A 144179-nucleotide genomic window follows, 5' to 3' on the forward strand; every position below is an offset into this window, starting at 1 on the left:
CTCTCCTACCTGGCCCCCTCCTGGAGATCCGGCTGCACAGGACGCTATCCGTCCTGTGCAGCCAGTGACAGGCTGTCTCCTGTCACATGGCGGCGATCCCCGGCCGCTGATTGGCCGGGGATCGCCGATCTGCCTTACGGCGCTGCTGCGCAGCAGCGCCGTACAAATGTAAACAAAGCGGATTATTTCCGCTTGTGTTTACATCTAGCCTGCGAGCCGCCATCGGCGGCCCGCAGGCTATTCACGGAGCCCCCCGCCGTGATTTGACAGGAAGCAGCCGCTCGTACGAGCGGCTGCTTCCTGATTAATTAGGCTGCAGCTGGCGACGCAGTACTGCGTCGCTGGTCCTGCAGCTGCCACTTTGCCGACGCACGTTATGAGTGTGCGGTCGGCAAGTGGTTAAGTTACCTCCTCTGTAGTTAAGTTACCTCCTCTGTAGTTATTTTCACACGCAGTTAACAGCCTGTTAACAGCCTGAAGAGTTAACTTTAGAGCTCTCACCTTAACTTAAAGAGACACTGAAGCGAAAAAATATATATGATATAGTGAATTGGTTGTGTACTATGAATAATTACTAGAAGATTAGCAGCAAAGAATATATTCTTATATTTTTATTTTCAGGTATATAGTGTTTTTTCTAACATTGCATCATTCTATAATATGTGCAGATTACACAACACTCAGCATTCAAAATGATTCATTCAGAGCAGTCTGTGAACTTATGACCTCTCCTCTGGCAGAGAAAAAGTAAATAGTTAACTAACAGTTGAGATAATAAAAGTCAGAAAACAGCCCTCTCCACGACTTTGAAAGTCATAGAGCTTAATGGCTTTTTTGCATAGAGATAACAACTGGAGTTTCTTAACTCTTCCTGTACTGGAAACAATTAGACTGATGTATCTGATCTTAATGTTTTATTTCTTAGCTGTACTACACATACAAATCATAATATCCTAATTTTTTTTTCGCTTCAGTGTCTCTTTAAAGACAAGAGAGTTAACTTTAGGTTTGCCTGAGGTAAAATGTTTCCTGAATACTACATGCCTTATCACTATGGTGATAACTCTAGAAACATTATTAAAGACAGGAGATAAGCTTAGCGAATTGAGGTCAATGAGCTGTATGACCCTCGTACAGTGAAGAGGAGAGTAGAGTGCTGGCCCATCCTCAGAAGCTGGTAATGTATGGCTCCACTGACGCTCTGCATTAGGTACAGAAACAGGCCCTAGCAGACACCTGTGATGGAAAATAATACTGTGAGTGTGTGTGTGTTTGCGCCGCGCGCAGGGGTGGTGCGGGGTCTCAGCTGACCGATCCCTGTTGCTGTTAAGCACCTCTGTTAATATTCTTTTCATTATATCAGTTTGCAAATTATACCATTTAGTAGAATTGTCATTGAAATTCAGAGCCTCTCACCTAATATATTGCAAAGTCCTAATATTGCTAGTAATAGTATTCTTGTTTGAAATTTAACCTTAGCCTGGCACTGTGTCAGGCAAGAAAAATTAGCTGAAAGTGGTATGCCCAACACGGCGTCGGGTATGCCGCCCAGGAGGTTTTCTATTTCACCTTTTCTCCCCAGGATAGGTTAGCTAGCTATAAGTGCCCTAGTATAGGTGTCCCTCCTCAGCGTTCCCCCCCCCCCTTCCCCCCACAGCGATATCCCTAACCCGCTCCCTCCCTCTGCAGCGATAGTGGGCAGGCGGCAGACCGTCTCTTTTACTCACTGTGCCTCTTTCCCACACTGATAGCACTACCAGCTCCATTCTTCTGTGTCCACGTACCAGGATGTGGCTTGATGATGTCATCAAGCCGTGGACACAGGACACTGGAGCTGGTGGGGGGATCAGGGTAGGAGAGAGGCACAGTGAGTAACAGCTCTGACCAGCTGCTTTCGCTTCAGAGGGAGAGAGAAAGGAAGGGGGAACCCAGAAGGGGGGGAGAGGGGTCCTATACTGGGGCACCTATAGCTGGCTAACCTATACTGGGGCACCCATACCTGGCTAACTTGTACTGGGGCACCTATAGCTAACTAACCTAAACTGGGGCACTTATACCTAGCTAACCTATACTGAGCAGCGATAGCTAGCTAACCTGTATTGGGGCAAATATAGCTAGCTAACCTATACTGGGGCACCTACAGCTGGCTAACCTATACTGGGACACCTATATATCGCTAACCTATACTGGGGCACCTACAGTATACCTGGCTACCTATACTGGAGGCACTTATACTCACCATTGGTGTGCTGATCCCTCGTCATGTACTTTCAATAGTGACATGTTCCCCGGCGATCTATGTTAATGACGCCAGGGTCATGCAGCCTCATCAACATCTGGTGGCAAACTAATTTTTTTTTGTATAGAATTCAATACAATAACCTGCAGGGGATGAGCAGCACCGCACAGTGGATGACACAGCACAGGTAATGTATACATGCATACACAGGGAGTACATTTATACACTAAGGGGGCAGGAGTGGACTCTGCTGATTTCAGAGAGATTTCATGCTGAAATTGATCAGGAATTGGCCTGCAATGTATGGGCAGCCAACAGATATCTCTCCAATCAGATTGAATCAGAGAGAGATTTGTCTCTAAAGCCCCATACACACGCTCAACAAAAGTCTTTTAAATTCACAATTCTCAAACAACTTTTGTTGTTGAAACAAGTTGAAACAACCAAAAAAAGTTGTTTGCTGTTGTTCAAACGACTGATAAGACGCAACTCAAATCAATCCAACAGTTGGATTAACTTGAGCTGCATCTTATCAGTTGTGTGAACAATAACAAACAACTTTTTTGGTTGTTTCAACAACAAAAGTTGTTTGAGAATTGCGCATTTTAAAGACTTTTGTTGAGCGTGTGTATGGGGCTTTAGTCAAATCTGCCCATCATTGCTGGATTTATGGCTACGTTTATATTCCTTATTAGTGCAGGATGAGCCGCTGCAGCTTGGAAATGAAGTCATTTTGAAATTTAGTTTTTGATTTGATTTTGTGTTTCAAGCTTTTATTATACTCAAAATGTATACTAGACTATTGCTTGACACATTTTGGTAAGTTACAGGAAAAAGGGTTATGAAAATGTATTGGATCACAGAAACTGAACACCAGGGAGGTTAAATAAAGGAGAGTGCTAGCGAAAAGGAAAACAATTGTAAGCAGTTTTAAAAGCATTGACAAAATGTTATTTTCTTTTAATCTACCCTCTAGCTCAGTGGTCCTCAAACTAAGGCCCGTGGGCCGAATGTGTGGCCCCCTGAGGCTTTTTTACCGCCCCCCCCCCCCCACACACACACAAAATGGATTACTTATTGATGCGGTCAGCTACATCTTTAAATATTGGTAGTCCGCATTTAGAATAGCAGTGCTGGCACCACCCATCCACATGGAAGCCAGAAAGCAGTAATTCGCTGGTTTCCAATCAAATTCCACATCAGTTAACACTGCTGTCCAATTGGACTGCAGGTTGTCACCTGGGTATGCTTCACAGTCTGGCCCGCAAAGACTTCTACATCATTTTATGTATACTCCGGCCCCCCAGCAGTCTGAAGTATGTTGACCCGGCCCTCGACCCAAAACGTTTGGGGACCCCTGCTCTAGCTTATGCAATAATGGTTTTGAATACCAGTGGCTTTATCATACATAAAGCTGTCCACACCTTTTACTTTAAAGGGGAACTGAAGAGAGAGGTATATGGAGGCTGTCATGTTTATTTCCTTTTAATCAATACCAGTTGCCTGGCAGCCCTGCTGGTCTATTGCTCTGCAGTAGTATCTGATTAAAACCAGAAACAAGCATGCAGCTAGTCTTGTCAGATCAGACTTATAAGTCTGAACCACTGAAACACCTGATCTGCTGCATGCTTGTTCAGGGGCTATGGCTAATAGTATTAGAGGCAGAGGATCAGCAGGGCTGCCAGGCAACTGGTATTGTCTAAAAGGAAATAAACATGACAGCCTCCATATACCTCTCTCTTCAGTTCCCCTTTAAACTTCAAAAATAAAGGCTACAAAATTCATCACACCATAAATAGGCAAAAAGTACCAGGCCTACTCAGTAAATAAGTTAATTGAGACAAGAACCACGCCTGTATAGTGTGGCGAGTTTAAGCCTGGCATAAAGGTAAAGAGATTAAAAAAACATATTTTAATATATATTAAATTAGATAATCTATGGTGTGCCAAAGGCTTCTCCAAAATGATAAAATGCCATAATAACATTAAAGATAATCTACAGCATTACCCCAGGATACCAGTAATACACTTGCACTGCTACAAAAAGATACGAATAGTAATCAGATGTTCTAACAAAAACTACCTGGAGTATTAGCAATCTGGGTCACTGCATACTAACATTTTTCATGCATAATAACTACAGAAGTTCAGAAAGGATGCAAAAATCCCACAGGCCTATGTAATCCAAGAGGAAACCACTGGAGTAGATAGTAAACTTGCATACATGCAAAAATGGCACCAGGAAATTTGGGCGCAGGGCAAAACCAAAAAATATCTCGCCCTACTCCTGCAAATGTCCCAGCAGCATTAACTACTATTCCCCTTCCAGGCCCTCGTAGACTCAAGGGACTCATACACTGATTCTTTGGAATTGATTGATCGGAAATCGATTCTATCAAATCTATCGATAGATTTGTGGTTTCTATCGACTTGATCTATGTGACAGGATGGAAAATCTAGGTCGATCTGCAGATTGATGGCCCATAGAGTTGCATTGGATCTAATAGTCCAATAATGCATTTAGATTGATTTCCAATAGATTTCATTCTGAAATCTATTGGAAATCTGTTCCTAGTGTGACACACACATCAGATTCCTGTCAGATTCAACTTGACAGGCATCTCCCAGAAATCTATCTGATGGTGCAAATCTATAAGTGTATGGCCACGTTCAGGGGTAAGATGTAATTCACCCGCCAGCCATTCCTGGCGGATGAATTACATTATTTATATAGTAATTTGGTGGCCATCTGACAGCATCCAAATTACTGTCTGAGCGCCGATATAACCAGGGGAGCCTTTACCGTCTGGCACTACAAGCAGCTGCTTGGAGCGGCATGAAGGGGGGCGGGGGGGGGAGACTGCGGCTGATCACCGCTATTAAAATCAGCTGCAGCTGCACTTGTCAGCAATCGTGGTTTATTTGCACCACGTGTTCTGCCGCTTCTATGCACGCCCCCCGCCCAGGCCCAGCCAATAGACTTGGAGGAAAGTCTTACAAGAGTCCCGCCCACTCCACCTCCTCCGAATCGCCTTGCCCGCCCGCCGCTCCTCTCCCTAGCAGCAGCCGCACAGTTTTTTTACTGTGTGCGTGCGGCGCCGCCTCTAACTCCCCCCCCCCCCCCGCCTGACTCTCCTGGCCGGCGCCGGATGCCTGAGGGGACAAGGAGATTGCACTACCGTGTCCGTGCCCCCTGCTGAGCCCCCCTTGGCCGGCCTTGCATGTGTTCCACTCTCTCCCCCCGCCACCCCCAAACAAGTGGCTGCATTCATTCAGAGAGGAGTGCATTGCAGGCAGCCTAGTAGGGTAAGCCCATTCTAGGCTAATAAATAGGAGACACCGAGAGCCCAAGTATGTATTGGAAACCGTGGATAAATGTAAGTGTGAAATGAATATACTCAGGGGCGTAGGAATAGGCCCTGCAGCCCCTGCGCCCGCGGGGGGGCCCGCCCCCCCCCTGGGGCCCGCTCGGGGCCGTTTTGTGGGTGCTGGAGGGGTGGCAGCATGAGGGGAAAGCCTTGCCCACAGTCGGCGGGTAGAGGGGTAGTTCCCCCCTCTCCCTCACCTCGGGGCTCTCCCCTCTGCGCTCCCCTCCAGCTCGTAAGTGTCTGTGGGGCTGTGGTGGGCAGCGAGCGGCGGGCAGATACATACCTGCTTCCGTGCGTTCCATCGGAGACTTCTCCCTCTAGCAGCTGACGTCACTTCCGGAAGTGACGTCAGCCGCTAGAGGGAGAAGTCTCCGATGGAACGCACGGAAGCAGGTATGTATCTGCCCGCCGCTCGCTGCCCACCACAGCCCCACAGACACTTACGAGCTGGAGGGGAGCGCAGAGGGGAGAGCCCCGAGGTGAGGGAGAGGGGGGAACTACCCCTCTCCCCGCCGACTGTGGGCAAGGCTTTCCCCTCATGCTGCCACCCCTCCAGCACCCACAAAACGGCCGCGAGCGGGCCCCGGGGGGGGGGGGGGGCCCGCTCAGAAAATCTGCAGGGGGGCCCGGTGGGGCCTAGTTACGCCCCTGAATATACTCACAAACATGGGTTACCTCTGAGGCAACCACTGTAGATGCAGGTGAGGAGATTAGACCTGTCTTCACTCAGGATTAAGATGTCGCTCTCTGTAGATCAGGAAAGTAGGGGTAGGTCACCCCTCCACCAGGGGTGGACACAGTATTATCGTAAGAGAACAGAGGCGCCAGCAGGATAAAAGGTAATAAAAATTTTAAAATTTGCTGGGAGGCAGTGGTGGACTTACCTCCGGAAAGCAGACTCAATATACTGTCTGAATTAAACAAATAAATGTATTATTGGTACCCCAAAAGATGCAACGCGTTTCGCAGGCACAGCCCGCTTCATCAGGCAATAAGATAGGGGACAAACAGTAGCTCGTCAGTAGCACGAGTGGCACCTCTGTGAGGCACAGAGGTGCCATTCATGCTACTGACGAGCTACTGTTTGTCCCTTATCTTATTGCCTGATGAAGCGGGCTGTGCCTGCGAAACGCGTTGCATCTTCTGGGGTACCAATAATAAATTTATTTGTTTAATTCAGACAGTATTTTGAGTCTGCTTTCCGGAGGTAAGTCCACCACTGCCTCCCAGCAAATTTTAAAATTTTTATTACCTTTTATCCTGCTGGCACCTCTGTTCTCTTACGACCATACTAGGCTAAAGTTGTGATCACTGCTTGCTGGCTGCATTAATAACAAAAAAAAAGTGGACCTGAACTCTTATACAGGACAGACGGAAAACGTGAAGAAATGCACCAGGCCTGAAATACACCCTGTATGTATTTAGATTTAGACTGTTTAATTCACCCTCATTTGTTACTGATCGCAAGTTGTAATTTGATCCTCCCCTATGTCACCTGACTGCCATGCCACAACAGATAAGCTCATTAGAAAGCACAGGATGTTAACAATATGTATGCTTCCATGAAAGGAAGAAGTAGAAAAAGTGCTGATTTATTTTAAGATTTGTATCAGCTGTAACAAAGAAATGTTTTTGTTTAAAGTGTACCAGAGACGAGCAGCGTCTTTGGTACAATACTTACCTTAGGCTTCCTTAAAAACCGTTATGGCTGCTCGTTCCTTGCCATCTCCCTGGGTGACTTCAGTCACCCGTAATTGTCCCCGAAAGCCTGGCCGAGTTGCGCTCAGTCACACATGTGCGGCCCGTCCAGGTGCGCTCCTGTCCCTGGGAGCGATCTGTGCTTGCGCAGTACAAGTACAGGGACGGGAGCGCGCCTGGCCGAGCCACACATGCGCGATGGAGTGCAGCCAGGCTTTCGGAGACAACGGCAGGTGACATGAGTCACCCAGGGAGATGTCGAGGGACGAGCAGCCCTAACGGGGCATAAGAAAGCCCCAGGTAAGTATGGAATTTGATACGCTTCTCATCTCAGGTTCAATGTAAAAGTTATTATGCTGTTGCCTATCTTTAAGAGCAGACAGGACATTCTGAGTTCAGGTCCGCTTTAAAGTGTACCAGAGATCACGATTTATAAAGAGATCACGATTTTTTTTTTTTACTTACCAGCGGCTTCCTCCACCCCCATAAGCACGGTACTTCCCTCACCATCCTCCCGCAGTCCTCCGTTTTAGCGATAATCTGCTCCGGTATTTAGTTCAGTGACGTCAGCCGGGGTCTTCTGTGCATGCACAGAAGGTTAGTGCTGATTACCGCTGAATGGAGGGCAATGGGAGGGTGAGGAGGGATTCATCCATGCTAATGGGGCTGGAGGAAGCCCGAGGTAAGGAAAAAATTTTGTAATTCGTGATCTCTGGGGTCACTTTAATGGTATTGTAAACAAACAGTCCCACGATGTCTGATGCTGAGAATACACAATAGGTTTTTGGAATTTACTGTCCGATTGATTTCCATTCACTTCTATGAGAAATCAATCAGAAAAACGATCGAAAATCAGATCGGAAATGTTGGAAATTATCTATTGAACCATCTATCGGCCAAAACATCTCATGGTGTATTCCCAGCATTATGGTTTGCCTTCATAGTAATCTATAAGGGGAAAATTATCTGTCACTGGGGATGGGGAAGAGTGAGTTGTCACAAGTTCAGGGGGGCTGTGAACTGTCACTGGGGGAGTAGTGAGCTGTCAAGTGGTCCAATGTTCCCTGTCGCTGAGCAGGTCCCCCCTGCAGATCGGGGTCGCACTTGTCCTCTATTATGAGTGCAGCCATGCAGTAGCCACGCAAGTACGGCCACACATGCGCAGTAGCATGAAGCCCACAGCTCTGGTCTTACTGCGCATTCTCGGGCATACTCATGTGGCTACTGTGCAGCCATACTGAAGGAAGAGGAGGTGCGCCACCCTGATATGATTAGCATCAATGCCTTTTTAGGGGACATCAGAGCACTGAGGGAAGCCTCATTAGGATCCTGAGGCATCCCTTCACTCTATATATTTATAGATGGGGTAGCACAGGGGTGTAGTGGTTAGCCCTCTTGCCTTGCAGCACTGGGTCCCTGGTTCAATCCTAGCAAGGGCACTATCTGCAAGGAGCTTGTATGTTCTCCCCATGGCTGTGTGGGTTTCCTCCTGGCACTTCAGTTTCTTCCCACATCACAAAAACATACAGATAAGTTAATTGGCTTCCCCCTAAAATTGGGCGTAAACTATGATACACGCTACACAATACATACTTAGACATATGACTATAGTAGGGATTCGATTGTGAGCCCCTCTAAGGGACAGTTATGTGACAAGACAATATACTCTGTACAGCACTATGTAATATGTTGGTGCTATATAAATACTAATTTCTAATAATATATAGCACTGACATCTTCTGCAGCACATTACAGAGTACATAGTCATGTCACTGACTGTCCTCAGAGGAGCTCACACTCTAATCCTGCCATAGTGTAATGTCCTACCACAGGGGTAGGGAACCTTTTTGGCCGAGAGAGCCATAAACACGACATATTTTAAAATGAAATTCTGTGAGAGCCATACAATATGTTTAAAACTAAATACAAGGTAATGTGTACATTTTATGCAAAACAAACACTTTTTAAAGTACAATAAGTGTCTGCATTCTTTAATAACGTTGTTATGCAGTTGCTAATGGTTAGGATTAGGTTGTGAACTCCTGGGCAGGGGGAGATGGCTAGGGGTGGTGGGTTGGGAAGGCCGGTCAGGGGACAGGGGCGAAACTAGAAATCACTGGGCCCCCCCTGCGAAAATGTGGATGGGGCTCCCCCATAGGTGCCAAATAATCATAATGGGGCAGCGGTTCGCCATAAAGTAATTCTAATGCAGCAATGTTTCACCAGAAATTAATCGTAAAGTGGGGAGCATTTCACCATAAAATAATCGTACACTGGCCAGCATTCACCAGTAAATAATGGGAGCGGCAGGTCAGGGTGCGGAGAGGTAGGTCAAGGTGCTGGGTGGGCAGGTGATATTGCTTGGTGGGTGGACAGATGAGGTGCACAATAGTCCACATGGTGGAGGGCCGGCTGGCCACAAAATGCAATCTCATTGGCAGACGATTTCCCCACAAATGCAATCTCATTGGCAGACAATTTCCCCACAAATGCAATCTCATTGGCAGACAATTTCCCCACAAATGCAATCTCATTGGCAGACAATTTCCCCACAAGTGCAATCTCATTGGCAGACTATTTCCCCACAAGTGCAATCTCATTGGCAGACGTTTTCCCCACAAGTGCAATCTCATTGGCAGACGTTTTCCCCACAAGTGCAATCTCATTGGCAGACGTTTTCCCCACAAGTGCAATCTCATTGGCAGACGTTTTCCCCACAAGTGCAATCTCATTGGCAGACAATTTCCCCACAAATGCAATCTCATTGGCAGACAATTTCCCCACAAATGCAATCTCATTGGCAGACAATTTCCCCACAAGTGCAATCTCATTGGCAGACTATTTCCCCACAAGTGCAATCTCATTGGCAGACGTTTTCCCCACAAGTGCAATCTCATTGGCAGACGATTTCCCCACAAATGCAATCTCATTGGCAGACGCTTTCCCCACAAATGCAATCTCAATTGGCAGACTATTTCCCCACAAATGCAATCTCATTGGCAGACAATTTCCCCACAAGTGCAATCTCATTGGCAGACTATTTCCCCACAAGTGCAATCTCATTGGCAGACGTTTTCCCCACAAGTGCAATCTCATTGGCAGACGATTTCCCCACAAGTGCAATCTCATTGGCAGACGATTTCCCCACAAATGCAATCTCATTGGCAGACAATTTCCCCACAAGTGCAATCTCATTGGCAGATGATTTCCCCACAAGTGCAATCTCATTGACAGACAATTTCCCCACAAATGCAATCTCATTGGCAGACAATTTCCCCACAAGTGCAATCTCATTGGCAGATGATTTCCCCACAAATGCAATCTCATTGGCAGACAATTTCCCCACAAATGCAATCTCATTGGCAAACTATTTCCCCACAAATGCAATTTCATTGGCAGATGCAATCTCATTGGCAGACGATTTCCCCACAAATGCAATCTCATTGGCAGACAATTTCCCCACAAGTGCAATCTCATTGGCAGACGATTTCCCCACAAGTACAATCTCATTAGCAGACAATTTCCCCACAAGTGCAATCTCATTGGCAGACGATTTCCCCACAAATGCAATCTCATTGGCAGACGCTTTCCCCACAAATGCAATCTCAATTGGCAGACTATTTCCCCACAAATGCAATCTCATTGGCAGACAATTTCCCTACAAATGCAATCTCATTGGCAGACGATTTCCCCACAAATGCCTATCCTATCTCATTGGCAGACGATTTCCCCACAAATGAATTTACCAGACTGGAGTGACCTCCTGGACCTGTCCTGGAGTGACTGCGGCGGCTCCTGCGGCGGCGGCGACGGCTGCTGCTGGCTTGTGCGCTCCGGAGCAGTACCTATGGGTGCGGCTGCCTCCGGGTCGCACGTCGTGGGGTCGGCTCCTCCCCCCGCCAAGCTGCCTCAGTTCCCGCCGGCTGCGCCGATGTGTCACACGTAACGTGTGACATCACACAGGCAGCGCCAGCATCAGCGCAATTACAAACACCCGGCATGGAGGAGGGGGGCGGGGCGGCGGCGCAGATTACCGGCATGGAGGAGGGGGGCGGGGCGGCGGCGCAGATTACAGCGGGGCAGATTACTAAACACAGGCTCTCTGGCCGCTCTGTCACCCGTCTTTTAGCGAGCCAGAGAGCCATACGCAGGCATGAAAAGAGCCATATATGGCTCGCGAGCCATAGGTTCCCGACCCCTGTCCTACCATATTATTATTGTGTATTTGTATAGCACTGACACCTTCTGCAGCACTTTACAGAGTACATAGCCATGTCACTGACTGTCCTCAGAGGAGCTCACAATCTAATCCTACCATAGGCATAGTCTAATGTCCTACCATATTATTATTATTATGTATTTATATAGCACTGACATCTTCTGCAGCACTGTACAAGGTACATAGTTATGTCACTGACTGTCCTCAGAGGAGCTCACACTCTAATCCTACCATAGTCATTGTGTAATGTCCTACCATATTATTATTGTGTATTTATATAGCACTGACATCTTCTGCAGCACATTACAGAGTACATAGTCATGTCACTGACTGTCCTCTGAGAAGCTCACACTCTAATCCTACCATAGTCCTAATGTAATGTCCTACCATACTTTAGCAGCACTCTACAGAGTGAATAGAGATGTCACTAACTGACTGTCCTTACAGAAGCAGAGTCTAATGACAATCATCGTCACAGTGTGATGTTTTCACTCTAGTTTTGTTATGTAAAAAAGCATATGTGTATCATCATCTGCATTTGATCTTGTTGCAGAAATTCAACAGAACTGCAGCTTAGTCTAAATAAGAACTGACTGCAATTTATATTCTGGACACTAGGTGTCGCTGCTGCTGATGCTTCTACAGTGATGTCTATGGTTATCTCTCTATATTTCTTTTAGGTGTGTCCAGTGCTTCCTGTGTGTGTTCACCGTTTGTGTTTTAGCCTGTCACCATGTTAGGTGATTTGCTGTATGTTGCAGAATCCAAGTTTAAGTAAAACCAAGTTCCTGTTACTACTTCTTGTCTGGACTGCAGTGCTTCATTAGATCCAGTAATCAAGCGCAACTCTAACAGATCTGTGGCGGACATGATACATGAAATAGTATTATGTGGGGAATTATGTCTTGCCTTGTTCTGTGGGGGACGTGTTATGTGCATTTGATCTGTGGGGGACATGTTATGTGCATTTGATCTGATATCTGATATATCTGATTGTAATGTTTACATTGTTCATTTGTACACTATATTTAATTGTTCTTAAGTAATATTGTTCCATGCACGCAAATTTTATTGGGGGGGGGGGGGCACAGGTTTTCTCGCCTGGAGTGACAAAATGGCTAGAGGCGCCCTTGGATATAACTGTAATTCACATTACGGCTTATGGCGGCACATGGTGTGCCCAAATTTCCCTGAACCATTTCTGCGTTGTCTCGAGTAAACTGTTCCCTTAAAGGAGTCATCAGGGCAAATCTAGTAAAATGAGTGGTACTTACCGAGGGCTTCCTCCAGCCCCAAGCTCCGGCCCACTTGGCGGTGATTGACAGCGCTGATCACGCAGGCGCAGTACAGAGTGACCTCCAGGTCGCTCTGACGTCATCGCCGGGGATCGGGTCGGAGCTCCGGCGAACGGCTGCGGGCAGAGCTGCGGCGAGGGAGGTCCTTGGAGCTTGGGGCTGGAGGAAGCCCCCGGTAAGTACCACTCATTTTACTAGATTTGCCCTGATGACTCCTTTAAATCATTGCATTGTACAACCATTTTGGTTTGAGCGCTTGCAGTAAGCAGCTGCTCTAAATATTCCTGGACTATGCCACGAGGAGGTGTCCTGCAGCAAACCATAGGAGTCAAATGGTAGAGTCCAAAAATGCTTGATAAACACATGATTCCAAATGTATTTATTGGATTTCACAGGGGGTTCACATGGGGTTAGTTCAAGGGATGGGAAACACTTATTTTGAAGTGTCCTTGAGGTGACGTGACATGATGAGATAAACGTGTATGTACAGTGCCAATCTTATAAATAACTAGGCTGTGTTACTTTTCTTCTTTTTCTGCCTGAAATAGTTAAATACTCAGATATGCAAGTGACAGTTTCTCTCCAGTTGAGACAGGACCTAATCGGACTATAGCATAATCCTCACTGTGATAAGGAATGACAACCATAAAACTCTTGCCGGAAAGAGAACAGCTTCTGAGTGCAGGGGATAGATTTAAAAAAGGTCAGTAGTTCATTGAGTGTAGGCCCAGCCCACTGCACGTGCACCAGCATAATAATGATATTCCGCGACCCAATGTGGTACCAAAGTCAGACACTGATCCACATAAGCTGACACTGTGCAGAACTAGATCCAGCGGCAGTGCCCCAATGGACACACGTAATATTTAAAGTACATGGTATGGTAGCGGGGAGGGGGCAAGCCAGAAGTGATCAAAGTGTCAGACTTATTCTAATGGGACTGTTTTTGTGTCGGATTTTATTTAGCAACAGAGCTCCTAGTGACAGCCATGTTTTCCTACTTTGTCCAACATTGGGCCTACACTGGTACACGCCAGTGCATCCATTGGGCTATAGCTCTCAGTTTTCAAGCAGTTTGTGTGATAGGTATTATTACTATTTAATGTATGAAATTTTATGCCAGTATATTGTTAGTCTGAGTCCCCAGAGTGGGTTGTGTTTTCTATTCTTATTACAATTTATCATTTGAATCTTATTTATTATTCAATGTGATAGCCTGGCAATGGCTTATGCTAGGTACACAAGATGAGATTTTCTGGCAGATTTACTGTCGATTTGATTATTTACAACAGGTCTGATTTCTGATCGATTTTCTGATCAATTTTCCATTCACTTCTATGAAGAATCAATCGGAAAATCAATCAAAAATCAGATCGGACATGTTGGAAATAATCGATCTGACAGTAAATCTGCCAGAAAATCACAGTGTATACCAGGCATTATTAACCACGAAAGGCATAACTGTGTTTACTTTTCAGTCCTAGTTCTAACAATAACAATAAGCACACAACGGTTCACACAGACATTTAATGACCTTAAAGAGAAACTCCAACCTAGAATTGAACTTTATCCCAATCAGTAGCTGATACCCCCTTTTACATGAGAAATATGATGCTTTTCACAAACAGACCATCAGGGGGCGCTGTATGACTGATTTTGTGCTGAAACCCCTCCCACAAGAAGCTCTGAGTACCGCGGTACTTTTGGCAGTTTGTTACAATGTAACAAGGCTCACAGACAGGAAATAGCTGTTTACAGCTGTCTCTGACAGCCAAAACAGCTAGGAGCAGCTACATAACCTGCCCACAGTAAAAATGTCACCATGTAATAAATGTCAGGATGTAAATCGGGGAGAGGAAAGATTTTACAATGGACAAACACTGACTAAATCATTTATACATAATTATTGTAAAAATTAAGCACTTTTTTTTTACTACATTTTCACTGGAGTTCCTCTTTAATAACCAGAGAATTGTTGTTAAAAAAAGCACAGTATATGCCTGCTGGAACCAAATAGCATTACTCAGATCTCAGGGTCTTCGTGTTTAGAGATAACCTGTCTGATCCATGCTAGGTATTTGCCAACTCTTGCATAGACACCTGGTGGGTGATGATATCCAAATGACACTATGCCCTCCTGAAACCCTCCACAGATAAGAGGCCCTCCAGAATCTCCCTGAAACACACAATAAGAAACAGCATCAGATTACATAACACTGAACCAACATTACGCATTTGAACAGACCTTATTACTGTTAATTTTATGGGAACTTCTTACTTTTTGACCCCCTCTAAAGTAAAACCCGGTCTTTAAAGAGACTCTGTAACAAATTGTTTATCTTTATTTCTTCTATGCTATAAGTTCCTATGCCTTTTCTAATGTGGTCTGGCTTACTGCAGCTTTTCCTAATTGCACAGTAGCTGTGTTATCTCTGTTATATGATCTAATCTTCTCTCTATAGTCGGCACAGTCAGGCTGAGGCAGTCAGACTGGAATGTGCAGGGCTGCTTGTGATTAGCTAGAAGCTGTACACACCCCCTGCAGGCTCTGTGTGACTAACACACTCTGCTTAGCTGAGCCTATTAGAAGCTGGTTAGTTTGTTTGTAAACACTGCCTAAAACTGGCAATTACAAGCCAGGTTTGCAGCAGAGAATGGCAGAAACAGCACAGAGGGGACCAGGAGCACATAATGAATAGAATGGTATGCTTTTTATTGTAAGAATTTCAGAGTACAGATTCTCTTTAATAAAAAGAGAAGAGTCTTGCACTGACCTCATTTTGATATGTACGCTAATAGCATGATTGTGCAAAGTGCCAATGAGAGAGAAATAGCAAAGTGCCAGTGAGAGAGATATAGCAACAACATGCCATGGATCTATTCTGGGGTTCCCTGGATGTCCCCCAGGCAGAGTCAGAGCTGTGGAGCCTCTATGGGGGCATGCTGGGAGCTGTGATGCATCAATGGGGGATATGCTGGGTGCTGTGATGCCTTTATGGGGGTATACAGGGAGCTGTGGTTATTCTATGGGGGTATGCTGAGTGCTGTGGTGCCTCTGTGGGGTCATGCTGGGTGATGTAGTGGCTTGGGGGGGGGGGCATGCAGGGAGCTGTGGTTCTTGTATGGTGGCATGCTGGGAGTTGTGGTGCCTCAATTGGAGGTCCATTAAAAATGGGAGGGGTTCTACTAGAAGGTCAGGGAATGCTATGGGGGACTGCCAGACAACCTAGCAGAAGCCCAGCATGCACAGCAGAAAGCCAAACCAGCCAGCACAAAAGCCAAGTAAGGGCTAGTTTACACTATAAGCACTTTGAGATTTTCTAAGCGCTAGCGTTTTTAAAAAGCGCTTTAAAAGTGCTTGTGCAATGAATTTCAATGTAAGTGTTCTCACATGAGCTTTCTTTCCAATCGCAAACGCGGGTTCTGCACTTTTATAGCAAAGTGCTATAAAAAAAATTTTGGATCATTAGTTGCTACCAATTGAGCTCTTTGACACAGATGGCCAAACATAATGCTTTTTGTACCATTCAGCCTTCAATCTGCTGGGCAACGAGCACCATCTTGTTGCAAGACCCAAACCCCTGCATTAGTAACTAAACATGTGTTAGCAGTTGATATGCAATACAATTAGTGAGCAGAAGAAAAATTATATCTGATGTTGAATCTAGTGGGCGACTGGCCCATTCGGATGTACATGAGGATGGATGCCAGCACACTGCCTAAGCTGAGCACTTTTGCAAGCAGCCAGTAGATCCACAAGAACAGCCAACAGACAGTGGATGCGCCACCAATCAGCTGCCCACATGAAAGAGGCCTAAAACAGTATTTGGAAGTATTCAGCTTCATATGAATAAGGGTTGGGCTACACCAAATCTAGCAAGGATGCACAGTGCATACACATGTATGAAAATGGCATTGCGCAAAAATCAGTGGAGTTGTGCGTAAGATGGAAAGCACTGTAAAGCGTTGTGGTGCAAGGTAGAAATTCCCATCTTGTGCATCCCTTTTGCTTTGCGCTGCACCGGATTCTGTGTAAATCAGCCCTTACGAGCTTACTCCATAATGTCCCTGAAAAAAAACGAAGATCTGAAACTGCTGGTTTGCAGCATACCTATAGCCTATTAATTTTACAAAAACATATCATCAGTATATACTCGAATACAAGTCGATCTGGTGTATAAGTCGAAACCAATATTCAACCCTCTTAAGCTGTTATGTTTTATTGACTTAAGTATAAGTCTACCTAGCAAAGTTAATGGCTGCACTTGTGGTCCTGGAGGGATTAATGACAGCACTGCATACAGTATTGCAGCCATTAACCCCTCCTGTCCCCTAAGTGCAGTCAACAACTCCTCCAGGCCCCCAAGTGCAGCCATTATTCACTACCCTTCCTGTAGCCCAGTATTCCCCCTCCCCATTTTATGCAGCCCAGTTTTTCCCCCTTTCCTTGTTAATTGTTGTGGCCAGCATTTTCAGACCTGTGTTTTCTTGGCATTTTCTTTCCTCAAAGTATCACTTACCACTGGATAAATTACTGCAAATGGAAATGTCACTAATAGTACACACATTACTCATTAGTGTGTTCACAGTTTCCCGTGACTCATGTATAAGCCAGCCCCTATACTTTTATGAAGTGAGTCAGACCTAAATTTCTAGACTGATACTTGAGTATATACAGTAACTTGCAGATAGCCATTTCAGGCGTTTGTATACTTCATCTGTGCTTTATTTAAACAATGATTTTATATTGAAAACCATGATAATTCTCATTGTTGTGTCATTCCATAAGCATGTTTGATCATTTTAACATCTTTTAAAATGTGAATGTAAGAAGGAAAGTTTCTCCATAATTATCAGTATGGTGAGACCTTAATTAGGCCAACCTGTAGAATTATATTCCACATACAAGTGATGATGAGACCTGCTTACACTCATCTCTCATCTGATAGATCTATAGAAAGTAGCACATTAAAGTGTACCTGTACAGAGTACTAAACTTCAGCAAATCTGGGTAAACTGATTATGAGAACAAACAGTTCACGAGAAAGTGACTTTCATGCCTTGTATGCTATTGCTTCCAGGCTCTCCAATACACTCATGTAAAAAATATGGCTTATCTAGGTCATTAAAAAATATGGCTTATCTGGCAAATTCTGTTGTTTCAAATGTGTGCAAATTAAAAACTAGAACCTCTGTGGTTATGTGTCAAGGAATTCCTCAGACAGCCAGTAGTTTGATTTGTTCCAAAATCAGATACAGTTTTCATATACAGTTGTTTTCAAAATTATTCAACCCCCAATGCTGTAGAGGGTTTTAGGGAATTTAGTGTAATTGTATAACAAGAAGGAACAGAGGCGCCAATAGAATAAAAACAATACTTAAAATCTTTAAAAATTGCTTGGGAGATAGTGGTGGACTTACCTCCTATAAGCAGACACAACAGCTGTGTATTTTAGACAAAAATATTTATTGGTACACTCCAAATTGCAACGCGTTTCGCAGGTTCACCCCCGCTTCATCAGGCAAAATATGACAGGAGTACACAACAGTGATATGTTCAGATTGCACCTGGCGCCAGGTGCAATCTGAACATATCGCTGTTGTGTACGCCGTTGCACGGGCGCGCACCCCGAACCGTCACCCGTCGCTGATGTCACCAGGCGATTGGCGCAGTCAATCGCCTGCCGACAGTCGCCACCGCAACTCCGCCGCAACTGTCACTAGTCCGCGTGAGTACGCGGACTAGCGCCAGCAACCTCCATTGAAGTCTACGGAGCTTCCGGCGGGGGGAGGAGGAACGTCGGCTCACGTGTGCTGGCAACAGGCCACAAATGCTGCCCGTGAGTATGGGCCATTATACTCAGCTCCTTCTAGACATTTACTGGTGTGTTTACAAACATGGTGAAGTCAAGAGAATGGTCCAGGAAGACAAGAGAAGTGGTAAATTCTCTTCACAGGAAGAGCAATGGCTATAAGAAGATTGCAAAGATGTTAAACATACTAAGAGACACCATAGGAAACATCATTCATAAATTCAAGGCAAAGGGCACTGTTGAAACGCTACCTGGTCGTGGCAGAAAGAAGATACTGACTTTGACTGCTGTGCTCTACCTGAAGCACAAAGTGGAGAAAAGTCCCTGTGTGACTGCTGAGGAACTGAGAAAAGATTTGTCAGATGCGGGTACTGAAGTTTCAGCTCAGACAATAAGGCGCACACTGCGTAATGAAGGCCTCCTGCCAGAACTCCCAGGCGCACCCCCTTGCTGTCTCCAAAAAATAAGAAGAGTCGACTGCAGTATGCCAAGTCATGTGGACAAACCACAAAAGTTTTGGGATAGTATTCTGTGAACTGATGAAACAAAATTAGAACTGTTTGGGCCCATGGATCAACGCTATGTTTGGAGAAGGAAGAACAAGGCCTATGAAGAAAAGAACACCTTGCCTACTGTGAAGCATGGCAGGGGGTCAATCATGCTTTGGGGCTGTTTTGCTTCTGCAGGTACAGGGAAGCTTCAGCATGTGCAAGGTACCATGAATTCTCTTCAGTACCAGGAGATATTGGCTGAAAATGTGATGCAGTTTGTCACAAACCTGAGGCTTGGGAGATGTTGGACCTTTCAACAGGACAATGATCCCAAGCATACCTCCACGTCCACTAGAGCATGGTTGCAGATTAAAGACTGGAACATTTTGGAGTAGCCATCGCAGTCACCAGACTTAAATCCGATTAAGAACCTCCGGTGGGACTTAAAGAAAGCAGTTGCAGTGCGCAAGCCTAAGAATGTGACTGAATTGGAGGCTTTTGCCCATGAAGAATGGGCTAAGATACCCGTAGATCGCTGCAAGACACTTGTGTCAAGCTATGCTTCACGTTTAAAAGTTGTTATAACTGGAAAAGGATATTGTACTAAGTACTAAGAATGAATGTCACTTGGGGGTTGAATAAAACTGATAATGATGTGAGCACAGAAAAAACATTTGTGGTTATTTCATTATAAATGTTATGTTATATTTGTCTGACTTACAAGTGCCTCTTTGATTTAATTGTAAACAAGATGACTGAAATGATCAAAATCAATGTCAAACTGGCCAAAACACTCAATTTCAGTGGGGCTTGAATAATTTTGAACACAACTGTAGGTTCAAAATTGCAGACCTTTTGCAGTGTTGAATGCCTATAATGCTGTGTATTCTTGGAAATTCAAGGAAATGTCTAGTATATTAAAAACAAAGGAGTTGGAGTCTGAAGATATATATACTGACGCCACAGCCTTTCTCATGGGTTTTATGAAATGCATGAGTCAATGTGTCATAGCTGACTGGACAAGCAGTCCTCCTAGGCAGGTGTTGTTAGGGCTGTTTTCCTGGGCAAACTATACAAAGTGCACAGGGAAAATAAATCTTGTACTATTGCTCTTAAAAGTTTGGTGTGATTGCAAAGTTCCATTCAGCTGTACGGAGTGCATTGCACTAATGGCAAGGCAGTACTGTCACAGACCGCAAGGCCGGTCTGCGGGCAGGTCAATAGATCAGAGTCAGAAATCCTCTCACACTGTCCTTCTTGCTCATCACGAAGTGAAAAACCTGACTTCGCAATTTGATGAACTGACTAGTGGAGGGAGCGTTCGGACGCCAAAGGATTCACCACACACATACAATTCAAAGATCTACCACCAAGCGGGTTACACAGCCCGCTACTGTAATTATGCTAATGCTTCGAGAACGCTCTGCTAACCCTTTGCAGTATGCAGGAATCTGGGTCAGCTCTGACTATCTGAACCGGATTCACGCATACGGGTTATAAATGTACACTTCTATTAAACACAGGGTAGCGGTTTCAGGAGAATGGGTACGATTGTGCATGTTCAGCAACAGGTCATAACCGCTAAACGATTTTTAAAACGTTTAATAACAAAAATGCATTACATACAGTTATATACACCAATTAACATATACACACAAAGCTTAAAAATAAACGGGATAAAATTAGAAAGTTCTTACTTAGTTACGGCTGAGCAGTCCATTTGGAGAATGAAGAAAAAGAGTCCAGTTTAAATGAGCATTAATTGTATCAAATGAGGCTACACATGCCTATTCTATCGCATTTGCTCTACGTAGGCTGAATAAAGCAGTTTCCCTACTGACTCCTGACATTTGGAAAATTGTAATTCGGTGGAATTACAGAACTGGCTTATGGGTATCCGAAAATGTAATTTTTGTCTTTCTGTGACAGACCTATTTTGAAATACAAATACATTAAAGTTTCCTTTGTTTGAGTCTATGAGTTTGGAGGGAATCTCTTATCTTACTGGTTGGATCTAGTTTCTGGGACATGAGCTGTGCAGCAAATGGCTCTGCCTAGGAGGTCGAGCCACGTGTGAATTTCCTTGCTGACCTCACAGGACATGTGGGGAAGTTACTGTACCCATGCTGCTGCACCCCTCCCAGATTTCCACCTCACAATCGACAACACAACCATTCTCCTTACCTCCCAGGCCCACTGTCTGGGTGTCACCTTGGACTCTGACCTCTCCTTCATCCCACACATCCAAAACATCACCAGAGCCTGCAATTTCCACCTCCGTAATGTCCATGTCCTCATCATCTCCCGCCTTGATTACTGTAACTCCCTCCTTTCTGGCCTCCCCCTGAAACGCACTGCCCCCCTTTAATCAGTGATGAACGCGGCTGCAAGACTCATCCATTCTTCGCACCGCTCTGCATCCACATCTCCCCTTTGTAAATCCCTGCACTGGCTCCCTATCCGTTTCAGGATAAGTTTCAAGATTCTATGCCTGGCGTATAAATCTGTGCACAAAACCTGCCCTACCTACATCTCGGAGCTTGTTCACAGGTATACACCAGGTCGCCCCCTCTGTTCCTCCAATGACCTTCGCCTCACCACCCCACGCATTTCACACTCCCATGCCTGCCTGCAGGATTTCTCAAGAGCTGCCCCCACCCTCTGGAATGCCCTTCCACCACCCATCAGACTTGCTCCCTCTTTCAACACATTCAAGCAAGCCCTCAAAACCCACCTCTTTATGATGGCCTACCCACCTCCTACCACACAGTGACTCTCTAAGGAATATTTAACATCCCCACCTACTGTTTCCACCCCTCCCTTTAGATTGTAAGCCTCTGGCAGGGTCCTCCACTCCCTAGTGTAATCTACAGGATCATGTGCTCCTGTCCTATGACAGCCTGTACTTGTATTACTGGGCCTACCTAACCAGCCCATATTGCATGATCATGTATTTTGTACAATTTGCATGTATAACTTTGTTCTATGTGTATAACCTTATGTCTGTCATCCTTGTATCATTGTATATATTTATTGTCCAGCGCTGCGTAATATGTTGGCGCTTTATAAATACAATAAATAATAATAATAATACTACTCTGTTTTTAAGAGAAGAGAGGGAAAAGAAAGACATTTGTTTTAATCCACACAGGACTGACAGTAATGGGCTGGACCATTACCCACTTCCCAACTGAGGGGTTTTACCCCCTGACCACCAGAGCAATTTTCACCTTTCAGCGCTCCTTCCATTCATTCGTCTATAATTTTATCATTACTTATCGCAATGAAATGAACTATATCTTGTTTTTTTCGCCACCAATTAGGCTTTCTTTAGGTGGGACATTATGCCAAGAATAATTTTATTCTAAATGTGTTTTAATGGGAAAATAGGAAAAAATGTGGGAAAAAAATTATTATTTTTCAGTTTTCGGCCTTTATAGTTTTTAAATAATGCATGCTACTGTAATTAAAACCCATTAAATGTATATACCTATTTATCCCGGTTATAAAACCATTTAAATTATGTCCCTATCACAATGTTTGCCACCAATATTTTAATTGGAAATAAAGGTGCATTTTTTTCAGTTTTGCGTCCATCCCTAATTACAAGCCCATAGTTTATAAAGTAACAGTGTTATACCCTCTTGACATAAATATTTAAAAAGTTCAGTCCCTAAGGTAACTATTTATGTATTTTTTTTAAATTGTAATTTTTTTTATTTTTTTTTTCAAATACTTTTATTTATACCAAAGTTTTTGTACAAAACAAGAGAAGAATAACCAACACACTGCCATATTAGAGCATAATCACAAACTCAAAGAATATCATCATGTAGTTATACAGTAAGAAAAATACATCATCTCCTATAGTTGTATTTAGACTCATAGGGTCCAGTGTCAACAATTTTGATTGCCAAGTCTATTCATATGATGTGAAGGCGGATGTATAAGCAGAGATAGAGTCTAGTAAAGTTGATGCTCAAGGATAGGATCGGTTCATACATTTTGATGCATATGTAAAGTCCATCGTCATAGCAGTGCATCAGGTTGAGATTGAATATGGATAGGAGAGAGAGAGACAGAACTATAGGGAAACTGTAGAAGGAAAAAAGAAAGAAGTAGAAAGAAAACACAAGTAAATAAGAAGACATTACGTGTGGGGTCTGTTCGCGGGATGTCCAACATCAGCAGAAATCGCGTGTGTGTATATTGCCAATCAACGCACATTAAGAGGGCACGGTAGAAGAGGGCTATCGCTTGGAAAGTTCAGGATCTCCCCATTAAAAGTTTGTATTCCTCGGATTCTCTATAATAATTCCAGAGTCTCCAGGTTTTATTGCATTGTTCAGTTCGATTTTGAAGGGTCATCAGTGTGTTCTCCATGTCACTAGTATGACACATTTCCTTATCTAGTTCCTGCAAGGTGGGTATAGTATGAGTGCCCCATTTGCGGATCACGAGCAGTTTGGCGGAGTTTAAGATGTGTTTTATTATAGAGTTTTTGCAGGCCTTTATGCTCCAATTATTGAAATGGAGCAGAAAAAATTCTGGTTTGAAGTGAACCTCTCTATCTGTCATCTTTCTAATTAGGTGTTCCACTTTCTTCCAAAAGGGGGCGATCAGGGGGCAGTCCCACAATAGATGTATTAAGGATCCTTCCAATGGACACCCTCTCCAGCAGTGGGGCTCTCTCTCTGGAAAGATAGTGTGCAATTTCTGAGGAGTAAGGTACCATTGCGATAAGATCTTAAAGTTAATTTCTTGTAATTTGACCGTAGTCGAGGACTTATGGGTGAGTATACACATCTTGGCTCTCTGAGCGTCAGTGAACGTGCACTGGAGATCTCTTTCCCATTTATTAAAATATGAAAGTGATCTAGGCGATTGACATATCAATAGGGAGTATATTGCAGACAAAGTTTTCCGAGTCGGGCCCTCTGAAGTGCAAAGCAATTCAAAAGCAGATTTGGATCTGGACAGGTTCGGAGAGATTCCCAATGCTCTGCAGAGAGAACGAAGCTGTGCAAGGCTCAGCCAGTCTAGAGCGGCGACACCAGTCTTAGCTCTTAATTCCTCGAGTGTGAGCCACCTCCCCTGACTCCAAAGATTATCTGTGAAAGTGATGCCAGCTAATTTCCATTTTCTAAAACAATTGTGATGACAGCCCAGTTCAAATTCTGGGTTATCAAACAATGGTACTCTGGGGGGGGGGGCCAAGGTGAGATGTCTTCTTTAAATCTGGTGATAGACAGCACTCTAAGTGTGTTATATGTCAGGTGTGAGTCTGTCCAGCTACGTCTTGGAGATGAGCGGGACCATGGTAGAGTAGTGGGGGGGTATTTGGACAGATAATGTTCTACCTCCACCCATTGTTTGGTATTGTAGTGTCTGTGCCACTCTACAATCCTAGTTAGGACTGCCGCATAGTAATATTTTTTGATATCTGGCGCGGCTAACCCTCCCAATTGTTTAGACCTGTGTAGGATGGATCTTTTGAGCCTGGGGGGCTTCCCTTTCCAGATAAACTTCCCAAATGCCGTCTGAGCAGATCGTAGGAAGGAATCTGGAACTTGAACTGGCAGAGTCTGGAATAAGTATAATAACCTGGGCATAATATTCATTTTTAAGATTGCAATTCTTCCCATCCACGAGAAGTGTGGGAAGTCCCATCTGGTCAAATCTGCTTTCAGGGTCTCAAGTATGGGCGGGAAGTTCAAATGAAAGACATCTTTTATATTTGGTGTAATTTTCGTACCCAGGTAGTTGATATAGGAGGGAGACCAGCGGAAGGGGAACTGTTTTGCCAGGTGGGTCTGTAAATCATGTGGCAGAGAGATATTCAGAGCCTCGCATTTATCATAGTTGACTTTAAATAGGCTAAGATCTCCAAAATTTTTGAATTCAGACAGTAGGTTAGGTAGGGTGATCATGGGGTTCGTGATATAGAAAAGCAGGTCATCTGCATATGCGGCTATTTTTTGTGTTTTAGCAGTGACTGGTATGCCTTTTATATCTGGGTTTCTCCTGATATGGCACAGTAGTGGTTCAAGTGACAGCGCAAAAATGAGGGGGGAGAGGGGGCATCCCTGTCGGGTGCCATTTGATATACTAAAAGAATCAGAAAGGACCCCATTGGCCCTCACCCGTGCCGATGGTTTAGAGTAAAGGGCAGATATGCCCCGTAGCATCCCAGGACCCAATCCTATATAGCCAAGGACCTCATTTATCCACATCCAATCTACCCGGTCGAAGGCCTTCTCCGCGTCTGTAGATAAAAGCATGCATGGAATATCCCTCGACCGGGCATACTGGACAAGATCTAGTGTTCGTATGGTGTTGTCTCGACCCTCTCTGTCAGGGATGAACCCCACTTGGTCCCATTCTATAACTTTTCCTATCAGGGGCGCAATTCTGTTAGATAATATTTTTGCAAAAATTTTCAAATCGAGGTTAAGCAGAGATATGGGTCTGTAACTTGGGCATGCGTTAGGGTCCTTGCCAGGCTTATGAATCACTGATATGTGTGATTCCAATGTTTGGGGAGTGAAAGAAGCTATTTTATCAGGGTCTAGGATATCATTGAACATTTTGCATAGGTGTGGGAGGAGCGTCTGCTTATATTTTTTGTAGTATTCGATGGGTAGACCATCTGGGCCTGGCGCCTTGCCTGGTTTGATTTGCGCTATCACTGCAAGCACCTCCGTCTCAGTGAACTGTTCCTCTAGTGTTTCCGCTGCCTCAGGAGGGAGGCGAGGCATTCCAGACTCTGCCAGGTATCTCTCTATTTTATCTTTCAGCATTTGTATTTTGTCTGTGGAATTGTGCTTAAGGTTATATAGTGCTGAGTAAAAATCCTTAAATGAGTTAGCAATAGACTCGCTGCGTATGTGTCTTTTTTTTTGGGCGTCTATGATTTGGGGAATGTAGTTCCTTTGTTGTTGTTGGCGCAGAGCCCTGGCTAGCAGGCGACCGGATTTATTGCCATGTGTGTAGAATAAGCTTTGACATCTATGTGCGGCAAGTCGAGCTCTGTCACTCAGAATTTTTGTTAATGTCTCTCTGGCTTCTTTGAGTCTGTCTAAGTCAGTTTGGTTGAGGGACCTTTTATGTTTGAGTTCCAGCGCATGTATCTCCATGGATAGATCTATCAATCTTTGCTCCCTCTCTCGTTTTAGTCTTGCACCTAACTGTATAAGGTAGCCTCTGAGTACGCACTTGTGTGCCTCCCAAAGTACAGTTGAGGGCATGTCATCACTGGCGTTATCTGTGAAATACCTATCAATTTCTCTATTGATCCCAGAGGACACTTCAGTATCCTCTAGCATTGAGGTGTTGAATTTCCAGTTAAAGGGGCGCTGCTTACGCGGTTTACAGTTTAACGAGAGAGAGACGGGTGCGTGGTCAGAATATGTCATTATTCCTATGTCTGAGTTGGGTGAGTCTGAAAGAAGGTTGTGGGATATAAGAATGTAATCGAGTCTAGTATATATTGCATGTACAGAGGAAAAAAAGGTGTAATCCCTGGTTGCTGGGTTGAGTAATCTCCACACATCAACCAGTTGTCGATCATGCATAGCCTTTTTAAGCTTGTTGAGTCTGCTGTAGGGGATGGAGGATTTGCCGTGTGAGGTGTCTTGGGCTGGGTTTAGAGGGATGTTCAGGTCTCCTCCAATGATAACGCTGCCCTCAGCAAAAGTATCTAGGGCTGCGAAAAAGCGGAGCAGGAAGGGGATCTGGTCCATGTTGGGAGCATAAACCGAGCACAGTGTGTATCTGATTTCAGCAATCTTACACTTCAATATTATAAATCTGCCAAGATCATCTGTTTTAGTCTGTATTTCACTAATGGGAAGGTCTTTGTGCAATAAAATTGCTGTGCCCTTGGTTTTGGAGTCAGGGGAGTTACTCACATATAACAATTGGAAGTGTTTGTCTTTTAATCTTGGAGGGTTAGGCCCTTTAAAGTGGGTTTCTTGAATTAGTACAATATTTGCTCGTTTTTTGTGCATATCATGTAATAGCATAGACCTCTTCTCTGGAATATTAAGCCCTCTAGCGTTGATTGACACCACTTTCAGGGACACTATTGATTGGAATGAAGTAGCACATATGTCAGACACCCGCGACAGACCCCAACACTCAACATAAACATTACGAACAAAAACATAGGCGTGTAACTGTCACGCCGATAAACAGACGTTACCATGGAGTGGTATCTAGCCCGGAGGACTATCCTATGTGGGTACGAAATAACCATTTTCGCACAGAGAGTCCAGGGCTCCTCACCCCTTTGGTTATTAAAGAACGAACAGTGTTTCACCCTGTATCAAGGGGGGAATGAGTACGTATCTTTTGGTGGTGGCCCCCCCATCGCTACTGGCAAGCACTAGACAAACCAGATTTGGCTGATGTGTGTTTCTCTAGACAGTGGCTTCAGTTAGCCTACATCATACTCTGGACGGTATAGCAATCGTTATAGGAATGATAATAAGGTTAAGAGGTAAGCCTATTGGGCCTAGGCCACAATATTTTGATGGCTCTCTATACCCCAGTATGTGGGCTCTCTCTAGTGGTGGCTGTAAATATTATGCTGCTGATATCAATTGCAGTTCTTATTGTATTGGACAAAGCGTAAAGTAGGTCTCTCATGCTATTTGGATGGGCGTGTGATGAGGGGTGAGAGTCATTACTGACCACAGCGCTATAATACTCGACTAGGCTTCCCCGTACCCGGGATAGTGGTATGCACAAGTTTTGTACAGGCATAGAAGGGTTTACGTTAAATTCCTGCCAATAAAGATAGGTCTATTCCACACAGTGGAGGTAATAATTCCCTCACAGAGGGAGATGATATAGATTTAGTCGTGAGAGGGTCTCACCACATGTCACGGCGGGGGAAGGGAGGTAGCGAATAAATGCAGGGGTTGTACTGTTTACCCCGTAGCGACATCTGCAAGAGTCTGCACCAGCTGATAGCAACCGGTGTGTGTTACGTGATAGCTAGCGGGTGTGCATGTGTATATTAGGCTTCAGAACCGTGATTGGAGGGTACCCTCCGTAGTAGTGTAGTCCTGGCGGGAAAGCATTTACGGATAACATGTAAACTTCTCATATAAGCTATCAGTGGTGTTCTATTCTATATTGGTGCGTATACCAGGCATAAATGATCCCTTGTCTTCTGCATAGGGTATAAGCTGAGTTCTAGGCCATCAGTATGGGCTGGTCCCACATAGTGGGAAGCACATGAATTATCTATAACCCTCTCACAGAGAATAATATTTTTGTTCTTATGAGTCTTTACCGGTACAAGAATCAGTTCACATGTGTTTCACTCTCACCAGGAGTTTCCTCATATAATATTAGCGGAGGAGGGAGGAGGGGGGGGGGGGGGTGGAAAGGAAAAGGGCACGGGTGGGGAAGGGGGGAGGGGTCGTATGGGGGGGGGAAGAGGGGGGAGAAGGGAGATTACATATAAGTGACACTGTTTATCTAGTAAAACCGATTAGGACACTTGTCATAATACAGAACCTTTGCAGACATTGGTATGGCATATCAGGGGTACTTCAAGAGTATCTATGGTATATTATGGATCCAAAAGATGGCAATAACCTATATAAACAGACATTATGCAGTTAACATACGTCATCTAGCGAGGAGAAGAAAAAGATTTACCACGCGGTACACAGCTCCCATATCGTAGAGATATACCCATTCATGGAGTGTCCTCTATTCAGTATTAAAGATAGGCCTATTGTTTCCCGCAGTCTTGTAACAGGCCACCAAGTGAGAGAGAGTCTCCACGTGTCTTATATCAGCTCTTGTAATAGTAGTAGGGTGTAGGGGATCTAGTGCCTCCAGTATGTTATCCCATATCTAATCGTTACTTATCTGGTGTAGAGGATATGGTCTCCAGAGCAATCGGGAGGGCCACAAGCCGGCGAGAAGAGTTCACTGCTAGTTGCGAGGCTGTCTCCGCTGTTTAGGCCGTTGGGGTAGGCCGGCGGAAATTGCCTCTGGCTTCCACTCAGGTACCTCAACCGTCGGTAGGCCCAATGTACGGAAAAGTTCCGGAAGATCCGTCGGTGACTTGATGGTGAATGATTTGTCTCCTTTTGTTGCGGTGAGCTGGAAGGGGAATCCCCACCGATAGGTGACCTCTTTATCTCGCAACATCTTGATTAAGGGCTGAAGCGCACGGCGTTGTATCAAGGTACTGGGCGCTAAATCTTGAAAAAGTAAAAGTGTCGATCCCTCGTGCTCAATAGATTCTAATTGGCGGGCCGCTCTCATAATGGCGTCCTTGACCGCGAAGTGGTGGATGCGACATATAACGTCCCGTGGGGGTTCATCTACTACTGGTTTGGGCTTCAGGGCCCGATGAGCCCGGTCTATTTTCAGCGGGTCGTCAGCAGGTCTCTGGAGGATGCCGTTAAAGATGGCCGCTAAAGTAGGCTCAAGGCGCTGCGGGGGGACCGACTCCGGCAGGCCCCGGAGCCTGATGTTATTTCGGCGGCTCCTATTTTGGAGGTCTTCCATGCCCGTCCTGAGCGCGGTGTTCAGCGCGTGCTGTTGTAGGTTAGCCTCCTTTAGTTTCCCCACCTCGGCTTGAAGCAGTCCCATGTCTCGTTCCAAGGCTGTGAGCCGTTCATCGTGGACTACGAGATCTTCCTGGATGACTCTTATTTCCTCTCGTGTAGCAGAGGCAATTTTGTCCGCCAGATCAGATAAGTCCTCTTTTGTGGGTAGATTATGTAAGTAGTCCCATATCTCCTTCAGAGATTTAGAGATCATAGCGGCCGAGTCATCGTCTTTAGCGGGCATGTCTTTAGGCGGAGAGCTGGCAGCCATCTTGGTCAGCGTCTGTTGGGAGGCCCGCGGGATTGTTTTCTCGCTAGAGGTTCGGCGATGCGACTTGCCAGTTTGTTTAGCTTGTCTCTTACTTCTCCGTGATCCACTGGCCATCCCCTTATGGTCTTTTCGGAGGGTGAAACACTTCAAATAATCATATATTACGGTTGCGGGTGAGGAGCTCTGAGTAGAAGCGTCTCTACGCGGCCATGGCTGACTCCGCCCCCTTTTTTATTTTTTTTAATTACAAAAAAAATAAATTGGGGAGTGTGGGAGGTAAGGAGTTTATTTGTGTGTAAAAAATGCTTAGGGTGTAGCTTTACTATTTGGCCACAAGATGGCAACAGTAACTTTTTGTTTCATGCAATCTGCAAGCGTCCTTCCGGACGCTTGCAGGAAGTAGAAAGAGGCTGGGAGTTTGTTATTGCTCACAATGATCGCGCTGCTCAGCCGAGCGGCAGCGGATCATTGCGGGGCTTAGATCAACGAACGGGAATGGATTTTCCCGTTCGTTGATCTCTGGGCAAGCGGGCGGCGGCGTGTTTACTAGCGGCGGGCGGCGTGTTTACGAGCGGAAGCGCGGGCAGCGGCGGGAGTGCGCAAAGTACGGATTTCCTCATCCCTGGGGGTTAAAGGATGGAAAAAGGGACGGAGAAATCCGTACGGGCGGGGGTAAAGTGGTTAAGCAAGTCGTTGGCGATTGCGCACGACTTTCCGTAATGTTCGTCACAAGTACCATGATTTAAACCAGGGATGTCGAACTCCAGCCCTCGAAGGCCGTATCCATGCCCGTGTTTAGAATGGACTGAGAATTGGGGAAATGTGTTCTGCTTGATGAACCACACCTTTCCTGATTCAGTACCATGAATTTATTTGAGCTGTTCTAAAAATGTGTGAGGACTTCGGCCCCCGAGGACTGGAGTATGACATTTCTGATTCAAACTATTTAAAAAGTGTCCTTAGATCAGAAAGTCGCATGTGCTCCAAAAATTAGACCGAGTTACATACACTTCTCTTAAAGGAAACCTTAACTGTGAAGGAAAAATAAGTTGAACTCACCTGGGGCTTCCCCAAGCCCCCTGCAGCCGTCTTGTGCCCTCACAGCTCCTTGAGTGTCTTCCGGTCCCCCGCCGCTGCTTAGTTTAGTTTTTGGCCGACTAACAGTCGCCCCCGGCAACACGTCCTCTTCTTCGCCTTCCCCGCCGTCAAGTACTTCATGTGCTGGCGCAAGCATACTGTGCCCGAAACTAAGTCATGGTGTGGGACCGAAGGTAACTCAAGGAGCTGCGAGGGCACAGGATGGCTGTGGGGGGCTTGGGGAAGGCCCAAAACTTTTTCCTTCACAGTTAAGGTTCACTTTAATGTTTTTACTGATCAGTGAGTTATGTAAGCATTTTCCAGTACCTGACTAGAGTCTGTCATTTTGTCGCTGCTCCCGGCACAGATCATCCCATCGCTCAACTCAGGATAATAACGTTTACAGAGTCTACGGCTCACAGTGGTCACATTGGTTTCAAATAACTTGTCAGTGGTATGTATCTTGTCAATCAGCCCCCAACCAGCAATGCTGCAATGAATATTCTGTGGAAGATCTCTGGTACTGGTCGGAAGAGCAATTGGCTGAACATAACGATTTAGCTCTGCTTTGGATGTGAGCTAGGGGAAAAGGAAATTAAAATATTAGTGAAATCACAATCAGCACGACTTACAAAACATTAAATGGTGCCCAGTTGAAACTAATTTATTTTTTCTCTGGATACATCATGACCTAGATGAATGCACGCCTCCACATAAACCCTACTTAGTTCTGCTGCTTAAAGGACAACTGAAGTGAGAAGAATATGGAGGCTGCCATATTTATTTCCTATTAAACAATACCATCTGCCTGGCAACCCTGATGGTCTATTTGGTTGCAGTAGTGGCTGAATAACACTAGAAACATGCATCCAGCTAATCTTGTCAGCTCTGACAAAAATGTCAGAAACACCTGATCTGCATTGTCCAGGGTCTATGGCTAAAAGTATCAGCAGGATAGCCAGGCAACTGGTATTGCTTAAAAGGGAATAAATATGGCAACCTCAATATCCCTCTTGTTACAGTTGTCCTTTAAAGTGTACCTGAGATGTTTAAAATGAGTGCATTTATACTTACCTGGGGCTTCCTCCAGCCCCATGAGGTGCGTGGGCTCCCTCCCTGTCCTCTATGGCTGCTTCATTCTTTCCTTATCAGTGCTGGTAATCTGGCCAGTCACGGGCAGTTGGACTCTACTGTATATGTGCGGCCAGGCCGCCCACGCTCCCCATCTACATTCTGCACCTGCATACATCAGTGTAAATGTCCCTTATCTAAAAATATTGGATATTACTAAAAAAAATTGTAAATATATCGGTAGTTAAAAACCTTCCACAATGGATCACATTAAAACATTGAAAAGAAGAAAAAAGTCCTGATTTACTAAGGTGGCATTTACTAAGCCTAGACTGGACTTTTCAGGAAAATGTGATAAAAGCTTGGAACCCTCACCTGGATTATATCAGAACATAGCGATTAGTTAGCGAACTTGTGCTCTACTGTTTATGCTGGGCAGTAACTTGTTACCGTTACCGCTCCGCCTACACAAACAGTAGCCACGTGTCTCCCTGCATGTCAGCTGATCAACTGAAACGCCGAGCTCTGATTGGTCAGACCTTGTATTTGAACCTGGTGAGCGCTCCAGTCTGTGCCCGTGATAGCCTATGCTGGGCTTGTTGCTGAGATTGCGCTCACACCAAGTGCTTGTCTTGCTGCCGACTGTTGTCTGTCTCCTGACTAAGCTTCTTCCAGATTGCCTTACCATTACCGACCCGGCTTGAACCTGACTACGCTTCTCTATTGGATAGCTTGTTAAAGGATTCGCATGAACACTGCCTGGACTGACTTTGGCTTGATTGATCACGCATTTGTCTAGTGATTATACTTCAGCCATTACCTACTATCATCTGGATTGCCTCAACCTATAGGCCTCAGGTGACTATTCAGTATACTGTGTTTGCATTGCTCATTGCTGTGTTTGGTGATTGCTGTCTGCCCGGTTGTATGTTACATTTGCCTGCAGGGTATTGTAGTTTGTATTAGGAAGGAGTTTCTGCAGGCGTTAGGGCTGGGCTATAAGATCAGTCATATGGGCATACAGCCTGACTCATAGCAGGTGACCAGGCAAACCTGACAGTATCATGGGCCAGATATCCCCTAAACAATGCGGTGTTATCTCTGCTGCTGCTTGGGAGGTCTGTCCCATTCACTTACATATACTCCGCATGCCTATCGCTACATCCATGGGAGCGGTAATCCCCGTCCACATACCGCCTGCGTTAGTTTTTATGAATTTACATTTTGTTACATCTCCGCATGGAATCACCGCATAATGCGGTAATTTATCGCTCTGCTCGGGAAAGTCCGCTTCGCATGCGGAAACAGCCTTTATGAATACACATTTTGCTTGGTGGTCGGTAAAGTCGGCTGTTTTTAGCATTTCCGCATGCGGGAACGCTTTATGAATGATAGCCATAGTCCAATCATGTCCACGCAGACCTAAGAGTTTGGGAAACTACCATGCTTAACTAAGGTGGAGGGGACACAGTTACGCAGGCAAGGTATCTCTCCAGAAAATTATTTGGTCCTGCTACCTGTGTCCATTGCATATGGTAGAAATGTCTCCAATTGTAAAGCTCTGGTTGATTGTGGTACGGTGGGCAACTTTATGGATGTATCTGTTGCTAAGAAGTTATTCATTCAGACTACTGCAGGTTCTGAATTGATACACGTTACTGCTGTTGATGATTCTATCTTACAGCAAGGTCCTGTGTTAACTACTGAAGTTACCCTACAAGTTGGGGCATGCCTTTGAAAACCATGAAATGTTATTGTTTAAAATTGCCTTCTTTTCTTATAGTTCTTGGGTTGCCATGGTTGAGAAGGCATAACCCAGTGCCTGATTGGCAGACTGGTCAGCTGACTACTTGGTCTGCACAATGCAAGGATGAGTGCTTGCAAAAGGTTGTGTTAAGTTGTACGAGACTCATTGAACAAAGATTACCTCAGACTTATCAGGAATTTGCTGCTCCTTCACCCTTTAACCACTTGAGGACCGCAGTGTAAAACCCCCTAGTGACCAGGCCATTTTTTAGTTAAATAGGCCACTGCAGCTTTAAGGCCAAGCTGCAGGGCCGTACAACTCAGCACACAAGTGACCCCCCCCCCTTTTCTCCCCACCAACAGAGCTCTCTGTTGGTGAGGTCTGATCCCCCCCCCCCCCCCCCCCGTGTCACGCGGCTGTCCCCAGTACAACGCTGCTGCGGATCACAGCGCTGTACAAAGTAATTAGATGGCGGTTTCGCCGTCTAAGTCTCCCCAAGCGGCGGGGCGGAGCTCCGTCCCCCGAGCAGGAGATGCACGCGCAGCCTGCGTGCGATCTCCTGCTAGCCCCATAGACAGCCGTTCATGCCAATCAGCGTGGAGTGGTCCTTGAGCTGCCGCACTGGTCACGCCAATTGGCGTGGAGCAGTCGGCAAGTAGTTAAAAAGGATGTAGAACAAGTTAATGAAGTTGGATTGGAGTGTTTGGAGTACACTCCTAGGGGTAGGGGTACTGTAAGGAGTCAGCAGGCCGCCGCCAACGGCCCTGCCACTGACTCACAGTTGTTGCCGTCCCTGCCGCTGACTCACATGCATGCAGGACGGCAGGCGGAGGATGCGTCTCAATGCGCGCTGGTGAACCTGGTGAGCGCTCCAGTCTGTGCCCGTGATGGGCCTATGCTGGGCTTGTTGCTGAGATTGCGCTCACACCAAGTCCTTATCTTGCTGCTGACTGTTGTCTGTCTCCTGACTAAGCTTCTTCCAGTTTGCCTTACCGTTACTGACCCGGCTTGAACCTGACCACACTTCTCTATTGGATTATCTGTTACCGACCTCGGCTTGTTAAAGCATTCGCATGAACGCTGCCTGGACTGACTTTGGCTTGATTGATCACGCATCTGTCTAGTGATTATACTTCAGCCATTACCTGCTATCATCTGGATTGCCTCAGCCTATAGGCCTCAGGTGACTATTCAGTATACTGTGTTTGCATTGCTCATTGCTGTGTTTGGTGATTGCTGTCTATCAGGTTGTATGCTACATCTGCCTGCAGGGTATTGTAGTTTGTATTAGGCAGGAGTTTCTGCAGGCGTTAGGGCTGGGCTATAAAATCAGTCATATGGGCATACAGCCTGACTCATAGCAGGTGACCAGGCAAGCCTGACAAAGCTCCTTAGAAAAAATAATGTTTTGCTTGTTTTACATTAAAAAAAGCATTAAAAGCATAGTAAATCTAATTTGATGATGTAAAGTATCTCAGGCGGATTAAAACATTCCACCACCAGTAGTATCAGGGCTGGATTTACCTGCCTACAGGCAGCCTATGTTTAAAAAGCGTCTCTTTGGCCGCCATAATGTCCCTTCTGCTCCCCGTCCCTTCCCCCTCCCTCCCTCTGCAGAGCGCGAGTGGAGTGGTAATAAGAAGAGACTCACCTGTATCCAACATTCCAGCGATTATGTTGTTCAGCAGCGGCAGTGTGTCCAGTGCCATCTCCACAGCAACAGTGGGTCTCTCAGCATGTGACGTGGTGGCGAGTCACATGATGAGCCTATAGCTTGCTAACCTATACTGTGGCACCTATAGCTGGCACGGGGGTGGGGGAAGGGAAGCACATCTGAATGTCTATGGGGGTTGTGAGGGGTATGGCCTGTGTTAATGGGTGGGGTTTAGGGTGGCAGAGCTTATGTGCCTTTAAGCTCCTGAGCAGTAAATCCAGCCCTGAGTACTATACTTTATGATTAGTTACAAATGTTCTCACCTGTAACAACATCACATCATTAAATGGAACGGGAGACTCGTCATCATATTCTGGGTGAACATGGTAGCTTTTGACACCAAAGATTTGTTGACTGTTTTCTGCCTGAGAGATATCATGGGCTCCAAGGGTGACAGTGATGTCCCTGAAAAACAAAGCCATCCAAATGTTAGACACGATTTTAAGATTTTGTTATTTTTATCAAGAATGCAAAAACACCCTTCTGGGTCTTGGCATCTGATCTATATTCTAAGATAGTGATCTCTCCTTTGACTCCAGATCCAGTAGCATCATGGCACAAACTTTCAGACCTTCAGGCTTTTAGAGAGTTCTTACTCATTAAGAAGCAATGATGCAATGTTTTACTGCAGCCAAAGTGTATTTTAAGGTTTATTATATATTTATTATATAATTAAAAAGCAACTAGAAATGTATTTATTTACTTCATAAGTTGATAGGTGCCAGTGATAACAGAAGCAGTGGTGTGGACTGGAAATGGCAACAGCAGCTAATAGATCTAGCTAGGTAAGTTGGTAGCTTTAAAGGGTTCCTGAGCTGACACCTGACATGATGAGATTAATGTGTGTAAATGCAGTGCCAAGCATACAATAACTAGTTAGCGTTTCTTGCCTGAAATAGATAAACATTCAGGTGAACAAGTTTCTCTCTAGTCAGAAGCTGGTCAGACTATAGCATTACCCGTATTGATAAATAATAACAGCCATAAAAACAGCTTCTGCGTGCAGAAAATAGATTTAACCACTTGCCGACCGCGCACTCATAACGCGCGTCGGCAAAGTGGCAGCTGCAGGACCAGCGACGCAGTACTGCGTCGCCAGCTGCAGGCTGATTAATCAGGAAGCAGCCGCTCGCGCGAGCGGCGGCTTCCTGTCAATTCACGGCGGGGGGCTCCGTGAATAGCCTGCGGGCCGCCGATGACGGCTCGCAGGCTAAATGTAAACACAAGCGGAAATAATCCTCTTTGTTTACATTGTACGGCGCTGCTGCTGATTGGCCGGGGATCGCCGCCATGTGACAGGGGACAGCCTGTCACTGGCTGCACAGGACGGATAGCGTCCTGTGCAGCCCCGATCTCCGGGGGGGGGGGGGGGGGGAGCAGGTAGGAGAGGGAGGGGGGAATTTCGCCGCGGAGGGGGGCTTTGAGGTGCCCCCCGCCAGCCACACGCAGGCAGGAGAGATCGGACCCCCCCAGCATATCATCCCCCTAGTGGGGAAAAAAGGGGGGCAATCTGATCTCTCTGCCTGCTACCTGATCTGTGCTGGGGGCTGCAGAGCCCACCCAGCACAGATCACTAAACACAGCGCTGGTCCTCAAGGGGGGGTAAAGGGTGGGTCCTCAAGTGGTTAAAAAAATCAATAATTCATAGATTTTGGGTTAGAACTGTTTTAGACTGTGTAAAAGACTTTGTCATACAGCTAAACCAAAAATAAGATTGAGTGCTGTGCTGCTTGGACTGTCTGTGAGTAGTCAGTGTGGTGACTAGGAGACATAGGAACACTGGGGGCAGCAGAGAGAGCATCACGTAGATACTGATGCTCTCTAAAGTAGATCTATATATATATCTTTGGATTAAGTTCGGATGATTTGCAATGTTGCCTTGGTGATGTGGGAAGCAGTGTTGCCAACTCATCCCTTTAATTACTGACACATTAAGTTATACAGGTTCTGGGGCTATTTGCTCATAATGAGTGCCTTAACTGCATCTACCTGGCCACAAAACCTGTATAATTCATATGTGTCAGTAATTAAAGGGATGAGTTGGCAACACTGGTGGGAAGAGACATTAGTGATGCTATGAGCTCCAGTTCAAAATCGGTAGTATAGGAAAATTTGGGGCTGCTATGATGCTTTGAGAAGCAATAAGTGGGCAAAATGAATACCTGTTTCCAGGAAAAAAGATGGCCGCACGGATAAAGTCACATGGTTGTCTGTCATGTATAAAGAGCCTGAGAAATACTTCACCACTCCCCCTGACGTCACTCTGAGGAAGCCCATTGGGTGAAATATGTAAGTGGGAGGAGTTTCGGGAGGCTGGCCTCAGCCCTCACTCCAAGCTGTCTACATGCTGGATCCCCGCTGTCATGCTATAACGCAGATAACTTGCCGCTATGAACGGGTAGATCGCGTGCATCTCTAAACTCAACACATACTCTCTAACTACAGACACCACTGCAAGACGTGTAAGTAGCAAAGCACGAGGAGCCTCGATGCTGCCTTAGCGTGGGCCGCAGAGCGTGGGGGACCTGCGGCTATGCGCATATTGAAGGTAACTTCTGCATGCCAAAAGTGAAGAACTTTAACCACTTCCCTACCACGCTATTTTGTGCTGATCGGTGCTGCGTGGGCTCTCCAGCCCGCAGCACCGATCAGCTAGCAGCCAGGCCGATCAGACTTCCCCCCTTTTTTCCCCTCTAGGGGGATGTCCTGCTGGGGGGGTCTGATCGCCGCCGGCTGCTTGCGCTTGCGGGGGGGGGGCTCTTCAAAGCCCCCCTCCGCAGCGCTTCCTGGCCTCCTTCCCCTTCCCTCCCTCTCCCTCCCCCTGTGAGCTGCGCAGGACGGATTTCCGTCCTGCGCCTGATGGGATAGGCTTTAGCCTATCAGATGCCGGTTATCCCCGGCCAATCAGAGGCCGGGGATCACCGATCTCCTCTACGGCGCTGCTGCGCAGCAGCGCCGTATACATGTAAACACCGGGGAAGGTCTTCCCCGTGTGTTTACATTTACCCTGCGAGCCGCCGATCGGCTCGCAGGGTGTTCACGGAGACACCCTCCGGGAACTGACATGGAACGGCCGCTCATACGAGCGGCCGTTTCCATGGAATACACTTCAGGATTCAGGGGCGTGTATATACGCTCCGAGAATCCGGAAGTGGTTAATGCTACAACGTTGTGACACTTTGAGCCTACTCGTATGCTGAGCTGATGAACTGCATATACTTGTTTTGGTTTGATGGAAAATGCTTCGCTGATCTAATCTCAGCACTGGTGCTGCAAATGTATGAACTGTGATCTGTGAGCTCTGACTTGCAAGCAATTAAGCCCATATTGGACTATGTGACCAGATGGAATATGTCAGCAGACATTATTTTTGAGTGCACTCACATATACAGATTTTTGCTGGCTATTTAGTGCTTTGAATTTTTGTGAAGTAATCCTATTTAAGACTTTGCCAATATTTGTTTAGACAGCTGGAAATGAGATCTCATTTGCACTACGTTATGCAGTGTAATAGTGTGCATTGGAGAGTTGTTTGAGTATATGGAGTGGGGTAAGTGAGGGGGTCTGGGGGGCTCCAAGGAACTCCATTTGATTTTAATTGCTTTTAGATTTGGGTGCTGGGGGGATTTTTGTGTACAAATAAAGCATTGCAATTTTTCATGGATCTGATGAGGCCTCTTGTAGCTTTGTTCTCTCCTTGTTGTTTCTGAGCTCTATGCTTAAAGAGACTCTGTAACAACAAAAACCTCCCCTGGGGGGTACTCACCTCGGGTGGGGGAAGCCTCCGGATCCTAATGAGGCTTCCCACGCCGTCCTCTGTCCCACGGGGGTCTCGCTGCAGCCCTCCGAACAGCCGGCGACAGAGCCGACTGTAGCTTCAATATTTACCTTTGCTGGCTCCAGCGGAGGCGCTGTGGCGACTTTCGGCACGGAAATAGACGGAAATACCCGATCTCCGTCGGGTCCGCTCTACTGTGCAGGCGCCGGAAACTTGCGCCTGCGCAGTAGAGCAGACCCGACGGCGATCGGGTATTTCCGCCTACTTCGGCGCCGACAGCCATCAGAGCGCCTGCGCAGGAGCCAGGAAGGTAAATATTGCGTCACGGCTGTACGGAGGGCTACAGCGAGACCCCCGAGGGACGCAGGACGGCGTGGGAAGCCTCATTAGGATCCTGAGGCTTCCCCCACCCGAGGTGAGTACCCCCCAGGGGCCGTTTTGTCGTTACAGTTCCTCTTTAAGTTCTGAGGCCCACGGTGAGTTGATTGTGTGGGTGAGGAACAAGTTTCTCTCCCCCCAAATATTGTCAGCTCTGATCCTTCTTTGAGGACTACGCAAAATTCATTTCACTTTTATCCTCACCAGAGCGCCTTTTCCCCCCATTGTATTGTTAGACTCCCATTGGGAGTAAAAGGCACCCCCTAGAGAGCGATCACCCCAAGAGGATCTAGTGATCCCCCAAGTAGAAATGAGCCTACATTCTTCTTCAACGGTCTACATTTTATTCAGCAACCTGATTTTGTGAGTAACCTGCTTCTTTTTTTTACTCCTCAAAAAACTCAAATTCTATATCATTTGGGCTCTGTGGGGTCTGTGTGTTTATTTTTGAAGGTGCAACGTCATCTCATCCCTCTGTTATTCTGCAGTGATGCACCCTACCAGAGGTAAAGATGTTGCCCCCTCTGATAAATCCTGCCATACCGAATCTAGCAGGAATTGCATAAATTACCATTCAGGTGGGAGGCTTTGGTTGGACGTAATCATTGATTATATTGGTAGGTGAACAGAGGCGCCAGAAGGATAAAAGTACATAAAATTTTTAAAAAATTGCTGGAAGGAAGTGGTGGACTCGCCTCCGTTAAAGCAGACACCAAGGACTGTAAATATATATACACATTTATTGAAAATACCCCAAAGATGCAACGCGTTTCGCGTGCACAGTCCACTTCTTCAGGCAATAAGCAGGGGATAAACAACAGCAATTCAGTTATAGCAAGCAGAGCACCTCTGGGACACACAGAGGTGCTCTGCTTGCTATAACTGAATTGCTGTTGTTTATCCCCTGCTTATTGCCTGAAGAAGTGGGCTGTGCCCGCGAAACGCGTTGCATCTTTGGGGTATTTTCAATAAATGTGTATATATATTTACAGTCCTTGGTGTCTGCTTTAACGGAGGTGAGTCCACCACTTCCTTCCAGCAATTTTTTTAAAATTTTATGTACTTTTATCCTTCTGGCGCCTCTGTTCACCTACTAATATATTTGAGTCCACCCCAGGTGGAGGGGTGATCTACCCCCTTTCTTCCTATCTACAGAGAGCGACTTCTTAATCCTGAGTGAGGACAGGTCTAATCTCCTCACCTGCCTAATGAGTGGTTACCTAGGTGGTAACCCGTGTTTGTGAGTATTACCATCTCACTGTTTAATTTATCCAATCAATTTTGACATACTACACCATATTGGGCTCTCGATTTCTCTTCAACTTTAGTAATCATTGATTACATCTTTTACAAGGACCGCCGCGTGTAGGCTTCTCCCACACAGTCTCCTCCCTAACCACTCACCTGTCAACCGCATCCTGGAAGCTGCAAAAAAGGAAATGTAAAATCACAAACACTGATTCGCATGACAGCCAGGGGCCCCAGTCTCTCTCACTGGCCAGGGGCCCCTAAACCACCTGATTGGCTGACTGGCGCCTGCTGACCAGATAAAGGTAGGAAATTTCTTGAACTGGTAGTGAGCAATTGTGTGTGTTGCAGTTAGCATTCAGTTTAGAGGCAATGGGGGTGAAGTCCCTGGAAGTGAGAGGTCCAGGGCTCGCCTGCATGTCCCTCTAGGTATCGCATGGTGGTTTGGGGGCCCCCGGCCAGTGATAGAGACTGGGGAGCTGTCGTACGAACCAGTGTTTGTGATTTTAAAGCCCTGTGATAAATGTAAGAATGGAAATCAGGCAGAGGAGATTTTACAATGGATAAACACCGACTAAATAATCTTTAAAGAGAATATGTAACGTCAAAACGTCCCCTGGGGGGTACTCACCTAGAGTGGGGGAAGCCTCAGGATCCTAATGAGGCTTCCCACGCCGTCCTCCGTCCCTCAGGGGTCTCGCTGCGGCCCTCCGTACAAGATGACGTCATTATTTACCTTCCTGGCTCCTGCGCAGGCGCTCTGACGGCTGTCGGCTCCGAAGTAGGCGGAAATACCCGATCGCAGTCGGGTCTGCTCTACTGCGCAGGCGCAAGTTTCCGGCGCCTGCGCAGTAGAGCGGACCCGACTGAGATCGGGTATTTCCGTCAACTTCGGAGCCGAAAGCAGCCACAGCGCCCCCGCTGGAGCCAGCAAAGGTAAATATTGAATTGACAGTCGGGTCTGTAACCGGCTGTTCGGAGGGCTGCAGCGAGACCCCCGTGGGACAGAGGACGGCGTGGGAAGCCTCATTAGGTCCCGAGGCTTCCCCCACCCGAGGTGAGTACCCCCCAGGGGATGTTTTTGATGTTACAGAGTCTCTTTAAAGTAATAGCTGTATTTTAAATAATCAGCAGTTTTTCATTAAGTTATATTCATTAAAGTTCTTCTTGGAGGCTAGATTCACAGTGGGACGTTTTGTTATGTTCCTGTTTTTACAGGAACACAACGCAACTAAATAAAAAAGTCGTACCACATGTTACAGCCGCATTACGTCACATACAGTGAGGTACAGTAAAGTATACAGACAATCAAAGGTATGCTTCACTGTACCTGTTATCATGTGCATTTAGCAGTAACTCACTGCAGCAGTGCGTTACCATAATGCTGCATGTTACATTGCAATGCTAACATCACACTGTGCGTCGTCTGCGTTGCAAATGCCTCCCTAATGTCGCTCCATAACGCCCCACTGTGAACGTAGCCTAAACATACATTTTTAACAATTAAATACAAAATAGGAGTATGGGATTCCAGGAAAGTCCAATTTAGGATTAGGACTATAGCTATAATTATTAAAGAATAACTGTAGGGCATAAAATAAAAAATCGATTCTTTATTTTTATCTGGTAAACAGGTACTAAGGATGCTAACCAAGCAATCCAAATGGTAAAATCACTATTACCTTTCTGTTTTAAGAAAGCAAACTTTTGTTTTTCTTGTTGATAAATGATCATTCCCCAGTTTACCTGACTCTTATTTGGTACATACAAAATTTGGCAGGGCATGCTGGGTTGTTGATTTTTGCATCTCTACTTCCCCTCAGACTTAACTAATGCAGCCTGATTGGTTGAAGCTTCTTTCCTTCCTGTTTTCCCCTCCCACACCTCTGTTCCTCTCTGATTGGCCAATATTTCTCATGCTGAGACAATGCACTTTTCATAGTGAAGGGCCGGAAAATCAGGCAGAGGAGAAGAGGGAGGAAATTACATCAGGATTGGCTTCAAAATAGCCACAGCTAAAATGGGAAATGCTAAGAAGGATTTTCTCTTTATTTTACTGTAGAAAAATCACTAAAATCAAAATGTGGACAGTGCAATACATATGTTATGTAAGTAGAGCAAGTATTTATCTACTTATATATGTGTTTTTTTCTGAGATAGTATGGCTTACAGCTCCTCTTTAATCTCATCGTTTTAGTTTCACTTCAAGTTTGTCTTTCAAAGTGGAACCAGATTAAACTCTACATATAATTAATTAAAAAAAAATATTTTGCATCCTGCCAATAAATGTACTATGCCTGTAACACCTTTTCCTTTGTTTTCCTTTTATTTTTTTAATTCATCCTGGGTGAGCATCCATCTTAAAGAAGGCCAGCAAGGGCACAATGTTCTGCTCTTCTTTTTATTCAGCAAAGTACAGGAGTGTATTCTGAAAATTCCAGTGAAAATGGCAGCTCATTTGCACACAAAAAATGCAAACAGAAAAAAAAACAAAAAGCAATCAAATAAAAATCTACTTCTTCCTGTAATGTTATCTTATTACGCACCTTCCTCCGCAGCCTGCGCCGACTCCTGTAAGGATGGCGGAGGGAAACTATTGCTCGTTACCCTGCAGCCACCGAGTCCCACGGAGCTCCTCATTCTTCCCAAGATGGGGGAGAGACACTGACTCGACAGACTTCCGGGTCAGGCGCCCCCATACCTCCCAACTTTTTGAGATGAGAAAGAGGGAAACTCAAGCCACGCCCCTGCCACACCCCCTGCTCACGCCCCCATCACAGTCCTAGTCGTGCATACCATAAAGCTCTCATAAAAAAATATGTTGAATTACAATTAAAACCACACTGGTACTGTCTATCCTGGTTCATTTTTCTTCATATTAACATTTTAAAATTAGTAATATATTAATTTAAAGGATGGGAATAAAGCTTAGAGTTAATCAAACACATTTTTTAGTAGAGAAATATATATATATTTACATAGAAAGAGGGACAAAGTCCTAAAAGAGGGACAAGTGAGTAGGAAAGAGGGACAGAATGACAAGGCTCACAAAGAGGGGGGAATGGGCGTCCCTATGTTGCTAGTCGCGCGCCTGCGCGTTTCTTCCTCTTTTATTGCATTGGCCATGGGCGTTACTGCATCCTGCCTGATTGGCAGGCAGGGTATTTAAACCCTGCACTCGCATTGTTTGTATGCTATTGCATCCCTGGTCACAGCCATGGGGTTCTGTCGCCATTCCCTTCACGACCAGGCTCCCTTCCAAGTCGTTCCCCTTCTGGATTTCCCTGTTGGCTTTTCCCCATTGCTACACTAAGGCCTCTTTTCCATGGGCAGTTGATAGGCAGTGAAATGCCTCTCACGCTCTCACAACTGCTTGCTGCTGCCTGGTAACTGCTCACTGCTGCCTGGCAACTGCTGAGCACACAGTTCAACTGCCTGTGGAGAAGAGGCCTTAGTCTGCCTGTTAGCCTGTTATGCTGCATTGGCCTACCTTTAACCAGTATCCCTGCCCGTCAGTCCTAGCCTGCCAGTCAGCCTGCATTTTTCATCCCTACTCCCTGCAGTCACTTTCCTACCTGTCTATCCCTGCCAATCACTCCCATGCCAGATATTACCTATCCTGATCCCCGCACTGTCAGTCTTCCTCACTTCCCTGTCCACCGCACTCCCGGGGTTTCACCCAGCCTGCAAGTTCCCCTCTTGGAACTTCCTCCCCACAGCATTCTGGGGATTCCTCTTGCCTGCTTATTCCCTTCCAGGAACTTCCTTAGTCAGCTCCCTTCCTGGGATTGTCCCACCTGTCTGTTCCCCTCCTGGGAATCCCTTCAGTCAGCTTCCCACTTTCTAGGATTACCCAGCCTGTCCGTTTCCCTCCTGGGACCGCCACAGTCTGCTCCCTTCCTGGGCTTCCCTGGCTGTCCATTCCCCTCCTGGGAACTCCTCCTGTCAGTACCCTTCCTGGTACTCCTATAGGTTAGGCCTTCCTGTCCAGCAAGCCTGTCCTTGCCCCACAGCTCAACGGTCTGCTCTGCTCGCCATTCCATCAGGTACCCTCTATTCTGTCACTGGTGCGGTAGTCCTGGGGTTCGTGAGCTGGCAAGCACCAGGCAGCAAAGTAATCTGTCACCCACTAGGGGTGATGGCCCATCATTACTTGCAGGGTGGGCTGGTGAAGACCAGTGCTTGCTTAGACCCCACGCTCCATTTACATCTTGCTGCTAACATATGGATATTTTCCTTTGTTCCCTCCGTTGTGGAGCCAACACCTGTTCATTTGCTAGAGTGACTGATACTTTTTCTATATACCAGTGTATTTGACCACTGTATTTGTCTATAGAATGTATTGGATGAGACTCATTACTGATTATACAGCTCATTACAGATTATTACCTTCACTGTTGTACACTTTCATGCTTTGTGTGATTCTCAATATAGCTTGAATGCAAACTACAATTCTGGTGTGCTAGTCATTTTTTCTATGTGGTTTGGTAGGACCAATCATGGTCCATCTTACAGAACAAGCACCCACCGGTGCCACTATTGATGTACTTTATGTATATAGGTGTGAAGACCTTTCCTAATCAATTCAACTAACTGGCATGGGTGAAGAATAATGGGGATTTTTAAATACATACTGAGCCTCCGACAACGTCTTGCAGCCTTCCTCTTGGCATATGTATTGTCCCGCCGCCAGTGAGCTGGGCGTAGGGTGAGCCAAATGACAGCTCACCTGCTGCCACTCAAATCCCCAGTGGCATTAAATACTATTCCTCTTTCAAGTTGTAGCAACTTGGAGTTAAAGCAACTCGGTGGGATATTTAATTTGGGGTGTGGCGATTGCCAGATTCCCAAATTACCCTTACCTGGAGTGCGTAGCATAACACTAGCTGTCACAGGGCCTCTAGTGGTCGGAACGCAAATTGCCTTCCAATCGGTTTCAGCACACAGATCATGCAAGCTGTGGTCGCGATCAGTGGGCGGAAACCGACGGAATTTGGGCAGCAGTGTGACTAGAAGGGAGCCCGTGGGTTACGGTAATTACAACTTACACACTATTTCAGGGTATAACTGCCACCACTTCTGCTTTCCTGGGTCAGAAGCACCCACTGACTAGCTATTTCTAGACCTGCAAATAAACTGTTAAACACACTTTATTCTGTCTAGCTAACAACAAAACAATAGTAGCGTCTCTCCAGAAGTCTGGGTTCAGTTTCTGTGTGGCTGAATAATAGGGTAGCTGAACAACAACTGACGTTAGCGTCGTTTATTAATGCAATATAAATAATATATACAGAAAATCTTTAAAATTAACAATTATGGAGACAAAGGATAACACAGTATGAAAGTAAAAGGGAGAAAATACTTAATTCATGGAAAGATGTCCTTTTGTGGGAAAACTTGTAACGTTCAGTTTCAGCTCAGTTCAAAGTCCAAACAAAAATGGCTACCTTCATGAAAGCTGCTGCCACTTTGAGGAACAAGTGTTTCTCAAAGTGGCAGCAGCTTTCATGAAGGTGGAAAATGGAGGAATGAGGTCCGCCTGCCGGCCAGGTGCTTTTGATGAAGCTGGCTCGGGGGTGTGGCAATGCCCGCCCCCTCTGAATTACCCAACAATGACAGTTCATTCCCTCTGAGAGATTTTAGGTTAAAACATATAAAATGCCGTAACTCATAAACGATACATGTCATATTTAGGTGGATAACAGATTCATACTTGTCGGAAAATACAGATTAATATGATATCAGACGTGACTTGGGCAGCTTCTCAGGTTCCTGAGAAGATTCATACCACAATAACTGGATGAGATATTGCCATGAATGTTATATCAGCGCGTTGGGCAGACTTTAACGAATAAGACTATATGAATTTTATAGCTGTGCGATGTACGGTCTCCATATAATATGTAAGAAACCATACATCACATGCATTCATATCTGTCCTTATCGGTGCCTCCCTGGCTGGCTTCTCAGGGCCCCCCTGGGGAGCCAGCTTCCTGGATCTTTTCATGGAACCATTTGGCTGTGGGGGGAATGAGCTGGTCCCTGCAGGGGATCTGGCCACGTGCAACATTCCTGAGGGGTGAGGGGAAAGCTTTGCTCACAGGGGGACAGATCTCTGGTTTAAAAAAAAAACACAAAAAAGTCATTTTCTGATCGCTTGCACGACTGGCAAATCTGACCAAGAAATCGGGAAAAAACTACGTTCCTCCCGGCTTTTACAGGGATTCTCTCAGCTAAGACCAGACCTCCCATCTGTTCCTAGTCAGAGGGAGATTACACATCACATCTCGGTTTAACGATTTGTGTCTCAAACCGACCGCGATTGCGTTTTGGCCGACTGGGCGTCGCCTGGCGTCACACTAGTGATATAGTGATGCCAAGCTTAGGCTCCACACGCCAAAACAACCTGCTTCCTCCTCTTGCTCCTAGCAGCTTCCGGCGTCCGTGTACGGCTCCCGGTGTGTCACTTGACCTGCAGCGTCAGGTGACACAATGGCTTCCGTGCACAAGGGAAGCCGGAAAGCCGCTTGGAGCAGGAGGAACTTAGGAAGGCTGCAAGACGTCGTTGGAGGCTTGGTGAGTATTTGGGGGGGAGGGGTTGTGCTTTTCTCAAGAAACCAGCAAGCACATGTATCCGGCATCAGGTGATCCCTGCTGGTACGAGCTGACCAAACAGTCTGCCTAATGAAGAATGCTGGCTGACACTAACTAGGAGAGAGCAGGCAGGTGAAATTTGCTGAGTGGGCAGTAAGCATTTTAAGGCCCCGTTCACATCAGCAAACACGGATGGCCGTGCGTTTGGAAAGCAACGCGTACGCACACACATCATCTGCGCTTGTATGCGTTGCGTGGCTGATCCCATGATGATAGTGAATGAGTCAGCCGCGCGTTTTGTTAAAAAATGCATGCAGCATGCGTGCCCAGACCACACTGGTGTGGAACAAATGCAGTGTGAACATCAGACAGTGCAGTCTATGCACTTTCTGATGCCCTGCGTGTTGGGTTCTTGCACACGTTGCCGAAATCAGGACGGCAACGCGTGCAATGTGAATGTGGCCTAAGAAGTGGTTTAATAGGTATTTTTCCTTTTTGTATTTTTGTAGCTTTTTTTCAAAGCTTTTATATGCATACCATAATTAATTTAAAATAATGTTGTATTATGATGATCATATATTTTATTTATGTTTTATTGTAGTATTGTTTGACATTGCATGATGTTTTTATTTATGCTTTTTCTCATGCTGGTTAAGAAAACTATTTGATTATACAATCAATGTTTTTGTTTTGTGTTTTTCTGCCATGGATGGTCGGAAATGCCAATTTTCGATTCCGCAGAAAATCCGCATTCCACCATTGCTGATTACCGATACCGATTTCGCTTTCCGATACCAGTTTCTGCATTCCAATGCGGATTTCCTCCAGAAATCGAGGAAATTTCCGCCCAAATTTAACATCGATTCTCTCAAAAACTATAAGGTCTTTTTGAAAACTTTTTCATCTTGTTCAGTCTTCTGTTTAATAAACCCTGAAAATTTGGTGTGTCTAGGTGTGTCTAGGACCTATGGGGGCTTTGCTATTAACCGCTAAAGTCGGCGGCTTTTGACTGTTATAATATAATATATTATGTAATATAAAATGCAGAAAATCTGCATTATCCGATATGCGGTAATTTTAAGCCAATCAGAAGACTCAGAATGAATAAGCCAATCAGAGAATGTGGAAATTTCTGCCTAAATCCCCATTCTTTGATTGGTTTATTCATTCCGATTCTTCTGATTGGCTTAAAGGAGTACTATCGATTGAAACGACTTTTTTTTTTAATACTCTATATTAGTGTACACATTACCACTAGTGCTAGGGGCACTTTATTTATTCACCCAGGTCTCTCTCTCACTATCCCTGCTTAAAAATTCATTTCTCACACAGCTCATAGTAGTTTGGGTCACCCTGAGCTGCTTGGTTACTCTGTCACACAGCTCACAAATATATGTCACTGTGTCACTCACAGCATGCAGGAGACATGAGGAGAAATAGGCTGATCTGAGGTGGTAACAGGTACCTAAATGAGCTGGAGTATTGCTGGACTATAACAAGCTATACCAGGAGTCTGTGTTTACACTCAGACTGGCTGCCTGCTTGAGGCGATTCACTACAGGCTGCATCCACTTTACAAGCTGCTGAGAGGGGCAGACCACTGTCTACAATTAGCATTATTAGTATCTTTATCAGTCAAGAGAAGCAAAGATAATAAACACACATTGCTAGAATCTTTAACCCCTTACCACTATATCAACAAGATTCTTTCAGCAAGGTGATAATTAAACTATAAACTGAGGAGTTGATAGCATCTCCCCTGTGCAGAGACATGGTCTAGCCCTCTGGGAGCTCAGTATTAGATACATTTTGTATCCAACACTGACGCCAAAACTGACGGAGGATTTTACAGCTGAGAGGAACAGCTGTGTGAGGAATCAAATTGCTCCTAGTACTTGCCCTAATGTGTGCTACAACATACAGCATTTAAAAATAAATGCATACATCGATAGTATTCCTTTAACCACTTGAGGACCTAGGGCTTTCTACCCCTTAAGGACCGGCCACTTTTTTTCCATTCAGACCACTGCAGCTTTCACGGTTTATTGCTCGCTCATACAACCTACCACCTAAATGAATTTTGGCTCCTTTTCTTGTCACTAATAAAGCTTTCTTTTGGTGCTATTTGATTGCTCCTGCGATTTTTACTTTTTATTATATTCATCAAAAAAGACATGAATTTTGGCAAAAAAAAATGATTTTTTTAACTTTCTGTGCTGACATTTTTCAAATAAAGTAAAATTTCTGTATACATGCAGCGCGAAAAATGTGGACAAACATGTTTTTGATAAAAAAAAACCCATTCAGTGTATATTTATTGGTTTGGGTAAAAGTTATAGCGTTTACAAACTATGGTGCAAAAAGTGAATTTTCCCATTTTCAAGCATCTCTGACTTTTCTGACCCCCTGTCATGTTTCATGAGGGGCTAGAATTCCAGGATAGTATAAATACCCCCCAAATGACCCCATTTTGGAAAGAAGACATCCCAAAGTATTCACTGAGAGGCATAGTGAGTTCATAGAAGATATTATTTTTTGTCACAAGTAAGCGGAAAATGACACTTTGTGAGAAAAAAAAAAAAAAAGTTTCCATTTCTTCTAACTTGCGACAAAAAAAAATGAAATCTGCCACGGACTCACCATGCCCCTCTCTGAATACCTTGAAGGGTCTACTTTCCAAAATGGGGTCATTTGTGGGGTGTGTTTACTGTCCTGACATTTTGGGGGGTGCTAAATTGTAAGCACCCCTGTAAAGCCTTGTCATACTCACCGGCCTGGCTCCCTCCAGCGTCTTCGCGGGCGCATCCATACACGCGCGCGCGCGCGCGCGGGCACGCTGGGATTTGTAGTCCCTGTAGACTGTCATGGCGCGCACGGCGCTGTGCGCGTGCGCAGTGCGCGCGTTGGGTTGCGCGCATGCGCACGCGGCGCCGCGCGCACGCGCACTCCTCGCTGCGCGCTGCGCGCATGCGCGGGCGCTCATTTTGGCGCCCATTGCCCTATTTAAACAGGTCTGCCCATAACTCAGTGCTGTTTGTTCATACAGCGTGTGCCCAGTGAACCTGTTATTATATTGATTGTTTTCCCGGTATTGACCCCTGGCTTGTGACCTCGACTACTCCTGTCTGCTGCCCGTCTTGATCCCTGGCTTGTCTCTCCGCTATTGACCGTCTGCTGCCTGCCTCGACCTCTGGCCTGTCCCTGACCATTCTGATCTCCGCCTGCCCTGATCTTGGCTTGCCTTCGACTTCGAGTACACCTGTACCTTGGCTCTCCACACTGAGACGTCACCTGTTCTCCAACCCACTGTGGGATTATCCTGAGCGCAACCTGGTGGGCACTAGGCAGCGAAGTTCTACTTCCCCCTCCTGGGGTAGTGGTCCTGCTTCCCCCTCAAGGGGTCGTGGGTGAAGACCCGTGGTCACTTAGACTCTGCGCTTGGGTGGTCCGTGTCATAGTGGGGCGGTCAACAGCCCTTTCCGCAACCCTAACAGTAACAAACAGCCAAGATGAACGACTCTGGAGAGCGATCACCGTTTGATGCCCTCTGTGATTTGGTACAACAACTGACTATGTCCGTGCAGCTAGTTCAAAGGGACTGCACTGAGATCCGTGGCCAGTTTGCCAATCTACAGAACCCTGCAGCTTCCGTCATCCCTGCTCCTGATCCGCCTCCTGCCGTTGCTCCTGTTCTACCACCTGCCAACCTTGAAGCAATAGCTCCCGAACCGAAGTTGCCACTACCAGAACGCTTCTCTGGGGATTCAAGCAAATTCAGACTGTTCAGGAGTGCCTGCCACCTGCACTTCTCCCTGTTACCCCGCACCTATGCCAGCGAGAGTGTCCGTGTTGGAGCTATCATCTCTCTGCTCCAGGGGGAACCACAGGCCTGGGCCCTTCGTCTGGTAGATCAAAGTGATGTCTGTTTGCAAGATTCCGCATCCTTCTTTGAAGCAATGGCAGAACTGTATGACGACCCTAGCAAAGGAGCCTCGGCAGATGCCGCCATACGGGCTCTTCGTCAGGGTCGCAGGACGGTGGAGGAGTATGTCCTGGAATTCCGTCGCTGGTCTGGCGACTTAGACTGGAACGAGTCAGTACTCAAGTCACAGTTCCGTCTGGGCCTTTCTGAGACTGTCAAAGATGAGCTTGCCCGGGTGGGGATCCCAGCCACTCTTAAGGATCTCATCCAGCTCGCTATCCAGATTGACCGACACTTAAGAGAGAGACGTCAGGAAAGAGCTGGAATTTCTCGCAGTTCCTGGTTTCCTCCCGCTCCAGTGCTTCCTCCAGTTGCTCCTGCTGCCTCCAACTTCCCATCCATGGAGGAACCTGAGCCAATGCAGTTGGGCCTTGCCCGACCGTCCTTGTCTCCTGAGGAAAGACAACGTCGTCGAGCTGCCAACCTCTGTCTGTACTGTGGGGCCTCCGGACACTTTCGTCAGGATTGTCCAGTCCGCCCTCTAAGTAAGCCTGATTCCATCCACTCTTTGGAATTGCAAAGTCCCTTGGCTTCAGCTGCTCACATCCCTCTTTCTCTCCTTTTACAGGATCCCAGAGGAAAGAACATTAATATTGGAGCCATCATCGACTCAGGGGCTTGTTCCTGCTTTCTAGACCTTCATCTGGCCCAACAACTCCAATTACCAATCCGCCAGAAGAATAAGCCTCTACTCATTCAACTTGCTGATGGGTCATCTATCCATTCCGGACCAGTCACACTAGAGACTTTTCCCCTGCTGGTCACCATCAAAAATGATCATCAAGAGTACCTCTGCTTTGACCTGATTCCCTCTCCTCTGTTTCCTGCCATCCTGGGAATGCCCTGGCTTAAGAGCCACAACCCTCTGATTAACTGGATCTCCGGGGAGGTCCTTTTCAACTCCCCCTACTGCTCTCGCTTTTGCTTTCCGAGTATAGGCCGCCTGCTTTGTACCAGCTCTAAAAAAGCCACTCTGGTCCCAGCCGTCTACCACGACTACCTAGACGTGTTTGATAAAAAAGGGGCTGATTCTTTACCACCACACCGTATCTACGACTGCCCCATAAACTTACAGCCTAGAGCGGCCATTCCCTATGGCAGAATTTATCCTCTCTCTGAACCAGAGTCACTGATCCTTAAGGAATACATCGAGGAAAACCTCAAGAAGGGATTCATCAGACCCTCTTCTTCTCCGGCCGGTGCCGGAATCTTCTTCGTGGAGAAAAAAGACGGTTCCCTCAGGCCTTGCATAGACTATAGAGCACTTAATGTTATCACGACTAAGGACCGCTATCCGCTACCCTTGATGTCTGAATTGTTCCAAAGACTGCGGTCTGCGAAGGTCTTTACCAAGCTGGATTTGAGAGGAGCCTACAATCTGGTACGAATCCGGGAGGGTGATGAGTGGAAAACGGCCTTCAGATCCCGTTACGGCCACTTTGAGTACCTGGTCATGCCCTTCGGTCTCTGTAATGCCCCTGCAACCTTCCAACGTTTTATCAATGATGTGTTGAGAGACTTTATTGATGACTTCCTTGTTGTTTACTTAGATGATATTCTGATCTTCTCATCATCCTTGGAGGAACATCGGGTCCATGTCAAAAGGGTTCTTTCCCGGCTACGCACACATGAATTTTATGCCAAAGCAGAAAAGTGCGAGTTTGAACAGAATAACATTCAGTTCCTGGGCTTCCTAATCTCTGCTGAGGGAATAGAGATGGATCCTAACAAGGTATCCGCCATCTTGAACTGGCCGGAGCCTTCTGACCGTAAGGGGGTGCAACGGTTTATCGGGTTTGCCAACTTTTACAGAAGATTCATAAAGAACTTTTCTAAGATTGTTGCCCCCATCACGCGACTAACCAAGACTCACCTTCCGTTTAAATGGACACCTGAAGCTCAGTCTGCCTTCAAGGATCTAAAGACTCTGTTCACTTCTGCCCCGATTCTCCGACATGCTGATCCTTCTCAAGCCTTTGTGTTGGAGGTAGACGCTTCAGAAACTGCAGTCGGGGCCATCCTCTCACAACGGTTTGAACCCAAGGCCCTTCTTCATCCTACAGCTTTCTTTTCCCGGAAACTTAGTTCCTCTGAAAAGAATTACGATGTCGCAGATAGAGAACTTCTGGCCATTAAAGCAGCTCTTGAAGAATGGCGTTATCTGCTAGAGGGAGCAACACATCCCATCCTGATCTTCACTGACCACAAGAACCTGGAGTATTTGCGTTCTGCGAAGAGACTGAAGCCTCGTCAAGCCCGCTGGGCCTTATTCTTCTCCAGGTTCAACTTCCATCTGACCTTCCGTCCTGGATCCAAGAATTCCAAAGCCGATGCTCTCTCTCGTATGTTTAATGAGGGTTATGCCACCAATCCGACCTCTGACACCATTCTTTCTGCTAATCACTTTCTTCTTCTACAACCTGAATTGTTGGAGCAAATCAAACAAGTCATTGTTACATTACCTGCACAGGAAGTTCCTTCAAGTCTGGTCTGCAGTGATGGTCTGTTTCTTCATGGAGATAAGATTTTTATTCCTCCTGCTCTTCGCCAGGAAGTGCTTGCCAACTGTCATGACAACAAGTTGGCGGGACATTTTGGAATTACCCGAACTCGGAAACTCCTCCAGAGAAGTTTTTGGTGGCCAACTCTTCCTAAAGACTGTAAGCACTTTGTACTTTCGTGTGAAACCTGCGCAAGATCAAAGAGTTCCAGAACTAAGCCTTGGGGTTTTCTTAATCCTTTGTCCGTTCCTGAGCGACCTTGGGACAAAATAGCTATGGACTTTATAGTCGACTTACCACCTTCCCAAGGATTCACTGCCATTCTGGTGGTAGTCGACCGCTTTACCAAAATGGCTCACTTCATTCCTTTGAAGGGTGTCCCCTCTGCCGCTACAACCGCCCAGATGTTCCTAAAAGAAATCGTCCGTCTCCACGGCCTCCCTTCCGAGATTGTTTCCGACAGAGGCTCTCAGTTCACCTCCAGATTCTGGAAAGAACTCTGTAAACTCCTGAACATCAAGTCCTGCCTCTCGTCTGGGTACCACCCACAAAGCAACGGCCAGACTGAGAGGACTAACCTGACGCTTGAACAATACCTGCGTTGCTTCTCTTCTGCCTCCCAAGATGACTGGTCCTCCCTACTCGCCACAGCTGAGTTTGCCTACAACAACTCTATGCATGCCGCCACTAAAATGTCACCATTCTTTGCCAACTTTGCCTATCATCCTGTATACCTACCTGGAGTGGTGCCCGAGTCCTCAGTTCCTACCGTTCAAGATAGACTTAGATTGTTAACTGAGAATTTCAAGAAACTACAGTCCATTCTGCTGGAATCCCAAGAAAAGTCTAAATGGTGGGCAGACATGAAACGGGGAGAGAGCCCTAGTCTAACTCCAGGTGACATGGTGTGGTTATCCACTAATAATCTACGCCTTTGTTGCCCCTCTAAGAAATTAGGACCCAAGTTTGTGGGTCCTTTTCCCATTGATAAGGTTATCAACCCCGTGGCATACAGGTTGAAACTTCCTAGTTCTATGAGTATACATCCAGTTTTCCATGTATCATGTTTAAAGAAGGTCATGCCTGATAAATTTAATCGCTCTGCTGTTCCTCCTCCTCCTGTGCTGCTTGATGGGCAAGAAGAGTATGAGGTAGAAAGGATTTTAGATTGCAGGAGAAGAGGTAGATCTTTTCAGTACCTGGTTAAGTGGAAAGGGTTTGGGGTTGAGGAAAATTCCTGGGAACCCGTGCAGAATTTACATGCGCCCAGGTTAATTAAGATTTTTCACTCCAAGTTTCCTGAGAAACCGTACCCTGGAAGCACCCGGAGGTTGCTCCTGGGGGGGGGGGCAATGTCATACTCACCGGCCTGGCTCCCTCCAGCGTCTTCGCGGGCGCATCCATACACGCGCGCGCGCGGGCACGCTGGGATTTGTAGTCCCTGTAGACTGTCATGGCGCGCACGGCGCTGTGCGCGTGCGCAGTGCGCGCGTTGGGTTGCGCGCATGCGCACGCGGCGCCGCGCGCACGCGCACTCCTCGCTGCGCGCTGCGCGCATGCGCGGGCGCTCATTTTGGCGCCCATTGCCCTATTTAAACAGGTCTGCCCATAACTCAGTGCTGTTTGTTCATACAGCGTGTGCCCAGTGAACCTGTTATTATATTGATTGTTTTCCCGGTATTGACCCCTGGCTTGTGACCTCGACTACTCCTGTCTGCTGCCCGTCTTGATCCCTGGCTTGTCTCTCCGCTATTGACCGTCTGCTGCCTGCCTCGACCTCTGGCCTGTCCCTGACCATTCTGATCTCCGCCTGCCCTGATCTTGGCTTGCCTTCGACTTCGAGTACACCTGTACCTTGGCTCTCCACACTGAGACGTCACCTGTTCTCCAACCCACTGTGGGATTATCCTGAGCGCAACCTGGTGGGCACTAGGCAGCGAAGTTCTACTTCCCCCTCCTGGGGTAGTGGTCCTGCTTCCCCCTCAAGGGGTCGTGGGTGAAGACCCGTGGTCACTTAGACTCTGCGCTTGGGTGGTCCGTGTCATAGTGGGGCGGTCAACAGCCCTTTCCGCAACCCTAACAAGCCTAAAGGTGCTCATTGGACTTTGGACCCCTTAGCGCAGTTAGGCTGCAAAAAAGTGCCACACATGTGGTATTGCCGTACTCAGGAGAAGTAGTATAATGTGTTTTGGGGTGTATTTTTACACATACCCATGCTGGGTGGGAGAAATATCTCTGTAAATGACAATTTGTTAATTTTTTTTACACACAATTGTCCATTTACAGAGATCTTTCTCCCACTCAGCATGGGTATGTGTAAAAATACACCACAAAACACATTATACTACTTCTCCTGAGTACGGCGATACCACATGTGTGGCACTTTTTTGCACCCTAACTGCGCTAAAGGGCCCAAAGTCCAATGAGTACCTTTAGGATTTCACAGGTCATTTTGAGAAATTTCGTTTCAAGACTACTCCTCACGGTTTAGGGCCCCTAAAATGCCAGGGCAGTATAGGAACCCCACAAATGACCCCATTTTAGAAAGAAGACACCCCAAGGTATTACGTTAGGAGTATGGTGAGTTCATAGAAGATTTTATTTTTTGTCAAAAGTTAGCGGAAAATGACACTTTGTGAAAAAACACAATTAAAATCAATTTCCGCTAACTTGTGACAAAAAATAAAATCTTCTATGAACTCGCCATACTACTAACGGAATACCTTGGGGTGTCTTCTTTCTAAAATGGGGTCATTTGTGGGGTTCCTATACTGCCCTGGCATTTTAGGGGCCCTAAACCGTGAGGAGTAGTCTTGAAACGAAATTTCTCAAAATGACCTGTGAAATCCTAAAGGTACTCATTGGACTTTGGGCCCTTTAGCGCAGTTAGGGTGCAAAAAAGTGCCACACATGTGGTATCGCCATACTCGGGAGAAGTAGTACAATGTGTTTGGGGGTGTATTTTTACACATACCCATGCTGGGTGGGAGAAATACCTCTGTAAATGGACAATTGTGTGTAAAAAAATCAAAAGATTGTCATTTACAGAGGTATTTCTCCCACCCAGCATGGGTATGTGTAAAAATACACCCCAAAACACATTATACTACTTCTCCCGAGTACGGTGATACCACATGTGTGGCACTTTTTTGCACCCTAACTGCACTAAGGGGCCCAAAGTCCAATGAGTACCTTTAGGATTTCACAGGTCATTTTTGTTTCAAGACTACTCCTCGCGGTTTAGGGCCCCTAAAATGCCAGGGCAGTATAGGAACCCCACAAATGACCCCATTTTAGAAAGAAGACACCCCAAGGTATTCCGTTAGTAGTATGGCGAGTTCATAGAAGATTTTATTTTTTGTCACAAGTTAGCGGAAATTGATTTTAATTGTGTTTTTTTCACAAAGTGTCATTTTCCGCTAACTTGTGACAAAAAATAAAATCTTCTATGAACTCACCATACTCCGTACGGAATACCTTTGGGTGTCTTCTTTCTAGAATGGGGTCATTTGTGGGGTTCCTATACTGCCCTGGCATTTTAGGGGCCCTAAACCGTGAGGAGTAGTCTTGAAACCAAATGTCGCAAAATGACCTGTGAAATCCTAAAGGTACTCATTGGACTTTGGGCCCCTTAGCGTACTTAGGGTGTAAAAAAGTGCCACACGTGGTATCGCCGTACTCAGGAGAAGTAGTATAATGCGTTTTGGGGTGTATTTTTACACATACCCATGCTAAGTGGGAGAAATATCTCTGTAAATGACAATTGTTTGATTTTTTTACACACAATTGTCCATTTACATAGAAATTTCTCCCACCCAACATGGGTATGTGTAAAAATACACCCCAAAACACATTACACTACTTTTCCTGAGTACGGCGGTACCACATGTGTGACACTTTTTTGCAGCCTAGGTGCGCTAAGGGGCCCAACGTCCTATTCACAGATCATTTTGAAGCATTTGTTTTCTAGACTACTCCTCGCGGTTTAGGGCCCCTAAAATGCCAGGGCAGTATAGGAACCCCACAAGTGACCCCATTTTAGAAAGAAGACACCCCAAGGTATTCCGTTAGGTGTATGGCGAGTTCATAGAAGATTTTATTTTTTGTCACAAGTTAGTGAAAAATGACACTTTGTGAAAAAAAAAACAATAAAAATTAATTTCCGCTAACTTTTGACAAAAAATAAAATCTTCTATGAACTCGTCATACACCTAACAGAATACCTTGGGGTGTCTTTTTTTCTAAAATGGGGTCACTTGTGGGGTTCCTATACCGCCCTGGCATTTTACAGGCCCAAAACCGTGAGTAGTCTGGAAACCAAATGTCTCAAAATGACTGTTCAGGGGTATAAGCATCTGCAAATTTTGATGACAGGTGGTCTATGAGGGGGCGGTTTTTTGTGGAACCGGTCATAAGCAGGGTGGCCTTTTAGATGACAGGTTGTATTGGGCCTGATCTGATGGATAGGAGTGCTAGGGGGGTGACAGGAGGTGATTGATGGGTGTCTCAGGGGGTGGTTAGAGGGGAAAATAGATGCAATCAATGCACTGGGGAGGTGATCGGAAGGGGGTCTGAGGGGGATCTGAGGGTTTGGCCGAGTGATCAGGAGCCCACACGGGGCAAATTGGGGCCTGATCTGATGGGTAGGTGTGCTAGGGGGTGACAGGAGGTGATTGATGGGTGTCTCAAGGTGTGATTAGAGGGGGGAATAGATGCAAGCAATGCACTGGCGAGGTGATCAGTGCTGGGGTCTGAGGGCATTCTGAGGGTGTGGGCGGGTGATTGAGTGCCCTAGGGGCAGATAGGGGTCTAATCTGATAGGTAGCAGTGACAGGGGGTGATTGATGGGTAATTAGTGGGTGTTTAGGGTAGAGAATAGATGGAAACACTGCGCTTGGGTGGTGATCTGATGTCGGATCTGCGGGCGATCTATTGGTGTGGGTGGGTGATCAGTTTGCCCGCAAGGGGCAGGTTAGGGGCTGATTGATGGGTGGCAGTGACAGCGGGTGATTGATGGGTGGCAGTGACAGGGGGTGATTGATGGGTGGCAGTGACAGGGGGTGATTGATGGGTGATAGGTGATTGGCAGGTGATTGACAGGTGATCAGTGGGTTATTACAGGGAAGGACAGATGTAAATATTGCACTGGCGAATTGATAAGGGGGGGGGGGGGGTCTGAGGGCAATCTGAGCGTGTAGGCGGGTGATTGGGTGCCCGCAAGGGACAGATTAGGGTCTGATCTGATGGGTAACGGTGACAGGTGGTGATAGGGGGTGATTGATGGGTAATTAGTGGGTGTTTAGAGGAGAGAATAGATGTAAACGCTGCGCTTGGGTGGTGATCTGATGTCGGATCTGCGGGCGATCTATTGGTGTGGGTGGGTGATCAGATTGCCCGCAAGGGGCAGGTTAGGGGCTGATTGTTGGGTGGCAGTGACAGGGGGTGATTGATGGGTGATAGGTGATTGGCAGGTGATTGACAGGTGATCAGTGGGTTATTACAGGGAAGGACAGATGTAATTAATGCACTGGCGAATTGATAAGGGGGGGGTCTGAGGGCAATCTGAGCGTGTGGGCGGGTGATTGGGTGCCCGCAAGAGGCAGATTAGGGTCTGATCTGATAGGTAACAGTGACAGGTGGTGATAGGGGGTGATTGATGGGTGATTGATGGGTAATTAGTGGGTGTTTAGAGAAGATAACAGATGTAAACGATACATTTGGGAGGTAATCTGACGGCGGGTTTGCGGACGATCTAATGGTGTGGGTGGGTGATCAGATTGCCCGCAAGGGGCAGGTTAGGGGCTGATTGATGGGTGGCAGTGACAGGGGGTGACAGGGGGTGATTGATGGGTGATAGGTGATTGGCAGGTAAATGACAGGTGATCAGTGGGTTATTACAGGGAAGAACAGATGTAATTAATGCACTGGTGAATTGATAAGGGGGGGTCAGAGGGCAATCTGAGCGTGTGGGCGGGTGATTGGGTGCCCGCAAGGGGCAGATTAGGGTCTGATCTGATAGGTAAAAGTGACAGGTGGTGATAGGGGGTGATTGATGGGTAATTAGTGGGTGTTTAGAGGAGAGAATAGATGTAAACAATGGATTTGGGAGGTGATCTGATGTCGGATCTGTGGGCGATCTATTGGTGTGGGGGGGTGATCAGATTGCCCGCAAGGGGCAGGTTAGGGGCTGATTGATGGGTGGCAGTGACAGGGGGTGATTGACGGGTGATTGACGGGTGATTGACGGGTGATTGACGGGTGATTGACAGGTGATTGACAGGTGATCAGGGGGATAGATGCATACAGTAAACAGGGGGGGTGGTCGGGGGGGGGGGGGGTCTGGGGAGAATCTGAGGGGTGGGGGGTGATCAGGAGGGGGCAGGGAGCAGGGGGGGGGATAAAAAAAAAATAGCGTTGACAGATAGTGACAGGGAGTGATTGATGGGTGATTAGGGGGGTGATTGGGTGCAAACAGGGGTCTGGGGGGTGGGCAGGGGGGGGGTCTGATGGGTGCTGTGGGCGATCTGGGGCAGGGGGGGGAGAAATCAGTGTGCTTGGGTGCAGACTAGGGTGGCTGCAGCCTGCCCTGGTGGTCCCTCGGACACTGGGACCACCAGGGCAGGAGGCAGCCTGTATAATACACTTTGTAAACATTACAAAGTGTATTATACACTTTGTATGCGGCGATCGCGGGGTTAACATCCCGCCGGCGCTTCCGTATAGCCGGCAGGATGTTGCGGCGGGCGAGCGGTGACAGGCGCCGGCGGAGGATCGCGTCACGGATGACGCGATCGCTCCGCCCATGCCCTTAGAAGGACCGCCGCCTCTGTGGGTGAGCCGGTCCTTCAGGGCTCCACTTCCCGGCCGCCGCTGTGCGTTAGGCGGTCGGGAAGTGGTTAAAATTACCGCATATCGGATAATGCGGATTTTCTGCATTTTAAATTACAGTCAAAAGCCGCCGACTTTAGCGGTTAATAGCAAAGCCCCAATAGATCCTAGACACACCAAAGACTTAAAAGAAGATGTAAAAAAAGTTTTCAAAAAGACCTTATAGTTTTTGAGAAAATCAATGTTAAAGTCGGGCGGAAATGTCCACGATTTCTGGTGGAAATCCGTATCGAAAAGCGGAATCTGTAGCAGTAATCGGCAATGGTGGCATCGATGTTAAAGTCGGCGGTATTTCCGCCGGGAAAATCCGCCTACCCCACTTGTATTACCGATTTCCGCATTCCGGTGCGGAAATGCAATTTCCAAACGGAAATGCGAAAATTGCATTTCCACGGAATCTGAACGAGCATCCCTAGTCTATTCTGATACTTGTATGGCATTTCTGTACTATACTGTTATGGTTTTCCCAAGCCCACTTTCTCTGTATTGTATATGTAATAACGTTTTTGGGGGTAAACTAAAATAATGTTGTATTAACTGAATACAATCTGTGAAACTGTGCCTAAAGGTTTTACGACATAATAAAATGATTTCTGAATCACTCTGTATTTTGGTATTTCTAGTTCCAGGTTGTGTGCATTCGTTAATCATGTCAGGGCACTATTTATCATGCAGTTACTTACCCATGACAGTGGGCAGCAGACAATACCCAGCCTGGATCAATGAGAGAACCCCCACAGAAGACATGGCCAATTTGTAAGTGCGCCATATAAGGCCTTGAATGTGGTTTTGCTTCATGACCTCCAATAATCTTATGTTGGAACTTCCCTGGAAAATACAGAGTGGTTTATCATTACAAACATTTACTCTTCAAAATGTCATTAGGTCAACTATTCTTCATAATCTATACAAATACAAATAAGTGACTTGCCTGCTTTACACAATTGGCGATAAATTCATAATTTTTTTCCTTGTGTATTAAAACAAATCCTATCATGATTTGACTCTTTAAGTGAACGTTAACTGATTGATAAAAAAAAGTTTCACTTACTTGGGCTTCCCCAGCCCCCTGCAGACGTCCTTTGCCCGCGCTGTCACTCACCGATCATCTGGTCCCCTGCCGTGGCTCAGTTTTGTTTTCGGCAACGGACCAGTCACTCAGCCAGTGCAACTTTGTGGCCCTAGCCGCACACATCCTCGATCACCCTCCCGTCCCTGTGACCGTCCAGTGCATGCGCAGTACAATACTGCGTAAGTATGTACACGTAGTACACAGGACGGCCACAGGGATCAGAGCACAATCGAGGATGAGTGCAGCCAGGGTCGCGCAGGCGCACTAGCTCAACGGTTGGACAGTTGTCGGAAAAATAAACTGAGCCATGGCAGGGGACCGGATGATCAGTGAGTGATGGTACAGGACATCTGCAGGGGCCTGGGGGAAGCCCCAGGTAAGTGAAACTTTTTTTTTTTTATCAATCAGTTAATGTTCACTTTAAAGCAAAGTGATAATTGTTTCTGTAGTAGCAATGATATCTAATTCTAGGTACACACCATACAATTTTGTGTTAGATAGATGGTGCGATAGATAATTTCTGACATGTCCGATCTAATGTTCGATCGTTTTTCTGATCAATTTCTCATAGAAGTGAATGGAGATAGATAAGAAAAGGTAACGGAATTGAATCGGAAATTGATCGGAAAATCAAATCGGAAATTGATCAGACGGGAAAAACGCATCGTGTGTACCCAGCATTAGACAAATAAGACAAGACAAAGAACAAGTGCTTTTCTCCTGGCAGACTCAAAGTGCTTTTGTTGCTAAAAATTTGCATGCATAAAGAAGTTGGTGTTTAAACCCTTGAAATGAAATAAAAATAAAAAGTTAATCCAGGTAAATTCTGCCTAGGTTTGGTACTATATGTACCCATGTTTATCCTATCATATCACATTTCAGTTCAGGTACGCTTTAAAGAAGCGTAACTGTCTGTTAGACCTGATTTACATAAAATTTTCATGAGCTAGGTAATATTGAGTAACCTAAGTTATCCTGCATATCTACCCTGTAGTTATTAAAATTTGACTTGTTTTAAGGACCAGAAGTCTGCAACCTTTGTCTGGGTCATATTACACATTAGTAAGGGCTCCTGAAAAACTAGTAAACTAGTATTTTTTTCTGTTGTAATTGCAAATAGGAGTAAATTCTAGGAGGGGAGGGTTATGCATCTGACTGCAAATACACAAACCTTAATTCATGAAACCCAGGGCTATTAGTTTGCCTTCTTTGTGAGACAGAGGTCCTCATTCAATTGACTTTGGGGTTGATTCACTATAACAAATAGCGAGCATTACCTTCTGTAATGCTCACTATCTCCTTTTGCTCCCCTTACTGCACACTTAGCTTTCCTTATCAGAGTTAATGTGTCTTATCAGAGTAAACATGCCTTATCAGAGTTAGCGTGCCTTATCAGAGTAGCATAGCGAGTACTATGAACCTATGCCTGCTAATTGGCAATGACGAGAGCTCCACTCATCCTGCCCTGAGCCCCTGCAGGTCCAATAACTTTAAAGGACATTATTATCCCCGCACTTTGATTGCCCCACTACTTTTCAATTGCAGAGTGCTGAAAAGTTATTTGAAATAGAGAACAATTATCTCCTAGGAGAAAACTCACTCAGGTCCAAAAATTATTTGCGTATGGGCCAAGGTGTGACAATATCACCTAGGAGAAAACTTAGGAGAAAAAGGGAATTGCCTATACAGTACGTCAGAGAGTCTTCCGATTCAGATAACTTTTCTACTGAGTTTTCTCCCAGGAGTTAATTTTTTAGTGTATCTACAAAATAATGCAACACAACTACAAAAAAACTACAACAGTAATTACAAAAGTAATATCAGACGTCAGTTCATTTTTTTTTCCGCTTGCTTGCTTTATTAGTCCGCACACCGTGCTGTAGTGTTTTTTTGGGGGAGTAGCTGCTTAGCAGAGGACACCAGAATTCTGTTGCTCCCACACTCCTGACTGGCAGGCATCAACCTACTGCAGGGTACTTATACCCCATGTAGTGTACCCCCAAACATACACTTGGGGGTTTACATTTACTGCTCACCATATACAGGTGGTAGTTATCATGCGTACCATCTGAAGGACATTATTTTAGGTGACTATTGTTTGTACCCTTATGGTTCCATGGTGGAATGGCTACACCCCTCTCCAGATTCAGGAGAGGTGGGGATCAGCAAAAGCCCCCACACGCGGTGCAGGTATTTGTAGAGTCTGTGTGCGATTGACACCAGTCTCAATCTGTAGGTGATTTCACCTGATACGCTCATGTTTTTATACCAATAAAGTATATATATTCCTACTAAAATAGGGCTGTCCAATTGTACCACATTTTATAGTTTTTATCCCCCGGTACCCCCCTTTTTGGAAATTTGCATCTCATCTGTAAGGCAGGGAACACACTTGTCTTTCAGTTTTCTACGCACGTTTTTCTGCCTACTTTTCCTGCACACCAAGTGTGTTTCTATGCACGAAAACGTGCACGTTTTTTTTACAGCAGCTGATGTAATTGATAGAAAAAACTGACAATGTGCAGAGTCATCATGCAGAATCTCTTTTTTTTCTGCTCGCGATCAACATATTAAGTGTGAACAGAGCCGGATTAAGACCACACAGGGCCCCAAGCAGTAAATAAATTTGGGGCTCTCCTCAGCCACCCTGTTGAAAGGATGCCCCCCCCCCTCCAGTATAAGTAACCAGATGTCCCTGCAGTATAGGTAGTTGGATGTCCCCCTACTATAGGTAGTAGCCAGATGTCCCCCCAGAATAGATAGCAAGATAACCCCCCAGTAAAGGTAGCCAGATGTTCCCCCAGTATAGGTAGCCAAGTGACCCCCCCCAGTATAGGTAGCCAGATGTCAACAGATGTATGGCCACTTTAATTCCCCAAGGCTCATATGTCTCCCCCCCCCCACACACACACACACACACACATACACACTTATGTCCTCCTCCCCTTCGCCACCATCTCTTCTAATCCCTCAAATAAGCCCCTCTTCCATCTTGGCTATCCCCTCCCCCTTTACCAGACCACCATCTCCCTCAGTCAGGTAACATCTTTACTGACCTCCCTCCTGGCACCATGATCCCTGCCTCGCTAATGTTAATTTCTGAAGCTTCAGTACCCCTCCTTCAATCACTGTTTTCACCCCCCCCCCCCCCTCCCTTAACATCAATGCCTGCACACAACACACTTTACTAGAGTATGAAACCCTATAGGCCACATCCATACTTAGTACTGACAGGTGGAAAAGCCATTTTGATTCGATCATAGTGAAAGAATCTGCCTGTAACAATTGATGCATGTATGGCCAGCTTTAGATTATGGTTTCTAATAACAAGATTGAGAGAGAGGAGAGAGAAGGCAAAGCAGGTGGTTTTGGTGCACAGAGCTCAGCACCGGTTACCCAAACCAGGAGCCCCATAGCAGCAATAATATGCTGCGCTGAGCGCGTAAGGGGAATTTGGGGTTCCGGTGATCACCGTACACCAAATTACACCTCCTACAGAATTGCAACGACTTGGAGGGGGAATAGTATTTAACTCAGCCGGGGAGTTTAGTGGCAGCAAGAAGAGCCATCATTCGGCGCTCCCGGCGCCCAACTCACCAGCAGCATACAAATACTAAGGGCTCAGACACACTATAAGCGATTTTTCTGAGCGCTTTTAGCCATCAGAGCTTTCTGAGAGCTTTAAGAAAAAGAAAAAAAAAAAGACTCAAATTTACTTACATTTAAAATCATGGTAAAATCGTGATTGCGGTAAAATCGTTCAGAAAAGCACTTATACTGTGCCTGACCCCTTATGCAGAGACAGGGAGAAACGGCGAGGAGAGAAAAGCTGAAAGAGAGGGGAAAAGGTATTTGCCTCACCAGGATTGCACTTTTATTTAGCTTTCCAGTATGACACAAGAAGCTACAGCCAGCACTAGGGGAAGAGGGTAACAAAGGTGAATGAGGGAGGGCTGTGCACACCAAGAGTGCTTCTGAGCATCTTTTAAATCGACAACAATTTGAAAAGCGCTTGACTGATGTTACCCTATGAGGGTGTTCCCACAGCAGCGTTGTGATTTTTTCAAAATTGCAAAGATGCTGCATGTAGCATTTTTTGGAGCAATTCATTCAAAAATTGCTTCACAAAATCACACTCACAAATTGCTAGCGATTGCTATTGCGATTTTGGCGTGCACAAGCCCAGAGAGAGGAGAAGTGGAGAGAAATTAAGAACAGCCTGAGATGGAGCAGAGATCTTATGTGTATTGCAGTCCCACATCACACAGAAGCTACTTGCCTGTAATATGACTTCTGTCTCTCGCACAAGTCAGAAAGCAGCCCTCCTGGAGTCTAGGGACTGTCAGAAACTTTTCAACTTGTTTAACACCTTATCCACACATGCAGTCATAACAATGGGGAGAGACCAGACAGATTTTTGCCCACCGACCCTCCAGGGAAGCTCTGCATCATGCTGTGGGTATTTACCAGCTTGCCTGCCCTCTAATTGCACTTTTATCAGCTAGCCTAGTGTTTCAAATTGCCTTACAACAACAAACCCCAATCAGGGCCGGATTACCGACCAGGCAACAAAAGCAGTCGCTTTCAGAGTCAAAGGGGCCCCATCAGCACATAAACCAGCCCTCGCCATCCTGTCAGCGGTGGCTGGATGGTATAATGGTTAAAGGGACTTTGAGCAGTGCAGTAACTATGGAAAGATGCATATCATTTTAAAGCTCTCTTTCTCCTCTTTCCAATGATATATAAACCGCCGCCCTACGCCTTTTAGTTTTCGATATTTTCGATCGCAGCAAATTCAATCGTGAAAATAGCTAAAACCAAAAGGCGTAGGGTGGCAGTTTATCTATCATTGGAAAGAGGAGAAAGAGAGCTTCAAAATGATATGCATCTTTCCATAGTTACATTGTATTACACAGGACGACTTTTCTCCAAAGTCAGCAGCTCGATTCAGCACAATGCAATGAAATATAAGGAACCCAGGGGGATAAAATTACAAACATCATGCTGGTAGGTGTGAGGATGTAATTAATTAGTTGTGGGTGTGCTTAAAGGCATACCCACAGGCACTGCTCGGAGTCCCTTTAAGGGGCTCTGCCTCTGACACAGGAGACCAGGGTTCGAATCTCGGCTCTGCCTGTTCAGTAAGCCAGGTCCCCCTCCTGCTACTGTGCGCTCTGCCACTGCCCACTCCTCCCTTCCCACAGAGAACCACAGCTGCAGCAAGAATGATAGCAGCAGATGGCAAACGCTCACTCACCTATCCATGATCCAAGCGATAGAGATCCCGTCATCTGAAACCCATCTGTCTCTTCTACAGTGCAGCCGCTCGCTCTGAGCTTCCTGATTCTCAGATCAGACAGGAAGTAGGAAGTAGTAATAGTAGTAGTAACAGAGCGGCAGCACTCTAGAGGAGACAGATGGGCTCCGGATGATGGGACCTCTATTGCTTGGATCGCAATAGGTGAATGTGAGTCATCTGGTCCTGTCATTCTCCCCCGCTGCGGCTGCCTTCTCTGCTGGACTATCGTATTCACTGGGATGGAGGCTGCATGGTGGCTGTCTACTTTGGGGGGAAATCGGTTGTTCGGTGGTGGGGGTGGTTATGTAATTCTGTCTGGGGAACGGCTTCCGGTTTGGTGGTGTCCAGAGTTTTTTGCTATTGCCAGGCTGGAGATGCAGGGGGAAAGTGCTGCTGCTGTGATATCTGGCGCCCTCTTCACAGGGGTGCCCCAGCCCCTGAGTGCAAATGTCCCAGCCATTCATCTCTGACTCTGCATTTTGAGGCTGCTATTCCCTGCATTGTGCACCCACAGTGGAAAGCGGGCTGTTGCCTATAGCAACCAGTAGCTCGGCTGCCCCGGGGGTTGTGGCATGTTGCTGTGCAGCTGCATCTTCTGATTCTATTACGACATGATGGAGGGGCCCAAATCAGTTACTTTGCTTAGGGCCCCATTTAGCCTTAATCCGGCTCTGACCCCAATACACCAGACACTGGACCAGCCCTAAATCACTGAATCAAAGGACCAGGAGGGAGAGAAACACTGTCTGTATCTTATTATCTATGTTATGAAGAGCATTCCTGAAGACTTTGTTTTTATTGGACCATAAGGAGTTACATGAACAGGGGCAATAAATCTTTACTGGGGCTGCCGGGGGCCCCTGACCCTTCACTAGATCAAAGCAACAGTCTCTGTGGCCTGGTGGATAATCCGGCTCTGAGTGTGAACTAGCCCATTGATTAACATGAGTCGCGCACAAAAACAGTCAAGTCTGTTCCCTGCCTAATATGTGTAACAAAGTAGAGAGACTCTGTAACAAAATTTTGAGCCTTATTTCTTCTGTCCTATAAGTTCCTATTACTGTTCTAATGTGGTCTGTCTTACTGCAGCCTTTCCTACTTGCACGGTCTCTGTACTAAATCTTATCTCCTTTCCTCTGTCATGTCTGTCGGCTGAGGCTGGAATGTGTTGAATGTGCAGCACTGCTTGACATTGGCAGAAGCTATACATATCCTCTCCAAGCTCTGCATGAGTCACACAGTAAGCTAGTTCTCAGCCTATGATACTCTGGTCAGAAGCCAGTCTTTTGTTTGTAAACACTGCCTAAAACTTAATTAGAAACCAGGATTGCAGCAGGGAGTGGCAGAAACAGCACAGAGGGGCACAGGAGAACATAAGGAATAGAATGGTATGCTTTTTATTGTAAGAATTTTAGAGTACAGATTCTCTTTAATGCGCTTTGAGTCCTATGGGAGAAAAGCACTTTACAAATGTTATTGTATTGTATTAATACAATATTCAATCTGTGACATGCTGAGAAATGTAATGTTTTCAGGAAAGTATAGAGAATAGTGTTACAGGAGATAAAAATAGCCTCAAATGGCAAGATATCTACTTACCTACACTGGGAGATGGCTTACAGAGAAGAGAGCATAGGAAGATCAAAAGGAAGACATGTAGCTGCTCCATATCGCACTTCTAGCAAGAAACTGAGATTCCAGCAAACTGCAAGCTTGTATCTCCTCTTATATTAGCCACACTACAGATACACATCTAGTCACTCCCCACTCCACCACTGAACACATCATGGGCAGCACAAATCATTTCTGGATGATGACTTGTGCGCTGGGAATAGTTAGGTGGCCGCACATCATACAATTTTTAATTCAAGAATTACAAACCATTTTACTGATTTAGTGTAACATTTCAACCATCTTATCACACTTATACAATTTCTCACCAGTTACGAAAAAAATAGATTGAAAACCCTGAAAAATATTGCTGGGTCTATTAATCTACAAGGCTAGGTTCACAGTGGGTGTTGCGTTCCCTGTAAACACAGGAACACAACAGAACGGGATAGTCATGCCGCACATTATCTGAGCGTTGCGTCACGTACTGTGAAGAAAAGGTAAGCTTTGCTGGCACTGTTATTACGCGCATTTTGTAGAATTGCGGCATGCCGTAAACCACACCAACCACATTGTGAACACCGCATAGGTGATGCATTGCAGTGCGATGTTCCACATTACAATGTGACCATTACGTCGCACCTCAATGTACCTTGTAAACGTAGCCGACAATCACAATCTACCCTACAACGTTAAATTCTCTGTACTGCGCCTGCGCAGTAAGCTCCGCACGCACACACAGGAGAGAGCATGCACGCGGCCACGGCTGCACTTCTATTCGTCTAGTTAGATGAATAATTACACCGGTGCTGGCAGCGGGAAATGGGAGGACGGCGAGGGAGATTCCAGCTGCAGGGGGCCGATAGGAGCCCCAGGTAAGTGCCGTTTTTTGTTTTGTTTAAAGTGCAAGAGAACCCCTTTAAGCATTTATCAAAAGTTCCACCACTTGCAATCTTTGTTTTGTTTTTTTTTTAATTGGAAAAAAAAAGACAAATTCAATCAGATTTGTTAAATTAATTAAAAAAAAAGTTTAACATTTTTCTGTACAACTCATTTTTGGGGGAATTGCCATAAAATTGGATAATTTTATTGAATAGTTCATGGCAATCTTTAGAGGGATTTGGGGTTCAAATATGTTTTATAGAAAAAAGGTGTTCTCTGTTGATATCAATTCAGCTTCAGAAAGCAAAGCCTAAATTTATAATTATTTTTAAATTTATCAGAGTGATCTAAAAATCTGCTATACATCCAAACTAGCTATTTATCCTCTGGTAGAGATAGTAAACTAGTGAGTTTATGATCTGAGTTTATGATCTGAGCCCCAGTTCAGACGCATATGTTTTTCTGGATCTATGTATGCACTGAGTTACAGAGCTTGTTTATGTTTGTGTAGAAGGTCCTTGATAAGCTGATGACATTTACTTTTAAAGTACCTGGTCAGATTTTCAGACATCGTCCACTTTTTGCATCCCCGATTGTCTGTGCTACAGGCTGCAATCTTCTCAGACAGATTATTATTATTATTGATGATGTATAAAGCGCCAACATATTCCATGGCACTGTACAAGGTAAGAAACAAACACTGGGTATATAATAGATTCAATCTGTACCTTAGTCTGAGCAGCAGAGTATGGTACAATATAAACGCCAGCTACTACTACACTCACAGAGGCTGACTCTACTCTGATTCTTCTTGTTATGTAGTCTGAACTTTAAGACAGGGTTTTTAGCTGCGGATACCTCAGTTGACGCACAAAAATAAAATGTGAATACTGTGATTATTAGGCTTTTAGTGTTTTCAGATGTATTTCTTCAGTCAAAGTAAAGCCTTTTTTAAATGAATGTTGTAAATGTTCTAAACAACTACTATATATATATAGTAAGGTAATTAGTTACAGCCAACCTATACTAAAGAACAAAGTTAAAGGGCTCAAACCCACAAACCCACTAGCAGCCTTTTCTAAGCACATGTGATTTGAAAAGCTCTTGCTAATGCAATGCTATAGGGGATATTTATAAAATCACATTGCTCAAGTGGGATCACACCCATAGCATTACATTAGCAAGAGCTTTTCAAACCACAAGTGCTTAGTAATGTACTGCTAGTTAGGGATGGCCCTGATTAGGAGAACTCATGGAGAAGCATGTGATCAGTTTGATCAGCTGATAGATTGCAAGGTTCTGATTTGCAGGTCTTGATCATGTGTTAAACCCAGGAAGTCATCACTGCAAATCTGGACCTTACAAATCTATTATTATTATTATTATTATTTTTTATTTATATAGCGCCAACATATTCCGCAGCGCTTTACAAAGCACAATAATACAAGGGGAACATAGATACACTAACAAAATGTATCTATCAGCTGATCAAACAGATCACATACTAATAAAGGGCCTCGCTCTCACATGATTATCCTACTACCTCTCTGGAAGGTCTTTCACAGTCTCCTACTCAGATCAGATCTCTTCTCCTCATGCTTTGTCTGTCGGGGTTCCTCAAGGCTCTGTCCTTGGTCCCGTCCTCTTTTCCATCTACATGCATAGTCTTGGTGACTTAATCAACTCATTCGGGTTTCAATACCACCTCTATGCAGACGATACACAACTGTACCTCTCTGCCCCAGACCTTAACTCCCTCTTTAAACGTGTTTCTGAATGCTTGTCTGCTATATCCTCCTTCATGTCCTCTCGCTTCCTAAAACTTAATATGAGTAAAACAGAACTAATAATTTTTCCACCGTCTCTGTCCACCTCCCTGCCTGAAGTTACTATAAATGTTAATAACACTCCCATAACTTCAGTTCCCAAAGCACAGTGCTTGGGGGTAATATTCGACTCATCTCTCTGTTATTCCTCATGTTCACATCATAACCAGCTCCTGCCATCTCCAACTCAAAAACATATCTCGCACCCAACCTTTTCTCACTGAAGACACATCTAAAATGTTAATACATGCTCTTATCATATCTCGTCTCTGGACTACTGTAACATACTACTTTGTGGACTACCTTCTAACAGACTGGCCCCATTCCAGTCAGTACTGAACTCAGCTGCTCGTCTCATTCATCTTTCTTCTCGATCTTCCTCAGCAGACCCTCTCTTTCAAGCTCTTCACTGGCTGCCAATTAACCAGAGGATCCAGTTCAAACTCCTAACCCTAATCTACAAAGCTCTCCACAATCTCTCTCCCCGGTACATATCCTCACTAATTTCCAGATACAAACCCAATCGCAATCTCAGGTCGGCACATGATCTTCTGTTGTCCTCCCCTAGAATGACCTCCTCACATTCACGTTTACAAGATTTTGCATGCTCTTCACCCCTCCTCTGGAATGCCCTCCCACAACACATCCGTCACTCGCCAACCTTTGTTACCTTTAAACGCTCTCTAAAAACACATTTGTTCCGACAAGCATATGCGCTACCTTAGGCCACTTCCCTTTGTCCTAAGACCAAAATGCACTCCTACTAGGTATCCTAAAACACACTGCCTGTATATATTTGTTGCATACTACCCCTCCTCTTGTTTCCCCCCCCCCCCCCCCCCCCATTATCCTTAGGATTGTAAATTCGCAAGGGCAGGGCTCTCTTCCCCTTTTGTGTCTTGGAAATCATTATACATTTTATTTATCATGTTACTTTTATCACTGTCATTACCAATTCTGTATTTTGTATCATTTTTTTGTATTTTGTCTCTAATTATGTATCATGTATATTGGTGTACACCATTGTCTGTATTATTATGTACCCCATGTTTGTTTCTTACTTTGTACAGCGCCACGGAATATGTTGGCACTTTATAAATCAATAATAATAATAATACTTCTCCATGAGTTATACTAAGCAGGGCCATCCCTACTGCTAGTAGGTTACAGGCCCCAGAGTGCTATCCTTTCATTACAGGCAAGCTATTGTCTTTGCTGTTTTGTGGGCTTGTAAAATGTGTACGTTAGTGAGAACTTTGATTCAGACTGTGTTTTTTTTTAACGAAATATATCACTTTGTCATTGTTTTTTAAACCTGTATGGCAATATAAGTCTTACTGAACTAAGAACATTTAAGATAATAAATGAACGTAAAGTGTACACTTGCCATGAGCAATAGTTATTGTATAGATGTAATGATGGGACTCCACAGAACCCTACTAAGTATAAAATACACATGAATACTCCACTATCAGCAGGATATTTATTTTGTTATACGATATCTATTAACAGGACCTCTTTTAGTCTGTGCCCCGTTAAGTAATAAAATTGACATTAGACTACAAAAAGAGCAGCATGTTCTTCAAGTGGCACTGTGATGTCCAGGATGATACAGCTGTAACTTATGCCAATGCCAGCTTGGCATGAGAAGCCACAGATGAAGGCCCAGGTGAAAGAGTTGATGGTGAATAGAGATGACCCGAACCTCCGATTTTCGGTTCGCGAACCGGGTTCACAAACTTCCGCAAAAGTTCGGTTCGTGCGAACTTTCGCAAACCGCAATAGATTTCAATGGGGAGGCGAACTTTGAAAACTAGAAACACTTATGCTGGCCACAAAAGTGATGGAAAAGATGTTTCAAGGGGTCTAACAACTGGCATGGCGGAGTGAGATAAACGCCAAAAGTCCCGGGAAAAAATCTGGATTTGACGCAAAGCAACGTTTTAAGGGCAGAAATCACATTGAACGCTAAATTGCAGGCATAAAGTGCTTTAAAACATCTTGCATGTGTATACATCAATCAGGAAATGTAATTAGAGTACTGCTTCAACCCCCCTCCCCCCCGAGACACTCATATAGCCGGCGGTCATTGCTTCAGTGTGATGTCATGAAGGGGAATTGGCACATGTACATGCCTTTTGTTTTGTTGTTGCAGCTGCAGTGCAGCTAGAAAAATTTACAGGCATGTACACGCACCAGCAAAATTATTATAGCGGCCGCTGCTAGCAGCGGCCTTAAAAATTCAGGAATCCACCTGGAGTCTTGGACCCTGTTGGTGGTGGTAAAGGCAGTCAAGCGATCTGCGGGGAGAGGTGCTGTGTGGGGAGCGACTTAGTCTTGGGGCAGGCATTCACACGGCGTGCAGGCAGAGATGCTGTGTGTGGGGACGGACTTAGTCTTCGGGCGGGCAGTAGGCCTCCGGGATCCATGCGTCATTCATTTTGATAAAGGTGAGGTACTGAACACTTTTGGGACTTAGGCGACTTCTCTTTTCAGTGACAATGCCTCCAGCTGCGCTGAAGGTCCTTTCTGACAGGATGCTTGAGGCAGGGCAAGCCAGAAGTTGGGTGGCAAATTGGGACAGCTCTGGCCACAGGTCAAGCCTGCGCACACACAGTCAGGTACCGGACAGGCGCAGTGACACTGCATGCACTTCCGTAGGTGGGTGGGTGCACAGTGAACAACAGGTAGGTATATGCAGTGGGTATTACAATGTGCACCTGTCACACACAGACAGGTACCGGACAGGCACAGTGACACTGCGTGTGCTCACATAGGTGGGTGGGTGCACAGTGAACAACAGGTAGGTATATGCAGTGGGTATTACAATGTGCACCTGTCACACACAGACAGGTACCGGACAGGCACAGTGACACTGCGTGCGCTCACATAGGTGAGATGCTGCCTGCCTTTTATAAGGGGGGTGGGGCTCCAGGAGGAAGTGTAGCCTGATTGGCTACAATGTGCCTGCTGACTGTGATGTACAGGGTCAAAGTTGACCCTCATGATGCACTATGGGGGCGAATTGAACTTCCGGAAAAGTTTGCGGTTCTCCGCGATCACGAACCATGGAAGTTCGCCGGGAACTGTTCGCAGGCGAACCGTTCGGGCCATCTCTAATGGTGAACTCCTTTGGTAGCTGCTAGGTAAAGCTCTATGTCCATTAGTATTGTAAGTATCTGTAATTTCTGAAAGTGCTTTTGCAAAAAAGGCTTGCAATCTAACATGAACTCTCCTAATCCATCAAATCATCAAGGGCCTCATATGAGACTTTTGCCACCCCACCATTCAGTACTGAAAGCCTGGATGGTGAAGTGCAGACATCAGTGTTGTTTCCTTTTTGTTGTATACTTCTGGGGTCAACTGATACTTGCCAATTATAGCTTCCTTTATGACCTCATAACTGTCTTCCTTCTAAAGCACTAACTCCAAGAAGGGCTCTGCATCTCAGCCCTAGTGTCAGACACTGGGCCCTCTGTTCGTGTAGCAAATTATATTGATGGCATGTTTTATTTGCCACTCCTCCCACTCAACTGTGTGCTGTGCAGCCTCCTGCTCAGATTCTTGAGAGTGCATAATCAGCCAGTACTACACTTCAGCAGCAGTGGTACTGAGCAACTGTAGTGCCCTTTCCAAGGGTGAAATTGAACATGTGGTGCTCTCCTCAACCGACTCTGGCCTAACTGGTGGTGGTCATGCTGGGCTGGCAGGTGGTGATGCTGGGCTGGCTGGTGGTAGTGATACAGGGCTAGCTGGTGGTGATGCTGGGTTGGCTGGTTGGTGTTGCTGGGCTGGCTGGTGATGATGATGGCCTGACTGGCTGGTGGTGATGCTGGTTTGGCTGGTGATGTTGGGCTGACTGGTCATAATGGGATGGCTAGCCTGTCTGGTGGTGAAGCTGGTCTGGTTGGTCTGGTGGGTGGTGATGCTGGTTTGGTTGGTGATGATGCTGGTAAGGCTGGTGGTGATGCTGGTATGGCTGGTGATGATGCTGGTCTGGCTGGCTTGAGGTGGTGATGATGCTGGTATTGGATGGCTTGCGGTGGGGCTGGTGATGCTGGAATGGAATGCAGTAATCATTACCCTGCGTGCAGGGGGCAGAAGCATGAACAAGGCTTGTGGTGGATGGAGCTATAGATACATTACACTGCCCGGCAGCAGATGTCACATGGGGCCGGGAAGTAGGGTCAGCTGAGCTAGTTACCCCTTATTGCTTACACTGGTAACTGCAACCATTGAAATCCAAACCTAACCCAACAACCGCTTTCGCAATTCTGACTCTAAAACAATGTTTTTGTAGCTGACTTTCACACTCTGATAGAGTTTGCACAGCTTTACAATGAACATAGCAATTCAGGCGTCAGTATTTTGTTATATATATTTAGAGTATTCAGTGATTCAGCCTGATGTTTTTATATTGGTTTAATCAAGGGGAAAAAAGTGCAGGAACATTTACAGGAAAGAAGAAAAATACTTACAAACCTCCACTTATTAAGTTTGAAATGAAAGTTTAAAGCTCCTTGTAAACATTGAAGCTCAATGTTCATCTCTAAACAGTGCTATGAATTATTGTTCTTTTTAGTTGACACCCATTATCTCCCATAATAATTCCATTCTTCATAATACACTGTCATATTTTCTACATTTAACTAGCCAACATATCTATCAAATCTCCTGACATGTTTGAGGACAGTATCTAACAACAACCAGGCGTAGCACTGTCTGATTCTTCTGATAATTATTATCAGGCTTTGTGAATCTAACAAGAACATCTAGTTTTCTAGGGTGAAGTGTCTAGACCAAACACACTCAACATGGCCCTGACAATTTGCTGTCTGAGAAGTAGAGATGGCCCGAACCTCTGATTTTAGGTTTGCGAACCTCCGCAAACGTTAGCGAACTTGCGAACTTTCGCGAACCGCAATAGACTTCAATGAGGAGGCGAACTTTGAAAACTAAAAAACATTTATGCTGGCCACAAAAGTGATGAAAAAGATGTTTCAAAGGGTCTAACATCTGAGATTTTGCATGGATGAGTGGGATAGATGCCAAAAGTCCTGGGGAAAAATCGGGATTTGACGCAAAGCAGCATTTTAAGGGCAGAAATCACATTGCATGCTAAATTGCAGGCCTAAAGTGCATGTGTATACATCAATCAGGGAGTGTAATTAGAGTACTGCTTCACACTGACACACCAAACTCACTGTGTAACGCACCGCAAACAGCTGTTTGTGTTGTGACGGCCGTGCTGGACTGGTTCGCACCATGGCGAGAGTGCAGGCGATAGCGGTTTTCAAGCCCATATGTAATGTAGGGAGAGGGAAATTTTATTATGGGCAAACACTAACTAAATAATCTAAAAATTTATATTATAAAAATAAGCAATTTTATTCATTATGTTATTTTCACTACAGTTCCTCTTTGAGTTTGGAGGCTTTGAGAATTCCTCACCAAAGTAACCAAACCTACCAGGTAACAGAGGTGGAGCAGGAGATCCTTTTGCTGCATGACTCTGGATGAGATGAAGAGCATATATTTATAATGTTTGGCAAAAATTCATTCACCTCCTGGTGCTACTAAATATTTTGACGGGAATGGAACTTCAAGCATCGCTCCACTTCTGTTTTTGCACTTGTACTTATAGCAAGGAAAGGAGACTATGTAATTCTCTTTGCATGCTACCTGATCCCTAATAAGATACAAGACACATACTAAAATAAGTCATAACAGATATCAAACAATGCCTAGTCTGGGTGTAAGGTCCGTGGTCTCTCCACCCTGGAACTAGTCTGATGTATAACAAAATGATCGCACAAGTTCCCTAGTCTTGGGTGCGAGGGCCGTGGTCTCAGCACCCTGGAGCTAGTCTGGAGTATAACACAAAGGATAATACAGTTCCCTAGTCTGAGTGCGAGGTCCGTGGTCTCAGCACCCTGGAACTAGTCTGGAGTATAACACAAAGGATAATACAGTTCCCTAATCTGGGTGTGAGGTCCTTGGTCTCTACACCCTGGAACTAGCTTAAGCATAAACAGAATAACAGTTCAAGTAATCTGGCTCAGTGTGAATACCCAGGTCCACCTGGTTCAAACACACTGTTGGATCTAACTAAGGTCTGAGTGCTTCCACTTAGTGCTCGCAACGGCAGACAACTTGCAACTGGCCAGCAGTAACTATATATGGAGTAGTGCTCTCCAGCACCACCCCTAATTGATCAACCAATAGTATCCTGCTCTGGAGTCAGCTGATCGGCGTGATCAGCTGACTCTCTCTGCCCAGTATAAGAATTCTGCCTCACAGTGCGCGCGCGCGTATTCCTAAGCCTGTGTGCACTAACAGACTCAGCCACACCAGACACACGCTGCCACGTGCAAACCGCCGCGCTGGCCATGGAACCAGCCGCCTTACTGTTGTTGCATGCGGTGGCTTTTCCGCGTTCTGCCCTGCTACCAGACACACGCTTCCGCGTGCAAACCACCGCATTGGACGCAGAATCGGCTGCCTCCTCAGCAGCACACGCGGCGGCTTTTCCGCGTTCTCTCACAGTACCCCCCCCGGGAGTGGACTCCGGACATCTCCTGCCCGGCTTCTCAGGATGCAAGTTATGGAACTCCCTTTTCAACTCCTCTGCGTGCATGCAACGTTCTGGTACCCAAGTTCTCTCTTCAATGCCATACCCCTTCCAGTGTACCAAATACTGCACGGAGTTCTGCATAAGCCGGGAGTCTAGAATCTTCTCAATTTCATACTCTGGTTGGTCATCAATCAACACGGGGGGGGGGGGGGGGGGAGGGAAGCGGAATCCACGTGCACTGCCGGCTTGAGCAAGGACACATGGAACGATCTCACACCTCGCATGCTGGTGGGGAGATCAATGGCATTAGTGACATCATTGATTTTCCTGGTCACTGGAAACGGACCCACAAATCTGGGACCCAACTTGGGAGACAGTTGCTTAAGAGCCAAATGTCGTGTGGACACCCAGACCAAGTCACCTGGAAGGAATTCTCACTCTATGGAACGCCTTTTATCAGCCTGTTTTTTCTGACTCTGAAAGGCCCTCCTCAAATTTTTTTCTACCATTCCCCAAGTCTGCTTCAAGGACCTCTGCCAATCCTCCAGGGCTGGAAATGGAGTGGCAGCCACTGGTAATGGGGTGAACTTAGGTGACCTTCCTGTCACCACCTGAAATGGGGAAAAACCAGAGGAGGAGCTCTTCAAGTTGTTGTGTGCAAATTCTGCAAATGGCAGGAATTTGACCCAATCGGTCTGAACATCTGCCACATAACACCTCAGAAACTGTTCCAGAGACTGATTGGTTCTCTCGGTCTGGCCATTGGTCTGTGGGTGGTAGCCTGATGAAAAAGATAGTTCCATGTCCAACTGATGGCAGAATGCCCTCCAAAACTTAGAAACAAATTGGACTCCCCGATCCGACACTATATTTTCCGGAATACCATGCAGCCGGAAAATATGTTGGATGAAGAGATCGGCCAACTCCTGGGCTGAGGGGAGTCCTTTCAGGGGGACAAAAAGGGCCATCTTGCTGAAACGATTGACTACCACCCAAATGACCGTCATGCCCTCAGACCTGGGGAGTTCGCCCACAAAATCCATGGACAGATGAGTCCATGGCTCACTCGGGACTGGCAATGATTGCAATGTCCCAACAGGTGCCTGACGGGAGGGTTTGCTTCTAGCACACACTGCACATTCTCTTACATACTCTTTGCAGTCAGTTGCCAATGACGGCCACCAAGCACACCTCGCCACGAGGTCCTGAGTTCTGGTGGCCCCAGGATGCCCAGCATTCTTGTGGGAATGGAACAACTGCAGAATTTGAAGACGGAAAGGCAATGGTATGAACATGACCCCTTCAGGCTTCCCCTCCGGTACATCCTGTTGGAACGGACTCAACGTTTTTGTCCAGTCCCTCCAGGTCTCAGTGGCGGCCAGAACCACGTTCTGAGGAAGAATGGTTTCTGGGTCTGAGGGCTGTGCTGTCTCGGGCTCAAAACATCTGGACAAAGCGTCAGCTTTGATGTTCTTACTACCAGGGGTATACGTGATTACAAATCTGAATCTCCAGAAGAATAATGACCACCGAGCCTGTCGGGGGCTAAGTTTCTTAGTGCCCTCAATGTACTCCAAATTCTTGTGGTCAGTATAAACAGTAATGGTATGTTCTGCACCCTCTAGCCAATGTCGCCATTCCTCAAAGGCCAACTTAATGGCTAGAAGTTCCCTATTGCCTATATCGTAGTTCTTCTCTGCGGGTGAAAACCTACGTGAAAAATAGGCAGAGGGGTGTAACTTTCCTTGCAACCCAGAACGCTGAGACAGCACAGCCCCTATCCCTACCTCTGAGGCATCTACCTCCACAATAAAGGGGAAGGTGGTGTCGACATGTCTCAAAATGGGTGCAGTACAAAACAATTTCTTTAGAGTGGAAAAAGCAGCATGGGCCTCAGGGGACCAGTGGTTAGTATTTGCCCCTTTCTTTGTTAGACTGGTGAGAGGTGAGATCACCGTAGAGTACCCCTTTATGAACCTCCTATAGTAGTTGACGAACCCCAGAAAACTCTGGAGAGCCTTCAGTCCCACAGGATGGGGCCACTCCAAAACAGCTGAAACTTTTCCAGGGTCCATAGAGAGGCCAGAGGTTGAAATTATGTACCCTAGAAAGGCAACAGAGGTCACTTCGAAAAAGCATTTCTCCAGCTTAGCGTACAGCATGTTTTGTCTCAACACAAACTTAACATGATCTCTGTGCTCTGAGAGGTTGGACGAGAAAATTAGTACGTCGTCTAAGTATACTAAGACGAATTTGCCCAACACCTCTCTAAAGACTTCATTAATCAGCTCTTGAAAGACGGCCGGGGCATTACAAAACCCGAAGGGCATCACCAGGTACTCGTAGTGCCCGTCGGGTGTGTTAAAGGTCGTCTTCCATTCATCACCGTCCCTGATCCGCACAAGGTTGTAAGCACCCCTCAAATCCAGTTTTGAGAAAATCTTAGCATTGGTGACTTGAGTAAATAAATCGTCTATTAAAGGCAAAGGATAGCGATTTTTTTACTGTAATTTTATTTAAGCCTCGATAATCAACGCAGGGCCGGAGGCCTCCATCTTTCTTTTTCACAAAAAAGAACACTGCCCCTGCCAGGAATCGAGAAGGGCGAATAAAACCTTTAGCTAAGTTCACTCGGATGTATTCCTTCATGGCCAACTTCTCAGACCCAGATAAATTATAGAAATGACCTCTAGGGGGCATACAACCAGACCTGAGATCAATGGGGCAATCAAAGGGACGGTGTGGAGGAAGTTTATCTGCTGACTTGGGACAGAACACGTCTCCAAATTCTGAATACTGATCTGGCAATCCCTCCATGTGAATCTTGGTTTTACCAAAGGTTACTTTCGCTAGACAATGATGATAGCAATGGGCAGACCAGCTAGTTAGCTGACCCATAGCCCAATTAATCTGAGGCGAGTGAATTTGTAACCATGGCATGCCGAGAATGATCGTGGAGGTTGCCATTCGTAACACAAAAAACGATAAACTTTCTTTATGCAACACCCCTATTGTGACCCCCAAGTCTAGGGTCTGGGAAAGAGGGTGATTACTCTGCAGAGGGAAATCATCCACTGCAGTGACCCGAATCTGTTGTTTTAGTGGGGAGATCGGAATCCCCAATTTCTTAGCAAACTCATAATCCATAAAATTAGCTGCTGAGCCAGAGTCTATGAAGGCCTCAGTAGTCTCTGTCTTATCCTGCCAGGATATAGTGCAAGGGAGAAGAAAACGTTTGTCATCGAGAGGTAAAGACTGCGCGCCTAGGGTATTACCTCCGACTACACCTAGGCGGCAGCGTTTCCTGACTTCTTGGGACAATTCTGCACTTTATGACCCCCCTCTGCACAGTATAGACAGAGCTGCTCTGTTTCCCTACGTCTCCGTTCCACCTGAGACAATCTCGACCGACCAATCTGCATTGGTTCCGGTGGGGGTGATGGAGGTGGAGATGGAACAGAAGGAGACGCTGCATAGGACAAGTACCTTACATTGTTCCTACCCCGGGTCTGTCTTTGGTATCGTAAACGACGATCAATTCTGATGGCCGATGAAATGGCCTCATCAATGGATTTGGGCTCAGGATGACCCAACATTAGATCAGAAACTGCGTCTGACAACCCCGATAAGAAACAGTCTAAAAAAGCGAATGAGTCCCATCGAGCTGATACTGCCCACTTTCTAAACTCCGCAGCATAGTTTTCTACCGGACCTTTGCCCTGCCGCAACAACTTGAGCTTCCGCTCAGCGGTAGAGGCAATATCCGGGTCATCGTAAATTATAGCCATAGCTTTAAAAAATTCCTCTACCGAGGACAGGGCCTTATCCCCCGTGGGAAGGCTATATGCCCAAGTCTGGGAATCCCCTGACAATAGAGTCCTAATGAAGGTTACTCTCTGTGCCATGGTCCCTGATGAATTAGGTCTTAACTCAAAGTATGATAACACTCTGTTTCTAAAGTTTCAGAAGTCAGATCTGTGACCAGAAAACCTTTCAGGTACAGACATGCGTATGTCTGTGCTAGGAGGAGATCGCACGGTATCCACAGCCGTCTGATAAACTTGTACAGTCCCAGACAAAGCGTTGATTTGAGTCTGGTGACTGTCCAGTACTCGGGTGTAATTCTCCACCGTAGTGGTGAGTACATCGAGACGGCTGCAGAGTGCGTCCATTTGGGTTTGGTCTGCTGTTCTGTAACGATTGGTGTCAGCACGCAGAGAGAATCTGATTATTGGTGATCTGCAGTATCACCAAGAATGCAGATATATACCTGTTTATTGATGATCTGCATAATCCAGATATATTACTAACCTCTGGACACCTAAGGTTATGTGTTTGGTGTAACAGTAGTACTTTGAGTAATGCACCTGCTGGGCAGGTGATATTAGGCAGTAAAGGAACACTGCTCTGAGAGCACAGGAACCTTCCAGCAGCCTGAGAGTCTCCGAGGGGTGGAGTCAGGCTGGAGACAGAAAGGGCCAGAGAGTGAGTGACACCTGAAGGTGGATGTCACTAACTGATCTAGAGACTATCTCTTAACCACTTGAGGACCCACCCTTTACCCCCCCTTAAGGACCAGCGCTGTTTTAGGTGATCTGTGCTGGGTGGGCTGTGCAGCCCCCAGCACAGATCAAAGGGCACACAGAGCGATCAGATCGCCCCCCTTTTTTCCCCACTAGGGGGATGATGTGCAGGGGGGGTCTGATCGCTCCTGCCTGGCTGGCATTTTGCGGGGGGGGCACCTCAAAGCCCCCCTCCGCGGCGAAATCCTCCCCCTCCCACTCCTACCTGCTCCCCCGGGAGATCTGGGCTGCACAGGACGCTATCCGTCCTGTGCAGCCAGTGACAGGACGTCCCCTGTCACATGGAGGCGATCCCCGGCCGCTGATTGGCCGGGGATCGCCGATCTGCCTTACGGCGCTGCTGCGCAGCAGCGCCGTACAAATGTAAACAAAGCGGATTATTTCCGCTTGTGTTTACATCTAGCCTGCGAGCCGCCATCGGCGGCCCGCAGGCTATTCACGGAGCCCCCCGCCGTGAATTGACAGGAAGCAGCCGCTCGTACGAGCGGCTGCTTCCTGATTAATTAGGCTGCAGCTGGCGACGCAGTACTGCGTCGCTGGTCCTGCAGCTGCCACTTTGCCGACGCACGTTATGAGTGTGCGGTCGGCAAGTGGTTAAGGGGAGAGATAGCTCTCGAGGTCGGACACGCCTAGTCGGTAACACACGGACAGATAAAGTACAAAGACAGAAGGCTGATTCGGTATCCAAGGCAAGCAGGGTCTGGCACCGGAGTATCAGATATGCGAGGTACCGAATCAGAGGACAGAGGAGTAGTCAAGAAAGCAATAAGTCATAACAGATATTAAACAATGCCTAGTCTGGGTGTGAGGTCCGTGGTCTCTCCACCCTGGAACTAGTCTGATGTATAACAAAATGATCGCACAAGTTCCCTAGTCTTGGGTGCGAGGGCCGTGGTCTCAGCACCCTGGAACTAGTCTGATGTATAACACAAATGAATACAGTTCCCTAGTCTGGGTGCGAGGTCCATGGTCTCAGCACCCTGGATCTAGTCTGGAGTATAACACAAATGATAATACAATTCCCTAATCTGGGTGTGAGGTCCTTGGTCTCTACACCCTGGAACTAGCTTAAGCATAAACAGAATAACAGTTCAAGTAATCTGGCTCAGTGTGAATTCCCAGGTCCACCTGGTTCAAACACACTGTTGGATCTGACTAAGGTCTGAGTGCTTCCACGTAGTGCTCGCAACGGCAGACAACTTGCATCTGGCCAGCAGTAACTATATATGGAGTAGTGCTCTCCAGCACCACCCCTAATTGATCAACCAATAGTATCCTGCTCTGGAGTCAGCTGATCGGCATGATCAGCTGACTCTCTCTGCCCAGTATAAGAATTCTGCCTCTCAGCGCACGCGTATTCCTAAGCCTGTGTGCACTAACAGATTCAGCCACACCAGACACACGCTGCCGCATGCAAACCGCCGCGCTGGACGCGGAACCAGCCGCCTTACTGCCCTGCTACCAGACACATGCTTCCGCGTGCAAACCACCGCATTGGACGCGGAATCGGCCGCCTCCTCAGCAGCACACGCGGCGGCTTTTCCGCGTTCTCTCACATTATGAAATTGCAGCCACTGATGGATTCAAAGTAGTCTTCCCTTGCTGCTACATGAATAGCTGCTTAATTCATCCTATGCAAATCCTACAGTTAAAATGGGATAGACTAGGTCAAAACTACAATTCCAACACTGAGTTTGCTTTACAGACTAGACTGATAGCTGTTTTGGCATTTGTCCCAATTCCAGATTTGGAAATAGCAGTGGATGGTTGCCATATAAGTCGACATTGGTGAAAAACGAAGTCCAGTGCTTGCATGATTTTGCTGGTGTATACATTAAGTAAATTGTAGTAGCCGACACGTGGCGCAACATACGCCGCATAAGGGGGTAGCGGGCATGTGCGCCCCCCTTCCAGCTTAAGCTGAGCAGCAGCCGCCGCTATTAGTAATAGGCAGCGGGTGGGGATGACTCACCTCTTCTGCGTTCTAGCGTGCGTTCCACTGTCGTCACTTCCTGCAATGCCGCCCACTGCATTGTAAGTGGACTGCATTGCAGGAAGTGACGACAGTGGAACGCACGCTGAAACGCGGAAGAGGTGAGTCTTCCCCGCCCATTGCCTCTTACTAATAGCGGTGGCTGCTGCTGAACTTAAGCTAGAGGGGGAGCGCAGATGGGGGACTCGAGGGAGGGGGGGTCCGAGTCCGACCCCCTCCCCGCCGCTGTGCCCAATACCCTCTTCCTCCCGCTACCCCCTCCAGCTCGGCGGCAAGTCTAGGATCGCCCCTGGGAGCAGGCGCTACTTCTTCTTCTTGCTTGGACCAGCCCCTTCTTCTTGCTTGGACCGGCCCTGGGGGCAGGCGCTACTTCTTCTTCTTGCTTGAAGGTTGAGGCACTTACTCTATTATATTTTTAAATTGTATTAAAAGGGGAAAAATAGTACAGAAATATTTACAGGAAAGAAGCAAAAAACTTACATAACTTACAAAACTCCACATTTTAGTTTTGAAATGACACAAGTTCTTCATAAAGCTCCTTGTAAACATTGTAGCTCAATGTACACCTCTAAACAGTGCTATGTATTATTGTCCTGCTTAGTTGACACACACTATCTCCCATAATAGTTCAATTCTTCATAATACACTGTTATTTATTTTACATTTAACAAGCCAAAATATCTATCAAATCTTCTGATATGTTTGAGGACAGTATCTAACAACCAGGCATAGCACTGTCTGAATCATCTGATAATTACCATATTATCAGGCTCTGTGAATCTAACAAGAACATCTAGTTTTTTAGGGTGAAGTGTCTAGAATAGACCAAACACAGTCAACATGGTAGTCTTAGAATATCTCTAGGGCTTAGCTATATTGGTCTGTATCGTCATCTCCATGCAAATTTCCTAGCATACAGTATAGCTTTATACTCATTTCCGCACCTGATTTCCAGTAAAAGTAAATGCTTTTTATATTATTTACTGATCAAATACTATGCAGCTGATTTACCGGTATGACGATTAGTGCAAAGTTGACATGAGCAATTGAAGTTGTTGCCAACAGCAACTAGTCTCATTTCTTTTTTCAACCAATGCTTGAAGCCTGAATGTTTATATCCGTAAACAATAGTGAAATTCCTCAATGCTGCAACCCAATAGTTTGTAGCACCAGGGAGTCAAACCAGCCACCACCCGTATCCACCCTGGGTGTAACTTCAATGTAGTGACAGAAAGGCTGGGTCTTCACCTGGATGTAGGCCAATTGGCCAGTTTATTTCAAGTAACACAGTGTAAAGCACAGTGTTTCGACCAGTGTGGTCTTGGTAAAGATAAAGATCACTGAAGTTGAAACATCATGCTCTGCACTGTGTTACTTGAAATAAACTGACCAATTGTCCTAAGTCCAAGTGGAGACCTAGTATTTCTGTCACTGTATGGTTACTGGTAGATCAGTTTCTGTGTTTCTTTACCTGTATTCTTTGTTATACTCCATACTTACCACACTGGCACATTTTTAATCACTTTCTGCCTATGTGACAAGTGGGTAGTAGTGGTGCTCAAATACCCCTTTTTAAAATTCGAGTTTGGTCGAATTCGAATAGTAAATTATTCGAGGTCAGTCGAATATTCGAGTCGAATAATTTTTACTATTCGATTCGACCTCGGACTTCGAGCTCACTATTCGAGTCGGTATTCGAGCTCATTATTCGAGCTGACTATTCGAATAGGCCTTAAATAGCTTCCAACACTTGTTTTGAGGGTGAATGATGCAAGAAACATCTTTTTTTCCAAGTAACAACAGCAAGTGATTATGTGGGGATGTTCCTTTAAAAAAAAAAGGTGAAAAGAGAAGTTGTGTCCAGAATTTTGTTCAGTACTGTATATACTTCTTCTTCTTCTTCTTCTACTTCTTTATCTTCTATATCTTCTTCTTCTTCTTCTATATCTTCTTCTATATCTTCTTCTTCTATATCTTCTTCTATATCTTCTTCTTCTATATTGTCTTCTTCTTCTTCTTCTTCATCTTCTTCTTCTTCATCTTCTTCATCATCATCTTCTTCTTCTTCTTCTTCATCTTCTTCTTCTTCTTCATCTTCTTCTTCTTCATCTTCTTCATCTTCTTCTTCATCTTCTTCTTCTTCATCTTCTTCTTCTTCTTCTTCATCTTCTTCATCTTCTTCTTCATCTTCTTCATCTTCTTCTTCTTCATCTTCTCCATCTTCTTCTTCTTCATCTTCTTCTTCTTGATCTTCTTCATCTTCTTCTTCATCTTCTTCATCTTCTTCTTCTTCATCTTCTTCTTCTTCATCATCTTCATTTTCTTCTTCTTCTTCTTCATCTTCTTCATCTTCTTCATCTTCTCCATCTTCTTCTTCTTCATCTTCTTCATCTTCTTCATCTTCTTCATCTTCTTCTTCTTCTTCTTCTTCTTCTTCTTCTTCTTCTTCTTCTTCTTCTTCATCTTCTTCTTCTTCTCCTTCTTCTTCATCTTCTTCTTCTCCTTCTTCTTCTTCTCCTTCTTTTTCTATATCGTCTTCTTCTTCTTCACTTATTTCTGTTTTCATTTTTTTTTTTAAAGAAATGCAGCTATTTTTGAGCGTAACAAATAGCTGGTGGTGCACGCATGTTGGAAGCGCCATTGTATGTGCTCCCTGGCAGTGGAAACACACAGACAGCAGGAGGTAAATTCAGCAGCAGGAGGAGGAGGATGAGTGTGTGGCAGCAGGCAGTCAATGAGGCAGGCAGCGTGACATAATAGCCCTGGTACCTAGCGGTGATACCAGGGCTGTAAATAAACACAGCAGGCAGGAGGTCCCAGACAGCGCTCGTGCAGCCCACATCGTGTCCAATACACAACTGGGACAACACAGTTTTCAACCCGGCACCTCTGAAAAATTAAACCCTTTTTTTTTTTTATGGTTTTTTGGTTTTGTTTGTAAAACAAATTACACAGATATATAGCTATTTTTTGACGTAATAGCTGGTGGCAGAGTGGCAGCAGAATGTAATTCTGTGTACCCTGGCAGTGGGAAACACAGACCGACAGCAGCAGCAGCAGGAGGAATGGAGGAGTAATGTGAGCAGCTATTGTTTGACGTAATAGCTGGTGGCAGAGTGGCAGCAGAAGGTAATTCTGTGTACCCTGGCAGTGGGAAACACAGACAGACAGCAGCATCAGCAGGAGGAATGGAGGAGTAGAGTGAGTGTGGCAGCAGGTAGGCAGCGTGACATAATAGCCCTGGTACCTAGCGGTGATACCAGGGCTGTAAATAAACACAACAGGAGGTCCCAGACAGTGGTCGTGCAGCCCACATTGTGTCCAATACACAACTGGGACAACACAGTTTTCAACCCGGGCACCTCAGAAAAATTAAAGCTTTTTTTTTTTTTTAATGGTTTTGTAGTTTTGGTTTTACAACCAATTACACAGATATAGCTATTTTTTGACGTAATAGCTGGTGGCAGAGTGGCAGCAGAAGGTAAATCTGTGTACCCTGGCAGTGGGAAACACAGACAGACAGCAGAAGGGCAGTACACAGCAGCCCACTGTAGTTGTAAAATGTGTGGCTGCAGTCAACGTAATAGTTAAAGTGAACCAGGCTGGCTTAGTGAGCAGGAGCCAGGAGGTGGTAAAGGGTGGTAAGGCACATTAACGATGGTTCTAAGTTCCGGCAGCCAGTTCATGTCCCCCTCTCGCCGACAACAGGGGCCAGGAACTCGCCTTCCACCCACGCCTGGTTCATCTTGAGAAACGTCAGTCTGTCCACAGACTTGTGAGACAGACGTGAGCGTTTCTCGGTGACCACGCCACCAGCTGCACTGAAGCAGCGCTCGGACAGCACGCTGGAAGGGGGGCAGGACAGCACTTCCAGGGCGTACTGCGCCAGCTCGCTCCAGATCTCCAGGCGCTTGACCCAATACTCCATGGGATCAACAGAGGCATCGCTGTCAAGCCCGCTGTAGGACCCCATGTAGTCAGCCACCATGCGGGTCAGGCGCTGGCTGTGACCGGAGGAGGATGCTGCTGCATGCACCTCCTCTCTAGTCACTGCTGCCGGAGCCTCTACAGTCCTGTAGAGCTCGTGGCTGAGAGACAGCAGGTCTGTGGGGCGCTTGCTGCTGGATGCAGGCACCTGCTGCTGCCTCTGTGCTGGCTGCTGGACAGTGGGGGTGGAAGGCTGGGGGAAGGCTTCCTCCAAGCGCTCAACAAGGGCCTGCTGCAAGCTCCTTATTTGTTGCGCTGGGTCTCCTCCTGCAGGCGGCAGGAACTGGCTCAACTTCCCCTTGAGGCGTGGGTCCAACCTCATGCTGATCCAGATGTCCTCCCTCTGCTTCATCTGGATCACCCTGGGGTCCTTGCGCAGGCACGCCAGCATGTGCGCTGCCATTGGGAAGAGGCGGGCCACGTGTGCTGGCACATCGATGGCAGTGCTGTCCTCATCCTCCTCCTCTGCCTCGTCAGCCTCATCCTCTCTCCACCCCCGCACCAACTCAGCTGTGCTGTGCTGCTCCCCCTCATCAGCAGCAAGGTCAGGGACCTCCACCAAGTCCTCCTCCTCCTCCCCCTCAGAGGTGGACTGTGCAGCTGCTTGCCGCTCCTGCTGGTCCAAGGCTGCCGCTCCCTGTTCCAGCAAAGCATCGAGGGCCCTGTTCAGCAGACAAACCAGGGGCACCCACTCGCAGACCATAGCATGGTCCCTGCTCACCATGTTAGTGGCTTGCAGAAAGGGAGCCAGCACTAAGCACACCTGCTGCATGTGCCTCCAGTCATCATCGGGGACGATGGACGGGATGTTGCTGGTCTTGTCCCTTCTCTGAGCGGCGGAAACAGTGGCCAGGGCAAGGTACTGGTTGACAGCGTGCTTCTGTTCAACCAGACGCTCCAACATCGCCAGGGTGGAGTTCCAGCGAGTCGGAACGTCAAGGATCAGCCGATGGCGTGGCAGCTCCAGCTCCTTTTGCACGTCTTCCAGGCTCGCACAGGCTGCAGCCGAGCGCCGGAAGTGACGCACAACGTTCCTTGCCGTTTCCAGCAGTTCGCCCATCCCCTGGTAGGTGCGCAAGAACTTCTGCACCACCAGGTTCAGCACGTGGGCAAGACAGGGGATGTGGGTCAGGTTTCCCCTGTCTATTGCGGCAACCAGATTGGCCCCATTGTCGGCCACCACCTCTCCGACTCTGAGGCCTCTGGGGGTCAGCCAAATCCTCTCCTGCTCCTGGAGTTTGGCCAACACATGGGTTGCCGTCAGCTTGGTCTTCCCAAGGCTGACCAAGTGCAGCAGCGCTTGGCAGTGGCGGGCCTTCACGCTGCTGCTGAGGCGGGGGGGTTGGCCAGGTGTGCCGGAGGATGGCAGAGGATCGGAGGAACCTGCTGCAGTTCCCCCGACCCTGCGGGGTGGCACCACCCACTGTGTTGCTGCTGCTGCTTTGCCCGCTGCTGCTCTCCCATCCTCACCCCCTTCCACCAAGCTGACCCAGTGGACAGTGAAGGACAGGTAGCGGCCTGTCCCGAAGCGGCTGCTCCAGGAGTCCATGGTGACGTGGACCCTTTCACCAACCGCGTGCTCCAGCCCTCGCTCCACATTGGCCATCACAAAGCGGTGCAGTGCAGGAATGGCCTTGCGGGCGAAGAAGTGTCTGCTGGGGAGCTGCCAGTCTGGGGCTGCGCAAGCAAGCAGCGCACGAATGTCGCTCCCCTCCTGCACGAGCATGTACGGCAGGAGTTGGGAGCACATGGCCCGTGCCAGCAAGCCGTTCAGCTGCCGCACGCGACGGCTGCTGGGAGGCAGAGCCCTAACCACCCCCTGGAAGGACTCGCTCAAAAGGCTCTGGCGTGGCCTTTTGCTGGCACGGGAATCAGCAGACACAGCAGAGGAGGCCACTGAGGACTGGCTGCCAGAACAGGCCTCAGTGTCGGCGGCAGGAGTTGCAGAGGGGGGAGGAGCAGTGCGTTTCCGCACTCCTGCTGGTGCTGCTGGAGGAGCAGGAGGGCGGGTGGCTGCTGTTGCTGCTGCTGCTGCTGCTGAAGGCTGTGCAGTGATGGGTGTGGTGCCACTGCCAGCACCAGATGCCTTCAGCCTCTGGAACTCCTCATGCTGGTGGAAATGTTTCGCAGAAAGGTGGTTGATGAGCGAGCTGGTGCTGAACTTTAAGGGGTCTGCACCTCTGCTCAACTTCCGCTGACAGTGGTTGCAAGTGGCGTACTTGCTGTACACTGTGGGCATGGTGAAAAAGCGCCAGATTGGTGACAAAAACAACCCCCTACGGCATGGAACCGCTGCTGCCTGTCTCCCTGTGGTGGTTGGGGGGGGGGCTTGGGTGCGGCTGGTGGTGGTACTGGCAGATGCTGCTGCTGCTGCTGCTGAGCCTGAGACACCAGCAGGCTGGGGGACCTGCCTACTGCTGCCAATGCTTGCAATGATGCGCCTCCTTGCAAGGCCCACAAGCGCATCCTCCTCCTCCTCCTCCTCAGAGCTGCTGATGACGACATCCCCTGGAGCTGGTGGCACCCAGTCTCTGTCTGTCACCGTGTCATCATCATCCTCCCCCTCCTGAAACATGTCCTGCTGGGATGATGACCCCCCAAACTCCTCTCCTGATGCATGGATGGGCTGCTTGACTGTCGCCACAGTCTTGCTGTCCAATCCCTCATCCCCCAAAGTGCCCATCAGCATCTCCTCCTCAAGATCGCCAACAACAGCAGACAATACCCTGATGGTGCCTGGGGTAAAAAGACTGCTGAGTGACAGGTCGGCGACTGACGGTGAACTGGCCTCCTCCCCAGGCCCTGCTGGGCGGCTGCTGCGAACAGGGGTGGTGGTGGTGGTGGTGAGGGTGGAGGCCTCGGATGCAGAGCTGATGGCGGGCTGCTCATCCTCCGTCATCAGTTGCACCACAGTGTCTGCATCCGGCTGGAGGAAAATCGGAGCAGGTGCTACACGCTGCTGCTGTGTCTCTGCAGCGTGAGTTGCAGATGCTCCTGCTGGGCGGCGCCCAAGGCGTCCACGGCCAGTGGCTATAGGAGGAATGTTAGCCACTGACGCTGCTGCTGCGGAACTGTGCATGGTGGCGCGGCCGCGCCCGCGGCTTGCCGCAATGCTGCTCCCTCTCCTCCTGATTCCCTTGCTGCCCTTCCCCTTGCCCAAACCGCGCTGGCTGCCACTTCCAGACATCTTCGATGTTTTGGGCGTAAACACAAAAGTTTTTTAAAAGGGCGGGTGAAAAGTGGGGTACTTTAATGGAGTGGGTTGGTGGGCGAGGTGACTGAGTGAGTGTCTAGTAGAGTAAGTAAGTAGTTACAGAGTCAGTAAGTACAACTACAAGTTACAATAATCAGTAGTAATAATCACAAGGAAATAGAGTGTGTGTACACAGACAGTGAGTAAGTGCACGCACACGCAGGAGCTAGCCTATGAACAGTGACTGAGTGTCCCTACTAGTACAGTAAGTAGTAACAGTAAGTACAACCAGAAATTACAATAATCAATCAGTAATCAGAAGGAAATAGAGTGTGTGTACAGTACACAGACAGTGAGTGCACGCCCACGCAGGAGCTAGTAGCCTATGAACAGTGACAGTGAGTGTCCTAGTACAGTTACAGTATATAACTATTCAGAAGGAAATAGAGTGTGTGTACACTACAGTACACAGACAGTGAGTGCACGCACACGCAGGAGCTAGTAGCCTATGAACAGTGACAGTGAGTGTCCTAGTACAGTTACAGTATATAACTATTCAAAAGGAAATAGAGTGTGTGTACACTACAGTACACAGACAGTGAGTGCACGCACACGCAGGAGCTAGTAGCCTATGAACAGTGACAGTGAGTGTCCTAGTACAGTTACAGTATATAACTATTCAAAAGGAAATAGAGTGTGTGTACACTACAGTACACAGACAGTGAGTGCACGCACACGCAGGAGCTAGTAGCCTATGAACAGTGACAGTGAGTGTCCTAGTACAGTTACAGTATATAACTATTCAAAAGGAAATAGAGTGTGTGTACACTACAGTACACAGACAGTGAGTGCACGCACACGCAGAAGCTAGTAGCCTATGAACAGTGACAGTGAGTGTCCTAGTACAGTTACAGTATATAACTATTCAGAAGGAAATAGAGTGTGTGTACACTACAGTACACAGACAGTGAGTGCACGCACACGCAGGAGCTAGTAGCCTATGAACAGTGACAGTGAGTGTCCTAGTACAGTTACAGTATATAACTATTCAGAAGGAAATAGAGTGTGTGTACACTACAGTACACAGACAGTGAGTGCACGCACACGCAGGAGCTAGTAGCCTATGAACAGTGACAGTGAGTGTCCTAGTACAGTTACAGTATATAACTATTCAGAAGGAAATAGAGTGTGTGTACACTACAGTACACAGACAGTGAGTGCACGCACACGCAGGAGCTAGTAGCCTATGAACAGTGACAGTGAGTGTCCTAGTACAGTTACAGTATATAACTATTCAGAAGGAAATAGAGTGTGTGTACACTACAGTACACAGACAGTGAGTGCACGCACACGCAGGAGCTAGTAGCCTATGAACAGTGTCAGTGAGTGAGTGTCCTAGTACAGTTACAGAATATAATTATTCAGAAGGAAATAGATTGTGTGTACAGTACACAGACAGTGAGTGCACGCACACGCAGGAGCGAGTAGCCTATGAACAGTGACAGTGAGTGTCCTAGTACAGTTTACAGTATATAACTATTCAGAAGGAAATAGAGTGTGTGTACACTACAGTACACAGACAGTGAGTGCACGCACACGCGGGAGCTAGTAGCCTATGAACAGTGTCAGTGAGTGAGTGTCCTAGTACAGTTACAGTATATAACTACAATACAAAATACAATCAATCAGTACTAAAGGACAGCAGAAATACTGGTATAGATGAGAAATAAACAGAGGACAGGAGAGAACAGCTGCCCACACAGGCAAGGCCCTGAGGCCTAAAGCTGTAAGCCTGCAGCAGCTGTCTGAGTCTCTCTCTATGTAACACAAAAGCTACTAACTAAAATACAATGTCTATCTAACTAACAACAATATAGGTGTGTATAGGAGGTGTATGTGAGCAAAAACGCTAGGTAAATGACCACAATAAAGCTCTTGCTAAGCCAACGCACAAAGGAGCAGATCTCTCTCTGTGCAAAGTCAGGCAAGGACGGAGAAACACAACATGGCGGCCGCTATTTATAGGGTAGGGGCTGGCCAGGGTCCCCCTCAGTGATTGGCTGCCGTCAGAGGGCCTGGGAGCCCTCTGATTGGCTCTAAGGACATCAATCTATGCTATGACGCTATTCGAGCTCGGTATTCGAGCTCGAATAGCGCTGTTAGCTCGAATAGCGCGAATAGTGAATGGGCTATTCGAGTTCACTCGAATAGCCCATTCGAATAGTTCCAGCTATTCGGAGCTCGAATACCGAGCTCGAATAGCTGAAAAAGAGCTCGAATATTCGAGCTACTCGAATATTCGAGCTCTGCTGAGCACCACTGGTGGGTAGCACTTGTGTGGCTTCTATGTATGTTCTATGAAGAGCAACTACAGCTGGGGACACATGTCCTTCCTGTAGCATACGTAGGGAAGATAGCAGCTATCGCATGAATGTTGAGGTAAGGGAGAGTCTTTCTCTATCCTACTATCACTGTATGTATTTAAATAACAACACACACATGTTCTCTCCAGCCCTCTGACACAACAATGCCAACCGACTGTCAGTTATGTCACTTTTCAAATATTTTCCAAACTCCCACAAATTAAGCAGTCACAGAAGGTTAAATGAACCACCTCCTATTTATTTAAAGAGGAACGTTAGTCAAGGATTGAACTTAACATAGTCCAATTAGTAATCATTTTAGTTTGTTTGGTGGGGGGGGGGAGTTCTTCCTCTTAGAAGTCTTTTTTGGCTTGCAGGGGCCTGAATATATTCTGCTTTGATAGAATGTGAGAGGAAGTCCAGTAAAAGCAAAAATACTCATGAAAACAGTTCATCTTTTCAGGGCCAGGAATTGTTGCATTATGGCTTTAGGATTTTCACTTATTGTTTTTACCAACTAATTGAAAAAAGTTCCCTATATAAAAAAATAAACTTTGATTAATAATATGAAGGAGTCTTGGTGTGGAAGTTATTATTGGTTAATCAATTTTGTCTTTATGATTTAACAATAATATTATTATTATTTGTTATCCTACCTTAATGATCGAGGAAGCCGTTGTAGGGCTGTAACGATTGTTGAACTATCTCCGTGGTCAGCGCACAAGATGTGCGCTGACACTGCGGAAGTCCTCCACAAGTGTGTAAAACGACAGAACCCAGCTTTGGTGCAATGTACCTGTAGAGAGAAAGTGAGCACATCGCAAGAGTGGAACGCAATCGCAAGAGTGGCGATTGCCAATAGTGACACAAGACAGAGTAAGACAAGTGTAGCAAGAAAGACACAGCAAATAACAATGATCAGAACGCCAAGGAAAATAACAAACGCTAGCTAAATGCGAACTCCGCACTCATTCGCAACAGAGAACGTGTATAAGAAACGATCACCGCGCGTTAGGCGCCCAGCGATAAGCATGCCACCCTAACTAACCAATGCAACACAAACACAAAATAGAAAACGCGAACGCTTTCTAAACGGTTACCTCACCGAGCCTACAGCAAGCGTTCGTACCAGACAAGACAGACAGAAGGAGTAGCCAGTAGCAACCGCAGCTCTGGCCTACACTCCCAGACAGAGTACAGAAGGAACCACCGCCACTACCGCTAGAGCGGATGCGATCCAGACAGACAGATGGAGCAACCAGTAGCAACCGCTGCTCTGGCTTGCACCCCTCAGAACGATTTCCTGTCGACTGCCGCTGGCGACAAGACAACCGCAACAGATAGACAGTATAAGGCAATACAGATAAGTACAACCTGACTACGCTAGAAGGAATGCCTAGTGCACTCCCAAGGAATTACTCTAAGATAATCTTAGCAAACAATAGCAAAGGCTGATACTCCAGGTGAGTTAGCAGGAACAAACCATCATGACCAGTAAGGAATTCTGGGAGCAAAAGGTATTTATACTGCAAGCCATCAAAGGAAGCAGCTAAGCAATTTGCATGACAAGTGTATGCAAATTCCTCACCAGCAGAGCAACTCTGAAACTTGCAAAGTGAAGACAGGTCTCTTTTCCAGAGACCTGCAGCACTCAGACCTAAAGAATGGTCAAACAGCTGTCTGCCTGTGCAGACAGCTGAGCAGATCATTACAAGGGCTAATTTTAGCAACAGATGAATGTAAAGAAAAGATAATGTTATCATCTCTTCGGATGTGGATCACAAACTGAAGGAGCTTTCCAATGCAGAGCAAAGTGCTGTGTTTAACTGTTTGAATGCTGTTCTGTTACATTTTATTTCTGATATTAGGTTTAAGTCTGTAAATAATATTTTAGAGGAAAGAAGAAATGTTGAGTTTCAGACCACTTTAATCATAACAAATGTGAAAATGTTAAAATAGTGGCAGTTTGAAAAGCTATCGGTGACAGAGAAAAAAAAATTGTATATGTATATAAACCTTTATTGTATGTAATTTATAAAACATATACATATAGACTTATACATATAGACTTTAGACCTTAATGGCACCTTTCCCCTTTAAATCTCTACGCCACCACTCTCATACACAGCTCACACACACTGTCACTGGCGGCAGTGAGTTGTTTGGAGAGAAAAAATTCAAAGCAGGATTCAGTAAAAAATCAGTGGGGTACTTTTCAAATCAAATGTCCACAAAAAGCCTCCAACATCAAAAAAAGATGCTTCCAACTTCAATAAAAAGCCATTAACAAATGTCCCTTGATATCAAGTATACAGTATATTACCAGGATGCATATACTCATTCGAATAAGAAATAAAGTTTCTAGACATCCAATGACAATCAAACCTTTGCAGTAATCCGCATTGCTGTATAGTTAAGCCAGCAGGTTATTGATGCATATACATTACCCTCCTGGCTGAGGGATAGCCGTTCCAAGTATCGCCTCAATCCACCACTATTCCTGGTCAGTAAAGTGCGGGGAGAGGACAGTCCAGCCGCCGGTCCATCCGCAAACACACGCGCTGATTCAAAAGCAGACATCAGATAAAGATAACTGTGGCGTGTTGCAGGACCATGATGCGCATCACGCTGGTCAGCTATACTGTGCCGGCTTTCAGTGACGTCACTTGTAGCGTAATGCCTAGGTTCTGATGGTTACAGGGGGTATTTCTGATGGTTCCAGGGGGTACCTGGACTTGGTATACTTAACCATTTCAGCCCATGGGGATTTTTCACCTTGTGCATCAGAGCAATTTTCACCTCCCATTCATTCGCTAATAACTTTATCACTACTTATCACAATTTATTGATCTGTATCTTGTTTTTTCTGCCACTAATTAGGCTTTCTTTGGGTGGTACATTTTGTTAAGAATTATTTTTTTATAAATGCATTTTAGCAGGATTATTAAGAAAAAAATGGAAAAAAATCATTATTTCTCAGTTTTCGGCCATTATAGCTTTAAAATAATCCACGCTACCATAATTAAAACCTATGTATTTTATTTGTCCGTTTGTCTCGGTTATGACACTATTTAAATTTTGTCCCTATCACAATGTATGGTGGCAATATTTTATTTGGAAATAAAGGTGCATTTTTTTCCATTTTGCGTCCATCACTATTTACAAGCTTATAATTTAAAAAATGTTCGTAGTATACACCCTTCAAATGCATATTTAAAAAGTTCAGACCCTTAGGTAACTATTTATGTCTTTTTTTTTTTTTAATTGTAATTTTTTTTTTCCATTAAAATTTTTATTTGGCTAATATTTTGGTGTGGGAAATAAACAGTTAATTTTTAATGTTATTATATGTGTAAATTGTAATGTAAAAAATATGTAGATGTAGTTTTACTATTTGGCCACAAGATGGCCACCCTGAGTTTTTTTTTCTCCTTGTGCTTCTCGCTAAGCGGAAGCACAAGGGGGATGCGGAAAATTTTACATGCAGAAAGACTGAAGCCTCTAGTAAGAGCGCTTCGGTTTTTCTGCTGGGGACACGGATTGGTGATCAGGAACCATGTTCCCGTTCACGGATCCCATGGCTACCGGGGGACATCATGGGGGCACGCCCACGATTGCGTGTGGAAGCACGCCAAAGCGCGGCACCGCAGCAGAGCAGCCGTCCGGACGTGAACTTCACGTCCGGGCGGCAGAAATGGTTAACCAAGAATAATTTAGAGTTTTAGAAAATGATAAATGTTATTTAAACACCAAATTATTGTTTTACCTAATTAAAAGCAATATTAAATGTTTGGAAATTGTTTAGAACCAATTATCATATATTTGTCAAGGGGTACTTGTGATAATGTTTACTATGCTAGGGGGTCATTTCTGATGTCCGGGTTTTAAAAGTGGCACATACCAATAAAATGTTGAGAAACACTGGTGCAATGGATGCTGACGTTTCACGAGGAACGCCCCTCCGTTTCACGGGGAACGCCCCTCTTCTTTAGAGCAATTATAGGTTATACTGCATAAGTTATAGTAATTATAAGATCCCTTAACCTACCAGGTAAACTTTTGAATATATAAGATGGGGCCAGTGACCCCAGAATGGCTAAAAATAATTCTCCAAATATATTTGAACCCTCTTCCACTTCAATTTTCCTCTCTCCTCTAATAGGGATAGTAGTTTAGGACTGCTCCCCCTTTCTTTATTTTTGTTTTCCTTTGAGAGATGCGTAATTGCAATCCCCAAAAACGAGATATCTTAAGGTACCCATCAATGATACAATCTTGATTGTATAATCTTACCAAATCTATCTAGTAGAAGAGTTAGGGCTGGTTCAGACGGACGTTCAGAGGCGTCGCGGCGGCAATGCGTTCAGGCTTTCAGCAGCGTTCACTTTGCGTTCGGATGCGGTCGCGTTTTTTCTTCCCCTAGGGGGACATTACTCGTCGCGGTTAATGTAATGTAATGTAATGTTAATGTAGCTTCCAGGGGCTCCTTGAACGCCAGGGAAAATCGGGACCCGAACGCCGCATTCGTGTAAACGCGTGTGAAAGCTTGGTACAAACGCTCCCATTCACTTGAATGGGAGCGTTTAACGCCAAGCCCCGAACGCTGGCGGTAAACGCTCCACAAGCGTCCGTCTGAACCAGCCCTAAATGGAGTGACTATTGCCTCTCCTAGTCTCCTTTGGTTGGGACAGTTGTTGTCCTTTTGTTTTTCTTGGAGGAATGTGCAATTGCAATCCTTGACTATTAGATGTATTAACAATAGACATGTGACCTGCACAGGCAAATGCCTCATGTGTCTATAAAAGATCTACAGTATATTGATCCTGCTAATGATTTAAAATAAATAAATGTAATTTTTAACATTTTGGAATAATATTGGTGTGGTGTGGCTCTTGTAACTAAAGAAAATCCTGGACTGTATGCAACAGTTGCCTTTCTGTCTAAACCAGGGGTCTCAAACTCAATTTACCTGGGGGGCCGCAGGAGGCAAAGTCAGGATGAGGCTGGGCCGCATAAGGAATTTCACAATCGCGGCGCATCGCCGCCTCTGCCCGCCCCTCTCACTCTTCCTTCACAGAGAGGGCCGGGGAGAGGCGGCGATCCGTGCGGCGATTGACGTCAGGAGGGGCAGAGCTGAAGCTGAAAGCTCTGCCCCTTCCAGGAAATGCCGGCGGATTGCCCCCCGGGCGATTTGGGGGCTCTGCAGCCCTTGTTTAGCGGCGGGGATGCGGCGGATTACTTGGGAGCACTAAAGCTAACTATAAGGAAGCTTTTGCCGGTGAGGGCCACAAAATATTGTATCGAGGGCCGCAAATGGCCCGCGGGCCGCGAGTTTGAGACCCCTGGTCTAAACAATCCAATTAAAAAAACCGCACAGCTTAATGCCATATTACAAGTAACTCCCTGTTTTCATTTCCACACACAATACATCTGGACAGATTTGCATAACATCCGTCCTTATTAGCCCTTAACCAGAGTCTGAGAAATGTTTGCAACGACCTACAATTGTTACCAAAATATGTACAGTATGTTAAAGTGCCCCAGGTGTCCTGAAGAGGCGTGACTTTCACGTGAAACAGCTGTAGACAGAGGAGCTTTCTTCTGTACCTGTGCTATGTGGCTTCAATAAAGAGAAGATTCTTGTGGAGTGCCAGAGTGCGTGCGTTTTCTTTTAGCAAAGAGTATGTTCACCACTTGAGGACCACAGTGGTAAATCCCCTAAAGACCAGGTACATTTTTGCTAAAATGGCCACTGCAGCTTTAAGGCACAGCTGCAGGGCCGCACAACACAGTACACGAGTGATTTCCCCCCCCCCCCTTTTTCCCCCACCAACAGAGCTCTCTGTTGGTGGGGTCTGATTGCCCCCCAGTTGTTTATTTTATTTTTGTTATAAATATTTATGTTAGCCTTTTATATAAAAAAAACCCTTTCCTCTGCCTCCCCCAGCGAGCCTCCCTCCCTCCCCCGGCCAGCCTATCACAGCGATGGGCTTCAGCCTATCACTGCCAATCACTCTCTTGTCCCCCAGGGGGACAGCCGTGTTACACGGCTGTCCCCAGTGCAGCGCTGCTGCTGATCGCAGCGCTGCACGGTGTAAATAGACGGCGATCATTGTTGCTCGGAGACTGAAGAGGGGGCGGAGCTCCGCCCCCCGAGCATGAGATGCACGCGCAGCGTGCGCGCAATCTCATGCAAATTAGAGCCCCAGGACTTGACGCCAATTGGCGTTAGGCGGTCCTGGGGCTGCTGCCGCGTTCACGCCCATTGGCGTGACGCGGTCGTTAGGTAGTTAAAGTGAGTCTGAAGCCAGAATAAAACAAAACAGATACTCACCAAAGGAGAGGGAGGGCTCAGGGTCCTATAGAGCCTTCTACTTCCTCTCCTAGTCCCTTTATTCCTACACTGGCACCCCCATTAGCAGTCTCTGACCAATGTTGGAAACTGCTCTCTATGCCGCTGCCCAAGACTTTGCAAGTCTTTGGGAGCCGGAGTGCTCCCAAAGACAGGCCGCTCCGTACAACGCATGCATGAGAGAGCGCAGTCGCGCATGCGCAATACGCAACGGCTGTCTTTGGGAGCACTCTGTACACTGTCGTTCCTGCGCTTGCTCCTCCATTAGCAGTCTCCGACCAATGGGTCGAAGACTGCTCTCTCTGCTGCTGCCCGAGGCTTCACAAGTCTTCAGTAGCCCGAGTGCGCTTGAAGACCAGCCATTCTGTACTGCGCATGCGGGAGCGTGTTCTCTCACGTATGCACAGTATGGAGAGGCCTGTCTTCGGGAGCACTCCGGCTCCCGAAGACTTGTGAAGCCTGGGGTAGCAGCAGAGAGAGCAGTCTCTGACACATTGGTCGGAGACTGCTAACGGAGGAGCAAGCACAAGAACGACGGGAGCATGAGAGGAACGGGAAGGCTTTATAGGACCCAGAGCATTACCTCTCCTTAGTCGAGTATATGTTTCTTTTTTTGTTTTTTTTACTCTGGTTTTAGACTCCCTTCAATGCTGGTAAATGTATAATTGCATTATCACAGCTATAGCCATTATGAACAAGTCCTCACAGAGATATGAATAAAATTAGTGACTAGTTAGACAAATTAAATAGTTTTTGTTCTGCTCCTGGGAAGATGTATTGGTATATAGATTGTAAAGATATCCTGATAAAGTTGTCAGTTGCCCATGGAAAAATTGATAGCATTATCTAAATAACTGTTTTCACTGAATCATGACTATGCTTCCTGTAACAGTGAAATACATGTGATTACACTTATATGCTTGCCCCTGACAGAGAGCATGTCAAAATAATTCTCTCATTAGTATAGATCGTGCCAAGGTGACAAGATTATTTCTCAAATTATCAGTGATGGTTTACTTGGTTTTCTTTCTGCAGAATGGAGGAGGGAAACCTGGAAGAAAGCATCTCTAGCAATGGTTATACAGCACACCCTTCAATGTTAGCTGTGTAAAGGCTGTTTATGAACCCACAATAGTTGCAGTGGGGTTTCCAAACATTTATCATTGCTTCTATTCTTTCTTAAAGACAGTGGCGTAGCTAAGGAGCTGTGGGCCCCGATGCAAGTTTTACAATGGGGCCCCCCAAGCACTCTATACATAACAATTGATACAGCGCACCAAAAACTGCCAATGGAAATTACAGTGTCAGAGGTGCAAGAAGGGGATGGGGAACAGCTTGATAATGATTACCACTATTCAATGTATCTATAGAAATGATTATTATGAGCACAGGACCAATAAAGAGCCAATACTGTGGTTGAGGGAGGGCCCTTCGGGGCCCCTCTGCCCCAAGGGCCCCGATGCGGTTGCTACCGCTGCACCCCCTATTGCTACGCCCCTGCTTAAAGAGAATCTGTATTGTTAAAATCACACAAAAGTAAACATACCAGTGCATTAGGGGACATCTCCTATTACCCTCTGTCACAATTTCGCCGCTCCCCACCGCATTAAAAGTGGTTAAAAACAGTTTTAAAAAGTTTGTTTATAAACAAACAAAATGGCCACCAAAACAGGAAGTAGGTTGATGTACAGTATGTCCACACATAGAAAATACATCCATACACAAGCAGGCTGTATACAGCATTCCTTTTGAATCTCAAAAGATCATTTGTGTGTTTCTTTCCCCATGCACTGAAGTTTCAGGCTGCTCTTTTCTTGCTGCAAACAGCTTTGCCCTTGTCTGTAATTCTTCAGTATGTGAAAGCCCAGCCAGCTCAGAGGATGATTTATCCAGCTTGTAAAAGATAAGAGAGAAGGGAGAAGCTGCTCTAATGTAAATAACACACAGGCAGTGTGCAGAGAGGGGCCTGGAAGGGGGAGTTCATAACAGAACCACAACACTGAAGAACTTGGCAGCCTTCCAGACACAGGCTGACAAGTCTGACAAGAGAGAGATAAGTTGATTTATTACAGAGACTGTGATAGTACAAAGTGCTGCAGTAAGCCAGAACACATTAGAATAGCTTTTGGAACTTGTAGGATGATAAAAAACAGGATGCAATTTTTGTTACGGAGTCTCTTTAACTCTTTTGACACATTGGACTAATAGGTGGCCGAAGACACTGTGTAGATTTGTTGCAGCTTAATGTGTCAAGAAGCAGCCCAACACTTTCAGAGTTCACTACCTCCACTTTCTTCTACAATTGACTTTTCTCAATAGCCGTACATCAACTTCAGGTGCTCTCGAGGTTTCAAGATATCAAGCTACAACAAATGGGCAACCTTTCTCTTTATTTACAAAGATTCTGACAGATGTTTTCACACAGTTTATGCGTTTTCCCGTTAACACGTTTTCGCGTGCAGAAGTCAACAGTAATGAATCGCAATGGGCAAATTTAAAAGAAAAAAAAGCTTACGCATGCAAATTCGCATTAAAAAAACACCCGCAAACGCACGCGAATTTGCATACGCATGCAAATCCACAAGCGTTTTTTCCTATGCGGATTAGCCTACTTATTGTGGAAACGTAGCTTAAGTCTTACGCCATATCTTGAAGATCATTGATGGCTGCAGACTGGAAATGAATGCATTAATAAATAACACACAGTCATGGCTAAAATATTGACACCCTTGCATCTGTGTCAGAAAACTCACCACTTCTTTCAGAAAATGATTGCATTTACAAATGTTTTGGTATTGTCATGTTTATTTCTTTTGATGGCACTGCAAGAACTCAAAAAGGCAGAGGAAAAAGAAAAAAACTGAGATACTTGGTCTTACCTAGGTAGAAAGCTACTGGCTGTGGGGAATAGAACAAGCCAAATACCGCTGCACTACAAAAATAGTTGAAAACAGTGGCTGGTCAGGTGGTTAAGGGCTCTGTATCTGACACAGAAGACCTGGGTTTATAGAGACTCAGAGTACACCTCTCATGGGCATGCCTTTAAGACTCCGACTAGTACTGCAAAATACTTAAAGATGCATATCTTTCTGTAGCCTGTGCCCTCTTTCATTTGATGCCTGAATCGCCGTTCTACACAAAATAGTTTTTGTTCGATTTCAATTTAAAAATGCGGCTGCCATGTTGGCTATGTTATAACTTCCAGGTCACCCCTGTCTTTTCTGTTAGAAAAGTGCATCACTGAATGAAGCAGGAAGAGGAAGTGACACACATGGCCATTGCAAGAGGCTCCTGCAGAGGGGTCATAGCACGAGTTTGTTGGACGCCGTCTGGCTTAAAGGTATGCCCATGAGAGGTTCTCGGAGTCCCTTTAAATCTTGGTTCTCCTTGTTCAGTAAGCCAGCATCTACTCAGTAGGAGACCTTGGGGAAGACTCCCTAACTGCCTACAGAGTGCATCCTAGTGGCTGCAGCTCTGGTGCTTTGAGTCCACCAGGAGAAAAGCATGATATAAATGTTATTTCTTATCATTGTCAAATATGACATTCTGAATGTTGGGACATGCAGGACGGTGCTAAACTTAAAGCACTAGCACCCCTGTCATATTTCTTATTTGACTTTAGATGGGATTTAAATTGCAAAATGCCTGGGCATTAACCCATTAGCAGCTTTAATAGAGTTATCTTGTTTGAGATACGTGCACTGCTTTTGACCTCAGTCGGCAGAACTCGTAGTGCTGTAAATTCTTGGAAAGCTTTGATCTCTCTCTACTAGCAGAAAATATAGAGACTTCTGAAAGGAGAAGTTATCTGTTATTGTCTCACACTGCCCCCTACTGACAAGTGGCTATAAATACACATTGCAGCATTACTATTTAGTAACAAGCAAATGTAACAAATAAGAAATAAAAAAATGCTAAAATAAATTGGCCTGGAGCTCTTGCAAGCCTCTAAATAAATTGGCTGCTAAAGGGTTAATAATATATATATATTTTTCTTACAAAAGTAAACTTAAATGTCAAGCTAATACCTCCTGATTTGTGTTTTGTGTGATGTACTATATAGATAATGTGCAATCTACACTGAAAGAGGCATGCATGCAGAGATAAGCTTGTGGTCTTTGATTTTCTGTTGCTAAAGATACAATCTAAATATAATGACACAGCCAAATTTCCATTAACATGTTTAATACATTAAGGTATTCTGTTTAATACTGTAAAATAGTAACAATTTCAAATTTACTTTAATTCATACAGTAAATTAAGCCGTGGGTTTCCACAGACCCACAAACATACCAGACTGGTATTTATTGGCAGGTCTTTTCCAATGTAATGTTGTATGATGTTAACACTCATGTAAAATAGTATAATTAAAAATAAATGTGTTTGCAAATAAGATGTACAATTGTCCCAGAAAACAAATGCACTATAAATTACTTTTTTCCTGTGTTGTTGTCACTTACAAGTAGGGATTAAAAATCTGACAAGCTTTGGACTAGTCAGATTTTTGTGATAATTGTCCTTTAAATCCCCAGGAAAGGCCACTGATAACTGCAACATCATGGTCTCCATCCAGCTCTGTGTAGGTGACGATTATTGCGTCATGAACCAGCCCCGCCCAGTATGCTACTGTATCTATGATGGTCCATCCTTCAGCTCTAAATATACGCTGTAACAGTAGGCTGGAAACCGAGCAAAACAAAAGCCTACAGAGGACATTGGGCCAGTTCAGGCCTCTGCTCAAGTTTTAATGCCCAGTATCCACTGTTTCTTGTGATATTATGGAGTTAAAGGCACACTTAGGTGATGTAAGGTAGAGACACACTCGATTCGTTTTTCTTTTTAAAAACATGCTCCCATTGACTTGCATTCAAATCGTGGCAAAAATTTCCATAGTCGCAATTTTGAGCAGTGGCCTGAACAGCTACGTTTTAAAAGTGTAAATTATTGTAGTAAAATATTGGAAAATAATACCGATATTTTACTACAACTTAACCTAACACCACTATCACACAGAACCCTACTTTACTAATGCCTAGCCTAACCTTAACTGCTGCCCCCCCCCCCCACACACACACTAACACTTAAAAACACCCTCCCACGCCTAACCTTAACTGACCACTGCTATTACATTAATATTGGGGTGACGCCATTATAAATGGCGGCTATAGTGTGAAATTTGCTCCCAAATTTCGCACTATAGCCGCTATTTATAATGGAGCCTATGGCAGTGCTCACGTTTCTTATGATAGTGGGCACCTATATTTCCCGCTTCGCTTGTCACAACATTCACATTAATTTTTAATCTTTATTATTAGTTATAATTTTAGTAGATTTCTAGATTAAATTTAGTAGTGTAATAATATTAGTAGTTTAGCTTACAATCTGGCTTTAAATTCATTTTTTTCTGTTACTTTAGGCTGACAGCTGTGACTTATTTATGCAATTAAAATACTTGTGTGTATATACTAGCATATAAGCCAGCCTTGGAAGTCTCAATCAAAAGACCATAAAAATGGCTAGACCCGTGGATATGCTTACTCCCAAATATCCCCTATAAGTAGCCCTGGCTGATGCCTCCCCCACAACCAGGCACCATAGCAGTTAGTATGGCTTCATGTTGTCTGGTTGTCCTTTTCACCTGTAAACTTTTTTATAGCAACTTTTAGTTTTTGCAATTAAAGGGAGGTGTTTAAAAAAATAAAAATACTAATCCACTTACCTGGGGCTTCCTCCAGCCTGTGGCAGGCAGGACGTGCCCTTGACGCCGCTCCGGAGGCTCCCGATCTTCTCCACCTGCGCAGTACAGTCCGTAGGACATCCGATGATGTCAGCGCGGCCGCATGAGACGCACGTTGGAGCGCAAGGAGAAGCCCGACAAGGAGGCCTGGCCTGGCCAGGTCGGGTGAGCCACCGGAGAAGATCGGGAGCCTCCGAAGCGGCGTCGAGGGCACGTCCTGCCTGCCACGGGCTGGAGGAAGCTCCAGGTAAGTGGATTAGTTATTTTATTTTAAAACACTTCCCTGGAATGTTTGCAATAAACACATTTTAGCAAATTTTGCAATAAATAAATTTTCAACTGTCAGTGGTTACCTTCCTCTCTGCCTTCTGTACCAGACAACTTCCATCCATTACCCACACACAAACACACATTGGGCCCTATCCAATTCACGTTTTTGCCTAAATTTTCTCCTAGGTGATATTTACACATTTTATCAGTAAAATGCCCTTTAAACCACCAGCAAGCAAGAAAATACTCACAGTACATTTTCACCTACTTTTTGGTACTTTTTGATTGCAGAGTGCTGAAATTTTATTTTAAACAGAAGATGAAAAATTATCTCCTAGCAATAAAAAGTGAATTGGATCAGGCCCATAGTTGGAATAGATGTGGTTCCAAGGAGGACCTCAAGGAGAGAAAAAAGAGGCATGGCAGACCAGGATCCTCTGAGTGTAAATACAGGAATTGTACAAGAATGTAATAATAATAGGCTACTCAAAAAGATAGGTCATCTAGAAGGTAAGCCCTAGTTTGGAAACTTTTTTTTTATAATTACATTTTATAGAAATTATTTTTAAAACATTAATCAATATTAATTTTCAAATACTACCAGATTTTGTATTAAAAATATTTAACCACTTTGTCCTGCTTGACGTAGAACTACGTCAAGGAGGCCATGTGCGCTCCCTCGGCCGATCGCGCGCTTGCATGCGCGCTCCCGGACGCGGATTGTTAGACCGGCAATAAATGAATCGGGCCATGGTGCCCGATCACTGCTTCCTCTCCCCCGCAGAAAAAGCGACAGCTTCTCTCGGAAGCTTCGCTTTTTCTGCCTTCTATGTCCCTCTAAGCGTACATGTTACGCTTAGAGTGCCGTCATGTAAACAAGCTCAAGGTTGCCATCTTGTGGCCAAAAAGTAAAACTATATCTAAATGTAAAAAAAAAATAAATACACATATATTTACCCCAAACAAATACTATTTACATAACACCCTCCCAAAAATACCCACATAAAATGTTTAATAATAATAATAAAAAAAAATTACAGTATAATTTAAAAAAAACACATAAATACTTACCTAAGGGTCTGAACTTTTTAAATATCTGTGTAAAGATGAAATATTTCTATTTTTTTTTTTTATAAGCTTGAAAATAGTGATGGATGCAAAACGTAAAAAATGCTCTTTTATTTCCAAATAAAATATTGTCGCCATACATTGTGATAGGGACATAATTTAAATGGTGAAATAACCGGGACAAATGTGCAAATACAATAAGTGGGCTTAAATTATGGAGGCATGTATTATTTTAAAACTATAATGGCCGAAAACCGAGAAATAATGAATTTTTTTAGTTTTTTTCTTATTCTTACTGTTAAAATGCATTTACAGTAAGGTAGCTCTTAGCAAAATGTACCACCCTAAGAAAGCCTAATTGGTGGTGGAAAAAACAAGATATAGATCAGTTCATTGTGATAAGTAGTGATAAAGTTATAGGCTAATGAATGGGAGGTGAACATTGCTCGGATGCATAAAGTGAAAATGACCGAGGGCTTAAGTGGTTAAAGATGCATGCTGCCAGATAGTTTCAGGGCAGCTGCAGTCTCAGGCTCCTACCTCCTTCCTCCTCACTTTCTGTAACAGAAAAATCCCAGCCCTCCCTGCGGTAAGTCATTCACCTTCAGCAGCAGTGGGACAGTTAACATCAGGGGATGGCTAGGCTGACCATGGTCTAACTGCAGTCACATCTCCCTGGTAACTGACATTGTCATGCTGCTTGCTGTTTGAATTCCTGCTGGTGTCACACTATGGACTTTACATGAACTTCTGCCGTCCACCAGCAGAGGTCTCACCTCATCTCTTGAACTCTGCGAACAGTCACCTGACCATTGTGCAGTATTTAAGGCTGCCTCAAGCAGAAGAACATTGCTAGCTCATTTTGTGCTGTAGGCCTTGTGCTCTGGTCACCTGTCTTTGCTCCTAGCTCCTTGCCTCCTGTATTTGTATTGATATCCCGGTATTGACCTCTTGCTTTGTCTGACTATTCTCTTGCCCACTGTCTGCATAACTCCCAGCTTTTTGAGATGAGAAATAGGGACACTTAAGCCGTGCCCCTGCCACACCCCTAATCACACCTCCGCCACACCCCTAGTCACGCATAACATAAAGATTTCATAAGAAAAATATGTTGTTTTATCATTCAAACCACACTTGTCCTTTCTATCCTGGGTCATTTTCCTTCATGTTAACATTTCAAAATTAGTAATATATCAATTTAAAGGATGGGAATAAAGTTTAGAGCAGGGGTCCCCAACCTTTTTGAGCCCGGGGCCCACTATCCCGACAAAAATTTTCTCTGGGGCCCCGGGGAAGGGGGGGGGGGGGGGGCATGGCTAGTGGCGGCGGCAGGCCCCCCCCCCCCCCCCTTTTTTTCCAGATTCCACAGTATAGCAAGTATAGTTAGCCCAGAATAGCAAGTACAGTTAGCCCAGAATAGCAAGTATAGTTAGCCCAGAATAGCAAGTATAGTTAGCCCAGTATAGCTGCCCCAGTGTCGCCAGTAGTTAGCCCAGTGTAGCCAGTAGTTACCCCAGTATAGCTGCCCCAGTGTCGCCAGTAGTTAGCCCAGTGTAGCCAGTAGTTAGCCCAGTGTAGCTGCCCCAGTGTCGCCAGTAGTTAGCCCAGTTTAGCCAGTAGTTAGCCCAGTATATCTGCCCCAGTGTCGCCAGTAGTTAGCCCAGTGTCGCCAGTAGTTACCCCAGTATAGCTGCCCCAGTGTATCTAGGAGAGGTGCCCTCTCCCCCCCGCGGCCGCCGCTCCTGTTACCTTATGAGCGGGCGGTCGCTTCCTTATATTTCCCATAGCTCCTCTCCTCTTGCAGCATCTCGTATTACAGCAGCGCTTCCCGCGCGGCTGCTGTAGGGAAGGGAAGGAAGCAGGGAAGCAGCTTCCTGTAGCGGCGATCGCCATTACCATGGGAACGCTGCCCCGCCTCCTTCCCTCCTTACAGCAGCCGCACAGGAAGCGCTGCTGTACGAGATGCTTCAAAGAGGAGAGGGGCTATGGGGAATATAAGGAAGAAAGCGGCCGCCCGCATAAGGTAACAGGAGCGGCGGTGGGGGGAGAGAGAGAGAGGGAGAAAGGCCAGATCCACCGCGGCCCCCCAGAAATCTGCTCACGGACCACCAGGGGGCCGCGGCCCCCAGGTTGGGGACCTCTGCATTAGAGTCAAACACATTTTGTAGTAGAGAAATATGTATATTTACATAGGAAGAGGGACAAAGTCCTGAAAGAGGGACAAATGAGGAGGAAAGAGGGACAGAGGGACAGGGCTCCCAAAGAGGGACTGTCCCTCCGAAAGAGGGACAGTTGGGAGCTATGCAGTGGCGTAGCTACAAACCTCTGGGCCCCGATGCGGAATCTGGATGTGGGCCCCCCCCCCCCCCCCCCGGCAACAACAGCCCCCCCTCCCCCGACAACACCCGACGGATGCACACACATATCAAAATCCCTATAGCCAGCTATAGGTACCCCCAGTATAGGTAGTCAGGCATAGGTAAGCCAGTATAGTTGCCCCCGGTATAGGTGAGATAGGCAGGCGCCGCCGGTATAAGTTAGATAGATAGGTGCCCCCAGTACAGGTTAGCTAGGTGGGTGCCTCTAATATAGGTAGCCAGAATAGTTGCCCCCAGCGTAGGTTAGATTGGTAGGTGCCCCCAGTATAGGTTAGTTAGGTAGGTGCCTCCAATATAGGTAGCCAGTTTAGTTGCCACCTGTATAGGCTAGCTAGGTGCCCCCAATACAGGTTAGATAAGTAAGTGCCCCCAGTATAGGTTAGATAGGTAGGTGCCCTCAGTATAAATTAGATTAGGTCGGTGCCCCCTAGTATAGGTTAGATTAGGTAGCTGCCCCCCAGGATTAGGTTAGATTAGGTAGGTGCCCCCCAGGATAGATTAGGTAGCTGCCCCCAGGATAGATTAGGTAGCTGCCCCCCAGTATAGGTTAGATTAGGTAGGTGCCCCCCAGGATAGATTAGGTAGCTGCCCCCCAGGATAGATTAGGTAGCTGCCCGTCCCCATAATGGAGGGGGGGGGCCGCAGCCGCGGGGAGGGCAGCCCGACCTCTCCCTCCCTTCCTCTCCCCGGGGCCCCCCCTCAGATGCAGAGTAAGCGGCTAACGGAAGCGCTATAGGCAGAACTCACCTCCTTCCCTGGTTCCAATCGCCGCTGATCTCCTCTCTGGCTGGCTCTGCATAGATGCTTACACACGCAGCTTCCTGTTTAGCCGGAAGCTGCGTGTGTAACAACATCTATGCAGAGCCAGCCAGAGAGGAGATCAGCGGCGAGTGGAACGCAGGGAGGTGAGTTCTGCCTATAGCGCTTCCGTTAGCCGCTTACTCTGCATCTGAGGGGGGGCCCCGGGGAGAGGAAGGGAGGAAGAGGTCGGGCTGCCCTCCCCGCGGCTGCGGCTCCATCCTACCAGCGCGAACGGGCGCATGGCCCTCCAAACGGAGATGGGCCCCCCGGGCCCCTTCCCCGCCTCCTCAGGAGCCGGGCCCGGTCGCCAAGGCGACCGCTGCGACCACGGGCCCTACGCCCTTGGAGCTATGCTGTCTGTATACTTCTGATATTCTGATCATTGATCCTGGCCTGTACGACTATTCTCCTGTGTGCTGATTCTTCTGATACGTGTCTATATATATTGTATTATTGTATATATTGTGTGATCTGGGTTCCTGTGCGTTGCTATTGTATATATTATGTGATCCGGGTTCCTGTGCGCTGCTATTGTATATATTATGTGATCCGGGTTCCTGTGTGCTGCTATTGTGTATGTATTGTGTGACCCATGTCTTTGCATATTCACTGTAAATATAAGTAAGTTAGTCAGGGTGATATCGGGGCACGGTGGTCATATTGTATGATTGCATGCATATTGGTTGTATGTGTAAATATGTGAATTTGCACTTCTGTAAATAAACACGTTTATTCACCTTCAAATTCAACCTGTGCAGACCTCAGTATTTTCATATATGTGATTCCTTGCTCTTGCATTGTCTTAATAAGGATCTGCATGTGCAGATCCTTACAGACATCCTATCTATTCCCATTCAGTAGGTAGGCATGGCTGAAGCCTTCTGTGCCAGTGGCCCTCGTTCTTACATAGCAAAAGCAAAACAATTTTATTTTAAATACAACATTTTCATATAATTGCATTTCCTTATAATGCAACAGGGCATTAAACACAAAATAAAAGTTCACTTTTATCTTATTTAAAAAGGAGTGGCATTTACAAAGGCATCTCGGGACTTTTCCACAGCAGAACATCAGAAACTCCGTCCTTCTTTCTACATTACATACAGTAAGCTTGGTACAGTAGTAGCAGTTAGCAATAAAGTAACTAGATGGCAGGTGTGAGTTAATCATGTCAAACAGATTTGAGGTTTTAAAAGTGGAGAAAAATGGTCTGTAAGCATTATTCTAAAATTATCTGGGAAGCCAAAGTAAAACAGTATAATTTTTTAAATGGCAGATGGACAATATTATTATTGCAAAATATCTCAGGTTGCTGTTCAAAGTTACATACAAAGTGTAGAGAAACCGAGAGCCCAATATAGTGTAGTATGTTAAGCATAAATGAAGTAAAGGTTATCGTGAGAAAATTATACTCACAAACATGGGTTACCACAAAGGCAACCACTGTATAGGCAGGTGAGGAGATTAGACCTGTCCTCACTCAGGGATAAGAAGTCGCTCTCTGTAGATGCGAAAGGGGGTAGATCACCCCTCCACCAGGGGTGGACACGGTATAGCAGTAGGAGAACAGAGGCGCCAGCAGGATAAAAGTGGATAAAAACTTTAAAATTTGCTGGGAGGAAGCGGTGGACTTACCTCCATAAAGCAGACACAAAAGACTGTCTGAATAGTAGTCACATTTATTAATTAGTACCCCAAAACAGTGCAACGGGTTTCGCAGGCCCAGCCCGCTTCATCAGGCAATAAACATGGGGACAAGACAGAATTTCAGCAATAGCCAGTGTAGCGCCTGGAGGTATGGAGGTAAGTCCGCCGCTTCCTCCCAGCAAATTTTAAAGTTTTTATTCACTTTTATCCTGCTGGCGCCTCTGTTCTCCTACTGCTAAATTTACATACAAAACTACAGGACCTATGTATTTATCAAAGAACATTAAAAACATGAACTCTCAAGCTAATAGGGTGCTTCCAGCAAGGACACAAACATTGCTGCTCGTCATCACGGCAGGGTTAACCACTTGCCGACCGCACACTAATACCGTGCGGCGGCAAAGTGGTAGCTGGAGGACCAGCGACGCAGATCTGCGTCGCCAGGTGCCTCCCTAATTAATCAGGAAAGGCAGCTCCCGCGAGCGGCCGTTTCCTGTTAGATCACAGAGCGGGTCTCGGTGAATAGCCTGCGAGCCGCTGATTGTGGCTCGCAGACTAAATGTAAACGTAGGAGACACATGTCTCCTTTGTTTACATTGTACGGGGCAGCAGCGCCGCAAGGCAGATCGGCGATCCCCGGCCAATCAGCGGCCGGGGATCGCCGCCATGTGACAGGGGACAGCCTGTCACTGGCTGCACAGGACGGATAGCGTCCTGTGCAGCCCGGATCACCAGGGGGGAAAGGTAGAAGAGGGAGGGGGGAATTTCGCTGCGGAGGGGTGCTTTGAGGTGCCCCACCCCGCAAACCTCAGGCAGGCAGGAGCGATCAGACCCCCCCTGCACAGATCACTAAAAACAACGCTGGTCCTTAAGGGGGGGTAAAGGGTGGGTCATCAAGTGGTTAAACACTGCAAGAAAAATATTGTTTTTGTTTAAATCAATTAGAGACCCTCCTACAGTATATTCACATCATCTGATTTCACTAGAAGTTCTGTGACACAAATGTAGGTCTGCAGCTACCAGTGAGAATGCACTCGTTGGTACTTCTCCTTGGAGCAATCCCAAATGTTTGAATAAAGGACACCCGAGGTGAAAATAAACAAATGATATAAACAATTGTATCTATCTTCCTTCTCCTAAAAATTACTTTTTAAGATATTCCACGGTTTTATTTTATGTTTAAATCTACTTTTTAAGTTTTAACTGTTTTATTGTTTTTGCTCAATGGCACATTCATTGAAGTGTACAAGAGCTAAACTCTATGAACTATTGACCCTTTTTATCTCTTTCCTTCTCTCAGAAGCCATTTTCTGCTAGGAAAGTTTTTGTATAGTTGGAATTTCTTATCAGTGAGGGTCACACTGTAGTCACTCGCTGTCTGAGGATACATGTTCCCTGAACAGGGTTAGGCCCCTAGCGCACTAAAACATAACTTTTATTAGTTCTATTAAAATCAGGTATATCAAAGGTACAGCGTTTATAAAACAAAAAACAGCTGCATTGGTGTTTGCCACTATTGTGTCACATATATATCATATCACTGGGATGGATCACTTTCAGGCAGATAAAGATTGTACATCTATGTGCATGTGTCGTGGAGAGGGAAGGAATCTCCTCTCCAGCACCTATGCACAGCTAGTACATGCACAAATAGGACCTGCTGATCACACCCTCTTGCACCAAACACAGGTCTAACGGACAGTAGGGGATCACACCATGCAAACAGTGTACAAAATTACAAATAACTCGACATGTTTCGGCTAAACGCCTTTGTCCGGAGTAAATACATATATACAGTGCTGTGCATCAAACATATACAGTGCCCCTGCCCCACATAACTGTCAGCATATATAGCCCCTATCAGAGATGAATGCCGTGCTTAACTCACAGTCTTATATAATGAGCATTTCCTCTCTCCCCTGGGCGTCGCCCAGCAGGGTGTGTCTTACCTGTCGATCATGTAGTATATCCCATTCATTATCCAGGGTTCTCCTATCTCCTCATAGTTCCTCCATATCCCCCCTATCTGCGCATATGGCTGTATGCTAAAGCAATCTGATCGGCGCATTTGTCACCTATAAATCGTGATCAGGCATGCATAACTGTTAGATATTCACCCCAATTTTTACCTCAGGAGTCCCTCTTTTTGCTCTGTCTCATGCGACCTTATCTGCGCATATGGCTGTATGCTAAAGCCGCTTGACCGGCGCATTTGTCACCTATAACTCACGGTTAGGCATGCATAACTGTTCGTCCCGATTTTAACCTTGGGAGTCCCTCTTTTTATATAAGCTAGGTAGTGCCTCTCATTATATAAGTGGTGCTCAATAGCACCCAGGCATCTGTATATCTATATATCCGACAGCTTTATGGTATATTAATTAGGGACACACTCGACAAGGGGTACCTTTCCATGGCAAACTGTAGGGAAGGAGGGGGGGAATGAAGAGGGAGAGGGAGAAAGGGGGGGGGGGAAGAGAATAATGCTCATGGTTTTACAAGTACTGTGCTCTGGGCCCCTATATTAGAGCCAAAATCAGACCAAAAAGCTATATATACATATAAAATGTCATATTTTTAGAAGAGTCAGTCTCACACATATATCCTTGTAGATTTACATTATACAGATCGCATCTAGTACAAAAAGGGTGCATACGCAAACCCCTCATTTAGCCCATTCAGAGCCATACAATTTAACCGGAAAATCCACTTTGCTTCAATCTGCCTGAGGATTTTGTCATGGTTCCCCCTCTACTGTTCCTTATGACTTTCTGGATGCCAAAAAAATTGATGTTAAAGGGGTCCTCCTCATGAATTGACCTCATATGTCTAGACACTGCTGTTTCTCTTTTATTCCTGATATCGCCCACGTGTTCTAGAACTCGTGATTTGAAGGCCCTCCCTGTTTCGCCAACATACAATTTTTTTTTACACGGGCATTTTGCACCATAAATCACACTCTGTGTCACAGTTGATAAATGTCAGAATCTTAAAAGTGCGTATGTCACTGGAGTCCTTAAAGTTTTTTGTCTGCAGAATATTTTGACAGGCTTTACATTTCCCACATTTGTATGTGCCAAATGGTTTCGGAGGTAGCCATGATCGTACTGGCCTGGTTCAACCAGATCTCTTTTAAATTTGCTGTGTACAAGCTTGTCCCTTAGGTTCTCCACCCTTCTATAAGTCACACTAGGTCGTGTGGGCAAAATCTTACAGAGATCCTTATCCTGATGCAGGATCGGCCAGTACCTCTTGACGATATCATGAATTTGATGGAATTGGGCAGTATACGTTCCTATCAATCTCGGGAACTTCTCTTTCTCTGTGGTTTTTTGGCTGTTCGTATTCAGGAGTGACGTACGGTCAGTCTCTCTCGCCCTGTCGTATGCTTTTTTCAAAACGAAATCTAGGAAACCCCTGCTCTTAAATCTCTCGGTGAGACCTTTACTTTCCTTCTCAAAATCACTTTCTTTTAAGCAGTTTCTTTTTGCTCTTAAAAATTGACCCACTGGTATCCTGAGAGATCGCGGGTGGGCACTTTTCCAGTGCAGGAGGGAATTTGTTGAGGTCGGTTTCCTGTATATTGTGGTTTGGATGCTTCCATCCTTTTCCAGGGTTATTGTGAGATCCAGGAAATTTATACTGTTATTACTGATCTCATGTGTAAAAAACATCCCAATTGTATTGTTGTTTAGACACGTAACGAAGTCCTTGAAGGTGTCCACCGACCCGTCCCAGATAATCAATAAGTCGTCTATAAAACGCCCCCAAAAGAGGATGTGTGATGTATAGAACGACAAATCCTCACCAAAAACGATGACATCTTCCCACCACCCGAGGAAGAGCTTAGCATACGATGGGGCAGACGCCGTCCCCATCACGCTTCCTCTTACTTGATGGTATACCAATCCCTCGAATCTGAAAAAATTGTGGGTCAATATAAACTCCAGGCTCCTGAGCAGGAACTCTGTATGGGCCTTCATGTCAGGGCCGGTTTAAGCAACAATGGGGCCCCAGGGCAAAATAAACCTGGGGGGCCGCCTCAACATATACCCCGGAACAAAAATCGGCATTAGGGGACCTTTTTTGCAGCTGGTATAGTCAGGGTGTGAAGTCCCAATCGGTCGTAGCTCCACATTCTGGCTATCCCAGCCTGCATGGGGGACAAGGGGTTAAAAAGTTTCAGGAGGGGGGACCCCACATAATTTTTTCAACAAAAAAAAAATCCCACACTCTAAACATTAAAAAAAATTGGGAAAATATGAAAAAATGCCAGGGATCTTCATAATGCCATATTGCAGCTGTATAGCGATCCCTGGCCAAAGCGCTGTGGCTGCGTATAGACCCCCTGGAAACCCTGTCAGGAAATGTATTGCTCTTTCTTTTGATGCATGTAAAATTACACTACCGTTAGGTTTGCCACTAAAAGTGACTTTAGCGCATTTAAAACTATACTTTTTTCCTTCTAAACTTTAAAATCGATTTTCTCAAAAACTATAAGGTCTTTTTGAAAAATAGTTTTTTCCTCTTATTCCTAATGATCTTCTTAACATATCCTGCAAATTTAGGGTTTCTAGCATTTAAGGTGGATTTGCTATTAACCATTAAAGTCGGCAGGTTTTTAAATGTGTTTTTTTTTTCCTTTGAAACTTTAAAATCGATTTTCTCAAAAACTATAAGGCTGATTTGAATTTTTTTTCCCTCTTGTAGCCACTGGGGGCCCCTACAAGCTCTGGGGCCCTGGGGCAGCTGCCTCCTTTGCCTTAATGGTAGCGCCGGCCCTGCTTCATGTGTATGCCTCTCGCCTGTAAAAAAAAGTGTTTAGCGGCTTGTATACCGAGGTCATGCCTGCAGAGGCGGGACAAGGTCCTTCAGCACCCAAGGCTGAGACACCAAAGTGCGCCCCCCCCACCCTCCCACCCCAGCCGTCACACACTGATTGCTATTAGACTAATAGGTGCCCCAAGGCCCCCAACCTCCCCAACACCTTAATCTCTAGTTATCTGGCTTGCAGTCATTGTCATGTATCCTCTTTTCTTATTTCTTTCTGCTTCAAATACAATTGGGAATGACAGCTGAATGAATTGTGTGCCCCCTCCTACACTGCGCCCTGAGGCTGGAGCCTCTCCAGCCTCTGCCTCGGCCCGGCCCTGCATGCCTGATACTACTATACAGGGCCTCAACATCAAGGCTTGCCAAAAAGGCTGTCTCGGGAATTCTGTTGTCTTGTAAACGCCCCAGCAGATCCTTGGTGTCTCGTATATACGATGGTAACGTTTCCACAAACGGCCTGAGGAAACCATCCGTATATATGCTTAGCTTTTCCGTTAGGCTACCCCTCCCAGAGACTATTGGTCTCCCCGGTGGTGGGTTTTTTCTTTTATGAGTCTTTGGGAGAGCATAAAAGACTGCCATTGTGGGGGTTTCTGCGAATTTTTTCAATACCGTAAAGTCGTCCTTGTGTAGGCCTTGGGTTTTCAGCTCGTGTTCCAGCAAAATTTGCATCTCTTTTTGAAATTGGACAGTCGGATCATCTTTTAAACATTTGTATTGTTCCCCATTTTGTAATAGCGACATACACATATTCCTATACACATCCTTGTCCATTACTACAATATTCCCCCCTTTGTCCGCGGGTTTTACCACAATGGTTTTCTCATCCCTCAGAAAGTCGAGGGCATTCCTTTCTTCCCTGGACAAGTTGTCACTTTTAAACAATTTTTTTTGTTGGACCTCTTTTTCAAGATTTTTGAGGTCGCGTGTAACCATCTTTATAAAGGTGTTGATATGTGTATATTGCGCCATAGGTGGACAGAACCTACTTTTTTGGTCTAGCTGACTAGTTGGTGCCATCACATCAGTCCCCTCCATGTTCTCCCGCAATAGATCAGTGAGATCATTTAGGGCCAGATTTTCGGCTGATGTCTCATTGCTATCAAGGGTAGTGGAGGAAATATATCACTCTCAATCTGTCTGTTTGGTCGGTCATTGTATTGTCTACCAGTTGTTCACTGGGTTTCCCCGTTTTCGGCCTGTGTACCCCCATCTGTCTCGGTTGCGTAAGTGTCGGGGCAGTGGTTTGGGATTGCCCGTTGGCTGTTCGGTTTGTAATAAAAAACTGTTCTCAGCCTCACTTGTTTCAGATTGGGGGTTAGCTTTTGGTTTTGGGTGGCTTTTTTATCTCATTTTTTGTCTACCCTTTCTGTTTCGTCCCCTTGGGAAGTTTGTTTCGGATTGGGACTCACTTTCTGTTTCTGTAGCAGTGGAATCACCCTCCGTGTCACTTACACCCTTATTATTATCAGGGTAATTACCTTTATTCCAATCGTACACACAGCCCTTGTCAAAGTCACCTGTGTTTCTGATGAACTTTCTCTGTTTTCTCGACTTAATGTCGTCTTTATGTAAAGCGACTTTTGTTTGTAATTTATTTTTAAATTTCGAGAAATCAGGGTGTTCACTTAATTTCAACAATTCCTGCTGTTCCCTGCAGAGTTTGGTCGCTACCTTATCTGCCACTTTTTGTTCTTGGTCTCTAAGAAGGGTCATCAGCTCAAGTGTCTGCTTTGTCTTAACCACTTCCCGACCGCCTAACGCACAGAGGCGGCCGGGAAGTGGAGCCCTTAAGGACCGGCTCACCCACAGAGGCGGCGGTCCATTTAAGGGCATGGGCGGAGCGATCGCGTCATCCGTGACGCGATCCTCCGCCGGCGCCTGTCACCGCTCGCCCGCCGCAACATCCCGCCAGCTGTACGGAAGCGCCGGCGGGATGTTAACCCCGCGATCGCCGCATACAAAGTGTATAATACACTTTGTAATGTTTACAAAGTGTATTATACAGGCTGCCTCCTGCCCTGGTGGTCCCAATGTCCGAGGGACCACCAGGGCAGGCTGCAGCCACCCTAGTCTGCACCAAGCACACTGATTTCTCCCCCCCCTGCCCCAGATCGCCCACAGCACCCCTCAGACCCCCCCCCCCCTGCCCACCCCCCAGACCCCTGTTTGCACCCAATCACCCCCCTAATCACCCATCAATCACTCCCTGTCACTATCTGTCAACGCTATTTTTTTTTTATCTCCCACCCTGCCCACTGCCCCCTCCTGATCACCCCCCACCCCTCAGATTCTCCCCAGACCCCCCCCCCCCAGACCCCCCCCCCCTGTGTACTGTATGCATCTATCCCCCCTGATCACCTGTCAATCACCCGTCAATCACCCGTCAATCACCCGTCAATCACCCATCAATCACCCCCTGTCACTGCCACCCATCAATCAGCCCCTAACCTGCCCCTTGCGGGCAATCTGATCACCCACCCACACCAATACATCGCCCGCAGATCCGACATCAGATCACCTCCCAAACGCAGTGTTTACATCTATTCTCTCCTCTAAACACCCACTAATTACCCATCAATCACCCGCTATCACCACCTGTCACTGTTACCCATCAGATCAGACCCTAATCTGCCCCTTGCGGGCACCCAATCACCCGCCTACACGCTCAGATTGCCCTCAGACCCCCCCCCTTATCAATTCGCCAGGGCATTATTTACATCTGTCCTTCCCTGTAATAACCCACTGATCACCTGTCAATCACCCATCAATCACCCCTTGTCACTGCCACCCATCAATCACCCCCTGTCACTGCCACCCATCAATCAGCCCCTAACCTGCCCCTTGCGGGCAATCTGATCACCCACCCACACCAATAGATCGCCCGCAGATCCGACATCAGATCACCACCCAAGCGCAGTGTTTACATCTATTGTCTCCTCTAAACACCCACTAATTACCCATCAATCACCCCCTATCACCACCTGTCACTGTTACCCATCAGATCAGACCCTAATCTGCCCCTTGCGGGCACCCAATCACCCGCCTACACGCTCAGATTGCCCTCAGACCCCCCCTTATCAATTCGCCAGTGCATTAGTTACATCTGTTCTTCCCTGTAATAACCCACTGATCACCTGTCAATCACCCATCAATCACCCCCTGTCACTGCCACCCATCAATCACCCCCTGGCACTGCCACCCATCAATCACCCCCTGTCACTGCCACTCATCAATCAGCCCCTAACCTGCTCCTTGCGGGCAATCTGATCACCCACCCACACCAATAGTTCTCCCGCAGATCCGACGTCAGATCACCTCCCAAGGGCAGTGTTTATATCTGTTCTCTACCCTAAACACCCACTAATTACCCATCAATCACCCCCTGTCACTGCTACCTATCAGATTAGACCCCTATCTGCCCCTAGGGCACTCAATCACCCGCCCACACCCTCAGAATGCCCTCAGGCCCCAGCCCTGATCACCTCGCCAGTGCATTGCTTGCATCTATTCCCCCCTCTAATCACACCTTGAGACACCCGTCAATCACCTCCTGTCACCCCCCTAGCACACCTACCCATCAGATCAGGCCCTAATTTGCCCCGTGTGGGCTCCTGATCACTCGGCCAAACCCTCAGATCCCCCTCAGACCCCCTTCCAATCACCTCCCCAGTGCATTTATTGCATCTATTTTCCCCTCTAACCACCCCCTGAGACACCCATCAATCACCTCCTGTCACCCCCCTAGCACTCCTATCCATCAGATCAGGCCCAATACAACCTGTCATCTAAAAGGCCACCCTGCATATGACCGGTTCCACAAAATTCGCCCCCTCATAGACCACCTGTCATCAAAATTTGCAGATGCTTATACCCCTGAACAGTCATTTTGAGACATTTGGTTTCCAGACTACTCACGGTTTTGGGCCCGTAAAATGCCAGGGCGGTATAGGAACCCCAGAAACGGACCCCACTTTAGAAAAAAGACACCCCAATGTATTCTGTTAGGTGTATGACGAGTTCATAGAAGATTTTATTTTTTGTCAAAAGTTAGTGGAAATTGATTTTTGTTTTTTTTTCACAAAGTGTCATTTTTCACTAACTTGTGACAAAAAATAAAATCTTCTATGAACTCACCATACACCTAACGGAATACCTTGGGGTGTCTTCTTTCTAAAATGGGGTCACTTGTGGGGTTCTTATACTGCCCTGGCATTTTAGGGGCCCTAAACCGTGAGGAGTAGTCTAGAAAACAAATGCCTCAAAATGACCTGTGATTAGGACGTTGGGCCCCTTAGCGCACCTAGGCTGCAAAAAAGTGTCACACATGTGGTATCGCCGTACTCAGGAGAAGTAGTATAATGTGTTTTGGGGTGTATTTTTACACATACTCATGCTGGGTGGGAGAAATCTCTCTGTAAATGGACAATTGTGTGTAAAAAAAAATCAAACACTGTCATTTACAGAGGTATTTTTCCCACCCAGCATGGGTATGTGTAAAAATACACCCCAAAACACATTATACTACATCTTCCGAGTACGGCGATACCACATGATTGGCACTTTTTTGCAGCCTAACTGCGCTAAGGGGCCCAAAGTCCAATGAGTACCTTTAGGATTTCACAGGTCATTTTTGTTTCAAGACTACTCCTCACGGTTTAGGGCCCCTAAAATGCCAGGGCAGTATAGGAACCCCACAATTGACCCCATTCTAGAAAGAAGACACCCAAACGTATTTCGTTAGGAGTATGGTGAGTTCATAGAAGATTTTATTTTTTGTCACAAGTTAGCGGAAAATGACACTTTGTGAAAAAAAACAATTAAAATCAATTTTCGCTAACTTGTGACAAAAAAATAAAAACTTCTATGAACTCACCATACTCCTAACGGAATACCTTGGGGTGTCTTCTTTCTAAAATGGGGTCATTAGTGGGGTTCCTATACTGCCCTGGCATTTTAGGGGCCCTAAACCGTGAGGAGTAGTCTTGAAACAAAAATGACCTGTGAAATCCTAAAGGTACTCATTGGACTTTGGGCCCCTTAGCGCAGTTAGGCTGCAAAAAAGTGCCAATCATGTGGTATCGCCGTACTCGGAAGATGTAGTATAATGTGTTTTGGGGTGTATTTTTTTTACACACAATTGTCCATTTACAGAGTTATTTCTCCCACCCAGCATGGGAATGTTTATTTTTAAACATACCCATGCTGGGTGGGAGAAATATCTCTGTAAATGACAATTTGTTAATTTTGTTTACACACAATTGTCCATTTACAGAGATCTTTCTCCCACTCAGCATGGGTATGTGTAAAAATACACCCCAAAACACATTGTACTACTTCTCCCGAGTACGACGATACCACATGTGTGGCACTTTTTTGCACCCTAACTGCGCTAAGGGGCCCAAAGTCCAATGAGTACCTTTAGGATTTCACAGGTCATTTTGAGAAATTTTGTTTCAAGACTACTCCTCACGGTTTAGGGCCCCTAAAATGCCAGGACAGTATAGGAACCCCACAAATGACCCCATTTTAGAAAGAAGACACCCCAAGGTATTCTGTTAGTAGTACGGTGAGTTCATAGAAGATTTTATTTTTTGTCACAAGTTAGCGGAAATTGATTTTTATTGGTTTTTTTTCACAAAGTGTCATTTTCCGCTAACTTGTGACAAAAAATAAAATCTTCTATGAACTCACCGTACTACTAACGGAATACCTTGGGGTGTCTTCTTTCTAAAATGGGGTCATTTGTGGGGTTTCTATACTGTCCTGGCATTTTAGGGGCCCTAAACCGTGAGGAGTAGTCTTGAAACGAAATTTCTCAAAATGACCTGTGAAATCCTAAAGGTACTCATTGGACTTTGGGCCCTTTAGCGCAGTTAGGGTGCAAAAAAGTGCCACACATGTGGTATCGCCGTACTCAGGAGAAGTAGTACAATGTGTTTTGGGGTGTATTTTTACACATACCCATGCTGAGTGGGAGAAAGATCTCTGTAAATGGACAATTGTGTGTAAACAAAATTAACAAATTGTCATTTACAGAGATATTTCTCCCACCCAGCATGGGTATGTTTAAAAATACACCCCAAAACACATTATACTACTTCTCCTGAGTACGGCAATACCACATGTGTGGCACTTTTTTGCAGCCTAACTGCGCTAAGGGGTCCAAAGTCCAATGAGCACCTTTAGGCTTTACAGGGGTGCTTACAATTTAGCACCCCCCAAAATGTTAGGACAGTAAACACACCCCACAAATGACCCCATTTTGGAAAGTAGACCCTTCAAGGTATTCAGAGAGGGGCATGGTGAGTCCGTGGCAGATTTCATTTTTTTTTGTCGCAAGTTAGAAGAAATGGAAACTTTTTTTTTTTTTTTTTTTGGTCACAAAGTGTCATTTTCCGCTTACTTGTGACAAAAAATAATATCTTCTATGAACTCACTATGCCTCTCAGTGAATACTTTGGGATGTCTTCTTTCCAAAATGGGGTCATTTGGGGGGTATTTATACTATCCTAGAATGCTAGCCCCTCATGAAACATGACAGGGGGTCAGAAAAGTCATAGATGCTTGAAAATGGGAAAATTCACTTTTTGCACCATAGTTTGTAAACGCTATAACTTTTACCCAAACCAATAAATATACACTGAATGGGTTTTTTTTTATCCAAAACATGTTTGTCCACATTTTTCGCGCTGCATGTATACAGAAATTTTACTTTATTTGAAAAATGTCAGCACAGAAAGTTAAAAAAATCATTTTTTTGCCAAAATTCATGTCTTTTTTGATGAATATAATAAAAAGTAAAAATCGCAGGAGCAATCAAATACCACGAAAAGAAAGCTTTATTAGTGACAAGAAAAGGAGCCAAAATTCATTTAGGTGGTAGGTTGTATAAGCGAGCAATAAACCGTGAAAGCTGCAGTGGTCTGAATGGAAAAAAAAGTGGCCGGTCCTTAAGGGGTAGAAAGCCCTAGGTCCTCAAGTGGTTAAAGAGACACTGAAGCGAAAAAAAAATGATGATATTATGATTTGTATGTGTAGCACAGCTAAGAAATAAAACATTAAGATCAGATACATCAGTGTAATTGTTTCCAGTACAGGAAGAGTTGAGAAACTCCAGTTGTTATCTCTATGCAAACAAGCCATTAAGCTCTCCGACTAAGTTAGTCGTGGAGAGGGCTGTTATCTGACTTTTATTATCTCAACTGTTCCTGGACTATTTACTTTTCCTCTGCTAGAGGAGAGGTCATTACTTCACAGACTGCTCTGAAAGACTCATTTTGAATGCTGAGTGTTGTGTAATCTGCACATATTATAGAATGATGCAATGTTAGAAAAAACACTATATACCTGAAAATAAAAGTATGAGAATATTTTCTTTGCTGCTAATCTTCTAGTAATTATTCATAGTACACAACCAATTCACTATATCATATTTTTTTTTCGCTTCAGTGTCTCTTTAAGATTATCCTATTTTTTCATAAACTCAGCGTCATCTCTGTGTGAATGTGGTAGTACCAGATTCCTTAGGCCTCTCACAGTAATACCCTTTTTAAGATATACATTATAACTAGCCACTTCCCATGATGCTCTGTTATGTTCTTTATAAGTCTGAAAAATATTCACAAACTGTGGTTCAATATTAACTACCTGTGGACCGCCGCAGTATAAATCTACGGCGGGCAGGGGGCGCTGCGGTTCTGACCAGATGTAAACTCTACGTCCCATTCACCGCGCGCCCTTGCCCGTCCCCGCCGCTGTCGCCGCTCGATATGATACATATGTGACACAATAGTGTCAAACACCAATGCAGCTGCTTTTTGATGTATAAACGCTGTACCTTTTTATATACCTGATTTTAATATAACTAATAAAAGTTAAGTTTTAGTGCGCTAGGGGCCTAACCCTGTTCAGGGAACACGTATCCTATACAAATCCCCGAGTACTCTATTAAGTACTCGCTGTCTGAGTCAGGACTGAGTCAGGACTGAGTCAGCCACTTTACATACCTGATATTTAACTTTCAGGCAGAGAAAGGAAAAAAAGGAACACAGCATAGTTATTTGTGTGCTAGGCACTGTACATACACATGTCTCTCTCATCATGTCACATGTCACCTTGGGTATCCTTTAACCCCCACTTCTACATCCTCCCCCTCCAGATGAAAATACACATACTAAATTCACCTTTCCAGGATGCAGCAGCCTCAGCTACTGATGTATGTGAGTTGCTAGTTACTCAGCAGGAGCTAACCATGAATAAGTCATATATAGTAACCACTAATGAGCTTTTAAGCTCAAAGCATGTTTATTATAATAAACTTCTTTTGGAAAAGTAAAAAATATAAAAAAGATTTGGGTTAGCTGACTTGGTTATTGGGAGCCTTAATCTGCGGCACATTCCACCCTGCAGGGTCTTCTCCACAAGTAATGGAGCCCAAAGCAAAACTCTGATGGGGCACTCCAAACGTTCACATCCTCTAGCCCACTGGAGCCTCCACAGCCAGCAGGCTCATCTGCCTGGAATCATATAGCTAGCATATAACACAATGACACCGCCACATACCGTAGTTCCCAACTGTCCCTCTTTTAGAGGGACAGACAGTCCCTCTTTGGTAAACCTGTCCCTCTTTGCTCCTTATGTGTCCCTCTTTCAGGGCTTTGTCCCTCTTTTTATGTAAATATATGTATTTCTTTACTGAAAAATGTGTTTGTTTGACTCTAAACTTTATTCCTATCCTTTAAATTAATATATTTCTTAATTACAAATTTTAATATGAAGGAAAATGAACCAAGAAAGGACCAGTGTGGTTTTAATTATAAAACAACATATTTTTCCTATGAAAACTTTATGGTATGCATGACTAGGGGTGTTCTGGGGGAGTGATCAGGGCCGTGGCTTAAGTGTCCCTCTTTCTCATCTCAAAAAGTTGTGATGTATGCCGCCATGACAAATGTGGTGGCAATGACCTCTGCATCAAAAATAGAGAGGGTAAGAGTATGGCACCCCACACCACCCTGGACCTCTCGGCAGCTGTAGGGGCTGATCCCTTTATAATTTTGCCTCTGCCACCCTGTTCCTACAACTCCATGCTTATGTGAAAATAGAAGCACTGGATGCTCAAACGGTGAACTTAATACTGAATATAGAAAATGGTGAGGCTTATAATGAAAGCCCCATTAATAGGGCCACAAGAGTAATGTCACTATTTGACCTGAATTTTCTTAGTTTGTATTTACGTCTAACAAAATAGAATATAATCAGGAGTCTGGGGTAAAACTTCTGGTGCTTGGTGGTGGGCTATCCCACTATTCCCTGGTCCATCAATCAGAGGCCAGAGAGGAGCAGAAAAATCTGTAAACCAGTGGTGTCGTTAGGTTAAAAGATGCCACTGTCCCCTGAATGTCTGCCTCCTCCAGAGACTGACAGTGTGAGACAGTGCAGCTGGTCAGGAGGTGGAAAATAACTGATTCATGGTCCCACGCTGCTCATCTGCACAAGTGCAGAGCTTCCATCTTCTTTCTTCCCTGCATGGTGCGTGTTGCCTGTACTAGAGGGGTTTTTTGACATGGGTTCTAATTTCTTCTAGAGATGAGGAAAAGACCTGCATATTGTCCAGGTATACAATCAAAAATGTCCTGCAGGAATTTACTTACGAGATAATGAAATGCATTATCAATGTGGTAGAATCCGAAAGACATGACTACATAATCGATATATCCTAAGCAGGAATGGAAGGCCATTTTTCATTTATCTTCTTCGTAATTTTTGATCCAGATTATAAATATCTCTAAGGTTTAACTTTATAAAGATATTGTACACCTATGCAAACTGTGCCCACTGCAATCAATTTCTCCCCACAACAGCTAGTCCGCTTTGAGTATTCGCTATCAGAAAGTCCGCAGTTCTGTTGTTATGAATATGAATTGACAGCAGGGCCGTCTCAGCCATCAAGCAACTCTAAATATTTGCCTAGAGCGCCATGGGAGATAGAGCGCAACGCAGGGGGGCCAGTCGTGTTTTTTTTTTTATTCTTTTAATCATGCTGCTGCAGCAGCTGCTGCGCCTCTGATAGGCAGCTGTGCCGCCTACCGGACCGCCCCCTCCTCAGAGCGAGCAGCCGCACGAGTAGTTTGTTTACTACGTGCGGTGCCGCCTCTAACTCCGCCCCCGCCTGTCACACGTGCACGCAGGCAGCGTGTGTGAGTGTGACCAGGCATTTTGATTTTGGGCGCCACTGCTGGCTGCACTACAGAGACAGCCTGAGCCTGGAGTCTGCCTGAGCCCTAAGCCCACCCACCCTGTTGCACATGAGGAGGATGGCGGCAGGTCAGAGGCAGAAAGGGAGAAGAGCGCTGCCCCCCTGCCTGCTGCCCCCTCTGCTAACACCACGGAGGGAATCGTCAGTGTCAAGCAGACCTGCAGAGATGACGATCCCCAGCTGGCCAGCCGCTGCCCGCCAGGAGTCTGGACAAGGGGTAAGCAAGACAGTCCTGTTTCTCCTGTTCATCAATCAATGGGAGAAGGAGCAGTTAGTACAGTAGCCTGTGTTTGCGTGGGGCCTGGGGGAATCAGAGTTAGGTTGTTGGTGTCCTTGTGGGAGCCTGGAATCATCATCTCACAGTAATCCAGGCAGCAGGGGTGACAGCAGCCAGGCCTAGTTCGAGGAAGCCTATATTGTCCCCTTGGGTGTCTGTTTTGTGCTTTTTTTTTTTTTAAGCCAGCCTATACTGTGAGCTCTAGCTGGCTGTCCTCAACATTTGTATAATAGAAGGGGAGGAAAATAAGTCAGCAACGATCCACAGGTGGAGGCTAGAATACTTTACTGCCCCCCCCCAAAAAAAACAAGCAGGGGGCTCCCTGGTGGGTATTGGCTGAGGCTGTGTGAGACAGATTAACGTGAATATCTAAAGCATGCTTTGTGGTCAGAGGAGAGAGGCATTTAGCAGCAAATGGCAATTGGTTACATTCAGATGGTGGAATGGATCAGAGATCCTCAGAGCTGAGCTTTTTTGGAAAGTTATTCTCTCCCACTCTTCCCCACCCCTGGGATTCCCTTTGTATTCCAGGGTTTCAGATATCCACCTCTGCCTGACCCCTGCAAGTCACCTGCCCACCAGAGACATCCCACCTCTGGTTTGTGATAACTGACATTTCAACTCCTCCAGTTCCCAACCTGCTTACAACAAGGAATTACCGGTAGCAACCTATCTTTAAAGCCCACTGCTCATCTTCAGGCTGACAATTAGGAATTCTTGAACATGTTATTTTTTTCAGGGACTGCAGACTGCTAGAAGACAGTTAGTTTTTAAGTGCACAGCTGGGAAAGTGGCTGAGCGCTGTACAATCAGACAGGGAGCAGTGGTATTCCTTTGAGGCATCTTTTACTAGCTGCAGTGTGTCCTGATCTCTGCTGCCTTTAGTATGTGCAGTATAAGTTGTTATGCTGGGTACACATGATGCGATTTCCCGCTCGATCGACTGGTCGATCGATTATTTCTGATATCTTCGATCAGGTCCTGATCGATGCAGCCATCGATTTACTCATGTTACGTATGCAAAATCGACGGCTGTATCGATCGAAACCCAATCGAACATGTCAGAAATAATCGATCGATCCCGCCGATTGAGCAGGAAATCGCATTATGTGTACCCAGCATTACTCTGTGCCTGTACTGATAGTACACTAGGTGCAGTGTGTGCTGATCTCTGCTACCTCCAATATGTACAGTATAATCTGTTACTCTGTGCCTGCACTGATAGTAAACTAGCTGCAGTGTGTACTGATCTCTGTTATCTCCAGTATGTACAGTATAAGCTGTTACTCTGTGCCTGTACTGATAGTAAACTAGCTGCAGTGTGTGCTGATCTCTGCTGCCTCCAGTATGTGCAGTATAAGCTGTTACTCTGTACCTGTACTGATAGTAAACTAGCTGCAGCATGTGCTGATCTCTGCTTCCTCCAGTATAAGCTGTTACTCTTTGCCTGCGCTGATAGTAAACTAGCTGCAGCGTGTGCTGATCTCTTCTACCTCCAGTACCTACAGTATAAGCTGTGACTCTGTACCTGTACTGCAGTGTGTGCTGATCTCTACTAGTTGCACAGCAGAAAGGTGGAGGTGGTGCTGCTGTACTGAATGGAGGACGGACGACTGGCTGAGGGTGTGCAGTTTGCTTGTCACAGACCCACAGCCAGCAATCCAACCAGTGTGTTATTGTGTTGTGGAATAAGGGTTGACACTACGTGTGTGTGTGTGGGGGGGGGGGGGGGGGACAGGGGCGCCAAAAGTTTTCTTGCCTGGAGTGATAAAATGGCTAGAAACGCCCCTGATTGACAGCGCTCCTCTTGTATTTCCCTTATACCTGCAAAATTAAAAACTAAATTACTAAAGTGCATTACTGACAGATTTTCAGGTCCCCCATAAACACTCCTAGTGCAAAAAAGTGCATTCACCCGTGCTCCACTTCAAGTGCAAATATCCACGACTCCCCTACAAAATGCAGGCTCACCGGATGTATACCACCTTGAATTCCAGGTGGATCTCAAACATAAGTCAACCAGTCAGCGATTTTTGTATTCAACTCCAGTAGATTTTAATCCAATCCTCATAAAAAATATATAAAAGAACAGACATAGCATAAAACCTTTTTAAAAAAGTTAAATCCCTGCACTAAGTGCACACTCACACGATCCAATGTAATGTCAGGCGTGTCGGGCTCCCTAGCCCAGCGGTATTGCCCTTAATGCGGTCGCGGCGTCCCGTCTCCACTATGGCGCATCCGCGTCTCCTTCAATCTTTCAGGTTCCCCGGCGATGTAATTGCTTGCTCCTTTTGACGTCAGACGCTCCTGGCTCCGCCTTACGCGTTTCGTCTGTGCGGGCTCATCAGAAGCTGAAGTCACAGGAGCGACCGACGTCTCTTATACTGGGTTCTTCCGGGGTTTTTTTGATACACAAGCCCGATGTGGCCATTTTGACGCTTACTACGCGTCACTTTGCCGCCCATGCGCATTGGATTTATATCTCACACGACCTGATTGGTCGCACTCAGGATACAAATCCTATTCATTCTATATACAATCTCAGAGGCTGGCGCTCACAGTCTCCAGCAAACCCCCACGTGTCTGCTGCACTAAAACCCCCTGGTATATTTCACATATGTCTATATTGCATAGGTAGTACCTAGATCCAGCTAGGTGGATCTACAACATGGGGACCCTGAGACCAGAAGGGTTAAATATAGATATTGATCTAGTATGTTTCTTGGGGGATTAGGTTTTATGGGCCCTCATGTTGTAGATCCAACAATGAATTTTTTATGGAAAAGTAAAGCTTTTTTATGGTTGTATATGGATGCTGAAACATCGGCGAATTCAACGCATTAAGAGAGTAATGGGGATTAATGAGGGGTGGAGGGATATAAAAAAGAGGGGGGATAGGAGATATGGGTTTATAGGGGGGCTGGATTAATAAAGGTAGCGGATGAATTCGGCGTATGTTAATGCAAACAAGGGTTTTTATTGCTTTTTGCTATGTGGAATGAAAATTGTGTTATATTTTAACAAATGAAGTTTGATGTTTATGGACAATGTGGTAGGAATATAGAGTATTGGTGTTATGTATAAAGAGAATCATTGTGCGGCTACCTGGCATGCGCAGCCCAATACAGCCTTGGAAGGCTGCCGGGGGTCTAGGCGGCTTAATACGGTAAACGCAGGCACTAAGATGAATACGGGAGGAGGAAGGCGGTGCGTGAGAGAGGGAGGTGGAGCGAGTTGATGAAATAGCGTCTGATAGCGTCTAGCCCCAGCTTCTGATGAGTCAAGAGTGACGAAACATGTCAGGCGGGGCCTAGACGCGGAAGACACTACAGTATACGCACGTGGGAAGCGGCGTGATCCCGGGCGGAGGAGGACGTGGGTGACCGAGCGCGCGGTGGTCAGGGCTCCTCAGGCTGTCGGGGGACGGGCTTGCCAGCTGGCCAACAAACGGGGGAGAGCCCGTGGAAACACTCTATGCCCAATACTTGTCAAGGAGACTGTAAGTGTAATGGAATTTTAAACCTTTTTATTAAAGAAACTGTATTACGCTATGTGAGGCGTTTGTTTTATTGAGGTAATTTCTGCTGGAGAGAAAACTTGCTGGAGGGGAGCTGTGTATTGCCTGAGTGGTGGGGGACGACCTGAGAACGGTCCCAAGGTGTCATTAGACCTGATTGTGGGTCTCAGCACACGGTGAGTGCATCTCACTGGGGTGTGGTGGTGGCTTTATCTATCCAAAGTGTGATCAGCATTGAGGAGCATTTGGACAATCAGCAAGCATTGAGAAGCATATGGGGACTGTTATATGAAGATGTCACCTTGAGTGAAAAACAGTGTGTCTTGACCAGATGATGGACTTTACCTATGCAATATAGACATATGTGAAATATACCAGGGGGGTTTAGTGCAGCAGACACGTGGGGGTTTGCTGGAGACTGTGAGCGCCAGCCTCTGAGATTGTATATTTTATTGTATTGTGCAGAGGGGGCGAACTAGTCAAGTGAGGTGGGGAGGTACGTGAGTATCAGCGCGCAGTGTGTCTTGCATCCTATTCATTCTGTGCGTATAATAGTTGGCCCTCAGTCTGCCGCCATCTATTGGCTTGTTTATTAATATATCCAACCTTGCATATACTCTGTTTGCTATACATCAATTAACAATTATATAATTTTAAAACTAAATTTGAACAGTCATTTTCCACAGTTTCAGTACACTGAACATTTTACACTGCCATGGACTTTGGAAATTACGTTGCATATAATACAGCACTCCTTTACACTGAGCCTATATAGACCCAGGGCAAACCATCCAACACATAGATGTCAATTCCTATGGGGATACTGCTGGCTAGTGACTAATCAGCTGCCAAATTCACATTCCTCAATATTTTTATTATATTAGTGATTCTGATTACACTCCATACATTTTTGTGCATCCCCAGATGGCCCCTGTTTACATAATGATCCGTAAAGGGACCCATTACAGGGTGACAATCCTGTAAACCAATAAAAGGTGAAAACTACCCTGTGCCCCTATTGGCCCTCTCATTATCCTCACTATAACCCCTTTAGATCTCGAGTGTGAGTTTGCCCTTTTTATTAAGTCTTAATACGGTTACAGGATTCTCAACGCAACCAGTGCACTTTACAAAATCGTCATAACTTTTTGATATATGTGCCCCATAATTCTGACCCCTGTTTACATTATGATCCACAAAAGGGATCCCATTACAGGGGAGGGGGGCCTGGTTACCATACATTTACACTCTTTGTTACCCTGTACCCCTAGGGCCCTCTTTTCCCCCTATGTGCCCCCAATAAAATTCTGGGTGAGGGAACCCACTTTTTTGCATCTACTGGTACCAGGTCTCCCAGCACATTTTATTATTACAAACCTATCCTCGTGAAATTCTATTATAAAATTGTGACTCCCCCACTCATAGCTGACAACTACTCTTGTTTTAAACCCAAAAGGTCAGACCCCCTCCATTCCTATCCGTTCAATATATTTATTTACTTCCCTTTCTCTTATTGTAATTTTTATTTATTTATGGCTCAAAGGTCATTCGTAATGTAGCAGTTTAAATCAAATTCCACATTAAGGCCTCCTGGGGTCAATGTTTTAAGGTGGAATATCCACCTTCCTTCGGCCTGTGAAATATCCCTCACACAGCTTGACCCTCGCCATCTCTTTACATGGGCTTCTATGCCCATAAATTTCATCCCACTGGGATCACTGTTGTGGAACAGTCGGAAATGATTGGATACATTGTGTGTGGTCAAACCCTTAGAAATGTTTGCCACATGTTCCCTGATTCTTTCGAGTGGTGCGCCCCACATACTCCAAGTTGCAGGGGCATCTAAGTAGATATATCACTCCTTTGGTATTACAGGTTATGCATTGTCTTATTGTAACTTGTTGTCCACTGTTCATTGATGTAAAATTGCCACCCTTTAAGGGTTGTGCCTCTCTACATTCCCTACACTTTTTGCAAAGGAAAAATCCTTTCTGACCCAATAGGTCTTGTCACAGGAGCCCTCAGTGGCTGACCGCACTTAGCCTTCTAAACGATGCCAGCGCACAGATCGTGCGAACTCTGGTCGCCGTCAATGCGCAGGAACCGTTAAGAATTGGCCGCGGACAAACCAGGAGGGCGCCTGTGAGATACGGGTGATTGCAACGTCACCTACTGGTTCAGAGTAAACTGCCACCACCGCGGTTACTATGGGACCGTGGGGCCCACTAACTGACTGACTAATCCTGCGAATAAAACGGTTAAACACACGATATTCTGTCTAGCCAACAACAAACAAACAGTAGCGTATCTTCAGAGACCCGGGATCAGTTCTGTGTGTGCTGATAAGCAGGGTAGCGGAAAGTGAATGACTTGGAGAAAGTCGTTTATTCACGCAATATAAATAATTAATATATACAGACAATTTATTAAAAATCACAATTATTAAGACAGTAATAGCCAGTATGAAAAATAAAAGAAGGGAGAAAAATACTTAGTTCCTGGAAAGATGTCCTTATTGTGGGAAGAATCATAAAGTCCTTGGTTTCAAAGTCCAGAGTTCAGAGTTCAGACCAGGTGGATGCCAGCATATCCTCAAGCTGGCATCTGATGAGTGCAAGATGGTTCAGTGTGGAGGACCCTGAGTTTGGGTCCTCAGCCATTCTTATGCCCCTGCTTCAGTAGGAGGGAGTGAGGGCGGGGAGCTATACACCTCCTTCAAAGATGAGATGAGCCCTCCTCTTGTACTGGGGCTAGAAATCATATCTACCCATATATGGGCTCTATCTCACAGAACCGTACAGGTCAGGGCAGATTTACTAATATTTTCAGATCTGCCTCGATGTACCCAGCAGTCTGATACCAAACATGAGGGGTGGGACCCCTGTGGTACCATTAGGGCACTGTTGGACTGCCTAACGGGCAGTCTTTACCTCAGAAGGTTCTGAAATGTTCTCAGAACCAACGCCAGGCAGGGCCCTACCTGCTCTGTTAGTTTGGAGGGTCTGCCAGCCTGGCAACACAGAAAATATGATACATATAGCAATTTATGGAATATGAGAGACCCCTGGGATTTATACCAGGTCATTCCCAGGCAAAGGTTCTTTGAAGTTGGCAGCAGCAAGCCACATGTCGGCTCCCTGCTGGGAAAAGGAGTCGGAGTGTCTGAGTTTCCTCACTCTAAATTGGTTCTGTCATGGTGTTTGTCACCTTATACCTGATGGATGGGCCATCAGCACAGCTTGAAGCCAGGGACTCTCTGGGCCCAGGCTCATTAGCATATCAAAAGAGCCATCCTGCAGTTAAGGTGATGCTATTCCTCTGCTAAGAAAGGACTGCAGACCTCCTACACAATAAATCCAGATTCTATCGATTTGAAGCGCAATCGACGCAGAGAATCGAGTGCGATCGCTTTTCTTCACGGGCGGTTACAGGACGCGCCTGCGGCCCCGCAACCGTCCGTGACAGCCCTCCCTGGGGAGAAGGCAGATAGACATTCATCAGCAAGATGTGTGTCGTTGCCGCTAACCTGCGAGATCTGATCTAGTTCCCCGTTGGCGCTCTGGGGTCGGCTGCCCGCTGCGGGTCGGCCAACCTGGCTGACGGGTCTCGGGTTGCCGGTGCGGCGGGAAAACCTATTGGAGCCTGTGGCTCGGTTCCCCTGGACCGGTCGCAGTCTGCTACCCTCAGGGTTGACCCGACATGGACCGTTCTGGACAGGGCGTTTGCGCCACTGCAGTCGGACGTGGTGTCTGCCGGGACTGCTGACAACGGGCAGTGGGTTGGTTAGGTCAACAGCCAGCCCACGCAGGGTTCCCCTGCCAAGTGGCTGTGGACCCAAGGGAACCCCGCGGGAATCCCTGGACCTTCCCAGCTCCTGACAGACGGCACATGCCCTGCAGTAGTTCGCTACATCCCTGTTCATCCGGGGCCAATAATACTGTTTCCGAATACCGGCAAGTGTCTTGCGGACACCCGAGTGCCCTGTCAGAGGATTACCATGTGCGGATTTCAGCACATGTCCCCTGAACGCACTCGGGACCACAAGCCATTTGGTATTCGCGTGTGATCTACCGGTAGGGGGCTGTACAGACTCACTGTACAGTCTCCCACCTTCCCAGTACACCTTGAAAGCGGCCCCGTCTGCGAGGGGCCCAGCGGCTTGCTGCCGGAGCACCTCCAGGTTTGGGTCACTTTGTAGTGCGGCTGAGAATACGGCGCTGTCAGTTTCAGCCAACTGGCTCATGTCACACGAGGCCAGCGGCTGAAAGGTCTCATCCCTGCGGTCAGAGGAGGGGGAGGAGGTCGGAACCCCCTCCACCTGTTCTGAGCTCGGGTTCCGAGCAGTGCAGCTGCGCGGTATGGCTAGCACAGGTACACTGTCAGAATGGCACATATTGGCATTACCTACATCATTGTCACAAGCATTTATAACAGTAACAGGAACATTTTCATCACAGACAGTTTGTACAGTAAACTCAGGTACAGTTACAGCATCATCACAACAGACAGTCTGTACATCAAACTCAGGTGCCTTTGAAGCAGGCACTATTGAACCGGGTACCCTTGAACTGGGCACATTTAACCCACCTCCCCCTGGTGCTCCCCCAAGTGTATAAAGTACCTGGTGGTGGGTGGAGAGTCCGTCTCCTTCCGTGAGCGACAAGGCGGTCGTGGCAGGTTCATAGTAGGACACAAGCTTGCCCAAATCAGTCCCTAGCAACACAGGGACTGGGAGATCCTTCATAACCCCAACAACCCTTTCGTGGACCCCTCCCACTCCCCAATCCAGCTTCACTCTGGCGTGGGCTATGTGAAAAAGGGTGCCCTCTACTCCAGTAAGGGCAAGGGATCGGCTGGAGCTGATGCTCTCCTTTGGCACAAGATGTGAGTGAACTAACGTGATGTCAGCTCCGGTGTCTCGAAATCCGGTGACAACTTTGCCGTTCACTCTAACAAGTTGCTGCTGGTCGGTTCGGTCGCGGATTTCCTTTCCGCGGGCAAACAGGACAAAATCGGATGATCCAGGCTGTGGTTCGCTGGCGGGCTGCCTCTGCTGTGGGTGAGGTGCAGGTGATGCAGATGATCCAGGTGCTGGTGGTGTCTGTCTCCGCTCCGGACAGTCGAATTTCATGTGTCCGGGCTGGCGGCAGTAGTGACAGGTGACCTCTCCAGGCGCTGCAGGCCTGGGTGCAGCAGCTGCGCTGGGTGGCCTCTGTGGCGGACGGCTCACAGGGGCAGGAGGGTCTGCCGAGGTATTGGGCTGACCTCCTCTCCAGCTGGATGGGACAGTTCTGCGGGTATCAGCCACCCGGGTAGTTGCAAAAGTCTCAGCAAGGTCTGCAGCGACAGTGGCTGAAGCCGGCCTGCGTTCTAGCACAAACTGTCGTACATCAGCAGGGCAAATGTTCAGAAATTGTTCGAGGACTATCAAGTCCTCCAGGACGCCATAAGACCCTTTGGTGAGGCCTAGTGTCCACTGGCGGAGTGTGGTGAGCAAGCTGCTGGCCACATCTCGGTACGAATCAGAAGGCTTTTTCTGCCAGGCCCTGAACTTTTTCCGATAGGCTTCTGGCGTCAGCTGGTACTTAGTAATGATAGCGTCTTTTATAGCAGCATAATCATTATCCTTCTCCGCAGGCAATTCTGCGAAGGCATCAAGCGCTTTGTAGCGCAGCAAAGGTGTCAGATGTCTGGCCCACTGGTCTTGGGACAGACGATACTGACGGCATGCTTTTTCAAAAGATCGCAAAAACAAGTCAATGTCTGTGTCTTTCTCAATATTAGCAAATTTAAATTTTGCACTTACGGGTGGTGCAGCTCCTTCAGCAGGGAGGCTGGGCGGTGAACTCCGGCTGGCCTGTTGAACCTTTGCCAAGTTTAGCTCATGCTGTCGTTGGCGCTCCCGTTCTCGCTCAGCGGCATCCCTCTCTGCGTGGCGTTCTGCAGATTGGCGCTCCCGTTCCTCTCGTGCTCCCATGTACTGCATGTACTTGTCCAGGTCAGTGTCCATCAGCTTTTGTAATGCCTGCTGCATTAGCGGATCAGTACAAACGGACAGTCCAGTACTGGCCGGTTCCGGGCGAGTACTTTCAGAACCTCTAAGATTGGGGACCACACTGACAGTCTCTGGCGTAATTGTTGCAACAGGGCCCGCAGGATGCTCAACCTCTGTACGCCTAAGATCTTCAGCCTCTGGTTCCCCTTGATTGTCAGATGGGCTGGTATCCACCTCAGCGGACACTCCCGGCTCCCGCAGTTGCTGGGCATCCCATCTGGACAAGTCTGCTATCAGGTCCCGTTTTGTCTTGCGGAGGATGCCAATGCCCCTCTCTTCGCAAAGATTTTCCAGGTCTGCTAGGCACATGTTCTGGTAGTTCCCGGACATTTCCATGCCAAATAAAATAAAACTTTGGGGAAGGGGTACTGGCTACACAGTCTCTCTGTATATATAAAAAATATATTGCCTTCCAGCTACACCAACGAATTAGTTCGTTTCTCGATAGCGCTAGCGCTATCGCAGATACTTTCAGCACAACACAGGTCCCAACCGCTGCCTAACACTGTCACAGGAGCCCTCAGTGGCTGACCGCACTTAGCCTTCTAAACGATGCCAGCGCACAGATCGTGCGAACTCTGGTCGCCGTCAATGCGCAGGAACCGTTAAGAATTGGCCGCGGACAAACCAGGAGGGCGCCTGTGAGATACGGGTGATTGCAACGTCACCTACTGGTTCAGAGTAAACTGCCACCACCGCGGTTACTATGGGACCGTGGGGCCCACTAACTGACTGACTAATCCTGCGAATAAAACGGTTAAACACACGATATTCTGTCTAGCCAACAACAAACAAACAGTAGCGTATCTTCAGAGACCCGGGATCAGTTCTGTGTGTGCTGATAAGCAGGGTAGCGGAAAGTGAATGACTTGGAGAAAGTCGTTTATTCACGCAATATAAATAATTAATATATACAGACAATTTATTAAAAATCACAATTATTAAGACAGTAATAGCCAGTATGAAAAATAAAAGAAGGGAGAAAAATACTTAGTTCCTGGAAAGATGTCCTTATTGTGGGAAGAATCATAAAGTCCTTGGTTTCAAAGTCCAGAGTTCAGAGTTCAGACCAGGTGGATGCCAGCATATCCTCAAGCTGGCATCTGATGAGTGCAAGATGGTTCAGTGTGGAGGACCCTGAGTTTGGGTCCTCAGCCATTCTTATGCCCCTGCTTCAGTAGGAGGGAGTGAGGGCGGGGAGCTATACACCTCCTTCAAAGATGAGATGAGCCCTCCTCTTGTACTGGGGCTAGAAATCATATCTACCCATATATGGGCTCTATCTCACAGAACCGTACAGGTCAGGGCAGATTTACTAATATTTTCAGATCTGCCTCGATGTACCCAGCAGTCTGATACCAAACATGAGGGGTGGGACCCCTGTGGTACCATTAGGGCACTGTTGGACTGCCTAACGGGCAGTCTTTACCTCAGAAGGTTCTGAAATGTTCTCAGAACCAACGCCAGGCAGGGCCCTACCTGCTCTGTTAGTTTGGAGGGTCTGCCAGCCTGGCAACACAGAAAATATGATACATATAGCAATTTATGGAATATGAGAGACCCCTGGGATTTATACCAGGTCATTCCCAGGCAAAGGTTCTTTGAAGTTGGCAGCAGCAAGCCACATGTCGGCTCCCTGCTGGGAAAAGGAGTCGGAGTGTCTGAGTTTCCTCACTCTAAATTGGTTCTGTCATGGTGTTTGTCACCTTATACCTGATGGATGGGCCATCAGCACAGCTTGAAGCCAGGGACTCTCTGGGCCCAGGCTCATTAGCATATCAAAAGAGCCATCCTGCAGTTAAGGTGATGCTATTCCTCTGCTAAGAAAGGACTGCAGACCTCCTACACAATAAATCCAGATTCTATCGATTTGAAGCGCAATCGACGCAGAGAATCGAGTGCGATCGCTTTTCTTCACGGGCGGTTACAGGACGCGCCTGCGGCCCCGCAACCGTCCGTGACAGGTCTCCAGTCTTCACTTGCGGGGGATTTATAAAACTGGGTACCAACTTCGATTTTAAGTTTGACTCAGAAAAAATATTTTCTAAATAAAGAAGGCCCTACTACCAGAGCCAACCCTATTTCTCAACAATATGTCCATACAGGACTCAAGAATAAATCCCTATTTAATCCACAGGACTGCTCTAAAGAAAGAACAATAGATGCGTTCAAAAGAGCGGTACTCCAAGACTTGGACAAGTTGGAGGTAAAAAAACTGAAAAATGCTGGGCAGATCAATCAACAAATTATTGAGTTAATAGTAAATAAAGATTTAATTTTGAAACCAGCAGATAAAGGCAGGGGTCTGGTGGTGTTGAGTTCCCAACAATATAAAACTGAAATGAATAGATTACTTGGGGACCAGCAGACCTATAAAAAATAAAAAAAAAGGACCCCACCAATGAATATAAAAAAGTGCTAAAAAACCTGCTGATACAAGGTGAAAAAGAAACCATTATCACCACAAATGAATTGAAATATCTCCTCCCTACAAACCCTAGGATACCTGTTATACAGTATATTGCAACCCAAAAATTCATAAGGATATACAAACCCCCCCGGGAAGACCCATTGTGAGTGGGGTGGGGTTACTAACACAGAGAACAGGTGAATATTTTGACTTCTTCCTTCAGACGGTTGTTGGTCAACTGCCACATTTATTAAGACACAAAACATCTGTTACAAAGATTGCAGGATGTGATGATAGATGAAAATGATTTTCTGATTACAGGTGATGTTACGTCCCTCTATACTGTCATCCCACATCACGAGGGAATGGGAACAGTAAAGGAAGATTTAGTCCAGCAGGGAGAGCTAAAAACCAGGCAAATAGAATTTATTATGCAACTATTGGAATATGCATTAATGCACAACTACTTTTGGTATGAAAAGGAGTTCTACCTACAGCAAGCTGGCTGTGCCATGGGGGCAAATGGGAGCAGGAGCTGCTGATGATGGAAGGTGCCGAGCATATAATTACTTGGAACAGATTCATTGACGATCTGTTCTTTATATCAAGGGGTCCACAAGAACTTTTGAACACATTCTGTGAGAAAGCAAATAATCATTGGGCCCCAATAAAAGTCTCCTTTCACAAATCTTCTGAGCAGGTGGAATTCCTAGACTTGATAATTAGAAAAGAGGGTAACAAGTTAAATACTAAAACATTTTTTAAATCCACGGATAAAAATGGATATATTCCACTAGAAAGCTGCCACCATAAGAAATGGCTTGAAAATATCCCCAAGGGGCAATATATGCGAATAAGAAGGAATTGCTCTAAGTTGGAGGATTTTAAGAACCAGAGCCAGATCTTGGTACAAAGATTTATGGAAAAGGGATATAACAAAGATGACCTGGAAGCACAGGTAAAATTGGTGGCAGCAGTGGATAGGGTCCAACTACTGGGAAATAAAGAAAATAATGTACAACAGAAGAACAGGGAGTTTGACATCCTATTGAACTATAACAGGCAACACAAGGACATTGAGGGGATTATTAGAAAACATTGGAATATATTACAACTTGATGGTATCCTCAAAAATTCAGTCCCAAACAGGCCTGGGTTTATATACAAAAAGGCCCCTAACTTAAAATCGAAGTTGGTACCCAGTTTTATAAATCCCCCGCAAGTGAAGACTGGAGACCTATTGGGTCAGAAAGGCTTTTTCCCTTGCAAAAAGTGTAGGGAATGTAGAGAGGCACAACCCTTAAAGGGTGGCAATTTTACATCAATGAACAGTGGACAACAAGTTACAATAAGACAATACATAACCTGTAATACCAAAGGAGTGATATACAGTGGTGTGAAAAACTATTTGCCCCCTTCCTGATTTCTTATTCTTTTGCATGTTTGTCACACTTAAATGTTTCTGCTCATCAAAAACCGTTAACTATTAGTCAAAGATAACATTATTGAACACAAAATGCAGTTTTAAATGATGGTTTTTATTATTTAGTGAGGAAAAAAAACTCAAAACCTACATTGCCCTGTGTGAAAAAGTGATTGCCCCCTTGTTAAAAAAATAACTTAACTGTGGTTTATCACACCTGAGTTCAATTTCTGTAGTCACCCACAGGCCTGATTACTGCCACACCTGTTTCAATCAAGAAATCACTTAAATAGCAGCTATCTGACACAGAAGTAGACCAAAAGCACCTCAAAAGCTAGACATCATGCCAAGATCCAAAGAAATTCAGGAACAAATAAGAACAAAAGAACTGTAATTGAGATATATCAGTCTGGTAAAGGTTATAAAGCCATTTCTAAAGCTTTGGGACTCCAGCGAACCACAGTGAGAGCCATTATCCACAAATGGCAGAAACATGGAACAGTGATGAACCTTCCCAGGAGTGGCTGGAAGACCAAAATTACCCCAAGAGCGCAGAGAAAACTCATCCGAGAGGCCACAAAAGACCCCAGGACAACATCTAAAGAACTGCAGGCCTCACTTGCCTCAATTAAGGTCAGTGTTAACAACTCCACCATAAGAAAGAGACTGGGCAAAAACGGTCTGCATGGCAGATATCCAAGGCGTAAACCACTTTTAAGCAAAAACAACATTAAGGCTCGTCTCAATTTTGCTAAAAAAAACCATCTCAATGATTGCCAAGACTTGTGGGAAAATACCTTGTGGACCGCCGAGACAAAAGTTGAACTTTTTGGAAGGTGCGTGTCCTGTTAAATCTGTCGTAGAAGTAACACAGCATTTCAGCAAAAGAACATCATACCAACAGTAAAATATGGTGGTGGTAGTGTGATGGTCTGGGGTTGTTTTGCTGCTTCAGGACCTGGAAGGCTTGCTGTGATAGATGGAACCATGAATTCTACTGTCTACCAAACAATCCTGAAGGAGAATGTCCGGCCATCTGTTCGTCAACTCAAGCTGAAGCGATCTTGGGTGCTGCAGCAGGACAATGACCCAAAAAACACCAGCAAATCCATCTCTGAATGGCTGAAGAAAAACAAAATGAAGACTTTGGAGTGGCCTAGTCAAAGCCCTGACCTGAATCCTATTGAGATGTTGTGGCATGACCTTAAAAAGGCAGTGCATGCTAGAAAACCCTCAAATAAAGCTTAATTACAACAATTCTGCAAAGATGAGTGGGCCAAAATTCCTCCAGAGCGCTGTAAAAGACTTGTTGCAAGTTATCGCAAACACTTGATTGCAGTTATTGCTGCTAAGGGTGGTCCAACCAGTTATTAGGTTCAGGGGGCAATTTCTTTTTCACACAGGGGCATGTAGGTTTTGAGTTTTTTTTCTCACTAAATAATAAAAACCATCATTTAAAACTGCATTTTGTGTTCAATTATGTTATCTTTAACTAATGGTTAACGGTTTTTGATGAGCAGAAACATTTAAGTGTGACAAACATGCAAAACAATGAGAAATCAGGAAGGGGGCAAATAGTTTTTCACACCACTGTATCTACTTAGATGCCCCTGCAACTTGGAGTATGTGGGGCGCACCACTCGAAAGAATCAGGGAACATGTGGCAAACATTTCTAAGGGTTTGACCACACACAATGTATCCAATCATTTCCGACTGTTCCACAACAGTGATCCCAGTGGGATGAAATTTATGGGCATAGAAGCCTATGTAAAGAGATGGCGAGGGTCAAGCCGTGTGAGGGATATTTCACAGGCTGAAGGAAGGTGGATATTCCACCTTAAAACATTGACCCCAGGAGGCCTTAATGTGGAATTTGATTTAAACTGCTACATCACGAATGACCTTTGAGCCATAAATAAATAAAAATTACAATAAGAGAAAGGGAAGTAAATAAATATATTGAACGGATAGGAATGGAGGGGGTCTGACCTTTTGGGTTTAAAACAAGAGTAGTTGTCAGCTATGAGTGGGGGAGTCACAATTTTATAATAGAATTTCACGAGGATAGGTTTGTAATAATAAAATGTGCTGGGAGACCTGGTACCAGTAGATGCAAAAAAGTGGGTTCCCTCACCCAGAATTTTATTGGGGGCACATAGGGGGAAAAGAGGGCCCTAGGGGTACAGGGTAACAAAGAGTGTAAATGTATGGTAACCAGCCCCCCCCCCCTCCTGTAATGGGATCCCTTTTGTGGATTATAATGTAAACGGGGGTCAGAATTATGGGGCACATATATCAAAAAGTGATGACGATTTTGTAAAGTGCACTGGTTGCGTTGAGAATCCTGTAACCGTATTAAGACTTAATAAAAAGGGCAAACTCACACTCGAGATCTAAAGGGGTTATAGTGAGGATAATGAGAGGGCCAATAGGGGCACAGGGTAGTTTTCACCTTTTATTGGTTTACAGGATTGTCACCCTGTAATGGGTCCCTTTACGGATCATTATGTAAACAGGGGCCATCTGGGGATGCACAAAAATGTATGGAGTGTAATCAGAATCACTAATATAATAAAAATATTGAGGAATGTGAATTTGGCAGCTGATTAGTCACTAGCCAGCAGTATCCCCATAGGAATTGACATCTATGTGTTGGATGGTTTGCCCTGGGTCTATATAGGCTCAGTGTAAAGGAGTGCTGTATTATATGCAACGTAATTTCCAAAGTCCATGGCAGTGTAAAATGTTCAGTGTACTGAAACTGTGGAAAATGACTGTTCAAATTTAGTTTTAAAATTATATAATTGTTAATTG

At 45.9% G+C, this 144179-nt stretch overlaps 1 protein-coding gene across 1 annotated transcript; it reads right to left on the bottom strand.

The window, feature by feature from the left end:
* Positions 1-14328: 14328 nt before the first annotated feature.
* On the bottom strand, positions 14329-69006 carry LOC137512870 (mast cell protease 1A-like). Its single transcript, XM_068234090.1, has 5 exons — positions 68920-69006; positions 61633-61777; positions 35844-35985; positions 31376-31627; positions 14329-14995 (listed from the first exon to the last, which is right to left on the bottom strand). Exons 1-5 carry the CDS (start codon positions 68987-68989, stop codon positions 14843-14845), a joined length of 762 nt encoding a protein of 253 aa, XP_068090191.1. The 5' UTR covers positions 68990-69006; the 3' UTR covers positions 14329-14842.
* Positions 69007-144179: the final 75173 nt, after the last annotated feature.

The sequence above is a fragment of the Hyperolius riggenbachi genome, chromosome 1 (genome assembly GCF_040937935.1).
Source record: "Hyperolius riggenbachi isolate aHypRig1 chromosome 1, aHypRig1.pri, whole genome shotgun sequence".
Lineage (NCBI taxonomy): Eukaryota > Metazoa > Chordata > Amphibia > Anura > Hyperoliidae > Hyperolius > Hyperolius riggenbachi.

Excerpts from the sequence above, each read along its gene's own strand:
- LOC137512870 (XM_068234090.1), bottom strand. The coding sequence starts at position 68,989 with ATGGAGCAGCTACATGTCTTCCTTTTGATCTTCCTATGCTCTCTTCTC. Across the intron at positions 35,986-61,632 it reads TCTGCTGCCCACTGTCATGG|GGACATCACTGTCACCCTTG; the intron begins GTAAGTAACTGC and ends TTTGTTTTTCAG. Across the intron at positions 14,996-31,375 it reads AAATGACAGACTCTAGTCAG|GGAGATTCTGGAGGGCCTCT; the intron begins GTACTGGAAAAT and ends TGTGTGTTTCAG.